The following is a 121,692-nucleotide window of genomic DNA, read 5'->3' as shown; positions in this document are numbered from 1 at the left end:
CACAAACAATATCAACCTTTTAATAATGATCTACATATAACACCTTAACTTGCAAGTATATTCATAAAATATGTCAAAATTATGTAATAAATCTCCGTTTATAACTAAGGGTTTCATGAATAAAAAGTCTTAATTATTATTAAAATTATTGAATTCTAAAACTCGTAACTATAACGTGGTTCCACCGCTGCATAACCAATTCGAATGTCTTTCTATTTATCCAAAGAACGGGAACAACTTGTTCTAACAGGCTAAGACCACATGACACATATTGCAAATATTCTAACCTACAAATTAAGGACTTATTCAGAAGGATTAAGTTATTTCGGGATTAATTATTTCAAAATTGTTATTTCATCTTCAATATGGAATAAAATAACATTATAATTCTGAAATAAGTTATCTTGTAATTTTATCTCTATCAAATATTAAATAAACTCATTTTAAAATTAATTATCTCTTATCACTAGTATCAAATGAATTCGGAAAGTTTTGACTTTTGAGGTGACATGAATGAAATCTTCTATACATTAATAGGACAATTTGTCATTTTCCCTTTTGCATGAAAGCGGAAAATAGGCTGCACAAAAAATCATCCCATGGGCACATCTTGACTATGAAAAGCAAAGAGATAGATCACGCCTAAAAATGTGGAATTGAGTTTCTTGTCTGGTGGATCTGATCTATAGTTAGGGGGCAATACATACCAAAAGGCCAATAGTTTCTATTGAAAGACAGGCTGGCTCTTTAAAAAGGGCGCCTGTTTTGCTTAGGAAGCAAAAATAGATAACCAAGGAACCGCTATTTTTCAGAGAGAAGAATGACCAAAAGTAGACCTGACCTGAACAAGTACATCCGACCTATCATCCCGTGTCTCAACCAACTTTTTTCTTGTCTCCAAATCTCTCTTTTGGCACTTCCCTCTTCTTATTACTTCAGACAATGCTTCCGGAGCTAGACGGAAACAGCCTTCCTTTCGGAATTTTACCAAGAGGGACTATGTGCTCAGATGTACCTAAATTCTGGAAACCTCACTTCGTCACTCAATAGTGAGTAGCTTCATGGGGGCGAGACAGGACAGGGGAATGTGTCCTTTTCTTTTCTTTTTATTTAGTTCTTAATTCTATTCATTTTGGGCCGATTAATTTAAATTTGTATCAGAAAATTTTAATAACTGTCATAGAAGCATAGATAGAATATTGGCATTATCCAACATCTTTTTACAACCCCGAGAGGGTTATTGTCTTATTGAGTTGGTGTACTAGGGTATCTCATAAGGGAAACCGAGATCAAATTCCACCCAGTTCTTTTTCAATGGGCTAAGTTTGGTGTAGCGGCTGTGGAATCCAGTGCTTCCCCACTTGGTCCCTTTTTTCAGTTGAATTCATCGTATTGGATTTGTCTAGTACGATTTATATTTTTTTATATGATTTACAAGCTATTGTACATGAGTAGATTTATCCAAATGTACACACGAAGAATAGCGAATACAGATTTTTCGAGAATTCTCAAATAAAAAAAGTCCACTTGTTATTCTTTGTACGGAAAAAAATAATATGCCAACATCTTTTAGAAACTAAAGAAAATCACTCCAGCTAGAATAGATTCCTCTTCCTTGAGAAAATATACTAAAAAAATATATTATTTGTAAGGGCCGGAAAAATCAGTTATAACACTTGATGTCAGTCCTTTTTCTTCCTTTTCTTTACATAAACTAAGTTAACCATCAAGGCAACATAACAAACTAATATATATATCAAAGCTTGGTTCAATCTCAAAATGTATAAATGATAAAAAATACTAATATTATTGATACTTTAGATTAAATCATGCCTTACATAATAAAGATGCTCATTTGTTGTATTTTTTTTTTATAAAAGTAAATTACTGTCAACAATACTCCTAGACTTGCTACCAAGTCATTATTAACTAATTTCTATACCCAAATGGCATTAGCCCTAATGAGCAGTTGTTTAAGCTTACCCCTCACATTAAGGCTCATTATCTCATTTGAACCACCAACTAACTCTTTCCCTATAAATATTGTTGGCACACTTGGTTGACACCCTAGCTCCATCAATGCCTTCTCCATTTGCATTCCATTTGGATGTGTATCGAGCTCGTAAACTGTAGGGTTTGCACCAAAACTACGGATTAGGATTTCAATACTGTGAGAAATGCAACAACTACTCTTGGTAAATATCACCACCGAGCTTGTTGTTCCCAACTTCATCACCATATCCATGTTTAAATAACTTCAAGAATTAATGAGTATAGTTTGGCCAAATGCCAAGATATGTATATTGCTTTAAGTGAAGAGGAAAGAAGTTATAAAGTGATTTTAAGGCTTGATTTGTTGTTGAGAAAATTGAACCTAACATGAAGCTATATATAGAGGCATTAAGTTAGCTAAAAGGTGAAAAATTTCTAATTAGAACAAGTTGGATATATCTAGATTTTTCATGATCACTAGTATGATAAGGGCATGCATGCTTTATCTACCTTTAAAATGTTCTCAGAATATTAATGTTATGCATTTCCAGTGTACATAGTAATAATAGTATGCCCTCTTGAAAATAATGTATCTTTCTAAAGGAAAAAAGAAATCTACATATATCCACTTGGAGTGGTCTTTTTTAATAGAATCTTACTTTTAATTTGAGAAAAGAAATTGAAATCTTTAAAGAATATATCCTCATTGAATGTTTAAATCATGTCCGCATTTATACGATCCGTACCACAGAGAGAATGTAGTACATGAATTGTTGTTTCTATCAAAATTTCTCCTTTACTAACTCCAAAGATCATTAGTGTAGAATTTTCAATAAAAGAATGAGAGAAATCAAGGATTGTATTGTCACGATCCGAATTCGGATGTGATGGCACTCATCTCAATCCACCGAGATAAGGCAGCCTAATACCCAACGAAAAATAGATGCGGAAGAAAAGAAAAGAATCAAAATTTAACTTAAACGAAAACACGTAAAAGAAACTCAACATCCCCCAAGATTGGTTGTCACGTGTACAAGCCACTAATTTATTATCGAAGTACGAAAAGAAATACAGTCACAATGTCTTTGTCTCTAGAATAGGACTAAAACATAAGAAAAGAGCAAAAGGTGTCCGCTAGATAGATGTAACAGCTACCTCGACACTCGGAATGATAGCCTCGGATGTAGTAGAAAATGCTAGAAGATCAAGCAGGTCTGGGCTCACAACCTACACAAGTGTGGAAGCAAAGGGTGAGTACCAAACAACACGGTACTCAGCAAGTGGATAACTAAAACTAAGCAAAACTTAATAGATGCAAGTACTCCTGTCCTCCCAACCGAACCTCCTTAACTACAGCCTGCATAAAATCAGCCCAACTCTACACTTGTACAATAACAACAATAATACAGTCCACAAATACTCATCAATAGTCTCGTCAATGAATCATACCAAGTCAAGTTCAGCACACACAGAGCAATATGAGGGTAAACAAAAATTCACAAATATCAGAAGTGCAATGCAGTGCAATGAAATGATGCATGCCTGTCCTATCGGTACACATCCGCTGAATCACAGTCCGGAACTCATGGGGGACATTTCTGTCCATGTAACCTGCCACGAAACGTGTGGCCCGTCCCCTCAATATATATATCTTGCCACGGAGCGTGTGGCCCGACCCCTTTATTTCATATCATTTCCAGTTTCAACACAATATATCAGAACCAATGCAATCAATTCATGTTCATATAATTCACGATAATAAAATGACAACAACAATAATTCTTCTTGTCTCACACCAACATAATCATTTCATATGTCCAAAATAAACTCATAATCACAACATATCAATTCCACCAATACATGTCATTAGATCATCATTTTATACCCCTCATCTCCATTTTTAAGGCTAATCATACAGTCAATAACCCAGTCCAATTCTCATTACTCCCTAGAATACATGACACGGAAATACAAGCATCTATAAGCTTAAACTGAGGCTTAGAAATTCACTTGCCTTAATTAATCAAGAAATCACTCCGAGACTTGGGCCTTCCCTTTTCGTTGAGCCTCCAAATCAATGTAATCTAGTCAAATAAATAATCACAATAAGATTTTGGAACTAAAAACACCTATATTACCATATATCTAGCCTAGACTCAAATCTGTAATCAAGTTCCTAATGTTGAAGTCAAATAACATCTCACTCTCATATTTTTTCCAATTTCAAGTCTAGGGTTATATCTTAATCCCTCCAAATAGAATAAATCTAATGATATTCATATAATATAATACACCTAATATTCAATAGCTGCAAAAATCTTGACAGAAGCCAAAGGAAAATTTAAACCAAATAGTAAATCTTTCACAATTTTCGGTTTCTTTCCATATTGCATCATAATTTATAATGATCTGCCATTGGTTCTCCTAACCAATCACTAACATATAATGCCCTCAAAAGTGCATGTTGCAGCAATCAAGAATTTCTAATAAATAATTTGATTTCTTTATTCTTTTCTAATCCAAAACCTACCCTACAAATCATTACCATTAATGGAATTTTTTTTTTCTTTTACCCGTGGTTTGGAAAACTTTGGTATTCACTGTGAATAATAAACTATTGTTAACTAATGCTTTCAACATCATGAAATAATAATTAAACTACACCCACTCAACAATCAATATGAAAGGAAATAAGATAATCTTGAAGCCATTACCTGAAGGTGTTGCCGCTTCGACGTGCAGGTAGGTTTTTTTTTTTTCTTCTTCTTTTTTCCGCTGTGTTCCTTTTCTCTTTTTCTTCTCTTTTCTAATTAATTAATTACTAAAAGTGATATAAACCTACTAACTCTAATTTAATAAATATGGGATAAGTGGTACAGGATGTTAAATATATCATCACTTCAGTCCATTAATTACATGAGTTATCTGATTTCACCCCTCCATTAAATAACCATGGTTATCGAATAGTCCAAATTTCTAATTTAAATTTTTGCGGAGAGAGTATTTTGTGGAAGAGAGATGACTCATTCTTAAAATGACCAAATGGGTCATTACATGTATTGATGATAATAAATGAGTACAAGTTTCTTTTATATAGGAGTGAGTTGTATAGTAATAGGCTAACTAAACCTAGAGTTATATTACAACACAAATACAATGAAATTAATTATAAATTAACTACTACACGTTCATAGCAGTAGCTTAGTCATAATCTGACTCTAACTTATCCAACAATGAGTCCTACTATAACTTAACTCTTTTAGTAGGTCTTTGACAGTCGTCAGGACTCCTATCAGTTGGACCATGTCGTTCAACTTGTTCCTTAGATGTATCTTCAACAATTAGTGTACTCTCTCTGTTTCAATTTATTTGTTTGATTTTGATTTGACACGAAGAGAAATTAAAATTTTTTGAATCTTGTGGTCTTAAGCTAAAGATATGTAGAATGTACCAAATATGTCATGTGAAAGCTGAATTTAAAGAGTTGTCGAAACTAAAAAGAAAGGGACATTTTTTTAAACGGACTAAAAATGAAAGTTATAACACAAATAAATTGAAACGGAAGGGGTATCTTTTTATTTTTTTAGTTTCTAGAAGATATATATGGCACATTTCTGGATCTGAGGATGAAATAAAATCTTCAAAAGATGTGTTGTACATGAACAAGAAAAAAGAAAAGAATTTTGAAATACAATATTCTTTTATACTTTGATGATCATGACTAACTTAGGTGAAAATTTGTTCAGAAATATTCCAAAACAGTACATAGATCACATGATCAATTGTACACTTATCATCTATTGATTCTTTCTGAGAAAAAAAAAAGTGCTAAGAAGAAGAAATAGTCCTTTACTACCTTTGAAAGGCTAATATAAGAGCTTGTTTGGCCTGCCAAATATTTTGATATTTCTCTGTCTCAACTTGTGTAGCATTTTTTAATTAAGCACAAAGTTTTTAAGCAGAAAAAGAAATTACTTTAAACTAGATTATGTTTTTAATTTAGGAAAAGGGATAAAAAAATATCCCTCTATTTTCGCCTATTAACTAAATTTGTCTATAATTAGGGACAAACTAATAAAATCAATGCATAGCAAAATATTAGTTGTGGTACTACTATCAACAATAATATTAGTTGTGGTACTACTATCAACAATATACTTAATCAATAATTACATAACTAGACCAAAATAAAAAAAAGGGAAAAAAATTCAAAATCTATTTCAATATTATGTCAACGAGATGATTTTTAGAATTTGCAAAGCTAGTATATCAAATCCTTTTATAATGACATCATTTATTTAGATAATTTTTTAATTGTTATAGCAAAATGTTATAGAAAAATCTGACTGTATTATAAGTTTAACCAGTTTTAGGACGAGGTGGCGCACGTTTGTCTGGAGCTGTTGAAGTTTTGCTATTGTATCATGGATCCCTCCTTCTTGTGCATTATCTTGTTCATCTTCAAGTACAAATAAACCTTGTCCTTGTAAATCTCCTGGTGGTGGCACATCAAGAACCACCACCCTTCCTGGTACATTTGTAATTTCTATTGGTCCTTGAGGATCTGACAAAATGAAAAAATTAACAATGATAAAGTCTTAGTACCAAACTAGTTGAGGTCATTTATTTGAATTTTTACTGACAAAATTGAAGATATCTAGTTAGAGGTGTCAAATATACATGTTGAGTTAAATTTGCACAAATCAAATTAAACCAGCTGACATTGAAGTGTCAAATTAAACCTTTCCATTGATGTGAGTTCTTAAGAAATATCTATTTGTTATTTTTAATGTAGCTTTTATTTATTGAGCGGCGGCCCTTTCACTTTATCACTAAAATCGACGTATGAGTCTTGCAGTCAAGCTACTCGAGGGCCAATCTTTGCCTAGCTCGAGGAAATCTTTGCCGCTTCCATTACTTTTGGGAGACCTATATATGTAGAAAGAGTTTATTTGTGATTATCCTTTAATCCTTATACACAATCAAAAATATCAAAGAACGAACTACCAAAGTACCAAATCAAAATTTTTGAAAAAGGACCCAAAGTTTAATTCCTCTCATGAATTCTTACATATTGTTTATTGTTCCTTGTATTTATTTGGTTTATTTCAACAACAAAAAAATGTCTAACGGCACAACAGAAATGCATCGTATAATCATTTGATTATTGTCATCCATATGTGATTTGTCAGAAAGAAATACAACAGACAAATGAATCATTGGTAGATAGAGGTGTCAAAATGAGTTGGTGTAGTAATGGACTACAGAGCTAAATGGACTAAAACAGACTGACCTTTTTGGATCGAAGACCTTTTTGCAATGAAGCAAATACAAAAGTAAACATAACAAAAGGACAAAAATTAAATAACTAACACAACCCCACATGCTAGATATTATACATTCTTCAAATTAAATCAGTAACTTTGGGATTTCTACATTTTTTGTATTACAAATATTATTTTTGCTTGGTCCTGGAAGTTTTGAAAATTTTGCTTTTAGTCTCAATTTTGTACATATATTAAATTGTTCCTTTCATCTCCTGGTGGAAAAATTGCAAAGTCTTGCTGGTCCTCATGATGTGCTTGTCCTTGTTCATCACTTATTGGTAGTATTGGTCCATTATTGTCTTGTGTATTTCCTGGTTCATCAACTGCTAAAAGAAAATAGGAATTAGCGACGGATTAGTGATGTATTATAAGAAATTTATGTTAGCTATGAGCAGTTTAATAACAAAATTCATAGTTAATTTCAATTTTTTGTTGATGTGATCACCTGTTATTGGTACTATTGGTGCATACTCTTGCTGATCATTTCCTGGTTCTGACAAAAAATTAAACATGAGTTTAAGTTTTATGCATTGACAAGTAAAAATATGATTTATCAATCATTTCGTATTAGTGGGTTCAGATAAAGAGAGTATTATCATCTACAAGTTCATGCGAACTCAGTAGCTTTTATCTAAAATATGTATGTTTATTAAATATCTATAAATATTTGATTGAGACTCAATTATTATTATATATCAATGTAAGATTGTTATAAAAACTCATAAACTTTAAATCCTGGATTCACTCTTCTACCATGATAATTTGAATTACTGGTTCAAAATTTAATACTTGTAAATATATACTTAAAGGATAAATTTCTTAAAAGGTCACTTAACTTGCTAATATTTAGTAGAAATGTACATAAACCCGTAGACCTTATTCCAAAGTTGCGTACGATGGAGAGATGATTTTCGAAATACAGTACAAAATGATGTTTTTAAAAACAGATTTGATAAATACAAAAGTAAAAGTTATGATTAAATTACGACTTACCAAGGACATGACCCTAGATAGGAGGGTGTGAAGACCCTAGATAGGAGGGTGTGAAGGACACACATTAGGGTAGAAGGCTAGTACATAGTGGTTTTATTCTCCCTTATTCGTAGGCGTATTAACGCACTATGATTTCTTGTACTCTGATGTATGTTATTTATGGTATTTATGTTATTATCCAATAATAATATCTACTATTTTTTTTGTGCTTTGATTATACTATTGTTTGGACCGTTTTCGTCATCTACTTATTTACTCTAATATTCTTGTCTGACATTTTTCTATGCTTTTATTGAGCCGAGGGTCTTTCGGAAACAGCCGTCCTACATTGATAGGAGTCAGGTCTGCGTACACTCTACCCTCCCCAGACCCCACGATGTGGGATTTCACTGGGTTGTTGTTTTTGTTGTATAGTTTTCAAGTCTTGCCTTTAGAAGATTTTCCACACGAAACAATATATACAAACAGATCTTGAATCTTGTTCTTTTTATCTGTGAAGAAATTAGCCATTTTTTTCCTTTTTTTAATTTCTAGTTATTGTTTCTAAGTTCCATCAGATTTAAATGAGCTTTATAGGAGATTAAATGTTGAAATGTACATGATTAATTAATTTTTATATTAAAATAGAGCTTCAGAACCATGTGAGCAATTATTAATTTTGAGACGTGGCAGCTATTGTTACTATTCACGTACTAATTACGTTTCTCTCTCTCCAATAAGAGAGTAGTTCACTATTATTACTCCATCCATTTTATTTTTATTTGTTTATATTTAATTTAATATTTTTTAAATAAATTTATTATATTACGTTTAAATATAAAGTAATAAATTCAATATTTTGGATAATGTATTGAAAATGATTATAATTAAGAATAAGAGTAAATTATAAAAACTAACAAATTATTTTTTAATTTTTTAAATGTGAACATTCATTTTGAATAGAATGGACGAATAAAAATAGACCATCAGAGTATTATTTTTCTTAAGATTGGACTGTTGATGGGAAGTGGAGTCTCACACCTAATTAATATTCTTTTAAATTCAATTGCAAATTATCCATGTGAACTTAATTAATTATTATCTAAAAAAATTGGATAGAATATATTCTCTCCCAAATATGAACCCTTCATGTTTTCAAGAACTTGAAGACATATATATCTATATTATTATTTCCTAATATATTTGATAGAATACATTAGAAAAAATAATGTATGTATTAATTTTATATATTATTGATATTTTGTTTGGTATGTTGTGATATTAAGCAAGCATATTTTATTTAGGACTCTTGTATGTAGCCTTTGATTAAATTATTTGTCATGTTTGTGGCTATAAAGACAAGATAGTGGTTATAATTTCTTTCAAACAACTAATCACATGTTCTTTACATTTTTAATTCTTTTATATATCCATTCACCTATTATCTACCTCACTATGATAAAAGAATGACCAGACAGATACTTTTTACCAAGCAAATAGGAGATAAGAAAAAATAATTACATCTTGTTCGGATGGTTATTACCTAATTATATTATTTTGTAACTGTAGTTTAAATATTATATTTATTTTGATTGTTAAATGAATTTTATTATCTTATATTGTTAAATTTATCATTATATAACAATGAAAAAAATCGCATTTTACATAACAATAAATTTGGTGATCGCATTGTTACCTTATTTTTTTTATTACCGTACTTTTTTATGATAGTTCTACATCGTACCCAACTTTCCTCGCATATATATTTATCCTTTAAAATTGATTATGTCTAAAATTATATAACAACGGCATCTTGAAACGATACAATATATCTCCAAATGTAGTATTCTTCACAATGATATGTATAGTACAACAAAAATATAATATAATACGATATATTATGGAATAATATGTAACATCACATAATATCCATGCTACCGGTCTTAAATTTAGGAGGTGATCGTTGGCGTGAACGTTTTGCTTGTCGTGAAGTTGTTCCTATTTTTCTGTATGTGGTTATATGTACTCTAGATTTCATTACAAACACCCTTTCCACTTGTTCTATTTTTGGATTTTCCACTTCATTTTTCACCATTTTCCCTAATTGTGCATTGTTTGGTTCATCTTTCACTAGTAGTCCTTGGCTTTGTGCATAATATTTTGGTTCATCTTGATGTCCTTTTCCTTGTCCTTGTGCATTTCTTGTAGATTCATCTAGAGAAACTGGTTTTTCGTCTTTGTCATTTCCTGGTTCAGACAAATTTGAAGAAAGTATATATCAAAATGAGTCTCACAATAGTACTAGTGTCTCCGACGGAGTCAGAAATTTAACGAATAATGTACAAACTTTTTTCTTTGTTGTGTTAAGAATATGCAAAATCAAATTTACACACTTAATAACTAATATTAATCTCTATATACTACCTAATTTTCCAGCAAAGGATATATGCACCGACCATTCTTCCCCATGACTATCGTTGCTTCTCAACTTCAAACAAGTTATTAGGAATAGCTACATGAATCACTACTAACAAGTCAATTCATAATAATTTTCTAGAGAAAAAAAAAGGTTAAAATATACCCCCACCAAACATTTAAGACAAATTAATTCATAATAAATATACCCCACCTAACATTTAAGCAAAATCAATGCATAATAATTGACCAGGATCATGTTCTTCAAATATAGTCCCTCCTCCGTCCAACAATATTTGTTTACTATTGACTTTGCACAATTCTTAAAAAAGTATAAATTAAAAGATAGATTTACCATATCACTCTTTGAATATAATAAATACAATATCTTGAAAAATGTAGTTGAAAAATGACTATTAATTAATGACAAAGTTAATTTAAAACTAAGTGTAAATTATCTCTTGATTTTATAAATTAGACAAATATTGTTAAACATCCCAAAATAATATAGTAAATAAGTAAAAGTGAATAGAGGGAGTATTATAGTAAATAAGGGTAAATTTGGAGCTTTCATTTGTCTACGGGGCTCCAACCGTGGCAGAGTCATCTTATACAAAGGAATGTCATTTGATATTGGTTTGTCGAAAAATTATACTGTTCAACAAAGTTAAAGTTAAAGTTTAATTATATATATATATATATATATATATATATATATATATATATATATATATATATATTCACTCACCTTATTTTTTATATATTTTTATTTTATATATATTGATGCTCGAGCCGAGTGTCTTTCGGAAATAGTCGTCCTATCTTGATAGGAGTCTGTGTACATTTACCCTCCTCAGACTCCATGTTGTGGAATCAAACAGGGTTATTGTTGCTGTATATATATATTGATGCTCTTTAATAAAATTTCTGAATCCACCAATATGTTTCACTATAAAATTGTCAGAGCTAAGCTGGATAACCATTAAAAGGAGGGAAAATAAAGAGTGGAAATTAACTGTGTCAAGCATTCATGGACTAAATGGTAAATTACATGACAAATCGAATGCTTCAAAGTTAAATTTAAACGAATTTGGCTCCCCTTCAATACACGATTTCTCTATTTTCATGAATTTATCCTCCCTATTTTCACTAATTTATCCTTATAATTTTTACATGTGATGATCCAATCGATCAAAACTAATCCATTTAATCGATAAGAGGACACATATAAAAATTATAAGAGTACACTCGAAGAAATGAAGAGATCTTACACCAAATTCGATTTGGTTAAACCTTTTCCCTCTTCAATATAAATAATATAAATGTTTCTATAAGTAAAAAAAGATTGAAATTAAAAGATTATAATCTTAACATACCTTTAGAAGGTTTTCCACATGATATGAAGGATTCAAACATAATTCTAATCTTGTTCTTCATTTCTTTGCACTCAACTTAGCTTAATTAGTTCACTTTTTTTTTCTGTGTTGTGAATTTTCCCAACGGACAATGAGCTTTATATATATAGGAGAGTAATTATCCGCAATTATTAGTAGTACATGTTGGTACCACTCCCTCCGTCTCAAATTATCTATCTGATTTTATAATTTTAGAAATTCAAGAGCACAAATATTATAATTATAGAGTGATAATAAATAAATAGAATAATAACAACAACATATCCAGTGAAGTGAGGTTTGAGGAGAGTAAAATATAATAGATCTTACCACTACCTCACGAAAATAGAAAGACTGTTTCGAAAGATTCTCGACTCAAATATATCAGCTCCAAGTAAGAAAATATAAAAATATATATATTTTAAAACACAAATAAAATAAAATAATTTTAAAAAATTAAAAAGTATATGATAAAATATTCAAACACGACAAGATCGAGGAAACGTGACAGCGTGTTGGTACTAAAATATTCAAATAAGTAAATTTCTTCTGACTTGACTTACTTTGACCGGAAAAGAAGTTCCGTAATCCAATTTTCTTTTATTTATTCCTTAATTTAATCAAATCTTTTTTTTTCTAAAAGTGTAATATTTTTAAATTTAAATACTTAGATTAAAAACTTTTACTACAATATTTATTAATTTTATCTTAAAATTGTCAAGTAGCTTTTTCATAGCTTGTCATTTGGCTTAGCCTCATGACAAACTACTCTCCTTTATAATATATATAGATATGGATATTTTAAGCCGAGAGTTTATCAAAAGATAATTTAAATATGTATATATGCTATTCTTTTTCAGATCGTACTTTGTGAGATTAAATTGAATATGTTAAATGTGGATATTGTTGTCTACCAATTATTCTTACTTACTACCCTCTCCTTCACATAATTGTCATTTTATTTTTTTTGCTTTTCAAGAGTAAAATTGGTCAATTTTTAGAGTTAAATTGAATTTAGTTACTATAATAATTGTTTTTAAATTAAAATTTTTATATTCAAAAATGAGCAAGGAGTATTATATATTGTAATTCTTCTTATATTAATATAATAGTAAGAAAAGCAATTTAAAATATTAATTAAAGTTCAAATAGTTTGACTCTTAAAATTTGAAATGTGAAATAAATTATGGACTCTGTCGATTAATTAAATCAAATATTTCTTTTATATTTAATAAAATTGAGAGACTCTGTCGGTTTATTAATTTTCCTAGGGGTTATCAAAAGAGTAGTTGGATCTTTGACTAACTAATCGCTAAAGTAATATCTTCAAGAAATCTAAAAAAATTGAAAACAATGTCAACAAAGTTGAAAAAGCATAAATTCTCTCTAATAATAGATTAATAGGGCCATTCTCACACAACTAAAACATGGGTCAAAAATTGACGAATATGATCAATTTTTAACGAAAATTTGATGAACGTTACATTGTCGATTTTGTCTTTATTGGTTTCACTAAATTGACGGACAGAGTTAGTTAAAATTGAGGGACAAACGACCTTGAAAATTGCCGAATAAGATCGATTTTCTAAAGAAAATTGATGTATATACTGTACATTGTTGATTTTGTCTTTGTTGGTTGCACGAAATCGATGGACAAATCAAGAAACAGTCGACCTTGAAAATTGCCTAACAAGGTCAGTTTTCTAAAAAAATTGATATAAAATTAATGAACTGTACATAGACAATCTTCGTTGATTTCATGAAACTGACGGATAGAGTTGGTTAAAATTTAGAGACAACTGACCTTAAGAATCGACGGACATGATCGATTTTTCAAAAATATACATAAAAAAATGTAGCTATTTGAAATCTACCCCCAAATATTTTCTCTGACTTTGAATAATAATTCTACCATTCAACCTCTATTTAAAAAAAAACGATCAACTAAATTAATTTTCCCTCAATTTTTTGGATCAACTCTGTCCGTGGATTTTCTGTCCCTCAAGTTTTATAATGTTTTTAGTGGTATCCATGATCTTTCTGATCAGCCCATCTGAAGCTTCAAAAAGGCATCCTTAAACAATAAACAAACTCACTTGGTTTAAAAAGGGTGATGCTATCACTAGATGCTTCAATGATTTCAGACCAATAAGTTGTCTACTATTTATTTTTATTATTTTCTTAAAACGAAAAGATTTTATTTATATATTAAGGTTCGTCCGATCCCCAAAGTGATATCTCCTAATCAAACATGCTTTATTGGACGCATAATTTTAAAAAATAAAATACACTTTTAAGTTTAATTATCTTAAACTAAAATAAATAAATTATTTCGTTTTACATTCTTTTTACGACAGAACAAAACAATTGGATTTCTTGAAATAATATGTAGTCACAAAATTAATTAGTCTTGGGAGATGGAGCTGGTCTTTTGCTTGGACGTGTTGAAACTCTTGCTCTTGCTCCATTTGGAAGAGGTTCAAAATCATCATCATTCTCCTCTTCTTCTTCTTGTACATCACTTTTTGGCTCAGGCTCAGATTGGTCTTCTTTTGGCACATGTATTATTGTTAGTCCCAAGTCATCATCTCCTAGTGGTACATTTGTTGCTGGCCCTTGGTCATTTTCTGACAAAATTGAACATATATATATATAAATGTGTTAGTCTCTAATAGTTTAAGTTTTTAATTAATGTTACGGAAGATTTTGTGAGTTAACTTGAACACATACATATATATCAATTATTATTGATCCCGTCGAAATTATAATAGAGCTTGATTAGAACCATGTGAGAACTCATTAATTTCTAGACGTGGTAGCTATAACTCGTTAATATAACTTGATAGAATTAACTTATCTAGATCTTTCATACAACAAGCTATATGGAACCATCCCTGTCGATATATCAAAACAATCACATGATAATATCACACCATATAAAAAAAATATTTAGGCTATTTTTATCCAACATTAATTACTATTAACGATAATGATTTAGCTAGACAAGTAGTGGTATCAAAAAAATATGAAAAATCAATTGAACTGGCCGTATCTAACGAATTGATTTATCTCATTTTTTTCAATAAAATTATGAACTTTTATTTAAATGTATAGTCGTCCCGAATAAATGGGATGGTCTTATTAATTTATAAAAAAAACAAAAAAAAATCGAACTGGCTCCAAATAACCTTACATGTATGTAAATGTATTTATATATTAAATTTAACATACTGTTAATATATAAATATATTTTATAATATTTTTCAAATATAAATATAATCTAGCTCCTATGTCTCTGATGACTGGACGACTTTGGGACTTTACTCTTTAATTATCCTTTAATTTATTAAATTTAAAATTAAAAGATACTACAATAGATACTCCATCAAACAATACGAAAAAATCTATGCAAACACTCCTATTAAATGTTTAAGATCAAATCAAACACTACGGCAATAATGTTTTACATTCTTGACTTCTTTTGTGAAGAATTGGAGAACTTTGAATATACTTGTGAAAAAAATATTTTAATAGTAGTATAATTTGAAATGATACTTTAAAAGTAAAAAAAAATTAATTAACCGAACTGTACCAATATCGAAGAGAAACCGAAATCTAATTTTGATTATATATTATAAAATATCCAAAAAATGAAACGATATAATTTTTTAAAAATAACCGACTGAATCGTCCAATTGACACTTTATAGACAAGTATATGGAAATGAGCCAGAATATCATCTTTATCTATAACTTGAACACACACACATAAGATAGTTTTAAAAAGGGGGTGTTTCTAACATGATAATTAATTACATATTATAAGATAGTATTTACTCTTACCATTAGAAATTTTTTCATTAGAAACAAGGTTTATGAATAATAGATCATCTTCATTCTTGTTCTTCGTATCTTCAATGAACATGGCCATCTTCTTTTTTTTCTCTTTTCCTTTAGCTATTATTATCTCCCTTAGATCAAATGAGCTTTATAAGAGATTAAATGTTGAAAATTTCAATACATACTTTTTATTTAAAATATAATATATAGATGGAGAATGATATAATTGTGTTAGGGCGTAAATCATTAATTTATACAAGTGGACCTATTGTATAATTAGCGTTCACATGAGGCCTTCTATCTTTCCTATATGCAAGTTGGACATTGGGGGTAATGTTTTAACTTTTAATTGTAGTGTTCATGTGTGAACGTAGATGTTCTTGACTACTAATTTGATACTATTTGACTAATTTATGTTAGTCTATTCAACTACTCTTATAAGAAGTCAACATGCATGCTTGACGTTTAAGAGGGTAGTATTATAGGGCAAGTTCGATACGAAGGAAAATGTTTTTTTTAGAAATAAGTTGGTTATTTATTTATTTATTTGTGTTACGTATAAATATTACTTTATTTATTTTAAAAAAAATCTATTTTTTTTAGTTTGTTTAAAAGATATTGTCTCTTTTATTGTTTGATATTTTTTTAAAATTTAACTTTCCAAATGACATGTTTAAAGCCACTAGATCGATCTGCATATCATTAAGTTAAGAAGACAAGATTCAAAAAATTTCATTCTTAAATTTCGTGCCAAGTCTAATCAGAACAAATAAAATGAAACAGGGGAGTATCCTAAAAGCATTTCGAATGTGCTCTCTCATCTTAATTAATCACTAACTACAAATTATTAACAAGATTCTAACATCAAATCTCCTCCTATCTCTAGTGAAATTAGAACTCACTTCTGGGTTCAAAACTTAATTTTTCAGCAAGACCCACTATCTATCAAGAAGATTAATGTAATCATACTATCACGATTTCTTAGTGATTCAGCTTGTAGCACCTAGAATATTCTATCTTAGATCAATCCTGAAGAACCTAGAGGAAAACTGAGTTTCTGCATCAGAAGAATTCCACGGGTGCAACCTACAGCTCGAGATCCATCTACGGACCGTAGAAGGGACTCGTAGAGCCCTCTCATACTTAGTGAAAGTTTGAGATTTTAGGGACTTCTTTACAAGTGGCTTCTACGGTCCATAGAGGTTTCTATAATTAGAAAATGACCATGAGGTCCAGTCTAAGACCCATTTCAGAAGCCACATCTTACGAACTATAGGAAGGTCTCGTAAATCCAACCTTGTAAATCGAGTAGCTGCTAAAAATTGCGCCATATTTCTACGATCAGGATCTACGACCCATATAAGGGTCCGTACACCCCCAACCCTCAGAAGACTCAGTACTTTCCACGAGCATCTTTCACGACTCATCAAAGGGTCTAAGACCTGTAGAAAGGACTCGTAGACCCAACATAGCAGTTTCTAATAAGTCCAAATTTGGACATCCAACTTCGAGGAGGGGTCCTCTACTGCTCATAAGACGATCCGTAGATGGCCTAGAGCAGTTTTAATGAAGGGTAGTTTGGTTTTTCTCGCCCTTTTCAAATCAAAATCCTAACATTTTTGGGACTAAATTAGACCCCTTATTAGTACCCTACGTGTTTTTTTCCTTCATAAAACACTTAGTAGATTTAGAACAAGGACTGAAGAGGAGAAAAAGCTAGGGTTCAAGCATATTAATTAAGTCCTTCAATTTTCACCAAGAACATCATTCTTTCAGGTATGTAAGGCTAATCTGAATATTGTACTAAGTTTTTCCTCACGGCCTACAACTATATTTAGTCAGTAAAAGTTAAAGTTAGGGCTTCAACCCAATTCACATTGAGTTTTAGAATGAGTTTTGATTCTTTTCATTGAGTTGTGGGTACGTTTATTGGAATGTGCTTAATTTCATAATTCTGATCATTGATTTGGAGGTCATGATTATTTCCGCATGAACCCAAATTGAGTTGTTTCATGGATTGTTATTCTGCATTGATTTTCAGATTCAAAAGAAAGGGTATTTCAAAACTAAGAATAAAATAAGAGCTTTTGAGGGAACACGAATATTCCAAGTGCATTGGTTAAATCGTGAAGTTTGCATTACTGATTTTGTACATGATTTTCAAAGTTGGTTAAGTTACATTATTAAGTATTTCTTTTATTTTGAGAATGAGTTTGAGAAAGAAGTTTGATCCAGTTAGAGTAAAGTTTAAAAAAAAGTTACGAGGAAACATTTTGAGTGTTTTACTCACAGTTATAGGATGAGCACTTATTGCATGTTTTGGGACTAGTAATTGAGCATCGATTTAGGCAAGAGTTCAGTTAACTCAAGTCCCATAAACTGCGTAGCCAGCGTAGGATAGGATCGTACCGCAATTCAGACAAATCCTCACTTGCTTCTGAGAAGACCTATTAGATGGATCCAAAAGTTAAAGTATTGTCCTATATCCCGACAAGGTATAGAATGGCTCTGGCAACGTACGCAAGACGGTGTATCATCACGAGGCTCATAGTAATGGTTGTCGGTTAGAGAAACTCTCCAAGAAAGTAAAGTTATATTATTTTAAGTTGCTTTTATTGCATATTTTACTTGTGTAAGCTAAACTGATTTTCGCTACATGATCATAATTTTTCACAATTGAGTTATATTTAGTCTTTAGTTCAGCTATATTGTTTCATTCTGCCATATTACATACCGTACATTTCATGTACTGACTTCATTCGATGCTACATCTTTTTATGATGCAGACACAGGTGTCAGAGATCAGCAATAGGTATATCGTTGAATATCACTTTCCATCCAGCTTGTTGGTGAGATTTTCTTGCCTTCGGAGGAACTCTTTTTAGTTCAGCCATTCTTTCTTTTAGTAGTCCTTTTGAGGTAGCCGTGGATCTATCCCGGTACCTATCTTATGAATATTAGAGGCTTCATAAACAGTGATAGAGTGGAGTTTGTTAAACCTTTCAAAGCTATTTTTAAACAATATTTCATTATATATTCAGAGACTTATTTTAGAAATGTGTGAGTTTACTTTTAATATATTTTAAATGTTTACACCTGTGATTTTATTTCTATTGAGTTGAGTCTTCCGCTGAATTGTTAATCAGGATATTAATTCGCTTGAAAACCAGTAATAATTTTCGAGTATCTGTCACGCGTAAAATATAGAATCAGGGTGTCGCACGTGAAGGAGCATATTCAAACACAACGAGAGATAGAAAACGTGACAGCGTGTTGGTACTAAAATATTCTTAATATGACAGTTGACGTACTTTGACTGGAAAAGAAATTCCGCAATCCAACTTTTTTTTAATTATTCCTCAATTTAATTCACGTGGCCATATATATGTGGATATTGTTGTCTACCAACTATTCTTACTACCCTCTCCTTCACATAATTGTCCTTTATTCTTTTTATATTGACATAGCAAGAAAAACAAATTAAAATATTGCAGTTCAAGTATTTGACTCTCGATATTTGAAATGTGAAATATATAATCGATGGACTCTTTCGATTAATTAACTCAAATATTTCTTTTATTTAATAAAATTGACGAACTCTGTCGGTTAACTAATTTTTCCCCCGCATTATAAAAAGAGTAGTTGGATCTTCATTAACTAATCGCTAAAGTAATAAAATCTAAAGAATTTGAAGACAAAGTCAAGAATGTTTAACTATCCAAAACTTAAATAAATAGATACACTCGTCCTACATGGTGTCCTACATGGCAATTTTGTGTCTTACATGGCATCCTACGTGTATTTTGCCACGTAGGGCACGAGTGTCAATTTGTTCAATTTTAAACAAGTTTAAGTGTCTAATTGTGCACATCCAAAGTTGGAGGACATATATGCCAGTTAAAGCCAAGTTAAAGGACATATTTATGTATTATGCCTATTAAAAAGGGGTGTTTCTAACATGATAAATAATTACATATTACAAGATAGTATTTACTCTTACCATTAGAAGATTTTTCATAAGAAACAAGGTTTATGAATAGATCATATTCATTCTTGTTCTTTGTATCTTCAATGAACTTGGCCATCTTTTTTTCTTTTTTTCCTTTAGCTATTATATATTATCTCCCTTAGATCAAATGAGCTTTACAAGAGATTAAATGTTGAAAATTTCAATACATACTTTTTTATTTAAAATATATATAATATATAGTTGGAGAATGATTCAAGTGTGTTGGGTCGTAAATCATTATTCTATACAAGTGGACCTATTGTATAATTAGCGTTCACATGAGTCCTTCTATCTTTCCTATGTGCAAGTTGGATATAGGGGTTAATGTTTTAACTTTTAATAGTAGTGTTCATGTGTGGACGTCTTGACTACCAAGTTGATACAATTTTGACTAATTTATGTTAGTCTATTCAACCACTCTTATAAGAAGTCAACATGTCTACTTGACGTTTAAGAGGGTAGTATTACAGGGTGAGTTCGATACGATGGAAAATGTTTTTCTTAGAAATAAGTTGGTTATTTATTTATCTTTTTGTGTTTGGTGCGTATAAAAGTTACTTTGCTTTATTTTAATTTTTTTAAGTCTGTTTTCAAAAGAATTTCTCTTTTCTTTAACAATTTTTTAAATTTAACTTTCCACATAACATGTTTAAAGCCACAAGATCGATCTGCATAACATTAATTTAAGACCACAAGATTCAAAAAATTTCATTACTTAAATTTCGTATCAAGTCAAATCAGAACAAACAGAGAGAGTATCCTAAAAGCATTTCAATTGTGCTCTCTCATCTTAATTAATCACTAACTACAAATTATTAACAAGATTCTAACATCAAATCCTCCTCCTATCTCTAGTGAAATTAGAACTCACTTCTAGGTTCAAAACTTGATTTTTGAGCAAGACCCACTGTCTATCAAGAAGATCAATGTAATCATTCTATCATGATTTCTTAGTGATTCTTGTAACACTTGGAATATTCTAGCTTAGATCAATCTCGAAGAACCCAGAGGAAAATTGAGTTTCTCAATCAAAAGAGTTCCACGGGTGCCAACTACAGCTTGAGATCCTTCTACAAACCATAGGAGAGACTCGTAGAACTCCACCATACTTAGTGAAAATTTGAGATTAATTTCTGAGACTCCTTTACAAGTGGCTTATACGACCCGTAGAGGTTTCTACGGTTAGGAGGTGCCCGCAGAAATGACTGTGAGGCCCAGTCTAAGACCCATTCCATGAGCCACATCTTACAAATTGTAGGAGGGTCTCGTAGACCCAATCTTGCAATTTCAGTAGCTACTGAAAATTGTACCACATTTCTGCGATCAGGATCTACGACCCATAACAAGGTCTACGATCTGTAGAAGTATCTGTGATCCCCCAACCCTTAGAAGACTCAGTACTTTTGATGAGCATCTTTCATAACTCGTCAAAGGTTCTACGACACATAGAAAGGGCTTGTACACCCAACATGGCAGTTTCTAGTAAGTTTAAATTTGGACACCCAACTTTCACGAGGGGTCTTCTATGGCCCGTAGGAGTTCTTACGGCCCGTAGGACGATCCGTAGACAACCAGAGCAATTTTAATGAAGGGTAGTTTGGTTTTTGTCCATCCTTTACAAATCAAAATTCTGACATTTGGGGACCAAATTAGACCTCTTATCAGTAACCTACATGTTTTTTTCTTCATAAGACACTTACTAGATTTAGAACAAGGATTGAAGAGGAGAAAAAGCTAGGGTTTAAGCATATTAATCAAGTCCTTCGATCATCTTTCTTTCAGGTATGTAAGGCTAATCAAAGTATTGTACTAAGTTCGTCCTCATGACCTACAACTATATTTAGTCAGTAAAAGTCTAAGTTAGGGCTTCAACCCAATTCACATTGAGTTTTCGAATGAGTTTTGATTCTTTTTATTGAGTTTTAGGTACGTTTATTGGGAATGTGCTTAATTTCATAATTCTGATCATTGAATTGTAGTTCTTGATTATTTCCGCATGAACCCAAATTCAGTTATTTCATGGCTTGTTATTCTACATTGATTTTCAGATTCAAAGGAAAGAGTATTTCAAAACTAAGAGTAAAATAAGAGTTTTTAAGGGAACACGGGTATTCCAAGTGCATTGCTTAAATAGTGAAGATTCCATTATTGATTTTGTACATGATTTTTAGAGTTGGTTAAGTTACAGTAGTAAGTATTTCTTTTATTTTGAGAATAAGTTTGAGAAAGATGTTTGAGCCGGTCGGAGTAAAGTTTTAAAGAAATTTAATAGAAATATTTTAAGTGTTTTACTCACAGTTATAGTAAAAGCATTTATTGCATGATTTGGGAGTAGTATTGAGCATCGATTTGGATAAATATTAAGATAAATCAAGTCCCATAAACTACGTATCCAGAATAGGATATGATCGTCCCGCAATTCGGGAGACTCTTCACTTGCCTCTGAGAAGGCCTATGTAACACCCCTCAAAATTTTTCCAAAGATTCGGACTCTTCTTGTGTTCGGAAGGGGTCGAACCCGAGTATCTTGAAGTATATTCGTGAGTCAAAATGAGTCTCTGAGGGACTGAGCAGTGTTAGAGGTGATGTGGGGTCACCAAGGACCCCTAGGACCGAGCTAAGTCCAAAAGATCCGCCGTGGCTAAGTTTAGGATGAGTTCATATAAGGGTCGACTTTTAACGACCCTATCTTTTAATAGATGATGATCTAGGTGGCCCAAAATCTATTAAATCAAAGATCGTCGAGTCTTCTTTCCAACGCCACCAAAAATGCGAATTTTGGAGTTCGGAGTCAGAAGATACGACGATCCTAAGATGAACTAGCACGGCAGGAATTTCATGTTGGCCTGGGTTGCAACTGCTGGGGAAATGGCCTTGGCGCTGTAAGGGCGCGATGCGCCACTATCGCGCCAGAAACATGCCTCAGTAGTTTGGTCCTTGGTGCGATGCGCCACTAAAAGTTGTGCAGGGTTTTTCAGGCCAAATTCCCAGAACTCAGAATAATGGCCTTGGCGTTGTAAGGGCGCAACGCGCCACTATCATGCCAGAAACATGCCTCAGTAGTTTGGTCTCTGGCATGGCGCGCCACTACAGGGTGTGCGGGTTTTAGGCGTATTCAGCCTGGCGCTGCAATGGCGCGACGCGCCACTATCGCGCCAGGTGCAATTTTGCCTATTTTTCAGAACTTTTGAGAAGGGGCAATTTGGGAATTGCCCCAAATTATATATGTATCACCCTAGATTATTTTGGGATCATTTCTTCAGCCCCCACTCTCTCTCTAAAAGCCCTAGAAACCTCTTCTCTCTCTCTCTCTCTCTCTCTCTCTCTTCTTCTTCTTCCTCTCCAAATCTTTCTCCAACAAGAAGAGTTCCAAGAGCTTCAAGGTTTGAGTTTTCCATTGAAGACCCAACCACAAGGTTTTCTTCAAGTCTTCACTAAGGTATGTAAAGCTATCTAAAACATGGACTAAGTCCACCCATGTGTCCTACTCTTGCTTTGAGGTTAGATATCTATGAAAAATGTATTTTCTTGGTATGATTCATGTTTGAATGAGTTTTGTCCCTTATTTATTTAATGCCATATGTATTGATGTTGTTGAGCTAAGAAACTCCTAAAACCTTCATGTTAGTATGAGTTGATGGAGATGACTTGTTATTATGTTTTGTTGATCTCTTTAGCCAAGTGATTATGTTGCTTGAGTCATTTTCCTTAAATGTGTTATTCTACTTGAATTGTTGAGCTAAAGTCATAGAGTTGTGATGAGTCTTGAGGAGATGTCATAAATGCTTACCTAAATGAGGCTTGATTGAGTTAATTGGAGGATAGAATTGACGAGGGGACAAGATCCTAAATGAGACTTGCCATCATGACTTAAATTGAGTTAAGAATGAGGATAGAGTTGATGAGTGGATGTTCCACATGAAACTAGCCGTGAGGGCTTGTTTGAGATGATTGGAGGGAGTCTTATGAGCATAGAGTCATGGGAGGAGTATCGAGCACCGAAGCGGGTAAGAGTATAGTCCATACTCGAACCCCAGAAACTACGCCGCCAACGTAGGTAGGGATGGAACCGTTAAAGTCGGATGCTTCTCATGGGATCGAATCATTAAAGTCGGATGTTTCCCATTTTTACTGTACTGAAATGATAGGACTTGAATAATCGATGGTATCCATGATTAGGGAGGCGTTCATGCCCTGGCAAGGTATGGACGGACGTGGCAACAACGTCTGATTGTTGTACTATCACCGGCTCATAGGTGATGGTTGTCGGTTAAGAGAAACTCCCATTTAGGCCTTGATAGTGCTCCAAGTCAGTTGAGTTAAGTGGCTTATGAGTTAGTCCTGTCTAAACTATTCTTGTTGGACTTAGGACATTTGAGTGAGTTGTCATGTATACATGTATGAGTTGAGATCCTGAGTTGATATTGATGTTTTCTTAATGTGGTTTCATCCGGCCATTTTACATACTCGTACATTTCATGTACTGACGTTATTTGGCCTGCATCGTTTCATGATGCAGAGACAGGTACTAGATATCATCAACCGGCGCTCCGTTGAAGATCCACATACACTTCCAGCTAGTTGGTGAGTCCTTCTAGTTCCCGGAGGATCTTGAGCCTTCTTGTACAGTTTTGTTGTCATTTCTTTTATTTTGATTGTTGGTAGCCATGGACTTGTCATTGGCACCTTTTAGACTTGGATAGAGGCTTCATAGACTGGAGCGTGGGGAGGTTGAACGGTTAATTCGAGGAGTCTTATTATATTTGTTGTTGAGTTGGTGAATGCTTGGCCTTCGGCCCTCATATTGCGAATAGTATTTCATTAATTGAGTTTCCGCTAAGAGAATGTGATTGAATGAATGTGTGACTGGACCAGGTGGTTCGCTCGGAGGTCAGAAATGGCATTCGGGTGCCGGTTACGTCTAGGGTACCCTCCCGAAAAGGTATTTATAGGATGACCCTGGCAACGTGGGCAGACGTTGTATCATCACGAGGCTCATAGTGATGATTTTCGGTTAGAGAAACTCCCAAAGAAAGTAAAGATATATTATTTTAAGTTGATTTTATTGCATATTTTACTTGTGTAAGCTAAACTGATTTTCGCTACATGATCATAGTCTTTCACAGTTGAGTTATATTTAATCTTTTGTTCAGCTATATTGTTTCATTCTACCATATTACATACCGTGTATTTCATGTATTGATGTCATTCAATGCTGCATCTTTTTATGATGTAGACACTGGTGTCAGAGATCATTAACAGGCGTATCGTTGAAGATCATTTTTCATCCAGCTTGTTGGTGAGACTTCCTTGCCTTCGGAGGAACTCTTTTTAGTTCAGTCATTCTTTCTTTTAGAAGTCCTTTTGAGGTAATTGTGGATCTGTCCCGGTACCTATCTTATGAATTTTAGAGGCTTCATAAACAGAGATAGAGTGGAGTTTGTTAAACCTTTCAGAGTTTGTTTTTAAACAGTATTTCATTATATATTCAGAGACTTATTTTAGAAATGTGTGAGTTTACTTTTAATGTATTTTAAATGTTCACACTTATGATTTTGTTTCTATTGAGTTGAGTCTTCCACTGAGCAGTTAGTCGGGACAAGAATTCGCTTGAAAATCAATAATGATTTTTGAGTGCCGGTCATGTCTAGAATATAGGCTCGGAGCATGACAAGACAAATTCCCTAATTAAGTTTGAGTTCACCACCAATTGTCTCTCAAAAAAGAATCAGGGTGTCGCACGTGAAGGAGCATATTAGACTAGACATTTTAGTCATAAAAGTGTGCTCATTCTAGCTGCTTAATCTTTTAGAATTTAGTTAAGATGAAAAACCTCAAGGGAATAGTGTTTCTATAATGAAAATTAAGGCGAAGAAGAAATAGAATTTTTTAGACATACAAGATAATCTTCAACTCTTACTAACTTTTGAAAATTCTCCGAAACAATGTATACAAACAGATCTTGACTCTTGTTCTTTGTATCTGTGAAGAAATTAACCATCTTTCTTTCTTTAATTTCTTGGTATTTTTTCCAAGTTCCAAAGGATCAAAATGAGCTTTATAGGGAGATTAAGAATTGAAAGGTTCAATAACAACCTTTTATTAAAACAAATCTTGACAACCTTGTGAGAAATTATTAATTTCGAGACATGGTACATCATAGTTGAATGTATAATAAGTTACCTATAAGGTGTAATTGTACAATTAAATTATTTTCTATTACATTTTTTTTTTGAAGCAGATTAAAAATCACAATCGCATAGCATTAATTATTTTTCGACCAAAAAAGAACTGACTTCTTTATAAAATAATAATGACAACATTAATCAATTTATTATCGACCAGTCTGGGGCTTAGGAGCTGGTCTTTGGCCTGGAGGTTTTGAAACATTTGCCCTTGCTCCATTATCATCATTCTCTTCTCCTTGTGCATTTTCGTCTGGTACATCACAATCATATTATTTTTTAAAAATGCCAGAAACGCAATAATCAAATAAATAAAAATGTGTCAATAATATAGTTCAACGGTTATACTATATCCATTTTTTCGTATATTTTGTTTTATGAACGAAACTAGACTTTTCAACACGGTCCCTATTATCTCTGTTTCTCTTCTGTATGATTGGTTAAATTTTTTATTATTTTTAAAAAAATAAATATAAAAATTCAAACACACTATCTAGATAATTAAAGTTCCTATTTTGAACCCCCCCCCCCCCGACTCCCCACTCTATCTTCACCCCACCTCCCCAAAAAATAACATAATAATATAATGAGGTTCGACCTAATCTACATTCGAAGGGTAAAAACATGAGAAAGAGTTTCACTATATATAAATAAAGATCCTTAGTTACACCTTCCTCTGAGTGGATATGTGGAAGTATTCTATGATGATGCAGAGAAAAGTGTTGTTTCTGAACTCATTGAGATGGGAAACAACATAGCGACGGATTTATAAAAAAAGTTAGGGTCAATTTTCAAACCTACTCCTATAAAATTTCAATGTATACAATTAGGATTCAGAAAATTCAAGATACAAATAACAAATAAAATGAACACGAACTTTTGCATGATATCATAGTTAATAGGGGTGTACATGGACCGGATGAGTTCGAATTTTTTACAAACCAAACCAAATCAAACCATTTGTGCCGGGTTATTAAATTTATAAACCAAACCAAACCAATAAAAGTCGGGTTTTTCAATATCAATTTTTCTCAAATTTTTTAGGTTTTTTCGGGTTTTTTCGAGTTTCTCAGATTTTTCATAGTATCTAATAAAAAGCACAGGGCAGTGCTTCTTAAAAAGAGTTCTACTACAAAATATCAACATATAAGATAGAGGCAGAATATTGTTTGAAGTTTTAACTTTATAATATAACTTTATAAGATGGGCTTTTTTTTGTATATTATTTAGATGGGCTTCTCAAGTCCAAATCTAAATGTAAGAAAGAAAACAAAAATTATGAAAAAAATTTTAAAAATATTTATAGATTACATTTTAATAAATATTTTTATGTATAACATAATTTAAAAGTAGTATATCTATAATCGGGTCGGTTTGGGTTCGATTTGACTTTTTTTAGTTAAAACCAAATCAACCCTATAATGGTCGGGTTTTTTTTCCAAACACCAAATCAAGTCAAACCAAACTACTAGTCGAGTTTTTTCTCTGATTTGATTCGATTTGTTGATTTGGTGCGATTTATCAATTTACCCTGTACAACCCTAATAGTTAATATATATCCTGAGTTTCGCTCTCGAAAGAGAATAGGATGTCGTACGTGAAGGACGTATTGGAGTCATACTACTTGATGTTATAATATTCACATAATAATATATCTCTTTCCAATAAGATTTATAGTTAGACAATTGATTTTCTTAAAATTGGAAATGGAGTTGCCTACCTAATTAATTCTTTTCACTTCTTTCAAATTCAACTAGGAGTTATTCATATGATATTAGATATTGTTAGGTGTATATGAACAAAGTCTCATCACATCGATGATTAAAAAAACAAAATTACATCTAAGTTGTAGTGATCCTTTTAATAGATGTGAGATCTTTTGGGGAAAATCATATAAATTTGATTTAAAACAGATAATATTAAAAAAAGAAAAGAAAAATTACACTCAATGATCTCAGAATTGCATTGTCTTAAATTTTTGACCCGCTTTTTGCCTCATGGCCAAACTTTAATTCATTAAGTTTCAATTGCCAAAACTTGATGTATTGTCCATGAGGCAAACAAGATCAAAAGTTCAAGGCCTCACCCATCTCTAAGATCATTATTGTAAATATATCGCCTGATAATATCACATGAGATATAAAAAAATACTTTTAGATTATTTTAGTCCAACAAATATAGAGATGATAAGACCTGAGTTATTGCCTTTGTCTTTAATGACCCAATTATCATTTTTATCTGTATCTCAAAAAGGTACACATACAAGATAGTTTTTACTCTTACCTTTAGAAGATTTTCCACAAGAAACAATGTATACAAACAAATCTTGAATATTCTTCTTCATATCTGTGATGAAATTAGCCATCTTTTCCTTTTTCCTTAGCTATTGTCTCCCGTGAATCAAATGAGATTTATAAGAGAATAAATGTTGAAAGATTCAATATTACGTACTAGTTTTTGTTTAAAATATAATCTAGTTGAGAACGTTACAAGTTGTTAGTTAGTCAATCATTATTTTATACACGGAACTTATTTGATTCCTTCTATCAAGTTGGAAATGAGGATAATTTTTATATTTTTAATTGTATAATATTCATATGTAAACGTAGACATATTCTTGAGTACTATCAATTTGAAACAATCTGACTAATTAATTATTTTATTCTATATTCAACTATATTTCAAGAGGGAATAAATATACGTTGGGTCAATATACCTGTTTGAAGTATAAGAAGGTATATAGGGTGTGTTAGGTACGCTAAAAAATATTTTTTTTATTAAAAATATGTCACGATTCTGATTAGTTGTGAGTGAGAACCAATTACTAACCCTGTCACGATCCAAACTAGATCCTAGACGCGACACGGCAAATAGGATCTCGAGAGATCCTAAACAAGCCGCTTAGCATAATATTAGCATGACTTAGAATAACATAAAAATCAACATAAGAGAAATGCGGAAGATAAGTCTTGAAACAATCTTATCATACCAACTAAAGACGAGGAATCTGACGATAACACTTGAAAAGAGGAAATAACCCTACTAGTTTGACATAGCCTCTAACTACTCAAAAAGTTTTCTGACACAATTTTTTTACTATTGGTCTACCTATAATGATCGAAAGGACGTTACAAAATGTTTCTTACTATCTTTTATTCGATATATAAGCAAAAAATATTATCTTATAGTATTTATATATAATAAAGCCAAATACTATAAGAGGTTGACATGGAGTAGGGGTTTGGGGTGGAGGTAATGGAGACTACTGAGATCGAGAGGAAGCTGAGGTATGTTAGAGGGTAAAGAAGACATAATCAACATAGAATATCACTTATGAAATTTGTTTTCTTTACTCTTTTTAGAAAAAATATTTTCCTCATATTTAAGGAACTTGTGATTCCTAAAAAAAATATATTTTTTAAAATTTTGTCAACCGAGAGAACTTGTCCATAGAACACACCCTAAGTAGGTGTTTGGCTATATGAATTGAGATCCAAATTTCAGGTTTTGATTTAAAATAAGCATTTATTTATGAAAGATGCACAAAATTTCTAACTTCAATTTCAGATTTCAAATTGTAATTCCAACTTCTTTTTAAAAATGTAAAACTTGACCTAAGTTTATATAAAAACTCGATCTTTTAAATTTTAATTAAACACCTTTTAATAAAAATTGAGCAAACTGAATTTAAGTGAATTGACGGACGTCCCTTGATTAGAACTTATGAAGTTTGTTGGTTGACTGAATACGATCCACATTAAACAACATTGATAAGTCCATCGATTCTAATAAAAGAAATTGAGGTCGTCTATGAGTTTTTTACCCTCAATTTTCGACTTGTTTTTAGTAGTGGAAGGCGAACTAACAAAGAAGAGGTGTGACTAACCAAGATTAAAAATTTAAGAAAATAATAGAAATTTTTAAACCTTCTGATGTTGAAGGAAAGAATTTTAAAATTAAATTATTTTTTATGACATTCTTGTTAAAACGAACTAACCATTACAATATTAAAAATGAGCAGAACAAACAAAAAAACCAAGAAAACAGCTTGGTTTCTTGAAATATTTATCACAATGTTGGAATTCTCAAAGGCTTGTACAATTAATTAATTAATTAATTTCAACCAGTCTTAGGTTTAGGAGCTGATCTTTTACCTGGAGGTGTTGAAAAATTTGCTCTTTCCTCATCATTATCATTCTCCTCCTCTTCTTCTTGTTCTTGTGAATTTTCTTCAGATTCATCAACTTTTTGGCCTTGTTGAGCAATAATATTTTCTTCTTCTTGATTTTGTCTATTATTTCCTGGTTGTTCTAGTACATCTCTTGCTGCCTCTTGGTCATTACTTGATGGTTCTGGAAAAATATGACATAATTAGAAATCAAGACAAAAATAACATATTTTAATATAATTTCAAAGCAAATATGAGAAGAGCTTGTTGAAAACATATTTAAGTAAATACATTATGTATAAGATTTTTTCAAAAAAGTGTGTGCATAATCTCTATCTCCTTAAATTTTTTGATGAGATTGATCATTTCATGACACAAAACAACACAATAGTTTCTCTATAATGAAAATTGAAATAAGAAAAAAGAGTGAATTTTTTTCTAGACATGATAATCTCTCCGTTTCAATTTAGTTGTGTTATTTTTAGTTATAATCCGTTTTGAAAAAGAATATTTTGTTATTTCTTCGATAACTCTTTAATTTAGCTTTCTTATTATAAAAAAATATATTTAGATATATTCCACATATTTAACTCTTACCATTAGAAACAAGGTTTATGAATAGATCTCCATTCTTGTTCTTCTTATCTTCAATGAACTTAGCCATCTTTTGTTTTTCCCCTTAGTTATATATTATCTCCCTTAGATCAAATAAGCTTTATATAAGAGATTAAATGTTGAAAGGTTCAATGCATACTTTCTATTTGAAATATAATATAGTTGGAGAATGATACAAGTGCATTAATTCATAAATCATTATTTTATATAAGGGGCCCTAGTATATAATTAGTGTTCACATGATTCCTATCTTTCCTATGTGTAAGTTGTGAAATGAGGGTAATTTTTTGTCAGTGGACGTTCTTGACTATCAATTTGATACAATTATGACTATTCAATTTATATTATTCTATTCAATTACTCCCTTTCATCCTTTTTTAGTTGTCATGATAAAATTTGACAGAATAAATTAATATATTATTTGATTAATATATTTTTTATTAATTATTTAATTTATATTTATATTTATGCCTCTTAATTCTAGAATAATTATTTATAAGAGCAAAATTTTAAAAAAAAACAATTAATTTTTTCTTAATTATTTAAATTGACAATTACTTTAAAATAAATATTTTTAATATATATGATCATGACAACCGGAAAAAAACAAGAGAGTAACCATTATCTTACAAGATGTCAACATGATTGCCTGGCGTCTAAGAGGGTATTATTGGGTAGGTTTGATATGAAATAAAATGTTTTTTTTTCCTTAGCTATTATCTCCCATGGATTAAATGGGATTTATAAGAGAATAAATGTTGGAGGATTCAATATTATACATACTACTTTTTATTTTATTTAAAATATAATTTAGTTGAGAACGTTACAAGTTGTTAGTAAATCATTTTTTTATACAAGGTGCCTATTTGGTTCCTTCTATCTTTCCTATGTGCAAGTTGCAAATGAAGATAATTTCTATATTTTTAATTGTATAATATTTATGTGTGAACGCAGATATATTCTTGAGTATTTCCAGTTGATACAATTTGACTAATCTAACCATCTTACAAGAGGGAACAAACACACGCCAAGAAGGTATTATAAGATGTGTTTGATATGAAGAAAAATATTTTTAAGAAATAAGTTGATTTTTACTTCTTCTTTTATGCGTGATTTATAATTAAGTAAATTTAAAAATATTTATATATAATCGTGATACATATTATAGAAGGTTGATGTAGGTCGGCATAGGGGTTTGGGGTGGAGGGGATGGAGGCTATTGGGACAGAAGTGAATATGAGGTGTGTTGGAGGGTGGAGAGGACATGATCAATGCAAAAATCACTTATGAAAATAGTTTTCTCTACTTCTTCTAGGAAAACTATTTTCCTCATATTTAAGGAACTTGTGATTTCTAGAAAAAATATTTTTTCAAAATTTTGATCAACCGAACATTAGGAATGTAGGAAATTTTTTTATGGAAAATGTTTTCCTCCATAAAACACACACTAAGTGTTTGGCTATTGGTTTGAGACCCCAGTTTCAAGTTTTGATTCGAAATAAGTGTTTGTTTATGAAATCTGCACAAAATTTCAACTTCAATTTCAAATTTCAAATTGTAGTTTCGATCATTTTTAAAATGTAAAACTTGACTCATAAATTTATATAAAAACTCAATTTTTTTTATTTTCATTTAAGTCAACGTCTTTTAAATAAAAATTGGGCAAACTGAATTTAATTAAACCATCGAATGTCCCTCGATTAGAACTAACAAAGTCTATCGGTTGATCACCAAATTCGATCCACATTAATCCGACACTGTTAAGTCCGTTCTGGGTCGATTCTAATTAAAAAATATCGAAGTTATCTGTAAGGTTTTGACCATTGATTTTCAACCTGTTTTTAGTAGTGAAAGGCGAAATAACGAACTTTTAAGAAGGTATGACCGATCAAGATTAAAATGACATTCTTTTAAAAATAAATTAGCCAGTACAATATTAAAGATGAGCAATACAAACGAAAGAACAAAGAAATTAAAATAGCTAGGTTTCTTGAAATAATATCACAACATTGGAATTTCCCAAGCTTTGTATTAATTAATTAATTTCAACCAGTCTTAGGTTTAGGAGCTGGTCTTTGGCCTGGAGGTCTTGAATTTTTTGATCTTTGTTCAGGTACAAACCCCTTTGGTAGAGGTTGAAAATAATCATCATCGTTATTTTCTTCTTGTTGTTTTTGTTTTTGTTCTTGTGAATTTCCAATAGATTCATTAAGTCCTTGGCCTTGTTGTTGAGCAATAGTATTCTCTTCTTCTTGATTTTGTGTATTATTTCCTATTATTACTACAAGTCCTTGCCCTTGTGCATCATTTCTTGGTGGTTCTGACAAAATTGAACACATATATATTATATTAAAAGTATTTCAAGAAAATGTTATGTTGAAGACGCAATTAAATAAATAAAAACGAGTTATCTTTAACAATTCAAAATTTTAGATGATAGTTCAAAAGATCGTGGGCTAACTAGGAACAAGAGAAATAATATATTTTCGATGAGATCGATCATTTCAACACAAAACAACACAATAGTGTCTCTATACTAATAATGAGATAAGAAAAAAAGCGTGAATTTTTTTTATAGACACACACTATAACAAAAGAGACATTTAGTGATAATATATTTTCCTTTTAGCTGTAATTGAATTAATTTTATTGCATTCAGAGTCGCTAAAATTTTTATATTTATATAGAGTATTGATTATAAATACTCATATTTATTATTACTGCTAAATATAATATAACAACAATATTATATTATTATTGTATTGACATATAAGAAATTCTTCAACTCTTACCTTTAGAAGATTTTCCTTGTGGTATATTTGTTGCTGCACCAGCTTGGTCTTCCTCTGGTATATATGTGTGTAGCCCCAAGTCATCTCCTAGTGGTACATCTCTTGCTGGTCCTTGGTCATTTCTTGATGGTTCTGACAAAATTGAACACACATCCAAATTTTATCAAGAAAATATTTAGTTGATGACGTAATTAAGTAAATTAAAAAGCGTAAAGTTTAATAATTTGAACTTTTAGATGATGTTGTGAAAAATTTTGTGAGTTAACTAGCTAACACACAATTATACTAGAAAATATTACAGAAAAAAATAACATAAGAATTTAACGAGGTTTCACTAAGCCTACAATCGTAGGGTGAAAGCAGAGAGAGTACTTCTCCACTATGAATTAGATAATTATACAAAAATCCTCAATTACAACCCCTTTATATAGATCTCATGTAATTCCTACTTACAAGCACAAGGATTCCCAAACCTATTAAGAAATTTCTTGTATTAGAATTCAAAGACTAAAGACATATGTGAAAAGAACTATACAATCTTGACTTGCCTTCATTCATTCCTCCAAGGAAAAATATATATGTGATACAATATTGAAATAAGGAAACTAATTATTTCCTACCAAATATACTATCAAATATTAAGGAAAACTAATTATTTTTTAAAAAATATGCTACCAAATATTAGTTTCCTTACAAATATGCTACCAAATATAATCAAATAACTACCAAATATATTATACTGCAATACCCCCCTCAAGTTGGAGCATGGGAATCAAAAATGCCCAACTTGAAAAGCAAGAAGTCAAACTGAATTTTGTCGAGACCTTTGGTTGTATGTCAGCTGTCCATTCTTCGAAATTGTCGCCCTTGAAACGAGTAGGCGTGATATAGTCCCCGGATCGATCTTGAGGGCCGAGAAAATAGGGAGAATTAGACTCAATTTTGGGTGGTGATGGAGGAGGTACGTTCTCACCAACCATGAAAATTTACGATGATTTTTTTTTTTTTTTGATAGGATGACCTTACTAGAAAATAGAAATTATATGGATAGGGTCAGCTTGATGGCACGACCCTACTGAAACAAGAAAATAGTCACTGAAAAGATGGCACGGTGCTACGCAAATTGGATATGAGAAAGTAGTCACCGGAAAGATAACACGGTGCTACACAAACACTGAAGGATATAGGGTTGACACAAAACAACCCTAGAAATTATATGGATAGGGTCGGCTTGATGGCACGCCCCTACTGACTGAATTTTCTTCCCTTGCATATGAGATTCATAAATATAACATTGATCCTACTTTTGTTAACATAACCATGGGCCAGACGGGAGGCATATATGGGTAATAGTCGCCCGCCGATAGCGGAAGCTCTTTGATTCACTACCAAGATCGTAGAGGCTCTGATACCATGAAAAGAACTATACAATCTTGACTTGCCTTCATTCCTTCCTCCAAGGGAAAATATATATGTGATACAATATTGAAATAAGGAAACTAATTATTTCCTACCGAATATACTATCAAATATTAAGGAAAACTAATTATTTCCTTAAAAATATGCTACCAAATATGCAACCAAATATTAGTTTCCTTACAAATATGCAACCAAATATTATCAAATAACTACCAAATATATTATACTGCAATAAGATGAAATGGTCACACATTTTAATATGATATCAGAATACATATTTATTTATTTATTTGATTAAACTATATGTTAATAGTGCACATTGTATTCCAGTAAAAACTTACATAGGGGGAGGGGGCTAGGCCTTACCTCCAAAAAATACAACTCTTGACTGATCAACCAGATCAGTCAATATACAAAAAAAGACAGTGATGACATATTTAAGTTATAAAAACTAATGGGCTTTTTCTACCTGCTTAAACTTTTAGAAATTCGATGAGATGGATAATTTCAAGAGAATAGTGTTTCTATAATGAAAATTAAGAGATACAAAAAAGAGTGAAAATTTTCTAGACATGTACAAGATAGTCTTCAACTCTTACCATTAGAAGATTTTCCACAAGAAACAATGGATAAAATAGCTAGTTATGTTATGTTTAGCTATAGTCCGTTTTGAAAAAGAATATTTCATTATTTCTTCGATAACTCTCATATTTAAAATTATAAAAAATAATATTTAGATATATTCTGCATATTTAACTCTTACCATTAGAAACAAGGTTTATGAATAGATCTCCATTCTTGTTCTTCTTATCTTCAATGAACTTAGCCATCTTTTGTTTTTCCCCTTAGTTATATATTATCTCCCTTAGATCAAATGAGCTTTATATAAGAGATTAAATGTTGAAAGTTCAATGCATACTTTCTAGTTGAAATATAATATAGTTGGAGAATGATACAAGTGCATTAGTTCATTTTGACTCCTTCTATCTTTCCTATGTGCAAGTTGGAAATGAAGATAATTTCTATATTTTTAATTGTATAATATTTATGTGTGAACGTAGATATATTCTTGAGTATTTCCAATTGATACAATTTGACTAATCTAACTATCTTACAAGAGGGAACAAACACACGCCAAGAAGGTATTATAGGATGCGTTTGATACGAAAGGAAAATATTTTTAAGAAATAAGTTGATTTTTACTTATTCTTTTGTGTGTGATTTATAATTAAACAAATTTAAAAATATTTATATATAATCTCGACACATATTATAGAAAATTGATGTCCATCGGGATAAGGGTTTGGGGTGGAGGAAATGGGGGCTATTGAGACAGAAGTGAATACTAATCAGACCCCAATATCTCAAGTGGGAAAGTGGAAACCAACGACAAAAAACATCAAATTAATGGACAAAAAATATGACCATAGTGTGGTAGTTAGAAAAGTTATCATCCCCTTTCTTATGCCATTTTCTAATATGAATTTGTTATAATTAATTATTATAAGTACTTCTCAATCTTATTTAAGATTCTCCCAGAATTATAAAAAGATGATGTCAAAATCATTTGCCAAATAAGTGTTAGGCAAAAATAAGAGGAAATAAGCTGTCATTTGATGTCTTTATTGTAGTGGTGCATGCATGTGACTTCTAGTGTCTTCTTCTTAAAAAACCTTCTCATCCACTCAAATAATACTAGTCACTACCTAACAGCTCTATATTTTGTTTTTGCCTTTTACTAGTTTCATTTTTCCTTTTTGATCAAATTGAATGTTTATTTTTTGTTGTCTTTATAACAGTCCCAATTCATATTTGCTTCTTTTGGAGAAAGAAGAAATATTTCCCACATATTTTGAGTGAATCAATGAGAAAGGAAAAAAGTGTTTTCACATGAAAAAAATTAAAAAGTTTCTCAGTATTTCAAGGAGAATATGTTTTCTATCACACGTTTTTTCAGTGAGTTGATTCTATGATAATGGGATAGCAAAATCACGTTTATTATAACACAAAATTCTCATTGATTCGTAAGGAGAAAAACTTTTGTTTTTAATAGTGTAGTGCTCCTAATTTATCTTTAAATGTTTGAGATAGACTCAAATATTCTTTTTTATTTTTTATTATATGACCTTTATCACATGAGATCGATAATTAAATAAAATACATGAGATTTTTGTACGTAAGATCATTTCCTAATTTCTTTTATATAGTAACTGGTCATGGAAAATTATTTTCTATGATAGATGTATGTTGGAGGGTGGAGAGTAAATGATCAATGCAAAAATCACTTATAAAACTTGTTTTCCCTACTTCTTCTAGGAAAATCATTTTTCTCATATTTAAGGAACTTGTGATTCCTAAAAAAAAAAAATCAAAATTTTGATCAACCAAACATTAGGAACTTAGGAAATTTTTTATGGAAAATGTTTTCCTCCATAAAACACACTAAGTGTTTGGCTATTGGTTTGAGACCCCAGTTTCAAGTTTTGATTCGAAATAAGTGTGTTTATGAAATTTGCACAAAATTTCAACTTCAATTTCAATTATCAAATTGTAGTTTCGATTATTTTTAAAATGTAAAACTAAACTCATAAATTTATATAAAAACTCAATTTTTTAAAATTTTAATGTAAGTCAACGTCTTTTAAATAAAAGTTGGGCAAACTGAATTTAATTAGACCATCGAATATCCCTTGATTAGAACTAACAAAGTCTATCGGTTGATCACTAAATTCAATCCACATTAATCCGACACTGTTAAGTCCGTTCTGGGTCGATTCTAATTTTAAAAAATCGAGGTCATCTATCAGGTTTGATCATTGATTTTCGATCTGTTTTTAGTAGTGAAAGGCGAAATAACGAACTTCTAAGAAGGTATGACCGACCAAGATTAAAATGACATTTTTTTAAAAATAAATTAGCCAGTACAATATTAAAGATGAGCAATACAAACAAAAGAACAAAGAAATTAAAATAGCTAGGTTTCTTGAAATAATATCACAACATTGGAATTTCCCAAGCCTTGTATTAATTAATTAATTTCAACCAGTCTTAGGTTTAGGAGCTGATCTTTGGCCTGGAGGTCTTGAAATTTTTGCTCTTTCTTCAGGTACAAACCCCTTTGGTAGAGGTTGAAAATAATCATCATCATTATTTTCTTCTTCTTGTTTTTGTTTTTGTTCTTGTGAATTTCCAATAGATTCATTAAGTCCTTGGCCTTGTTGTTGAGCAATAGTATTCTCTTCTTCTTGATTTTGTGTATTATTTCCTATTATTACTATAAGTCCTTGCCCTAGTGCATCATTTCTTGGTGGTTCTGACAAAATTGAACACACATATATATTATATTAAAAGTATTTCAAGAAAATGTTATGTTGAAGACGCAATTAAATAAATAAAAACGAGTTATCTTTAACAATTCAAAATTTTAGATGATAGTTCAAAAGATCGTGGGCTAACTAGGAACAAGAGAAATAATATATTTTCGATGAGATCGATCATTTCAACACAAAACAACACAATAGTGTCTCTATACTAATAATGAGATAAGAAAAAAAGCGTGAATTTTTTTTATAGACACACACTATAACAAAAGAGACATTTAGTGATAATATATTTTCCTTTTAGCTGTAATTGAATTAATTTTATTGCATTCAGAGTCGCTAAAATCTTTATATTTATATAGAGTATTGGTTATAAATACTCATATTTGTTATTACTGCTAAATATAATATAATAGCAATATTATATTATTATTGTATTGACATATAAGAAATTCTTCAACTCTTTACCTTTAGAAGATTTTCCTTGTGGTATATTTGTTGCTGCACCAGCTTGGTCTTCCTCTGGTATATATATGTGTAGCCCCAAGTCATCTCTTACTGGTACATCTCTTGCTGGTCCTTGGTCATTTCTTGATGGTTCTGACAAAATTGAACACACATCCAAATTTTATCAAGAAAATATTCAGTAGATGACGTAATTAAGTAAATTAAAAAGCGTAAAATTTAATAATTTAAACTTTTAGATGATGTTGTGAAAAAAATTGCAAGTTAACTAGCTAACACACAATCATACTAGAAAACATTACAGAAAAAAATAACATAAAAATTTAACGAGGTTTCACTAAGCTTACATTCCTAGGGTGAAAGCAGAGAGAGTACTTCTCCAATATGAATTAGATAATTATACAAAAATCCTCAATTACAATCCCTTTATATAGATCTCATGTAATTCCTACTTACAAGCACAAGTATTCCCAAACCTATTAAGAAATTTCTTGTATTAGAATTCAAAGACTAAAGACATAAATAACAGATGAAATAGTCACACATTTTAATATGATATTAGAATACATATTTATTTATTTATTTGATTAAACTATCTGTTAGTAGTGCACATTGTATTTCAGTAAAAACTTACATAGGGGGAGGGGGCTAGGCTTTACCTCCAAAAAATACAACTCTTGACTGATCAACCAGATCAGTCAATATACAAAAAAGAGAAGGTGATGACATATTTAAGTTATAAAAATTAGTGGGCTTTTTCTACCTGCTTAAACTTTTAGAAATTCGATGAAATGGATAATTTCAAGAGAATAGTGTTTCTAAAATGAAAATTAAGAGATACAAAAAAGAGTGAAAATTTTCTAGACATGTACAAGATAGTCTTCAACTCTTACCATTAGAAGATTTTCCCCAAGAAACAATGTATATGAAGAGATCTTGAATTTTGTTCTTTGTTTCTTGGAAGAAATTAGACATCTTGCTTTCTTTAATTTCCAGGTATTTTTTTCCAAGTTGCAATGGACGGAAATGAGCTTTAATTTATTGGGAGATTAAATATTGAAAGGTTCAATAATTAGCTTTTATTAAAATAGACCTTGAGATCCATGTGAGAAATTAAATTATTGATTTTGAAACGTGGTGGTTACTACATGTTGCTATAATATTGGCATAATAATTAATGTATTTCTTTCCAATAATATTGATTTTCTTAAAATTGAAAATGGAGTTGCCTACCTAATCAATTATTTTAACTTCTTGAAAATTCAATTGAAAATTATTCATGTGATATTTGATGTTGCAGGATGAGTAAAATCTTAATAGTGTGAGTTTTTTGCGGGGAAATTATGTGGGTGTGATCTAAAGTAGATCTAGAAAATTACTCCTAGTGATTTTGGAAAAAAAAAAAAAATATATATATATATATATATATATATATATATATTAAATTATTGACCTCGGTTGCCCATGAGCAAATCTTTAAGGTTAAAAATCACAATTGTTAAGCTTAATATTTTGTCCAACTGACAAACAAAATCAAAAGTTCAAGATCGTCTACCTGTAAAAGTATTCTTATAAATCACTTGATAAAATCTCACTATATAAAAAATATTTTAAATTATTTTATCCCAACAATTATTATATATATAGTTGATAATGATTTTTGCAAGACGAGTATTATATATGAAGATGATGTGTGGTTCGACCTATTGTTTTTATCTGTTTATGTACCAGTTTACTACCTTTACCTATAATTCATGGATACACAAAAGATAGATTTCAAACAAAAAAAAAGAAAAAAAAGAGTTTCTAATTAACATGAAAATTAAGAAAGAGAGTCAAAGTTTTCTAGAAAGGTTCAATGCTTACATTTTGTTTAAATAAATTAGAGATAACACATAATTATCCCCACAACTATAACCGAAATCGTTAGAACACATCTTAACTATATATGGATCCTATTACCCCCTAAATTATTTTAAAGTGTAATAAACATATCCGTAGGTGGCATATAAAGTGTGTTCGCTCTCTTTGAGGCAAGGGAGAGACGAAAAAAAAGTATAAATCCGACTAATTTGGACACATGTCCATTTTCAATTGGACATTTTCATTATTAATTAATACACATAAGTAGTTAACAATAAAACTTAAGTTGATATTTTTTTAATTAAAATTTCTTTTTTTCATTATGAAATAGAGCTCAATTTTGTCATTTTTAAAAATATAAATATTTTTTTCACAACATACTTAAATTGCCGGTGATCTTTTTCCAGATATTTCATCAATTTGTATAATATCGAAAGAATTTTTCTTTTTCTTTTTCTTTTTTACTCAAACATTTAACACGAAATTCGAAAAAAAATTACATATTAGAGATTTAGTTTAGGCAACAAATGGTGAGCACAATTTAAATTAAATTTCTTTTTTAAAAAAAAACCTAAAAATTTTTTTAATTTTTTTTTTAGATTTGATGATTTTTTTTAGATCTGAAGATTATTTTTTTTAGATGCGATGAGGTGGCACTGACGTGACGCTGTCGTGGAGGCGAGTGTAAAGCACCTCCCTTCATGTGTGCGATTATATAGATTTTAGGGTGTGTTTATTACACTTTAAAATAATTTTAAAAGGTAATATGACCCATATATAATTAAGATGTATTCTAACAATTTCAATTATAGTTGAGAGAGTACTTGCATATTATCTCAATAAATTACAATAAAGTTCAGAATGTGCATTTGCGTTCGTTCATAAATCATTATTTTATAACGTTCACATGATTCATTTCTATCTTCCAATGTGCAAGTTGGAAAATGAAGACAACTTTTTATATTTTTAATTGTATTTTATTCATGTGAACGTATGTATTTTTGTGTACCAATTGACACAATTTTGACTAATTTATGATATATATATATATATCGTTAGAAGAACCTATTAGATTACAAAAAGGAGGAAATAAAAGAAAAATATTAAATATAGTTGTATACCCGTGTGTGTATATATATATATATATATATATATATATATGATATAGGATAGAAACAATTATATTTTAATTTTATTCTTCCCATACGGTTTTTGCAGATTCTCCTAGGAAAGTTTTTAAGTATTTATACATTATATCAATATCTGTTGCAGTATAGGTTTTTATGTAATCTACAATTACTATTTCTTTCCACAATTTTATAACTGTATTTCATATTTGTGGATCATATACAACTATTTCTGTCTCATCACAGTGTTCAAGAACAAAATGCAGACTGTTTGACTTATGACTTCATCGATTTGCTTTTAATTAATATATTTATTTCATTTCATTTTACTTGTTTCAGGTTGGCTTGACACTTTCATCAATAAAGTATTAATTATGGATTTATTTTTAAAAATTAACCTTATTAATTATACTTGCAAATTCAAATTTGACTATTTATACTTTATATAGATGTTAAATTGTCACGATCCAAAATAGAGTGTGATGGCATTTGTCCTATCCCATCAGGACAAGTCAGCCTAAACCCAACATATGCGGAAAATAATGCGAAAGAAATCAATAGATTATATAAGCAAAAGCGGAATTCTTTAGTAACTTCAAATAAACGCTAAAATCTGGTTGTCACGTGCACAAGTCACTAATAAATACAAAATGAAAGATAAGTACAAGTCTCAAATGTCTTTGTATCTCAAATAGAACAAAGCATAAATGAAAAGGGACAAGAGAGATCGTCCGGAGTCAATCAACTACCTCTCAAAGTTGCCTCGAAACCTCGGAGGATAAGGGATAACTCAAACTCACTATCCGAGCTCAGAACCTACACAAGTGTAGAAGTAAGGAATGGATATCAAACAATACAGTACCCAGCAAGCCAACTAATAAAACTAGGCAAATCTCATAAAATTCGAGAACTCTTTTCATCCCAACCAAACCTCCATAACTACAACCTGCATAAAAAATCAGTCTAACCTAGAGTTCACAGTACACGGTTCATACAAATTTCACAATCACAGTTAAGTTATCACAAGACAGAATCACAAGTATCACACGGATCATACATAAAAGTCAATACATCACACACATAAATATGGAAAGAAGCTCATACACAAACAATAATTGAATATCAGTCACATTCCCCAACAATGACCTCGGCATCACACACTCACAAAAAATGACCTCGACAACACACTCTCTCCAAAAATGACCTCGGCAACACACTCTCACCGGAAATGACCTCGGCAACACACTCTCACCGGAAATGACCTCGGCAAAACACTCTCGCCGGCAAGACCTCGGTATCACACTCTTGCCGAAAAATGACCTCGACATCACACTGGCCTCGGCATCACACTTTCGTCGGTAATGACCTCGACATCATACTCTCGCTAGCAATGACCTCGTCATCACACTCTCATTGGCAATGACCTTGGCATCACACTCTCGCCGGAAATGACATCGGCATCACACTCTTGCCGGAAATGACCTCAGCATCACAATCTCGCCGAAAAAGACCTCGGCATCACAACCTCATCGGAAAAGACCTCGACATCACAACATGTCTGTCTCATCACAGTGTTCAAGAACAAAATGCAATCAGCATGTTCACACAATAATGAAGAATGACAAATTCAAGAAGTTCACAATCACAATGAAACTATCAAAGCATTTCATCAAATACACATTCATATCGAAATCAAGGCATTTCACACTTTCACATCACAAGATTAACACATATTGCCTTTTTGTTAACCCCGTCTTTTAACTTAGATTAATTCATATATGAAAATAGTCCACAACCTCTTTTCCATTACTCCCCAACACACACAAGAAAGAAAATTCGAAAATTCTACAAGATTTAACAGAGTTTTAAAAGTTCACTTGCCTCAATTTAATTGAATAATCACTTTAAAATTTGAGCCTTTCGTAACGCTTCAAACGATCAAAATCTGTTCAAATACATAATCTTCATAATAATACAAATCCAATGACACCCATATTGCTATATTTATTTTCAGATCAAAAATCGGATCAAAAAGTCATCCAAGTCATTGAAGTCAAATCTGAAATTTTCTTTCAGATTATGTTTACTCATAATAAAATAAACTCACATGTCAAATTTCAGCTAAAAAGAATCATTATTCGACCTCCAAATCACGATTTTATGCGAAAAACCCTAGGGCCATATTTTCTTATTTCGGCATTATTTCTCCACCAATATATCCAAAAAATATGTTCATAATCACATAAAAATTTAATGAAAAGGATGAGAATAATTACTTTGACGTTTTAGAATGAAAACCCCTATTTTTCTCTTCTCCTTTATTTTTCTTTTCCCCTTTCTTTTCTTTCTTCCTTCGTATTTCTTTTTCGAATTTCTGCGTTTTCTTTCTCGTTTACGCTGCCGCCGCTTTGAACTCACATCTGACGGCTTAATGCCATCAGATTTTATATTTTTTTTCTTTTCTTTTATTATTATTTATTTCATTCTTTTTCTTTTTTAAAAAAAAAATATTTTTAACAATAAAATAATTCTTTTATTAATATGAAAATCATGCCACTCATTTTCACAAGTCATAAATTATTTATAAAAATTAAAGGTTAAATAAAAAAATTAATAAAAGTCACAAAATAAGAATCGTTACATTAATAATAAGATAGTATTAAATGAAAATAATAAATTTCTCTTGATGATTTGCTAAAATTGATAAATAAGAAAAATTAATGGTCAATTAAAATATGGAACAGAAAGTATATATATGTAATAAATATTAAATTTAAAATTCATAAACTTCAAATTCTGGATCCAGACTAATCACACCATCCTTTACACACAAGGTTTATTATCACATATTATCCCCCCCCCCCCCGCACCACACACACACCCCATCATATTAATAAATTCAACTCAAAATAAAAACAAGAACAACAAACACACACAAAGAAATTAAAAAGTAACCAAGACAATAACAATAATATTGTAATTTTTTTCAAAGGTTATATTAAAATTATTTAATATTAAATTTCAACCAGTGGTGGGACCAGGTCGTTTGCCAGGAGGTGTTGGCAATTTTGCCCTTCCAACTACATGCACCAACTTCTTCTCATCTTCTGCCTCTTCTGCTTCATCTTTCTCTACTATTCCTTGGTCTTTTACATCACCACATCCATCTGCATTTTCTAATTTTAGAAAGAAGACAAAAAATGAGAACATATATAAAAATTATTTTATGAAAAATAATTTATTTTAATTATTTGATATCTGACAATCATTGGCCTGATTATAGTTCAAAATTAGTACACTAGAAGGCATATTTTGTTCTATGACTAAAAATTGTATGCTTAGTTCAAATTTGTTCCTTAGAGGATCCATTTAAGGGAGAAGGTCTGTCTACCACAATTTTTTGGCTAAAAGTCACGTAATCAATTTTCAGCTGCTGTAATTTGAAAATTAGCCACAATTCTGGAGTTTCAACTTCTACAAGTAAAACTCCAGATTGAAATTTCAGGATAATGTTATGAAATTTTACATGTGGAAGTTGAAACGCTAAAATAATGGCTATTTTTCAAAAATAAGGTAAAAAGTAACCATTTGATGTTTTTTGTGCAATTTTTTGGGGCTCAAAATTGTATGATTTGTTCAAGTTTTTTTCTTAGAGTACCTACAATTTTTTTTTGGCTAAAAGTCATAAATAACCACTTTTCAAACTCTTGTAATTTAAGAAATAGCCAAAATAAAGTTTTGGAATTTCAACTTCTATGGGGGAAAACTTCAGTTGTCATCAAGATTGAAAAGTGGTTATCTAATGCTACTTCGCAAAATTATTCAATTCTGATGTTCAAACACATTGAGACTTCTGATATATTATAATAGAGAAATATCATTCATTTGACCAGATCCATCGATTAGCAGTAATATGAATCAAGAAACATCAAAGTGTTTTACATTTATAGACACAAGATATATAGTTTTCAATTGTTACCTTTAGCAGGTTCTTCACTTGGAGTAATAGGTTTAGTTGACAGATCTTGAATCTCATTCTTCATATTTTCAGCCATTTTTTTCTTCTGAATATTTTTCCACAAAGGCTCAATTCAGATTTATATTTGATGTTTTTTTCTAATATATAATTTAGCTAGTTCTTCTTTTTTTTAAAAAAAACAAAATACAGTTGAGGACCATGTGGTTAGCACATGATTACATATTCCGATGGGCGGTTTGATCAATAGAGAAATAAAGATGTCTTGTTTTTTTTTTGATTGTATTTTTTTGGTAAAATAAAATAAATTTAAAATCTCCTATTTTTCCTGGAGGAAAAAATAATCTTTGATTGGCTACACTATTTTTCCATTGAAATATTTCATGGAGAAATGTGTTGTATTTATTCACACAAATATTTTGGTTGAATAAGTAAGAAAAGAAAAAAATGTTATGTGGCTATTCGCAATAATTTAATAAAAATCTATTTTTTATTATGCATTTTTTTCAGTGAATTAATTCGATGAAAAATTATATTTCATAACACAAAATTCTCATTAAATCGCGGTGAAACAACCCTCTATTTCTAATGGTGGAATAACTTTTTTTAGATTCTTATTAGAAACAAACAAATTCATATATGCCCAATTTAAATTAAATTCATATACTCTATCCGTTTTAATTTGTTTGTGTTAGTTACTATTTGTATAATTAAAAATTTAACTGCCAAGCATCTAATTTGGAATCGACATTGTAAGTGTGTTTCACATTAATTGATTCTGGCATGAAGAAAAAGAGGAATTGATTAAGATGCGACAATTAGAAAATAATAATGAATTTTTTTTAAATTTGATCATATCTGTAAAATTACACTAAACATACTATTGTAGGGATAAAGTCTGTAGCAGAAAGGGGTATAACAAAACTTGCAGCGAAAAATATTGAAACAAACTCCAATTCAAAGATCAGATTCTTTCGTTCCTTGCTGGTGGAGCGGCATATCCGAATGACGTAAGAATCTGCTTACCTTAAGACTTCAACTCCATCTTACATCGATAGGTTAGCGAAGCCTGAGCGGGCGCAAAGAAGGAAAAGCCAAACAATTCGGCCATATTGTTTTTTCTCATATTTATTTTATTCATAGATTCTCAAAATTCATAAAGAAAGACAGAATCTTCTTTTTTTGGGCTATAACTTCGCCGAGCTGACTAGAATCTCTTTGCACTGTGCATTTTTTGAATAAAGAAGACGACTGGAGTGAAGTCGTAACAAGTAACCGTGCTGGAAGGTATGATTGGATCTTATATATCAGAAACAATTTCTTTATCTTATAGAAATAAAATCTGTATATACATTATTTTCTTTAGATCCAATTTATAAAATTGAATTAAATATATTATTATTATTATTAAAATTGGCTAAGAGTAATCAAAGTACTAAATGTTGTGATAGTGATGTGAGAATAAGGAATAGGAAAATGGAAGTAGGATTTAATGGTTGGTGAAAAATCACTATTAAGTGACAACAAATAAAGTAAATAATCATTTCACATGGGCAGTGCATTAATTAAAGTGAAAACAAATAAAATAAAGTAAAATAACGTGGGAGCAATTCAATTATTGAAGCAAAGTTACAAATATCAAAAGTGATCTAAGTAGTTTGAAAGTAGGTTACAACTTGCAAGGTTTTTTTTTTTTTCATTCCAGATCTTTTCGACTAAATTCGAATCGCGCACTGCAGAATACATTTGATGGTGGCGTTTCCAACATAATTTTTGTCATACCCAAGACTCAAACATGAAACTTCGTGTTTCAGGGTGAACCAGTTCCACCATTACACCACAATTCATGTTGGTTACAACTTGCAAGTTGTTTCATAAAAGTCTTACAACAATGTTGCAATATCTGTAATTATTATTTATTCCAGAATAATTAGTTATTTAGTTATAAGAAGAAGTTAACATTTATTAGAATTACTTTTTTTTAAAAAAAATATAATAAGAGTTTAATACTTTAGTTGTAAGAGGAGTGTAGTGTATTCATATTGTTATTGTAGTTTCTGTTCCTCTGGCCAAATTGTAATCGAATATAGGAAAACAAAGTATTAAAAATAATCATGCTTTTTATTATTTTAATTTATTTGATATAATTTATCTAGATAGGAAGCTTCGAAAAGAAATTTGAACTTTTAAATTTATGATTTTGAATATATCACAAATATTATGTGAGTTGAAGATTTTTAAAAATTATGCCTTATGATTTTAAATGTGACATATATTATTACGGATAAAATAAAAAAGTTTAAGTAAAATTATTTCTAAAATCATTCCCTTTTCTTTTTTTAATAAACTAATACAAAAAAATAAAGATACTTTTTTAATAACCATTAAAAAAGAGATATTAAAATATTTTGTAAGTTGTTATCACCAATCGGATCCGTGGCGCAATGGTAGCGCGTCTGACTCCAGATCAGAAGGTTGCGTGTTCGATTCACGTCGGGTTCAAATCCCCCGATTTAGATATGGTTCCAACTTTTTTCTCTTTTCATTCTTCTCTTTATTTTATTTCAATTTTTTTTTAATATTAGTTCGTCATCTTGAATTAATAACATTTTCCACAATTAATGTAAGCAACGATCTCATGACATTAAAATGGGTGAAAAAGATTAGCGAATCGCTTTATAAGGCATAACACAATCAGGAGCGGAGATGATCAGGGTCGAGAGAGTTCATCCAAATTTCCTTTAACAAAAAATTATATTATTTATATTCAGTTAAAATTATTATATTTATATATATATTGTATATGTTGAACATCCTTTGACTTTTTATTTTTTCATATTTGACCTTCCTTAGTGAAAATTCTTGTTTTACTACTAAATACATGTATGATGTACACATGCTTTTACGAACAATGATGACATAACCAAAATGACACAGTTGGGTTAAGACGGACAATACGTACTTTGAGGCTATGGTGGTGGAGCAAACCCTAGGGAAGACGATGAGTTCCTAGGGAGTATAGAGGCATATCTTATGCTCACAACGAAGAGTTGTCCAATGAGTAGGGCTGTACAGGGCAAATCGATAAACCGCACCAAACCGACAAACAGAATCAAACCGGAAAAAAAACCCGACTAGTGGTTTGGTTTGACTTGATTTGGTGTTTGGAAAAAAAATTCGACCATTATAGGGTTGGTTTAGTTTTAACTAAAAAAAGTCAAACCGAACCCAAACCGACCCGATTATAGATATACTACTTTTAAATTATGTTATACATAAAAATATTTATTAAAATGTAATTTATAAATATTTTTTAAAAAATTTTCATAATTTTTGTTTTCTTTCTTACATTTAGATTTGGATTTGAGAAGCCCATCTAAATAATATACAAAAAAGCCCATCTTATAAAGTTATATTATAAAGTTAAAACTTCAAACAGTGTTCTGTCTCCATCTTATATGTTGATATTTTGTACTAGAACTATTTTTAAGAAGCACTGCTCTGTGTTTTTTATTAGATACTATGAAAAATCGTAGAAACCCGAAAAAATTCGAAAAAACCGAGAAAAATTGATATCGAAAAACCCGACTTTTATTAGTTTGGTTTGGTTTATAGATTTAATAACCCGACACAAATAATTTGGTTTGGTTTGTAAAAAATTCTAACCAACCCGGTCTATGTACACCCCTACCAATGAGGATGTGTCACATGAATTACTGACAGACTTCTAAGTTTGCAAATTTTAAAAAAAGGGTGTACTTGATATTTTACATGAATCTCACATCGAAATCAAGGGCAGTTCAATGCCTTTAAATATGAGACATTCGCCTTAGGCCCCCAAATTTTAGGGACTCCATTTTTCAGTAATAATAAAACTATTATAAGTTTATTTTAAAGAACAAATTATTCTATGTGTTTTAATTTATTTGTCATATTTTTTTTGGTATGATGTACACAAATATTCTCGTAATGTTAAGTATTAATTACATCTTATCCCTATTTTTTTCTAAATAACAAAAATTTCTTAAATTTGATGAAATCCAAATACATCCTAAAATATCCCAATTAGTAGCGGAGGCAGGAATTTTATCATATTGAACCCCTTTACCATTGAGTTAAATCCTTTGGCTTATGCTCAGTAGGTTCAATGTTGAATATATGCACGCAAATCAAAAAAAAAAATCTTATATATATAGTGTAATTTTTTAACGAAAGGGGTTCTGATGAACCCCCTGGACCCAACATAGATCCGTCCCTGGTCCCGATACATCGCGTTTCAGTTTCAGATACATCCCAAAATGTCATAATACATCGCGTCTTGATTTTGGATACATCACTCAATGTCCCGATACATCACATACGTCGTCTTGATTCATCGCGTAAAGTGATGTATCCGACCGATACATTGCGTAAAGTGATGTACTCGAGAATAGAAGAAAGTAGATTTTTTTGTAATTTTTTCAAATGATAGAAAATGTTAGAAAATATGGTAAAATAAATTGTGTATTTAGGTTATTTTCCCTTTCTTTAGTTCGCTTCGAATCATTAAAGAATGTTTTTTTCTTTTTTTTTCAATTTTTAAATTTACTTTCCACACCACAAATTAAAAGACATCTTAGTATATATATATCTTTAGTTTAACACCATAAGATTCGAAATTCTTCTTTACTTTTTTTAAATTTTGTTTCAATTCAAAATCGACAAAATATTTAAACAAATGAAGTACTATTTAGAAAAGTAAACTTTTTCATTAAAAACTTCCGATTTATTTTTGACTTTAGGCTACTGATTATCTTGAGCCGCCTCCGATTGAAATATAAGTGGACATTAATGAAGAGTTTTATAATATATAGCAATTAATTAAGAAGTTGCGTAATGATTCAAACTCTAAATTAAAACCTGAAATAAATTGTGATTGGTAGGTAACTCATCAACGTATAAATTTAATTTATTATAACCTTAGATGCATAACCGTAATAAGCGGACATAGGGACGTTAGAGTTTTTTTCTTTTTACTTTTTATATGAAAAACTAAACCTTTAAATTATGAGAGAAACAACTTTCTTTTTCTTGAGATTTTACAAATTTCTAACCATATATGATCCTTGTATTAAAAAGAATTTGGGATCTTCAAATATAATTTGGAAGATCCCATGTATAAAAATGATTAGAACTGCGAATAAGGTAAAAGTTATTCTTTTCCTTTATAGTTGCTAAATCATCGTGAAAGAAAGAAGAAGATTCTTGAGCAACGGTAGAGGTGACTCAAAAAATTTCCGTGAAGAGAAATTTGTAGAGAAAAAAAAAGGTCAATATGAGGCTTAAAATGGGCATAATGTGTTTCATGGTTTTGATCATGACAACACAAGTTAATAGCTTTGTAGGCATTACATGGGGCAGACAACAAACACAACAATTGGTTCCATCAATGGTTGTTGATATGCTTTTACAAAATAAAATTCCACAATTGAGATTAATGACTTCAGGATATGATATCATTGAAATATTTTCAGCAACTAATATTAGCGTAAGTGTTACTATGGGAAATCAATTCGTGTGGCAAGCAAATAGGAATGATCTTGCATATGTATGGGTAAATGATCGAATCAAGGATCCAATCAACAAAGGTGTAAATATAGTGTAAGTAACCATCTTCTTTTTCTTTCTTTTTTTTAAACCTAAATTGTTGAAAATAACTGTCCCATATCGAACCGGGAAAAGATCCCGGGACTCCTTATGTGGACTTTGACAATTCTTCCATCATTAGTTAATTTTTGAGATTGAGTTAGTTCCTTGTGAGTTAGACTCAAAGCTGAATTTGACATGATGTTAGAGTCATATACTCCTGGTCCATGATTGTGCAACAATCCTCCCCTTACTTTTTTTTAGTAGTATTGAAGTCTCTTTACTTATTATATACTTTGTGATTTTATTTCCTCAATATGTGTTCCCCTTTCATTTCTTCAGAGAAGTAACCATTGGGTCAGAACCATTTTCGAATTCATTCTTGAAAGAGGCAAATAACAATCAAGTGGTACCCGTGTTAAAACTTATACGAGAAGCCCTTGACGATATGAATTTAGGTTATATCAGAACGACGACCGCCCATAGCATGGACGTGTTAAAGGTCACGAAATATCCATCGGAGGCAGACTTTCGTGATGACATAAAAAAACCCATGCTCGAATCTCTACAAGAGTTCAATCGGACCGGAGCCCCCTTTGTACTCTACATGTTCCCCATCCATTTCGTTAAGGAAGTAATGAATTATACCATGGAATTCGCATTCATGGATAATAAGAGCGGGTTTAAAATTAAAGATGGTAATGTTACGTACACGAATGCAGTGGAGTTAATGATCGACTCTGTTGCTTGGGCAATAAAAAAAGCGGGATATCCCAATATGAAAATTATGATTGGTCAAATTGGATGGCCTACGGATGGATATCTACATGCAAATGTTAAAAATGCAGAGAGATTTTACAAGGGGTTATTGAAATTTGTAGCATCAAAAAAAGGGACACCACTTAGGCCAGGGCCTCTGGACATATATCTTCATAGCTTGTCAGATGAGAATGAGTTCCGTACAGTATTTGGTGCATTTCAAAGGCATTGGGGCATTTACGAGGCAGATGGGAATCCAAAGTACAAGATTGATTTCTCATTACAGGTAAGGATGTTAAATGGTCGGTTTGAACTGAATTAGGGTAGGAATGACGCATTGAAAAATAGTGTATTATGGAGTTTCAAATTTTATGGATGAAACTTCATGATAGTGATTATTTTTCAATTGCATGTGCTGAAAAATGATTATTTGTGAATTTTAGTCGAATTTGAGAAATTTAAGATGACGTAAATCAATGAATGAGTCATTGTTCAATTCTTTACAAGAGTTTGAAGGCTTGAGATGAGCTGGATCAAGATGAACACAATAACGGACATAACCCAACCTGTACAATTCTTACAAAAAAATTATTTTTTATTTTTTTTCCTTATAATATGTTTAACTACTAAACAAAAACTAATTAAACTTTCTCTACTAAAAATAGCCAGAATTTCGACGGTACGTTCTGATGGAATCTATTGGAAACAATTCAAACGACTTTTTGTCGAAAATCCCTTAATGAGCCAATTTCTAAAGGAACATTCATTAGAAATTCACGTTTTTAGTAATGTTTCTCTCTCTCTTTATTATAGATATATAAATGTTACTAACATAGACAATTATGAATGATATTTATTAGCACAAGTGACCTATTTCTAGTCGTAGTTGGTAGTTGGTACCATCCTTGTTCACTAATGTGAGTGTGTGTGTATATATATATGGACGGACCAAAATATTCTAAATCAATAACTAGACATATTTTCATAAGCTAATTTTATCACTTCTAATTACAGGATCGCGACGAGTATCCTACACAGGCTAAGGGCATTGTGAAAATGCCAAATCGATGGTGCAAGTTCAATGGGGACACATCAAACATGAATTTGGTGAATAAGAATTATGATTTAGCATGCAACACTGCAGATTGTACTCGACTGGAAAAAGGAGCTTCATGTGATGGACTCAACTTTGAATCAAGAATTTCTTATGCTTTTAATGCATTTTTCCAAAAATTCAAACAATCCTTGGAAAAATGTGATTTTGATGGTTTAGGTAAAATTGTAGCAACAAATCCCTCTGTGGAAAATTGTGAGTTTCCCATTGAGATATTGGCATTCCAAGATCAAATTGTTCAAAATGGTATGGTTTTAAGAATTTGAAGAACAAAAATAGAAATAGAATTGTATTTCAATTGAGTTCAAGTAATATATTGATACTATTAGTGTAAATAATGTTTACTCTGTCAGGTTATCTTTACCTGTTATAGCAGATAACATATCTTATTTTTGAGATTTTAACTCTCATATTTTAAAGAGATTTACTTATAGATATCTTTTGAATGACTGATGACGTAAAAGTTATTTATACCAATAATGTATAGAACTTAAACTCCATTTGAGTTTTAGGTCAAAATTTTCCTCTACCACAAAACAAAGACATTGCATTTCATTTAATGTGTGTGAAGAACATGTTGTTACTGATCAAAGTATAATTTTTCTCATTATTTAAAGGTTGTTGCTCTTTTGGTTTCACAATTGTGCCTTTTTCTTCTAAGTCCATTAAATGACATTGCAATTTGAAGCCAAACTTCTTGATGGAAGTGTGTGCTTAATCTTGAGTTAATTACTTGATGGTTGTCTAAATTATAAAAAAAAATTATTCAGTAAAAGCCATATTTTATTCTTTTTTGGCAAAATACATAAGTTCTCCCTAAATTATTCCGAAAAACTCGATTGCACACTAGTTTCTCTGTTCCAAAATATTTGTCACAAGTCAAATAATATAAACTTTGATTTACATTTTCAAATGCATTTTTTTTATTATATTGATATGAGAAATTTTTTAACGTATAGTACTTTCCGTATAGCTTTTGAATATCCAAATTTTAATTTAAAAATATTGAATTAATCTAATTTTGTTTAGCTTTAAAAATTAATCAAATTTGACTCTCACGAAGGAAAACATGACAAGTATTTTGAAATTAAGATAGTACAATTTTAGGGGAGTCTAATTACCTCCCTCACCCCACCCCACCCCACCCCACCCCATCCCAATTTTTGTTTGAAGTGGAATGAATACCACACCACGAGATTATACTCCTGTCTGTCCTTTGTGTTTTGTTCTTTTTTGATCTTTTTGTGTAGCCTATTTTTCGCTTTTGAGCATCGGATTCACTGCTCACTGTTTCAAGTGTTTTAGATGGGATGGACAGAAGAGTTTGAACGGGCGAGTGACTTTAGGGTTCCACAGGTAATATAGTCTCACAATGCGAAAATGTATTCATTATACATGTACCATGTCATTGTCATATCGGCATCACGTAAGAGCAAAATTTTTAAAGGACATATATTATGAGATCGTTTTTTTGTTTGAAGGCAATTCCAGTTCTATTTGGGATGAACTTTGATGATTTTGCCCAACTACCCGTTGGTAATTTTAGAAATATATATTTATATATATATATTTACGCGCCTTCATCTCTTGTTTTATCATATCAACATTTGGATGGTATTTATTTCATTTCAAATAAAAATATGAAATAAATAAACATCCGTAAAATTACAATATGCAACCGGGTTTTTTGGACATTTAACTAAGGGTGTCAACTGGGCCGAGTGGCCCGGTTTTCGGCTAACTAAGATCGGCCCATTAAGGGCCCGACACGGTAGGGATCAGACTGAGTACTAGCCCAACCCAAAAATTTTGGCCTGGACCGGTAAGATCGGCTCGGGGATCGGTAGCCGGTCCATCGGTCCACCAGCCTGTTTTTTTTTTTTTAATTTCCAGATTTGGCCGTTGGGCCCAATGGCCATTTCTGAAAATTGGCAAAAAATGGCTTTTTTTTTTTAAAAAAAAATAATTAGTAATCAATTTATTTTCTATAAATACGTACAACATTTAATCATTTTTTTCACCAACAATCATCTAATTCTCTCAATTCTCTCTCAATTTCTAAATTCTCTTTTAAAGTGATATCAATCTTTTATTATTTTTTGCAATTAACAACATCAAGTGAAAGTTTTCAACTTTCAAGTGTTCAACATACAATCATTCCTTCTCTTGCTTTTATTTAGTAAATTAATTCTAGTATATTTAAATATTTAATTTTTATGTTTATAATATTTTATTAGTTTAATTTGCATAATGGATAGATTAAAAAATACAAGTAAAAGTGTTAAAATTTTGTGTTCCGGCGGAGGTAGTGGTATTAAAAAAAAAGTGTTTCCGGTAGAGGTAGTACAAGTAGAAATTATTCTCGTATGCCTGAAGCACCGCCTAGTGAATTTGGAGAAATAGGTGTATGTGCACATCATATGAATGAAAATGAACATCAAGAAACTTACGGTATAGAAGAACCAAATGAATTTGAAGTAGAAATAGAACAAGATAATAAATGATGATGTGGATGTTACACCAACTAGTCCTGATGTAGATATAGGTAATGTTCAATCTAGAACTGTTAATCTTCCTCCACAACCTATAAAAGAAATAAAAAAAACTAGTTTAGTATGACATTATTTTGAATGCATAGCCAGAACAACTAAAGTTCAATGTAAAGAATATCAAAAAAAATTCAAGCATAAGACCAGATGTAATAGAAGTGGAATGGGTCAATTGACTAGACATCTAGACAATGAGTATCTTGGTTGTAAAGAACGAATAGGGGGTGCTAATGGGCCAATTCAAGGTAGAATAAATCCACAGACCGAAAAATTAACGGGGACGTATAATAAAATGATGGACCGTGAAGAGATAGCGAAAATGATAATTGTGGGTTGTCTAACTTTTTCATTTGCTTCTTCTGATACTTTTATTCATTATATACAATTAATTTATAATCTCATGTTTAACGGTATTCCTAGAAGTACTTGTTGATCAGATATTTTTAAACTTCATGGACAATATGCATATTATTTACGTTGGTTATTAACAAATTTTTCATGTAGAGTTTCACTTACTTCTGATCTTGGTCGTGTTATAAATAAAAATGATTATTTAACTGTTACTTGTCATTGGATAGATAGTGATTTTTATTATGCAAAATCATATTTTAGCATTTCAATATGATGAAGATCGAAAACATAATGCATAATTTATTTCTGATTCTATATCAATGATCACAAAATATTATGGTCTTAAACACAAAGTTTTATGTATTTTTTTTTATAATCCATCTAACAACACCGCCATTATTAATTCTTTGAAAACTGTGTCCCCCCCCCCCTTTAGAAGATATTTTGCATATTAGATGTGTTTGTCATATATATAATTTAATTGTAAAAGATGGACTTTATTTTTTTGAGCCAATAATTGAAAAAATTAGGCATGCAGTCGATTTTATTCAAGGAAATAATAAAAAAGCTAGACTTAAAGAATTTAAAAGAAAATGCGAGGAAAATAATCTTAGACCTAGATTAATACCCGAAGAAATTGAGACTAGGTGAAATTCGACTTATGATTTTTTAAAGACTTGTAATATTTATAAAGCCCCTATAACTACAACTTTTAATCAATACGCATATAAATTTCCCAAAGTCATGTTGGAAGAATCTAATGGGACTAAAATTAATGATGTTGTTATATTTTTAGAAAAAATTTGTATGGCTACTCTTAAATTTTTCGGTGCTTATTATTCTACTGTTTCTAATATTTTAGTTTATTTAGCCGAAATTTCTGTATTGCTTATGAAATATAAAAAGAAAGATGATTACAAAAAAGTTATTACCGAAATGATGGATAAATTTAAAAAATATTTTTTTCTATTCCTCCTAGTCATTTAATTGGTGTTATGTTAAATTCGTATATGAAATTTAATACTATGTCTGAATGCGTTCGCTTTATATATACTTCTATAGAAATTGAAAAAGATGAAGATCATAGTATGTTTAAGGCGATGAATGATACAAATGATTATATTCAAATATTATATAATTATTATATCGATTTACTTGATAATACTACCTCTAAATATATTGTTCCTCTATCTCGTCCTTCTAACGAGTCAACATCTTCTAAAAAATAGGCACGTGTTATGCTTGCCCATAATTTTTTTAATTTATCTATTTGGAATAGAATACAGTCTATATCACAGCAAAACATGAATTGAGATGAGCTTAATTATTATTTGAGATAGACTCCAGAAACCTATGGTGAAAATAGTGTCACTACACTGGATTGGTGGAAGAACAATAAAAAATAATATCCAGTATTATCAACCATGGCTAGGGATGTGCTAAATGTTCCAATGTCAACTGTTACATCGGAGAGCGCATTTCGTCAAGGAAAACAGCAGATCAGAGACAATCGACACTCTTTGGGGAGCAATGCTATGAATGTTTTAGTTTGCCTCAGAGATTGATTAGATCAGTAGGAATCAAAAAAGAGCAAAAGATACGGAAGAAGACGAAGAACTTGAAAAAATAATGTGTTATATCCCGCAGTTTTGAACATTCGGAAAGAAAGAAAAATTTTGATTTGCAAGGAATGACGTTGTGATTTATTTTGTTTATTCTATTTTGTACCGGTGTGATGTTCATGGAAAAATTAATGTGAAAATACGAAGAAAGGCCGAGGGTAAAATTGAGAATTTTAGAAATTAGTTTGTGAATTACAAAAATAAGACTTATGGTTTTGTTGGGCTCAAATGATAATAATAATAATGATAAGAGAAGTTGAGGCCCAAAACAAGAAGTGGCCCAAGTCTATGGAAAAACTAATCTTATATAGCAATTAATCAAGAAGACCCATTACTTATGTATTATCTATATAAAGATATCATCTACTTACTAGAAACTTCAAGAAAAAAAAATCAAAGTCATCAACTAGAGAGAGAGAGTGAGACTAAGGCCGAAAGTAGGGGGAAAAAAGAGAAAAAAAATTCCAAGTTCTTCAACTTTGATCCAAAAATCTCGTCCTTCGCAAATTTTTGCTAAGTTCAAGGTCCTCTTCAACGTAGTATAATTGGTTAAGAGAGAAAACTACGTTGGTGGCAAGTGAAAATTTGAAGAAAAAGGTAAGAATTCCATCTTTCTATGTTATGGAAGAAGTGTGTGTGTGTTGTACGTGTTAGAATTAAGTGAAAAACATAAATTTGTGATGTATGTGTGTATGTGGCCGTGTGGGGTGATGGTAAGGGGAAGAGGAATTAAATTTTATTTAGCTTGTTAGTTGCATCGTTATGGCAGTTATGGTGTAATTAATAGTTTAATGATTCGAGACGATCTTGAAATTGGTTATAAGTTGTTATAGAGGATTATGTGATTTTAGTATAGTTCTTGTGTAATTATGGAAATAGAATTCTAGTATGTGAATTATTGTTATTCTTAATGAATTTGGAAGAAGACAATGCGAATTGGTAGTTTCGTTACGTTCGTAGAAGTTTTGGATGGATTATGGTTTTGCTGGAATTCTTGTATATTGTATAGAATAATGTTAATTTCTTTCGAATTATGGTTAAGTGGTCTTGAGCTAGTAAATGAATATGAAATGTTGATATTAGTTTGAAGGTGTGAAGTTGGAATAGAAATTGTGGCCTTATATAACAAAAGATAGAAGAGAAAGGAGAAAGAAAAAAGAAGAAAGACTATTAGTGTAAATTGTGCTTTGTAGTAATTATTGATGTTGTTGGTATGCTTGTGGGTGTTGTTGTTGATATTTTAGCCAAGTTAAATTCTCGGAGATGTTGAATTTATAGGAGAGGTGCTGCCCAAATTTCTGTAGACAAGTGAGGATTAAAAATTGAACTCTTAAAGGCGTATAATTTACATTTAGTAATTGTGACCATTTGTAGATTTTGGAGAAAACGAGATTTGAGTTGGAGTGAGCGTAAGAAGCGGATAAGGTATGTAAGGCTCTTCCTTTTCTTCTTTTGGCATATCCTAAGTATAGTGGGGTGTAATTTGAGCCTCGGGGAAAATTCTACTCATAGAAAACCAAATTTGAATTTCCTACAAATCCATTCAATGAAATTGAATTCAAAAACTCTTATATGTTGAAAACAAAAGTGCAAACATTCATAACTTCTACTTATAAGATCGGATCATCCTACAACCTTTGATAGATGATCCCGTAGAACCAAATGTTTGAAATATATGTACTTCGCCTTGGCTTGGTCGGGGGGGGCCCACAAATTTCGAAATTCACCTAGTTTGGCCTATCTAGTTTATTCTTGTACGACATAAAGGAATAACTCTTGCCTATGATTTTTCCTACTAAAGAATAATATCCTAATCGTTCCCTTATGTTCTAATACCCATTTTGGGGCCACCAATATGATTTTAGAAATGCTTTATATCTATATGTGCTGCATTTATCTCTCACCTCTCCGCTCGTGCATACTACTATGATATCGTTTGCCAGAATTTGGATCGGCTTTGTGATCGTGCGCTCTATAATGTATTTGGCAGTATGATGTGTTACAGGTCCCGAGACCTCGCCATAGGGCCGGGTACCATTTACGGTGTTATGATGTGATATGACATATGATATACTCTGACGATATGGTATATTGTGATGATATGATATGTTCGGGGTTTGTACGGAGACTTGTAACCTTCCGGAGTATGATGTGTTGTGGTACCAGCGTCGGGGTGATGACCACATTCCTGAGCCTTATGCATTCTTTTTTAATTACATTTTGTTTATACGTTTCAGTACAGATTTTGATATCCTAATTTGGCAAGTGCTCCTTGTACCTTCTTTTTTGTTATGAGTTGGATTCTATAACTTCATGCTTTACATACTCGGTACACATTTCGTACTGACCCCCTTTCTTCGGGGATGCATTTTATGCCTGCAGGTACAGATGTTCAGGATCCGTCAGCGTAGGGTACATACCTTCTACTACTACAGAGTGCTCCTTTGACTCGAATCCCGCATTTTGGTATATGTCTTTTCAACGTACACACACTTGTATATTTGACCATTTGGGTACGGAGGGGCCCTTTTCTCGTCATATGTTTTTATTACATTTTGGTAGAGGCTTGTAGACATCAGTGTGGGTCATGGGTCGTGTATGTTCATTTATTTATGACTTCTATTTTAATATGGTCCCTTCCGTTATAATGGCCAAAACAACCCATATGTTTCTATATATGTCCATATTTGGCGATGCGCGTTCCGTCGCCCCTTTTGACTTGATATGTTATTTTCTGCACGGGCGGCTACTGAAATTAAGGATTGCCTATTATTTTGATTGAAACAAATATTAAATTTGAATTATTCTATAATATGACGATTTGGTGTGTAAGTTCGTTTGGGTGTCCAAATAGGGCACCAGTCGCGGCCCACGGGGTTGGATCGTGAAATAATGTCAATTGGAGATCATTCGGCACAAGCTAGTCTAAATTACAGATTAATTGATTTTGAAAATTATGAGTCAATTCCTGTTAATACAAATGAATTGGAGAAAATGATTCAAAATATGTAGAAGTTACAATTTATTATATACAACTAATTGTAAGTTTGTAACTTGTATGTTTTGAATTTTATCAATATATTAATAAAGTCAAAGACTCATTGAATCTTTGCATTTCTTATTTTTTCCCCTATAAATTTGTATGATTCAATTAAATAATTATTTTTACTTTACATAATCATTTAAGAAAAATTAAATTTGTAGTCACTATAAGGTTTCAATACTTGAAAAAATATTATTATAATAGATAGTATATTTGTTATACATTGTAAGTATATATAATATATAATGTAAGTAATAGATAGTATATTGTGAGTATATTAAATATACATTGTAAGTATATATAATATAATATAAGTATATTATTATAATAGATAGTATATTGTGAGTATAGTAGATATACATTGTAAGTATGTATAATATAAAATGTAAGTAATAGATAGTATATTGTGAGTATATTAGATATACATACATACATACATATATATATATATATATATATAATAGATAGTATATTGTGAGTATATTTGGTATACTTTGTAAGTATATATATAATATATAATTAATTATATCACTATAATATATAGTATAATGTTAGTATACTTGATATACATAGTACGTATATATAGTATAATGTAAGTATATAATTATAATAGATAGTAGATTGTGAGTATATAGTGAGTATATTATTATAATAGATATTATATTGTGAGTATATTAGATATACATTGTAAGTATATATATATTATAATATAAGTATATACATACTAATAGATAGTCTGTTGTAAGTATATTAGATATAGATTGTAAGTATATATATAATATATAATTAAGTATATCACTATAATAGATAGTATATTGTGAGTATATTAGATATACATTGTGAGTATATATAATATATAACTTAAGTATATTATTATAATAGATAGTATATTGTGAGTATATTAGATATACATTGTAAGTATATATGATGAAAGTATATTACTATAATAGATAGTATATTGTGAGTATATTAGATATACATTGTAAACATATATATTATAATATAAGCATATATATACTAATAGATAATATATTGTGAGTATATTTGGTATACTTTGTAAGTATATATATAATATATAATTAATCATATCACTATAATATATAGTATAATGTTAGTATATTTGATATACACAGTATGTATATATAGTATAATATAAGTATATAATTATAATAGATAGTAGATTGTGAGTATCTAGTGAGTATATCACTATAATAGATAGCATATTGTGAGTATATTTGGTATACATTGTAAGTATATATAATATATAATATAAGTATATTATTATAATAGATAGCATATTGTGAGTATATTAGATTTACATTGTAAGTATATATAATATATCACTATAATAGATATTATATTGTGAGTATATTAGATATACATTGTAAGTTTATAAATTATAATATAAGTATATACATACTAATAGATAGTCTGTTGTGAGTATATTAGATAAGTATATATATAATATATAATTAAGTATATCACTATAATAGATAGTATATTGTATGTATATAAATTGTTATAATTACTTCTAAATTAAATAAATAGCGATACACTATATAGATGATTGACTCAAATTTTTGAATACATAAACGCCGCAAAAAAAATAATTAAGCCCAACCAGCCCAACCCATTAAGCCCGGACACTATACCCTTAATGGGTCATGGGTTGGAATGTTTACGATTTTTCACTGTTGGGCCTGGACTGGCCCGACCCAGTAAGAATGTAGTTTGGCCCGATCCAGCCCAATATTTGGTAGGCCAAAAAATTAGTGGGTCGGTCTGACCCGATCCGGCCTACTTAACAAGGTTATGTTTAACAAGACAACAAATCACCTCTAATTAACCTAACATTTACAATTAAAATTATAGAGATTAAAGAGGAAGCAAGGAGTTCACCTTAATAATTACTAGGGTCCTCTTCTTCAATGGTGGATTCCAACTTCCAAGTAGTTATATAAGTTCAATTAACCCATAGATTTCCATGTATAAGTACGGCATAAAAAGAGTTTTCGTTTTGTTTGCTTTCAGCTTCCCAACCGCAAACAATGGAGAAAGTACCCATAACAAAAAGGAATTTGCCAAATCTAACTTCGTCGCTTCTTTAGCTAAAACATCTGCCACTTGGTTCCCTTTCTATAGCTATGCTGCACCAGAGGATTCCCCAGCCGATGGATTAGATTCCTAATAAGATAACATATTAATGTAAGACGAGCGATTATTTTTAATCAGTATGAATCACGACGATTGATGATGAATGTTATTATATATATATACACTTATATCATGACGACTCATGATATAAAACAAGTAGTGAAGTCGAATAATAATTCCAACTCTAAATTATTAAACTAAAACAACTGTGTGATGGTACATATTTATTTGTATAAGATATTTACACTAAATTAATAAGGTACTTTTTTATACATATATTTAGATGCATGCCCATAGTAAGCGGGCTACCCCATATTTGATGTTATTTCTTCTTTTTTTTTACCTTTTTCTATGACACCTTTTTTTAATTTTATAAAAAATAAAATGACTACACATTTTTCTATCTTTTAATTTGGTAACCCATACTTAAACCTTTTCCATCCATATAAAAGCAACTTCCTTTAGGGATCTTCAAATATAATTTGGAGAACCTATAGAGATTCATTTCTTTAGGGGCCTTCAAATATAATTTGGAGAACCTATAGAGATTCATTTCTTTAGGGATCTTCAAATATAATTTGGAGAACCTATAGAGATTCATTTCTTTAGGGGCCTTCAAATATAATTTGGAGAACCTATAGAGATTCATTTCTTTAGGGATCTTCAAATATAATTTGGAGAACCTATAGAGATTCATTTCTTTAGGGATCTTCAAATATAATTTGGAGAACCTATAGAGATTCATTTTGTGTTACTAATGGCAGAGTTGCATGATCCAAAGGGATTCAATTGAATTTTGGTGGTAAATTATACCGCAGAATTAAGGTAAAAAATAAAATTACGTACAAATATCCAAATTGTTAAATTTCTAGTGCAACGACAAATTTGACTCAAAAATTGCTTTGTTATCATTAATGGCTGAGTTACATGATCGTAAGGGGACTAATTCAATCTTTTATCGGAAAATCATATCGTATTCCACAAATAAGGTAAATATAGGATTTTTTTCGCCTTATTATATCTTTAAATTATTGCTTCTAAAAAAAAGATAACTTTTAGCCGATGGTATAGGTGACTCAAGAATTGCTTTATATTACAGGTCTGAATTCCAACAGTAACATTCTAGGTTTTTCTATCGAAATCCTCTTGTTAAAATTTCTGACGCCACGCAAGATGAGGCCCATATGCATATGTTTCATGGTTTTGGTCATGGCAACAACACAAGTGAATAGCTTTGTGGGCATCACATGGGGCAGGCAACAAACACAACAATTGGTTCCATCAATGGTTGTTGACTTGCTTTTACAAAATAAGATTTCACAATTGAGATTAATGACTTCAGGATATGATATTATTGAAATATTTTCAGGCACTAATATTAGTGTTAGTGTTACTATGGGAAATTCATTTATGTATCAAGCAAATAGGAAAGACCTTGCATATAATTGGGTAAATGATCGAATCAAGGATCCAATCAACAAAGGTGCAAATATAGTGTAAGTAATTAATCATCTTTTTGTTATTATTTGAATTATATAATTCTATCAAAAAAAAAAAGGAATTTCCGATAGACATTCGGTTGAAAATTCATATGGATTTCTGACTGAATCCATCGAAAATTCTCTTTTTTGTAGTGTAAAAATACAATTTTCCAAAGGAATCCATCAAAAATTGACTTGTCAAAAATATTTTTGATACGTGTCTTCAGGGAACTAACCGTTGGGTCGGAACCATTTTCAAATACATTTCTTAGAAAAGCGTCGAACTATGACGTGGTGTCCGTGTTAAAGCTCATGCGAGAAAGTCTCGATGAGATGGGTTTAGGGTACGTTAGAACGACGACCGCGCATGGCATGGACGTCTTAAATCTCACAAAATTTCCATCGGAGACTGATTTTCGCGATGACATAAAAGTACAGATGATCGAATCACTAGCGGAGTTCAATCGAACAGGAGCTCCCTATCTTCTCATCTTGTTCCCAATCCATTTCGTTAAAGAAATAATGAATTACACCATAGAGTTTGCGTTCTTTGATAACAATAGCGGGTTCAAAATAGAAGATGGTAACATTACATACACGAATGCAGTGGAGTTAATGATCGATTCCGTTGCGTGGGCATTAAAGAAAGCGGGATATCCCAATATGAAAATTATGATTGCTCAAATTGGATGGCCTACCGATGGATATCCACATGCAAATATTAAAAATGCAGAGAGATTTCACAGGGGGTTATTGAAATTTATAGCATCAAAAAAAGGGACATCAATTAAGCCAGGGCCAATGGACATATATCTTCACAGCTTGTGTGATGAGAATGAGTTTCACAAGTTATTTGGTATATTTCAAAGACATTGGGGTATTTACAAGGCAGATGGCAATCCAAAGTACAAGATTGATTTCTCATTACAGGTAAGGATGTCAACTGATCAGTTTGAACTGAATTGCAATAACAATAATAATGTATTTGAGACAAAATTTCATCAAATTCCACTAGTTAAACAACATGACTTCAATTATATGGGCCAAAAAGTGTCTATTTATGACTGTTACCCGAATTAGGAAAATTACACTCAATAACATTGGAGATGAGTGGTTTTAAATTTTTAATCCTAGTTTGACGTATGGACAAATCTTCAAGATCAAAAGTGAAAAGTTTGTCATGTTTGAAGTTTTGCCCATGGATCAAATGAGATCAAAAGTCCAAAACCACCTACATCCAAGGTCATTTTAGTAAATCAATTGTCAAAATGGATTGTATCAATGAATAAATTATTTTCCAACCCTATCCAAAAGTTAGTTGGTTGAAATAGGTTGGACAATCGGTCATAATCCAATCCTCAACTCTTACCCAAAAAAAAAATCTTATAATTTTTCTAACTATCTAAACAAAACTAATTCTTCTTTGTTATAGCTATATATAACATATCGAACATAAATTAGTTTTTATTGAAAGATTTTAACAAGGTCTCATTAGTCAATTTGGTTTGCATATTTAGCCCAAATCAATCCAACTTTTTTCGATGGACTGTATTTGGACGGGTCATGTTTATCTATACAAGTTATATTTTCATGAATTAATTTTATCATCTCTAATTACAGGGTCGGGATGAGTTACCTACACAGGCTAAGGGTATTGTGAAAATGCCAAATCGATGGTGCAAGTTCAATGGGGACACATCAAACATGGATTTGGTGAATAAGAATTATGAGTTAGCATGCAACACTGCAGATTGTTCACGTTTGGAAAAAGGAGCTTCATGTGATGGACTAAGTTTTGCTTCCAAAGTTTCATATGCTATGAATGCATTTTTCCAAAAGAACAAACAAGAAGTAAAAGCTTGTGATTTTGATGGTTTAGGTCAAATTATAGCAACAAATCCCTCTGAGAAAAATTGTGAATTTCCCATTGAGATATTATCATTCCAAGATCAGCGGGTTCAAAATGGTATGGTTTTAAGAATTTGAAGAACAAATTGAAAAAAGAAATGAAATATAATTTCATTTGTAATATATATTGTTATATTTTTATCTGCTATAACATGTAACATATCTTCATTTCAAGATTTCAAATATCACATGAGTTTATAGAAGATTACATTTAACTATTATTTGAATAATCTGATAGTGTAGAAAGAAATTGTTTATACCAATAATGTTCGAAAGTTAAACTCCATATGTCATGACATTTAAAATACCTAATTGGACAACAAGATCCCTAAAAAGGTCATATATGACGGATGAAAATTATCGTCAAACGCTTAATATTAATGATATGTCATATTGATAATGTCTTTCCCATCTTCCAATAAAATGAATAACGATCACTATATATTGAAATGTTGGTTAATTTCTTTTTATTAATAATGTTAGTTTAGTAAAGTGTAAATATCTCCAAGTAAAACAAAAAGCAAAAGAATCAGGCAGATGAAAAGAGATTATGGCTTGTGCCCACTAACCAATTAAAATTCTTTTATTCCTGAAAACTTGAAAAAAAAATCCATCTAAAGGAATACTCTCTCAATTTCACATTATTTGGTCCATATCAACCTAAAATGCTAAAAAAAAATTATAAAATTAGCTACGGAATTTATCACATTCTCTAATTAGTCTGTCGCCAAATAGCTCCTAGCTAACTAGATTTTCATATAATCTGTAGCTAAATGATTTTAGCATGAAATTTTTATTCTTTAACTATGAAATTAATTTTATCCGTCGCTAATTTCTTATTTTCTTGTAGTGAGCATACATCTTAAGAAAGCTTAATTTAGTTATACTTATAGGTGTATTTTACTGAGCTAATCTTATTAATGATGTTTTGAAACTCTAAATTTTACTACTACTACTACTACTATTTTATATAGTTATTTAATACTAAGGATAGTATGAGAAAAAAACTCTCTTGATTTGCTAAAATGGACAAGTACCTTTTCCATCCATCTTTACTTGTCCAAGTTTGATTTGACAAGCCCCTTAAGAAGCATTAAATAAAATAATAATTTTAATGTATCAATCCTATTTAGTATAAGTCATCTATTATTGAAAATTGAATAGTATATAATAATAAGGATATAAAAGGTAAAATTAAAAGTGGTAAATTCTCTTCCTGAAAATGTTTCACCATAATGGATCTCTCCTATCACTACCTACTAGTAGATCGATTTAGAAAAGTAATAGAGAAGTCAAGCAAAATAAAATCGAGGAAATATTTAAGAGAAGCTTCTAGCTAGGCTCTGTACACCCCAAAAGAAAGTTGTGGATGCCTTATAAATATAAGATATATCTTTTATATCTTTATTACTTAATTATAATTAAGTAATATATAATTTTATTTAGATAAAGATTAATATTTATTTCAGCTTAATTTTCTTGATGTTAGTCCATCAACTTATAACCTTAGATGCAAGCCCACAATAAAAGGACATAAGTATATCCATTCTTTTCTTACTTTTTCTATGACAAACTTCATCCATTAAAAAACTTTATAATGTCTACCTTTTAACTCCCCCCCCCCCCCCACATACTTCACCTCTTTTATCCATGGAGAATCAAACTTCTTTTGGGGATTTTCAAATTTGATTTGAAGAGCCCATAGAACATAATATCATTTTTATATGATGATTCAAAGGGATTCAATTTAATCTTTCTATCTGTAAGTTATATTGCGCAAATATGGTAAAAATAAAACTATAACATATATATAAATTGTTGAATTTTCTTGAAAAACAAACACTAGGTGACTCAAATTTGTTTAGGTATCTTCAATGGCAATGTTATATGATCCAAAGGGGTTCAATGGAATCTTCCACCAGAAAATTATGTTGCGCAAATAAGGTAAAAATAAGATGGAATCTTATTTTTTTAAAAAAAACCTTCAAGTGTGATGATGAAGGTGATTCAAGAATTGCTTTATGTGACAGGTATCAATAATATTTTCAGATTTTTTTCCAAATCTCTTTGAAAAATTTCTGGCACCCGCTACTATAGGGTACTATTGCTGTGAAGTTTAATTCTTCAAGGGGGAAAAAGAAAGTAGAGGACGAGTTACATTACCCGAAGGGATTTAATTGAATCTTTTGCCAAAAAATTAATCGCGCAAACAAGGTAAATATAATTTTTTATATATATATACAAATTGTTAATTCTTTTGGAAAAGGAAAACTTTTAGCCGATGACAAAAATGACTCATGTATTGCTATATATTGCAGGTTTGAATTCTAATATTATTTTTTTTATCGAATCTCCTTATTAGAATTCCTAACAACGCACAAGATGAGGCAAACCATGGGCATAATTTTCATGGTTTTGGTCATGACAACTCGTGTAAATAGCTTTGTGGGCATCACATGGGGCAGACAACAATCACAACAATTGGTTCCATCAATGGTTGTTGATTTGCTTTTACAAAACAAGATTCCATCATTGAGATTAATGACTTCAGCCTCTGATATCATTCAAATTTTTTCTGCTACTAACATTAGCATTGTTATTTCCCTTACAAATAGAAATGTAAATCTTATAAATAGGAAAGACCTTGCCTATGCATGGATAAATGATAAAGTCAAGGTACCTATCAACAAAGGTGTCAACATAGTGTATGTAATCCATTACTTCCCTTTCTCTTTTTACCTTAATCTTATTTTATAGCCTGTTTGATCAAGATTTTAAGGGGAACAAAGTGTTGAATAGTAAGTGGAAGCTAAAAAAAGTAGTTTTTTTCCAAAAAAAAAAAACATTTTCGAAACAATGACCAAATACAAATTGTTGTTCTCGTGTTGACAAAAGTGTCTTTTTCAAATTGATGAGTCAAACATATATACTAGTCTGTTTGATCAAGTTTTTGGAAGTCAGAAGTGTTTATTTTTTCTGTTAAAGTGTCTGTTTTAGAGAGCTAAGGTGTTTGATCAAGCTTCATGGAACGTAATAAGTGTTTTTGGGTAACAACATAAGCTGTTTTTCAGAAGGTATGCAAAAGATGTAGTTTTTTCCATAATAAACACTTTTGAAACCTTAATCAGGCAGGCACAAATTACTGCTCTAATATTGACAAAAATGCTTTTGAAATTGATTAGTTATATACAAACAACTACATACCCTCCAAAAGTACTTTTTGGAAACTTTGCTAACCAGGCTAGTAAACGGCTAAAAATCAGATTAGTGATGAATTTATTATTTAATTCCATGTATGTCCCTAATGTTGATTAATTTCTTCAGGGAACTGTGTGTTGGGGCTGAGCCATTTTCGAATACCTATTTGAAAGAAGCAGCGAACTATCAAGTGGTGAACGTGTTAGGAATCATTCGAGAAGCTCTGGACGAGATGCACCTAGGGCATGTCTCAACAACGACTGCCCATGGCATGGACGTTATAACTGTCGCGAAAGTCCCATCAGAAACAGACTTTCGCGATGACATAAAAGGATTAATGCTTGAATCGCTAAAGTTCTTCAACCGAACGGGTGCACCTTTTCTATTGAACATGTTCCCCATCCAAATGGTTAAGGGTGTATTTAATTACCCCATAGAATTCACATTTTTCGATAACATGAGTAATTTCAAGATTCAAGATGGTAACGTTACATACACGAACGTAGTGGAGTTAATGATCGATTCTATTGCATGGGCAATAACGAAAGCAGGATATCCTAATATGAAAATTATGATTGGTCAAATTGGATGGCCTACGGATGGATATCTACATGCAAATGTTAAAAATGCAGAGAGATTTTACAAGGGGTTATTGAAATTTGTAGCATCAAAAAAAGGGACACCACTTAGGCCAGGGCCTCTGGACATATATCTTCATAGCTTGTCAGATGAGAATGAGTTCCGTACAGTATTTGGTGCATTTCAAAGGCATTGGGGCATTTATGAGGCAGATGGGAATCCAAAGTACAAGATTGATTTTTCATTACAGGTATGAAGGTCAAATGAACGGTTTGAACTAAAATTTGAGTGACTTAAAATAAATTGAATTAAAATATGAGTCGTCACTCTACTCTTCAAAATAGTTTAAATTCACATATGCATGCTTTTCAGGCTCTGTAATTAAAAAGTGGTAACACTCTAGAATGTTGTCGCAGAATTTCATCTGTGAAATTTAAAAATCAAGTACGACATTGGCTATTTTTCCCAATTACAACATTGAAAAGTGGTTGATGGGTGTTATATCTACAGCCAAAAGTTAGTTGGGCTGCGATGAATGGGTCTAGATGGACTAAACATTAACTCATAACTTAACCTGCCCAACTTTTGCCAAATTTTTTTCTGATAATTTAGTTGATTAACAAATACAACTATCAAAATAATTTCTTCTACTTTACTTTATTGTTATATATACCATATCTAACAAAAAAAAATTCTTATGGGTTAATTTGTGCTATACATCAGACTGTTCCAACTTTTAGGTGTATTGAATTTGAACAAGTCAAGACAAACTGAGTTAATAAATGAGCTAATTATAATATGTCCAAACTTGAAAAATTGAACGACTACATCATATTGTTATGAACTAATTTTGTCACCTCTAATTATAGGACCGCGACGAATATCCCACTCAAGCTAAGGGCATTGTGACAATGCCAAATCGATGGTGCATGTTCGATGGGAACAAAAGTAACATGGATTTGGTGAAGAAGAATTATAATATTGCATGTGAAGAAGCAGATTGTACAAGATTAGAAGAAGGAGCTTCATGTGGTGAACTAAGTGATGAATCTAAAATTTCTTATGCTTTTAATGCATATTTTCAAAAGAAGAAGCAAAATGAAGAATATTGTGATTTTGATGGTTTAGGTAAACTTACAACAATAAATCCTTCTGTAGAAAAGTGTGAGTTTCCCATTGAGATATTATCATTCCAAGATCAAGTAGCTGCTAATGCTATGGTATCATTAAAAATTTGACTTTGGTGGCATCTTGTGGAACATTCTAGAAAAAAAATGGTATCGATTCGAATTATTAATTTTTTGGTATAAAAAATATGTTTCTAAATAGTTTTGATTCTTTAAATTTGTCAGAAAAGAACATTTTTGATTTTTTTTCTCGATCAAATATCGTAACACTTTCTGTCGGTTAGCTTTGAATGAAACTATATGGGAAAAAAAATTAACTAAAAATACCAAGAACATAAAAGTGAAGGAATGAACTAATTGAGACAAATATTTTATTAGAACAGAAAATTAATTATTGTAATACTAACAAGTTTTACTATATATAAAGTATTCACAATAAAACTTAAGATTAGCAATTGGCCTCTCATCTTAGATTTTTTGGATTCTCACTATGGAAATTTGTTACGTGAACTATGCAAATCTATTGTGTACATTTTTTTCTCAAATAATTATCGTTTATTTCTTTCTTCCATTTCATGCTTTAATTGATTTGATGTAAAAGAAATTGTATGTGTTACGGGAAATCTTACTACCAAGTGCTCAATTTTGTATTTATATAATTTTTAATAATTTCATTCTTTTTATATTGTTAACTAGTTTATCTAAAGAGATTACATTCTTTTTGTATATTCATCACTCTACTTTCTACTGATTTTTTTTTTTTGAGATAAAACTGGTAATCCATGCAATTTGACGGTAATGTAACTTATTACCTTTCTTTTCTTAGGAAAACAAACTTACTTTTAAGTTAGCTAGGGCACGAGTAATTATGTCTATTCAATATTATCCTTTACAATACATTGATGGAGAACAAGTAAGTTATACTGGTATAGTAATTGCTTGATGTTTGGGTTCTAATAAGTTACGTATTTTTGCATTAATAAATAAACGTCATTTTCTTAGTAAATTCTTGAATAGGGTTTATCAATAACTATGTTGTTCGAAACCTTCAAAAATGTCGTTGTGGTTGTTTTGAATTCTCAAATAATTTATATTTGGTGGATCCAACACACACCCGTTCTACTGTTTCTTTCAATATCTTATACTCAACTTTTAGTATTTTTGATGTAGCAGCCCCAGCAAACGCTCATGCAGTTCCATGTCCTCCTGTGTAAAGATTTTCAATAAGTGGTTCAAAATACGAAAAAGTTAACACACGAAAATCGAAAGAGATCCGACATCTATTATATACACATAAAATAATTTTAATCATATATAAATAATATAATCAGATGAACCCCACATCATGATGGCTCTGCCCCTGACTCCATCTACTGGTATATGTTTTTTTCTAGTGCCTCCAGTCTTAATAAATGATTTGACTTAAACTTTGTGTATTTTGTTGTTCCGTGTCAGGATTCGACATGACTATCACGACATTTTTGTAGAATTAATAGACCCTATTCAAGAATGGTTTATTTTTAATGCAAAAATGCATAATAGTTGTTACGATCCAATTTCAAAAATCAAGTTTCAAAATAGTTTTCATAACTTGGCAATTATTTTTTAAAAAATTATTTTTTTTAGAAAAAATAGGAATTAGAGTCGTCACTTAATTTTAGGAAAATTAAGAAACCATTTAAAAAAGAATTTTGAAAAGAAACTTTTAAATAAATCAAAGTCGGGTAAGGATTCAAGCAGTCCTCTAAAGAGGGTTTTACACACCTTATTTCGTAAAGGACGTATAAGATCCAAAATGGACAAGTGAAAGTAAGCAGGGGGATTATAATGGAAAACTTACATAGATATGTTATATTAAAAAAATATTTATTATCTATATCAATAACATTTTTTTAACTGACACTTACAATACATTTATAATACAATTTTAATATATAAGACAGAGAACAATTTATAAAACACATATAATACAAGTTTTATTTATGGATAATACATTTATTACACATTATACGCTTATAATATATTGTGTTAATTTCTTATCAAATAAGCATAATTCATTTATATTGCATGCATAATTCACTTTTAATACATAAAAAAATTATAATAGTATTGTCATAGATGATAATAAATAAAAGTATCGCTAAAATCAGTAATTATTTATTAAAAAATACCTACTAAAACAATGTTTTCGAGTATAATTTTAAATAAAAAGATACATTTGGGCCAGAAGTAAATATATTTGGCCCAATAGATTTCGAACCGATAAGCCCAAATGTTATCTAGCGGGTTTGATAAAAGACCATACCAATTGCTAACTTTCCGTCAATATATTTCTCCGGCGAACTTCTCGGCAATTTCTATCTCCGGCGATCTATTCGGCAATATCATCTCCGGCCAAATTGAGTTGTAAGTCCTTCATCCTCTCTTTTGCGTTCTCCTCTGTAATTCCTATCCTCTGTACTTAGAGACAAAAACCCTAAACCCCCTTTCAATTTCATTGTATGCTTTTCTGAGTTTTCTTAGCTTTACCATTTATTTGTGTTCTAGAGTGATATTATTGTGAAGTTTCTGTAAAAATTTAGCGGAATGAGGAAAAAGATATCAATGTGTCAACGTCTCAAAGACGAAATATTTAGGCATAATATAAACAAGCACTCAAACTGGACCTCAACCGACAAGTAAATAATCTAACTTAGACACGTCAACTCGTCTTTCACTGTGTTAGTTGAACACTTAACCTTATAAAATGATCATCTAAACACCTCAACTCGTCTTTTACATGTTAGTTGAACACTCCAACTTACAAAATAATCATCTAAACGCCTCCAAAATTTTTATGCCATGTCAGTATTGGGTGTCCATGAGACAGTTGGGACGGAGGGTTTAGTTGCCAGTTGAGAGTAAGTTGAGGTGTCTGTGCACTCTTAAAGTTTGAATTTTTCAGCTTTTCTAAAAAACACTTTAGAGGTGGTTAAAATTTCATTAATTTGTCATCAATTTTATCCATGCGGACAATTGCGTTTGGAGTTAGTACATTAGAGGCTGCAATAATTATCTTTTTTTATTAAATAATACTCCCTCTGTCATATAAACTTCTGATGGAAAAAGATATTAAAGTTATGCTTAAAGAGTTAGTTTACTAGAGAAAGCATCACGTCAAATCCATAATTTGAGTAGTTTTAATGTATAAAATGAGATGATGTTGAACATTTTTGGATGGAGATTGAAAAGAACCTGACAGAAATTAGAACGGAAGGACTAACGTTTTATATTATTTTTGAACTATAAGGGCAAAACATTTGAGCTAATTAACAGATAGGTTTTCCCAACTGTTTATATCCTGTCAAATTTGTATGTCAGAAACATTGACACTTGTAGAAACTAGCTGACTTCACATAAAGAAGTAAACAAACAAACAAAAGCTCTCTTCGTAAATGAATTGAGGGCTTAATATTCATTTTTCTTTTCCAGGGAAATGAAGATGGAAAAAAGCACGTGTAGCTTCTTGTGTTCACCTCCACCTTTGTTTGACTTTGGCATAGCATCGTTCAAAGTTCTTCTCTTAAATTTTATAAAACCCATATCCTCTTCTATCTCATTATATCTTTCTGGCCATTGTCTGTGAACCGATTGAGTAGGACCCATGTTTGTCATCCAACTACGCTCCCGTTGTTTATCTACTCGCTTACATTATCTTCATTTCCTACCTTCTGGTCCTTTTTCTTCTTTCAGATCTTCTTTTTCATCTCTATCTAAGGCCATGACCAAAAACTCTGTTCAAAATGGATACAAGGAAAATCCTGTTCTCTTTAACTACCTAATAAACACCTTGGACTTTCAAAAATCTAAAGCCCTGTCAGTATCCAATTGTCTTCATTGGATCAGAAGTGTTGAAAAACCTGAATAGTTGTCCATTTTTTCTAGTCCGTTGGATTCACAGATGTACAAATCCAATCCACTGTTCATTTTATCCCACAAATCCTCATTTCCCAATGTCGAAAAGATAATCAAGCCAAAGATTCAGCTATTGAAGAATTGGGTATCACTGGTTCTGATCTGTGTAAGCTTATTTCCTCACATTCGAACTTGTTAACACGTAGTCTGGAGAAAGCTATAAATCCTTCCATTGAACTCCCTTTGAAATATTTTTTTAGTGATGTATTACGGATTATGAAGTGCAATGTATTCTTGCTTTTCTCAGGGTTTTTTCCAATAATTTATTTGCATTTTCATGTGTATTCTATGTGATATTGGCTAGGGCTGGGCGTTCGGTATTCGGTTCGGTATTTTCAAAATTCGGATTCGGTAATTCGGTAATCGGTAATCGGTAATTCAAAGTATATACCAAATACCGAACTTTTAAACTTCGGTTCGCTAATTCGGTAATCGGTAAATCAAACTTCAGTTCGGTACGGTATTCGGTAATACCATATTTTTTTAATAGTTAATGTACAATAAAAAATTATCCGCATTTAATATTTACATTAACCTAAAGAATACATATTTTAACTTACATTTTGATTACTACACCATAATTAAGTAATATATGCATTTTAACTTACCGAATACTGAAATCGAAATTGCTCTGAAGCAACATTCTACGGAGGAGAAATGATACATCGTAAACAAAGAGAAAATAATTTATGAATAGATACAGAATAAAAAAAATATTATCATGTAATAAAAATGATGAAAAAGAGTGAAAACAAAAATCTTTAATATATCACACATAATTTTTATACATATGTTTTTCTTTGAATTATCCAAAAACTCTACTTCACTGCACTAATTAGTGATTAGTTCCTGCAAAGATATGAAAGAGTTGGAATCTTTCGTTTTCAATGTAACTATCAAACAGTTTATGTAGATAACTAAGAAAGTTGACTTTGAGAAAGAAAAGGGGTGCCCAACATGGTGAATCATGCAAAGTGAAATTAGAATTCTTAACCAATTGCATAAATTTGAAATTAGAATTTATAATTTTTACATGTACATGAATTTAAATTTTAGCAGTTATCCATAATGTACGTGTTTGAATGTATGCATATAGTATGTTGTAAACGTGGGAAAGTTGAAATGGAAACGGTAAGGGAAATGAAAAAAAATGATAGTTTCCTCTTACTAAACTCTTTTCTTTTTGGTAATTTTTCTTCTTTCTTTCCAGTTTTTTTGTATTACTAAAAATAAAATAAAAAAAAATCGGTATTCAGTATTTCCCGAATATCGAAACCGAAATACCGAATTTTATATTTCAGTACCGAATACCGAACCGAATTACCAAATACCGAAATAGCCGGTTCAGTTCGGTAATTTGGTTTTCGGTATTTTATGCCCAACCCTAATATTGGCTCATAAATTATGATATTATATTTAACTGCTTTTGATTATTGCAAAGTTTCTGTAAACTTATATGGGAATGAGAAAAAAAAATAGGAATGCCTTCCCTTAAAAAAAAGATATGAATGTCGTCAAAGATGATATTTTTATCATTGCTTGTGATTTTTCAGCCTTGTTCAATTTGGACGTGCTTACAGTTTCATGCTTTTGTCATCAACTCTATCCACACTGGCACTTGAGTTTGAAATTAGTATGTTAGCTGATGTGATGATTGTTATCTTATAATAATAAAATACTCCCTCCATCATATAAAATTTTGATGAAAGAAGATTTAAATTCATGGATAAAAAGTTTGTTTAATAGGGAAAACATATTATCAAACTTAAAATTTTAGTAGTTTGATTATGAATTCTTGAAAGTGTGAATATTATATTACAATGATATGATGTTGAACATTTTGGAACATTCCAAAATGAAAAGAGTGATAGAGGGAGTAACTTTTTGTATTATCTGTAACTTCAAAGGCAATATATTACTCCATTTGAATTAATTTACAAATGAGTTTCCATTTCTGTTTTATGTCTATTCAAATTTATAGGTCTCAAACATTTCAACTCGTCGAGATAGGCTGGCTTCCATAACACAGTAGGTTACTCCTTTCTATACATTAATTGAAGGGTTGATATATTTTTCACCTTTTCTTTTCAGGACACTGATGTTTAAAGAAAAGCATGGGTAGCTTCTGTTCTACCTCTGCGTATCTTCGACTTTGAATAGCTTTGTTCAAAGTTTTCTCTTAAATCCCTAAAAGTTATATTTTCTTGTCTCTTTAAGTCTTTCTTGTTGTTTCCCGTGAACAGATTGAGAAGGACTCATGATCTCCATCCAACTATGTTGCCGTTCTTTATCTACTCACTTACATCATCTTTATTCCCTACCTACTGGTCCTTTTTCTTCTTTCCGCATCTCTCTCTCCTCTCTATCTCAGGTGATAACCAAAAGGTCTGCTCAAAATGCACACCAAGAAAATCCTGTTCTCCTTAACTACCTAATAAACAAGTTGGACTTTCCAAAACCCAAAGCCCTGGCCATATCCAATCGTTTACATTGGGTCAGAAGTGTTGAAAAACCTGAATTGACTGTAAACTTCTTCAAGTCCATTGGATTCACAGATCCACAAATCCAATCTGCTGTTTATAATGCCCCCCAAATCCTTGCTGCTGATATTGAAAAAATACTCAAGCCAAAGATCCAGCTATTACAAGAATTGGGTATCACTAGTTCTGATCTGGGTAGGCTTGTGTCCACAAAGGCGGTGATACTATTAACACGTAGCCTGGACAGAATACTAAAGCCTTCCATTGAAGTTCTCAATAAAGTCCTTATAAAGGGTCCTGATAATGGTGATTGGTTCCGGGTTCTGCGAAGGTGTGATTGGGTTATTTATGGACCTCCTCACTTGAGACTTGTTCCTAATATTTCATATCTTCAGAGCGTTGGAATTGTTGGGTCTCAACTATCATCACTCTTGAAGAGGCAACCTCATCTTTTTGCTATGCCTGAATCTAGGCTTAAACAACTTGTCTCTGAACTTATGGATATCGGGTTCTCCACTGATTCAAGAATGTTGGTGCATGGCCTTCATACTCTAAGTTCTATGAGTCAAGAATCTATGTCGAGGAAATTGTTATTGCTTCAGAGTTCTGGCCTCTCCAAAAGTGAGTGCATGGTAATGTTTAGGAGGGCACCAGCCTTGTTCCGAGTTTCAGAGAAGAAAATAAGACTCGGACTAGAGTTCTTCTTGGAAAAAGTGAAGTTAAAGAATTCAACTTTAGTACAGTATCCTACTCTTTTGATGTTTAGTATGGAGGAAAGAGTGATTCCGAGATATCAAGTTTTCCAGCTGATAAAGTCGAAAAAGCTTATGAAGAAAGACCCACATTTTTATGATGTGATGCGTGTGACAGAGCAAGTCTTCTTGGAGAAGTATGTATCAAGGTTTACAGAAAATGCAGAGGAATTGTTGAAGGCTTACAAGGGCCATCGTCTAGATTTAGGAGAAGAGTAAGAGCGTTTACTGGAAAATTTCCTTGCAATTTTAGAGTAAGACTTTACTGGAAAATTTGATGCGTTTGACAGAGCAAGTCTTCTTGGAGAAGTATGTATCGAGGTTTACAGGAATTGTTGAAGGCTTACAAGGGCCATTGTCTAGATTTAGGAGAAAGAGTAAAGAGTGTTTACTGTAAAAGGCGTTCTTATTTCTATTTGTGTTGTTGCTTTGATGAAAATGATGCCTGTGTCCTGATAGAAAAGACCAGGAACCAGAAAATAAAGCCATAGTTTTAGCACATTGATCTGAATTTTGCGTTTTCAATATGATTCTTTTCATGTATTTGTTCGATGAGAAATGCGAGTCTGTTTGAGTCTGTTTTGTTTCTTCCTTCTGACTAGTTTTATTTCCTTTTGAATATGTGATAACTTTTTAAGTCCTCATATGGTGGAGTTATTTGGTTGTTGGTTAGAATTATACACAAAGAATGGTTATTAGTTACGTCGGGTTATGTCGGGTTTAGTTATTGTCCCATAACTTATACATATGTTAGTTATGTTGGATTGTAAACTGGCCACTTGAGATCAAGATTTCTTACAACTTACACCAATAGCGGAAGTATGTGGAAGACTCCATTTGTAGAGCAATCAACAAGATTTATAGGGAAATTGTCTCCAACAAGAAGTTAACAAAATAATTGTAAACTGGAAGACTCCATTTGTAGAGCAATCAACAAGATTTATAGGGAAATTGTCTCCAACAAGAAGTTAACAAAATAATTGTAAACTGGCCACTCGAGATCAAGATTCCTTACAATTTATACCAATAGTGAAAGTATGTGGAAGACTCCATTTATAGAGCAATCAACAAGACTTATAGGGAAATTGTCTCTAACAATAAGAAGTTATAAGTAGAGAGGCTGTTTCGAATGACCCTGGTTTTAGTATGACAAATTCAAATAGTTATGAAAATAAAAGAAAATACGGTGGTGAAGAAACATGTCAATTAATAAGGAAAGCAATATAAAAAAAAGGGCAGTCCGGTGCACTTAAGCTCCCGCTATGCGCAGGGTCCGAGGAAGGGCCCGACCACAAGGGTCTATTGTACGCAGCCTTACCTTGCATTTCTGCCAGAGGCTGTTTCCAAGGCTTGAACCCGTGACCTCCTGGTCACATGGCAGCAACTTTACCAGTTACTCCAAGGCTCCTCTTCGAAAGCAATATAAAACATTACAAAAAAAAAGAACAATAACAATAGTGAAATAATGTGATAATTGTAATATAATAGACAACAGACGATAATAAATATCAAAAATAAGAAACTACGAGAGGTGAAAATCACACTATTAGAAGCCCCTTTTCCAATATGTTACTTCAGCAAAATTTCAATAACAATGCAATATATCTATGTTTTTCACATCTTTCATGTATTATTTACCCATAACTTTAACATCGTCAAACATAATAGTTCATAAAAAATTTCGGGTTAATGTTCATGAAAGTAAATCTAATGAAATTATCCAATTTTTAAACGAAATTGTTTCTTTTTGTGTTGCTCACAAAATCTTTGTAAACCACGATTAAGTATTATTGAGAGTCTATGTAAAAACACATCTCGTACATTTATTAGCTTGATGTAAATATCGAATGCGGATAGATTCTTTTTTTAATCTTCTATGAGCAACTTTGTATCAGAACTATAATGTTATACAGATATCAACAATCACACGGTCCCGTAGCTCAGTTGGTTATAGCCATAGCCTTAACTCAGAAGTATTTAGTATATTCGAGCTTCATCTTTATCCAAATCAGTAAGACATATCAACAAGCAGTGGCGAAGCAATATACACTTGAGGGGTGTTCATCGACATTCCTTCATTGATAAATTACACTGTATCGCTAGGTAAATAGATATTTTTATGTGTATATATTGCATATTAACACTCTTTGGCTTCTACGCGATTTTACTTATTTTTTTTATATTTTAACACTTCTTAATCAAAATTCTGGCTCCTCTATTGTCGACAAAACTAAATTGATTTTCTACGTATTTTCATGCTTAAAGTAAGATTTTTACTCCCTAGATTCATACTTTGATTCTTAGAAACTAGAAGTATGGGTGATAATCATTGAGGGGGGGTTGAACTGAAAATCTATGGTGGAAAATAGCCCTAGGATAAGGTTAGGATCATGGGTTTGGCCTAGGGAATGAAATTGTGTTATATTTCTTGATAGTTAGGCCATTATATTGATCCTCGATATGTATTTAATGTTTAAAGACCAAGAACGAGAAGAACGAACCTAGAAAGAGAAGGCTATTATGTTGTAAGGTTCTGAAAGCTTGAATTTGAGGTAGGTGATGGTCTAGTTTTCTGTATGTGTTTCATATACTTGTTAAATTGCTTCATAATATGCATGTGTGCATATGAATAGGGAAACATGCTAAATTATGTGTGAAATGATCATTTGCTGGCCTGTTATTGTGATGAACCTGTTCTTGGAGATATAAATATTGTAAACATTGAATGTTCTTATGATTGTGATATCTTGGGATCTGGTGTCAAATTCCGATACATAATTGGATCGGGTGTCACGTTCCGACACATACTTGGATCAGGTGTCACGTTTTGACACAAAGTTGATTGTTTATAAGTTCCTTGAGAGGACCTTTGTATGAAATTATAGCATGTGAAAGACATTGACCTGTGATATTGAAATGCGGTTGACTTATTCTGTATATGTATATGCCTATTGTGTTTGAAATTTACTTGTCTATGATCCGCTTACTGGCTAACTGCGTGATCCTATCAGTACACCATTGTTTTTGTGTACTGATACTACTTTTGCTCTGCCTTTTGTTGAGTACATGGCATATTCAGTCAGTAGCAGAGATACATCGGTTGGAAAATTAGCAGGTAGTTCAAAGTCCAAGGATGAGCTCTTCATTCATACTGTCGTGGACTTTTCTATCTATCTTAGTCCTTCTTTCAGGACTCATATGTTTAGACAATGTTCCTGTTTATGTATTTGTTTCTATTTGGAGTTGTATTCCTGTTCTAGACTTGTTAGTTAGACTTTTGATACGATGACTTTCAGTTTCTAGGATGTGTTTACTTTCGCACTTCATTGTTATTAACCTGGTTGGCTGAATTTATCGGAACTCAGCATTATTTCTGGCTGTAGAAATGGCTTTTCCACTGGAATAAGTATTGTGGGTGTCAGTAACGGCGGTTGGGGTTGTGACAATAGCTCCTTTCAATACAAAAAAAATAAAATAATATAATTCGAGCAAAAACTATTTAGCTATATTCATAAAGAAAAGAGTGAAGAACACCTTGTAAAAAAGTGGATATTTTTTAACAATTTTAATTTTGTTGCGAATGTATTCATAGGCAATTTTTGTTGCCTCCTACTCAACTTTTTTTTTCTACCAAAGAAAAATTTGGTAGTATATTAAATAGAAATATATCAGTACATAAGGTATAAGAAAAAGAAAGTTCAAAATAACTATCCTAATATAAAATTACAGAAGGTGATGAAGGTATTACATCCAATGTAGTAGTATGGAGAGTATTCTGCTGCAGATCTTCTGGCCTTGACTTTTTACCATTTTCGACACCTATAAACTCTCACCAGGTGCTATGATTCAAAGTCAAAAGAATATTTATTCAGGCTTCCAGGATAGAGTAGAAATCCTCCATATTCCTTGTGATGTAATTGCAAACGTCTTGGAAAGAATTGAAATATTATCCATTGTCGCAACTCCGTAGCTTATCTGCTATTATGCAGATGTTTTGTGTTGTTGTTGGTCTTCACATTTGCTAATAAGCATATATGTGATGATCTTTGGCTGGTCTAATCCTCATGTATGGTATGTGTAGTTTCTCTGTGTTTAAAATTCTCTTTGCTTTCACAGGGAGTGAAGTAAAGTTGTCAAAGTGATGATCTCCTGCAAAATCAAAAGCATAGTTAGTTAAAAAATCAGCCAGTCCATTTCCTTCTCTCAAAACATGCTCCACCCTCACTTCCTTATTCCTCCTCTGCTTTGAGATGTCATTTATAATCATTGATATACTCCATGGAGCTTCCCACTGTTCTGTTAATATCATTTTCATAGTCAAAGAGTCAGTTTCCAACACTACTGGCAACAATGTGTGTGTAAGACAGTATTGGAGCCCTTCAAGTATTGCTCTTGCTTCTGCAACCAAGCTTGAACCATCTGGTATTCTTTTTGCTGTTGCATACTGGAGGTCACCTGTAGCATTCCTAATGCAAAATGCTAGAGAACTTGGTCCTGGATTTCCTTTGGATGCTCTATCAGTGTTACATTTATACCATCCTTGTTTAGGAAAGTCCCATTTCACTATTTTGCTTATAATTCTAGGCCTGTATTCTTCAAAAGATTGAAGAATTTGAGGTATGCATCTTGGTAAATTTTGTTGCCCTAGGAAACTCATTCTGCACAAATTATAGATGATCATGTTTATCTCATATAGCACCTTATTGATGGACATCTTCCCTCCATGTATAACTGTGTTCCTCCACTTCCATATCTGCCATAATGTAACCAAAGGAATAGCTTTAAAAATGTTACTGAACTTTGAGGGATACTGTGTGTTCCACCAGATTTGTAGTAGTTGCTTGAGTTGTTGGAACTGTGTTGTGATGCCTGCAACATTTTTAACATAGTTCCAAACTTTTTTTGCAAAATTTCCTGTAACAAAAAGATGATCCACAGTTTCATATTGTCTTTGATCACAGCAAAAGCATGATGCCTCTGTAGTGATCCCTATCCTTCTTACAACTTCTCCAACTGGTATTTTATATTTCCACAACCTCCATACAAAGAAAGATATCTTAAAAGGTACCCCTGTTATCTATATATTTTTATAATCATTTGATTTGGTTGCTTTGCTCCTCAGTAACTCCCATGCAGTACCTAAACTGAATTTACCTGATGCTGTCATCATCCATCTTGGTTTATCCCAATCTTCATTTAGTTCATGAAATTGCAAGTCTTCTAGTATATGATCCACAATATCTGTAGGAAACAATTGATGCATTTTTTGTATATTCCAACCACCCTGCAACATAATTTGGTTTACATCTTGAACACTCTCATCTATTACAAAATCTTGTGGGATGATGTAGTAAAGAGCCCCTAATTTTGTTCAGTTGTCAAACCATATATTTGCAGTTCCACTCCTTGGTTCCCACCATATTTCATGCTCTATGTTGTCTCTAGCCTCTATCATAGCCTTCCATACTTGAGAACCCCCCTTCCACTGCACAGTTTGAGGGTTGTCTCTTTTGCAATATTTGATCCACAAGTAATTTGCCCATAGTGTATTTGTTGTTCTGAATTTCCACCACAATTTTGCACATAATGCTTTTGATACATCAAATAAAGACCTAAATCCTATTCCTCCTTCTTCTTTTGGCTTACACAGATGTATCCAAGATGCCCAGTGTCTTCTTCTGCCTTCCTCACTATTGTTCCATAAGAATTTTGCAAAGATTTTGTGCATGTCAGTGATAACACACTTTGGAGGTTTGATGGCTGATAACAGATGTATTGGTATACTCATTAATACATTGTTGATCAGGACAGCCTTTCCTCCAAATGATAGTAATCTTCCTTTCCAGTTCTGCAGCTTCGTTTTGATTTTCTTGATCAGATTATTGTAGTCAGCCTTCCGTTTTCTTGAGTGAGTGATAGGGCAACCCAAGTATATGAAAGGAAAAGTACCTTTTTTGAAGTCAGTAATATTCTCCATTTGTTGTATCAGATCATTAGAGACTTTACTGTGCACATAAAAGGAGTTCTTGTTTTTATTTATGAGCTGACCTGACAATTGCTCATATGCTTGTAGCACCTGCATAATTAATTTTAAAGAAGTAGCATTAGCAGAAGAAAAAATTATTGTATCATCTGCATAAGCTAGATGATTCAGATTTTCCCTCCATTTGGGCATTCCATAGCTTCTAAATTCATTATGCTCAAATAAAGAGTTTAATGATCTTGATAGAACTTTATTAGATAAGATGAATAGAGCAGGAGAGAGAGGGTCTCCTTGTTTCAACCCCCTAATGGAGTGGAAGAACCCATGTGTTTGATCATTAACTAGTACAGAGTACCAGTTGTTTGCTATCAACCTCCAAATCATGTCTATGAAGATTTCTGCAAATCCCATCTTCCATAAAACTCTGATTAAGTAACTCCATGACACTCTGTCATATGCTTTGGCCATATCAAGCTTGAGTACCACATTGGCTGGTTTTCCTCTTAGTCTAATGTCCGTCACTACTTCTTGAGTTAGGAGGACATTTTCAATGATACTTCTGCCTTTGACAAATCCAGACTGGTTAAGAGATATTATAGAAGGTAAGATGCCTTCCAGTTTATCCTGAACCACTCTAGAAATGACCTTATTGATAAAATTGCTGAGACTAATTGGTCTCATATCAGCAAAAGTTTTAATGTTGTTCTTCTTTGGTATCAAAACCAGGTTGGTATGTGTTACTGATTTAGGAAGAGTTTGGCCATCACAAAAGGCTTTTACCATTCTGTGCACATCAATACCTACTATGTCCCAACACACCTGATAAAAGGTACCAGTCATCCCATCTGGACCAGCAGTACTATCTGGAGATAATGCAAAAACAGCCTTCCTCACCTCCTCTAAAGTTGGTATGCTTACCAGTTGATCATTAGTTCCCTGATCCACCATATTGGGAACATGTTTTAGCAGATTGAAATCAAGAATGGTAGCTTCTTGTGAGAACTGTTGTTGGTAGAAAATGCAAGCTTCTTCTGCTATTAGTGAATCCCCTTCTACCCAAGCACCCTGTTGATTTTTAATCCCTCTGATTTGTAATCTCTTCCTCCTACCTTTCACAATATTATGAAGATATCTTGTGTTCCTGTCACCCTCTGCAAAACTAGTCATATGTGACTTTTGCCTCTAGAATTCTTCCTCATAATGCAGGTATTTTTTTAAAGCCGTTTGTGCTTGTTGCAGTACCATTCTATTCTCAAGAGTGGGATCATCTTCAAAACATTGCTCTTTAATTCTAACCACATCTTCTCTTACTGTTATTTGTATGAAGATATCACCAAAAGTTGCCCTACTCCAATGAGTTAAAGCAGATTTCACATTTCTCAATTTCAGTTTGAAACTAACAAAATCATTTCCTTCAAAATCTGTCATCCATGCTTGTTTAACAGCTTCCAAGAATGTGTCATGTTCTGTCCAGAATTTTAAAAATCTGAAAGGCTTCCTTACGTGTTGTGCAAATTCACCATAAGTAAGTAGTAAAGGAGCATGGTCTAAGCCAGTTCTGGATAGATGTTGCACTTCCAGGTGTGCAAACCAATCTTGTAATTTTGAGTTTGCAATCATCCTATCCAGCCTTTTGAATATACAGTCACTACCTGTCCTCCCATTCCACCAAGTGAATATGCTGCCCTTATAATTTATTTCAAGAAGTTCACATGAGTTGATACAAAATGCAAAATCCTCGTATTCATGTGGGAAAACAGGCAATCCACCAATCTTCTCATCTTCATTCATAATGACATTAAAATCTCCACATACCAATCAGGGTAGTTCCATTTGATCAGCCAGACTGTATAGACTATCCCATAAACTGATTCTATCAAGATGATCACACTTTGCATAGATCATTGTTACCATAAGTGATTTTTCCAATTCCTGGAAAAAAAGCTTTACAGTAATCTGTTGTTCATGATCCTGTATAATTTCCACATTTATATTTTCATTTACAAAGAATCATATTTTACCATTGCAGTTGTAGTGGGCATGTGTCATGCCTAATCTTCTTCTGAATGCCTGAATATGCCTATAGTGTTGAAAAGGTTCCATTAAAGCTATAATGGAAAATTTGTGATGTCTGTGCAATATTTGAACTCTGTGAAAAGCTTTTTGTGTTTTCACAGATCTGATATTCCAAAATAGTGTCTTTATCATCATTTAAAAATTGGCTTACAACCTCTCCTTGGCACCACTCTCATGGGAATAGTATCTATGTTTACTTGTTTCTTTCTTTTGTTGAGACTTTGTTGCTTAGACCTTGGTGAAAGATCTACTTCTTTGATCACAGTGCTTAAAACCTGCTCCACTGAATCCTCTTCTTCACTCTTAGAGAAAATGTCCTCTACATTTTGCAACTCAGTGACCTCGTGTATATGATGAGAGATCACATCATGCAGTTCCTTCAAAGGAGAAGATTTTCTTTGGTGGATTGATGACTGAGAGCTGTTCATTTTCACTTGTGCCACTGCTAAATCCATACTCACTTCCCTTTGAGGAGGAAATGAGCCTATTCCATTGTCAATTGAGATGCTCAGTTCTCCATCTTTCATTGTATCATTATGATAGAATTCGTGGCTGGGATCCAAATGTGCAAGCTTTGAAGTCTGATTTTCCTCCAACTCTTTCTTGCCTGTTGTTGAAATCTGCATATCATTCCCACTTGTTTCTATCCCCTGTATTTCATTGACTGGGATCATTTCTGTCTGCTCCAAATTAAATCCTGAGTCGTGTCCATTTTCAGAAAGTATGTCCTTTTCATTAGTACTGATACCATCTTTATTTACTTGTTGTAAATCTGCTCTTGTTTCTTCAAAATTCTTAGAAAGATCAGTCGATTCAATTTCCTTCTTGTTAGGATCTATTTCATTAATAACACAGAGACCTTCATCAGTCACCTCACTCTCACTTTCGTGCTCATTTTTTAGTATCTGCCTTGTTTCCTCCTTGATCTTATCATCTGCTCTCTTGACTTCTACATTATCAGCTTCTTCTTCCAAGATTGTTCCTAACTCAGCAAAATTATTATGGGTCGAAACCACACTCCCCAACTTACCATGTTTGTAATTGTTGTTTATTCCTTTTTCCTTTTTTCCTGGATAAGTAACAACTTTCCCACTTGATAGAACTTTAGGAACATATATTTGGTAGGGGCGTGTCCATCCCTGTTGTCTTCTGCTTTTTGAATCATATCCCTTCTCCTGTTCCTTCCCCTTCTTCTTTGCAGCTTCCTTGATGTTTGCCACGTTTGCCACCTGGTCTGGATGCAGGACTCGACAGTCATCTATTGAATGTCCTTGTAACATGCATTGTGTGCAATATTTTGGCAAATGATCATATTGTATTCTCACCTTTTCAACTCTGATGTCCTTAGTCTTCTCATCTTCAATTTCCATCAGCACACACTTAGGTAGATCAGATAGCAAATCTACCTAGACCTTTACCCTGGCGCAATTGGGTCTAGTTTTATTTATGGTAGCCATATCCAAAATTAGAGGTTTCCCAACTGCAGATGCCAAAGTAAATAGCGATTCTTTCACAAAATATGTTGGGAGTAAATTCGGGAAAGAGATTCAGGCCATGGCTATTGATGTTTCTTCCTCAACCTTAAAGGTAGAAGTATAAATTAATGGCCTCATTTGATATGTAAAACCATCCTTAGATTTCAACCAGTAGGCACCCTTCGAGGAAATATTGATGAAGTCCTCCATTAAAGAAAATCTTATCAGTAAGTGTCTGTCTCTCAAGAGACCGATATCACACTTTCCCTTCACTCCACACTGTTGAGGGATGATTGTTCTCAACTCTTGCAACTCCGTCCATCCATAAGGAAACTTACCCACTATAGCATTTTGTAGATTTTCCATCTGCTCCATTCTTAACACTTCTGTGGTTGTCCAGCGCACCACCGGGGTACCCTCAAGGTACGATAACTCTTTCATTGGTATGGGAGGACCTTTGGCTTTAGGAGTGATTCCATGCATAAGGATCTGGGCGAAGTTTGGTGAGAAAGAAGTGGATGATAGAGATGGTTGGGTATCACGCTGAGTTTGAGTGAGGATGGGGAAGTTCATATGGTTCGTAGTTAGCGGTGTAGCCGCCGGAGATGGTTGGCCGGCGGCCAAAGCGGCCATATTTTGCTAGGGTTCAGAAAAGGGGCATTTTTTTTGGTTTTCTGGAGAGAGAAAGAAGATAGAAGCAACTTTAACTAGAGAAAGTTGGGTTTGCACGCCTCCTACTCAACTTGTTTCTTAGTAGAATGAGTTAATTTGAATTCATAATTGGATTCAAATATGAATTCAAGTCGATTCATCCCATTAAGAAACAAACGCTTGAGTGGGCAGTATCAAAAAAAAATCTGTGAATGTATTTTACAACAAAACTGATTGTTGACAAAATTTCACTTCTTTATCAAGTGTTCTTCACTCTTTCTTTTAGGAATAACTAAATATCCTTTTGCTCAAAATACATTATTTTAATTATTTTTTTTTGTATTGAATAAATCCATGTTATGCAAATTTATTATGTATGAATTTGTTGTCAAGAACAGCCTGAAAATAGATATGCAAAAGAATTTGATTTATGTATGCCACATAATTTTGGTAGGCATAACTTGCGAAGATAATGTAGCTGGAAGCGAAAAATGGCACAGTAATTAGTTGCTTACACCGCGATTGATTTACTTTTATGTACGTTGATTTCTATTTTTTCTATCTCAATCTTTAAAAGCGTATTCTATTATTTAATACAAATATCTTTGTTTAACTCCTTAAAAATCTTGAAAAAAACTAATGAAGAAACTTTTTTCAAGTTCTGATGTTGAAAAATAAATGTCATCCTAGTATCCAAGCTACAAAGGATACTGGCTTTGTAGAGAAAATGTTGTCTAAATGCTCACGTGAGAAAATGAAATTAATGTAATCTAATTTAGCTTTGAAAGTTAGTCAAATTGACTATTGTAAAACGCAACATGACAACTGTAGACACGTAATTTTTTATCGAATTTGAGATTTTACACAATTTTTAGTTTTTAAATATTTTTTTATATCAAAATTAAATATTTTGGTTTTTATTCTAAAAAAGGGGGTATGTAAAAACTACAAAAATAGAGTCACATTTTAGTGTAAGTTTTATTCTATTTTATTTTATTCTTTCAAAAGAAAAGAAAGTTTTAAAAATATATATGTTTTATTTAAATTTAGGTTTGATAAATAAACTAGTTATTTTAATATTAGGATCCATTAATTGTTACACAAGTTTTTTTAAAAAAAAATTTAAAAAATATATTTTAATTAAGAATGTGGTTATACATATTTTTGAAACACTTGAAATAATTCCAGGATGCGGTGATGCACCTTAACTAAATTGTTTCAATAATTAACTTTTTTTAATTAAAATTAAAATTTGTAGACATAAAGTATAAGATGTGATGTAATAGAGAGAAGAAAGCAGTAGATGCTTCTAAACCATTGTGTGTCAAAACCAAGAATGCAGTTATGCATTTGGGTTGAGACCAATAAATTTAAACAAAAAAATGCGAGCAAATCATGGTTTGTAACCATATATCCAAACAATAATTTAAGTTGAGTGCAAGTCGATAAAAGCGACCATGCTAGAACCACGGGACTCGAGAGATGTCTCATACCTTCCCCTAGATCTACATAATTCTTTACCCGGTCTTTTGTTTTCACAGACCAAAATAAAGAATCATTTTCTTTTAATTAGGAATTCAAATAAGGTGACTTGGAACACCGAAACTCAATTTCAAGTGGCGACTCTGAAAAAATAAAATTATCCCTAATCAATACTGTCACTTTAATTGGAAAAACTCAAGCGAAAAAAGAAGTGTGACAATAACTAAAAAGGAACGGAGAGAGTAATAATCATAAGGCATGTGGAATGAATGCAGCACAAAGAATGAACAAAACTTAGCCAACTTTTATGTAGTATACGGGACTGGTCCGTTTCTTAGCTAAGGCAAACTTCTGCAGAAGAAATGCATATAACATACACGAATTTCACATTAAAATGGAGAGAAAAACAAAAAATCTATATGACATAAGTTCACACGATATATACGCTAAATTTTGGATTCAAAGATGATGTACGCTTAAGAGCAAAACTAAGGTATGTTGGGTCAAAGAGAACAATACTTATGATGTGCTTAGGCTATATATGACAATAAGCTTTTATATATTATTTCATAAATAATTTAACAGTATATTATAGGCTATCTGCTTTTGATTCGTGCAGCAAAATGGTTGGACCACACTACAATGTAAAGAAATTTGATTAAAATTAGCCAAAAATTCCGCTAATAAACTCCCAAGCTGGAAAGTTTAATGTATATTTTATAATAATTGACGTAAGATATGCGTGTATAAAGCATATACATAAAAATAGAATATAAAAAGCATGAAGAGACTCTTGTACTTAATACTTTATGAAAAATATATAATATAATATAAATACAATCAGGGTATAGTCGATTTAACCAAGCTTCTAAGTTTGAAAAATATAAAATAATTTTGATGAGAAACAATTTATATTTGACCAATTAGTTTTAAAATCCCTTTATGAGCAACAATTAGTTTGATCAAACATGATGATAATTGAGCAACTTTACAATTACTTTAAAATTTTTAGACTAATTTATAAAAAAACATTCTTAAAATGATATTCACGTGATAAAATGCTTTTATAAAACATAGATTTCAAAGTATGAAATGAAAAATTTAAAGTTAAACAATCGTTAAATATTAAAAAAGAAATTTTAGTATATTAAAAAAGACAAAGAAAAGGAAAATGTGACATACATAGAATATTTTTTTCAATTTATATCCGTACTATCTATTTTTGAACCAGTAACAAATATTTCCTCCAATCACTTTTATTTGTTAGTATTTTAAAAATAAATTTTCATTTTTAATATATCAAGAAAAGAAAATTATTGTTTGCATGTTCTACCCACAACATTAGTTACTTATTTCCCAAATTATTTTTTAAGATCTAAGACTGTACATCAATTAATTAAATTAATCATTATTTTGTAAAGGACGTATAAGGTCCAAAATGGACAAGTGAAAGTAAGCAGGGGGGTTATAATGGAAAACTTACATAGATATGTTATATTAAGAAAATATTTATTATCTATATCAATAACATTTTTTTAACTGACACTTACAATACATTTATAATATAATTTTAATATATAAGACAAAGAACAATTTATAAAACACATATAATACAAGTTTTATTTATGGATAATACATTTATTACACATTATACGCTTATAATATATTGTGTGAATTTCTTACCAAATAAGCATAATTCATTTATATTGCATGCATAATTTACTTTTAATACATAAAAAATTTATAATAGTATTGTCATAGATGATAATAAATAAAAGTATCGCTAAAATCAATTAAAAAGTACCTACTAAAACAATGTTTTTCGAGTATACTTTTAAGGAAAAATTATCCTTTTACACATATTAAGATGATATATTTACTTTTATTCCCTACTACATTAAACAATTTCCAAAATCCCTCTTTTTCCTTTTTCTCTCTCTCCCTCACTGATACATCCGCCTCCTCCTTCATCCTCGCCCTAATTTGCTCTAGTTAATTTGATCATCTTCAACCGTTAATCAATTTCAAGGTTTCAACTAAGGTATATTTTAATCTTTCCTTATATGGAATTTCACTTCATCCTCATTCAATCCGATTTCTCCTAAAATTTGTATATTTTGATTTCTTCTATAAATCTTTGAAAAATCTTCTAAAATTTTTATCATTTGCTTTCTTCTATAAATCTTTCTATTTTTGTTTCTCATACCTTCAATGATACATATGGAATCCGTTCATGGTCTCAAACAGTCCAATAAAAATCAAGGAATTCTTGTTTCACCTGGTTCTGATTCGTCTTGGGAAGGTTACGACGAGGTTAGATCCAAACATCGTAACGATCCCGCAGTGATGAATAAGCTACGTGAGAAATTGAAGTCGAAAGCTACAGTTAAACATGCATCCAAAGAAATAGACAACAAGATTGAAGGGGTTACAACACACCCTAATCTCTCAAAGGTATGGGTTCAATTAAGTTTTTTTTTAGAATGAAAATTTTGTGAAGGTTTTAATGATTCTGATACATATCATTTATGTATCAGATACATAATGTCTTTTTCAAATGCAATTTTTTGGAGATTTACTATTTCTGATATATCATGTTTAAGTGTCAGATTCTGTTGTTTCAAGTTTTAATGATCCTGATACATATCATTTATGTATCAGCTACATAATGTCTTTTTCAAATGCAATTTTTTGGAGATTTACTATTTCTGATATATCATGTTTAAGTGTCAGATTTTGTTGTTTCAAGTTTTAATGATCCTGATACATATCATTTATGTATCAGATACATAATGTCTTTTTCAAATGCAATTTTTTGGAGATTTACTATTTCTGATACATCATGTTTAAGTGTCAGTTTCTGTTGTTTCAAATTTTAATGATTCTGATATATATCATTTATGTATCAGATACATAATGTCTTTTTCAAATGCATTTTTTTGGAGATTTACTATTTTTGATACATCATGTTTAAGTGTCAGTTTCTGTTATTTCAAGTTTTAATGATTCGGATACATCTACATTTATGTATCAGAATATAATATATAACTGCTTCTGATACATCTTCTGTATGTATCAAAATCTCATCTCATGCATCAGATATTTTAATGCATATGATACATCGTATTTATGTATAAAGTTCAAGTTGTATTTAACCATTTTCATGTCAATGCAGAGAATGAAATACGTCATCAAGAAGATCCCGTCCCACCCATTGAGATTCGGAACTATAAAGTCAATCATACCTTATCTCAATCTTCTATCCATAAATAGATGATGTGCATTAACTATTCTATAGCTAAAGTTATGTATCAGATACATAACTTATGTATCAGCAAAAGTGAAAAAATAATTGAAATCAACTTCGGTTTGAATTGATGCTCTGTTTTTTCCATTCGAGACGATGCTCTGTTTTTTGGCTTGAATCTTCATGAACATCACAATTGCTTTTTAAACAAATTAATCTCATTAATTAGATCAGTGATTCAATTAAATAACCAATCAAAACTTACATTAAAATACTAACCATAAATAGCTGATATGCATTAAGTATTCTACATCTAAAGTTGATGTAAACGATACATAACTTATGTATCACCAAAACTGAAGAAAAAAATGAAATCGAATTTGATTTGAATTTATGCTCTATTTTTTGGCTTGAATCTTCACGTACACAACCGTTATTTTTTTAACCAAATTAATTCCATTAATTAGATCAGTAATTGATTTAAAGAACCAATCATACCTTATATTAAGATACTATCCATAAATAGATGATCTTCATTAATTATTCTATAGATAATTGATGTATCAGATACATCACTAATGTATCAGAAAAGTTGAAAAAAGGGGATATCGGGTAATTTTGGTACAATGAGGGATGTATAGTAATTAGACTTTTCCATTATGGGATTTAGGTAAAGTTTACTAATTTTAAATAAAAAGATACATTTGGGCCAGAAGTAAATATATTTGGCCCAATAGATTTCGAACCGATAAGCCCAAATGTTATCTAGCGGGTTTGATAAAAGACCATACCAATTGCTAACTTTCCGTCCATATATTTCTCCGGCGAACTTCTCGGCGATTTCTATCTCCGGCAAACTATTCGGCGATATCATCTCCGGCCAAATTGAGTTGTAAGTCCTTCATCCTCTCTTTTGCTTTCTCCTCTGTAATTCCTATCCTCTGTACTTAGAGACAAAAACCCTAAACCCCCTTTCAATTTCATTGTATGCTTTTCTGAGTTTTCTTAGCTTTACCATTTATTTGTGTTCTAGAGTGATATTATTGTGAATTTTCTGTAAAAATTTAGCGGAATGAGGAAAAAGATATCAATGTGTCAACGTCTCAAAGACGAAATATTTAGGCATAATATAAACAAGCACTCAAACTGGACCTCAACCGACAAGTAAATAATCCAACTTAGACACGTCAACTCGTCTTTCACTGAACACTTCAAATTATAAAATGATCATCTAAATACCTCAACTCGTGTTTTACATGTTAGTTGAACACTCCAACTTACAAAATAATCATCTAAACGCCTCCAAAATTTTTATGCCATGTCAGTATTGGGTGTCCATGAGACAGTTTGGACGGAGGGTTTAGTTGCCAGTTGAGAGTAAGTTGAGGTGTCTATATGTGCACTCTTAAAGTTTGAGTTTTTCAGCTTTTCTAAAAAACCTTTAGAGGTGGTTAAAATTTCATTAATTTGTCATCAATTTTATCCATGCGGACACTTGCGTTTGGAGTTAGTACATTAGAGGCTGCAATAATTATCTTTTTTTATTAAATAATACTCCCTCTGTCATATAAACTTCTGATGGAAAAAGATATTAAAGTTATGCTTAAAGAGTTAGTTTACTAGAGAAAGCATCACGTCAAATCCATAATTTGAGTAGTTTTAATGTATAAAATGAGATGATGTTGAACATTTTTGGATGGAGATTGAAAAGAACCTGACAGAAATTAGAACGGAAGGACTAACGTTTTATATTATTTTTGAACTATAAGGGCAAAACATTTGAGCTAATTAACAGATAGATTTTCCCTACTGTTTATATCCTGTCAAATTTGTATGTCACAAACATTGACACTTGTAGAAACTAGCTGACTTCACATAAAGAAGTAAACAAACAAACAAAAGCTCTCTTCGTAAATGAATTGAGCGCTTAATATTCATTTTTCTTTTCCAGGGAAATGAAGTTGGAAAAAAGCACGTGTAGCTTCTTGTGTTCACCTCCACCTTTGTTTGACTTTGGCATAGCATTGTTCAAAGTTCTTCTCTTAAATATTATAAAATCCATAGCCTCTTCTATCTCATTATATCTTTCTGGCCATTGTCTGTGAACCGATTGAGTAGGACCCATGTTTGTCATCCAACTACGCTCCTGTTGTTTATCTACTCGCTTACATTATCTTCATTTCCTACCTGCTGGTCCTTTTTCTTCCTTCAGATTTTCTTTTTCATCTCTATCTAAGGCCATGACCAAAAACTCTGTTCAAAATGGATACAAGGAAAATCCTGTTCTCTTTAACTACCTAATAAACACCTTGGACTTTCAAAATTCTAAAGCCCTGGCAGTATCCAATTGTCTTCATTGGGTCAGAAGTGTTGAAAAACCTGAATTAGTTGTCCATTTTTTCAAGTCCATTGGATTCACAGATGTACAAATCCAATCCACCGTTCATTTTATCCCAGAAATCCTCATTGCCCAATGTCGAAAAGACAATCAAGCCAAAGATTCAGCTATTAGAAGAATTGGGTATCACTGGTTCTGATCTATGTAAGCTTATTTCCTCACATTCGAACTTGTTAACACGTAGTCTGGAGAAAGCTATAAAGCCTTCCATTGAAGTTCTCAATAAAGTCCTTGTAAATGGTACTAAAAATGGTGATTTTTTCCGGGTTCTGCATAGGTCTGATTGGGTTATTCAGAGATCACCTCACTTGAGACTGGTTCCTAATATTTCTTATCAAGAATGTTTCTACATGGCCTTTATGCTCTAGGTAGTATGACCCATGAGACTTTTTTGATAAAATTGCAATTGTTTCAAAGTTTTGGTGCGCGCAATGGCTGATGAAAAGCCAACAACTTCTTTGGAGTCAGATAGGTTTGGAACCTTCTACAAGGGGCTGCTTGCTTTTCTCCATGAATAAGTGCATGGAAATGTTTAGGATGGCACCAAGTTTATTCCGAACTTCAGAGAAGAAAATAGGACTTGGACTAGAGTTCTTCTTGGAAACAGTGAAGTTAGAGAAGTCAACTTTAGTACAGTATCCTACTCTTTTGATGTTTAGTATGAAAAAGAGAGTGATTCCAAGATATCAAGTTTTTCAGCTGATAAAGTCGAAAAGGCTTATGAAGAAAGACCCAATTTTTTGTGATATGATGCGTTTGACAGAGCATCTCTTCTTGGAGAAGTACGTATCGAGGTTTACAGAAAATGCAGAGGAATTATTGATGGCTTACAAGGGCCATTGTCTAGATTTAGGAGAAGAGTATGACTGTAAGAGTGTTTTCTGGAAAATTTGCATGCAATTTTTTTTCTTTCAGTTTTGATCTTATAGTCTTCGAAAATGTGTGGTGAAAAGAGGGGTATTCATACTTCTATTTGTATTGTTGCCTTGATGAAAATGATGCTTGTATTATGTCAGACGAGACCTGGAACCAAAAAATAAAGCTATAGTTTTAGCACATTGATTTGAATTTCTCCTCCTGAGTAGTTCCATGCTAAGTTGCACATACTCTTCACTTTTGATGCCTCACCCGTGTTGGATTCTCCAAACATACACTATTTTTGGAGAATTCGACACACAACTGTTGACATTTTTGAAGAGTCGGAGCAACATAGATTTCATGTCCTTTTACATATGTGATAACTTTCAAGTCCTCATACAGTGGATTCGTTTGGTTGTTATTAGAATTACACAGGTATTAGTAATATAAAAAATAGTTAGGTAGCTTTTAGTTATACTGGATTGTAACTGGTAACCGAACATTGGTGTTGAATTTTATACTACATATCGACTAAAATGTCACTATACATGTTATTAATACATAATAATTCACTTCCTGACCAATGATATGATGTTGAACATTTTGGAACATTCCAAAATGAAAAGAGTGATAGAGGGAGTAGCTTTTTGTATTATCTGTGAACTTCAAAAGCAATATATTACTCCATTTGAATTAATTTACAAATGAGTTTCCATTACTGTTTTATGTCTATTCAAATTTATAGGTCTCAAACATTTCAACTCGTCGAGATAGGCTGGCTTCCATAACACAGGAGGTTACTCCTTTCTATACATTAATTGAAGGGTTGATATTTTTTTCACCTTTTCTTTTCAGGACACTGATGTTTAAAGAAAAGCATGGGTAGCTTCTGTGTTCTACCTCTGCGTATCTCCGACTTTGAATAGCTTTGTTCAAAGTTTTCTCTTAAATCCCTAAAAGTCATATTTTCTTGTCTCTTTAAGTCTTTCTTCATTGTTTCCCGTGAACAGATTGAGAAGGACTCATGATCTCCATCCAACTATGTTGCCGTTCTTTATCTACTCACTTACATCATCTTTGTTCCCTACCTACTGGTCCTTTTTCTTCTTTCCGCATCTCTCTCTCCTCTCTATCTCAGGTGATAACCAAAAGGTCTGCTCAAAATGCACACCAAGAAAATCCTGTTCTCCTTAACTACCTAATAAACAAGTTGGACTTTCCAAAACCCAAAGCCCTGGCCATATCCAATCGTTTACATTGGGTCAGAAGTGTTGAAAAACCTGAATTGACTGTAAACTTCTTCAAGTCCATTGGATTCACAGATCCACAAATCCAATCTGCTGTTTATAATGCCCCCCAAATCCTTCTTGCTAATGTTGAAAAAATACTCAAGCCAAAGATCCAGGTATTACAAGAATTGGGTATCACTAGTTCTGATCTGGGTAGGCTTGTGTCCACAAAGGCGGTGATACTATTAACACGTAGCCTGGACAGAATACTAAAGCCTTCCATTGAAGTTCTCAATAAAGTCCTTATAAAGGGTCCTGATAATGGTGATTGGTTCCGGGTTCTGCGAAGGTGTGATTGGGTTTTTTATGGACCTCCTCACTTGAGACTTGTTCCTAATATTTCATATCTGCAGAGTGTTGGAATTGTTGGGTCTCAACTATCATCACTCTTGAAGAGGCAACCTCATCTTTTTGCTACGCCTGAATCTAGGCTTAAAAAACTTGTCTCTGAACTTATTGATATGGGGTTTTCCACTGATTCAAGAATGTTGGTGCATGGCCTTCATACTCTAAGTTCTATGAGTCAAGAATCTATTTCGAGGAAATTGCTATTACTTCAGAGTTCTGGCCTCTCCAAAAGTGAGTGCATGGTAATGTTTAGGAGGGCACCACCCTTGTTCCGAGTTTCAGAGAAGAAAATAAGACTCGGACTAGAGTTCTTCTTGGAAAAAGTGAAGTTAAAGAATTCAACTTTAGTACAGTATCCTACTCTTTTGATGTTTAGTATGGAGGAGAGAGTGATTCCGAGATATCAAGTTTTCCAGCTGATAAAGTCGAAAAAGCTTATGAAGAAAGACCCACATTTTTATGATGTGATGCGTTTGACAGAGCAAGTCTTCTTGGAGAAGTATGTATCGAGGTTTACAGAAAATGCAGAGGAATTGTTGAAGGCTTACAAGGGCCATCGTCTAGATTTAGGAGAAGAGTAAGAGTGTTTACTGGAAAATTACAAGGGCCATCGTCTAGATTTAGGAGAAAGTAAGAGTGTACTGGAAAATTTGCCTGCAATTTTAGAGTAAGACTTTACTGGAAAATTTGCTTGCAATTTTTTTATTCAGTTTTGATCTTATAAACTCGAAAATGCATGGTGAAATAGGGGCGTTCTTATTTCTTTTTGTGGTGTTGGTTTGATGAAAATGATGCTTGTGTTGTGATAGAAAAGACCAGGAACCAGAAAATAAAGATTTAGTTTTAGCACATTGATATGAAAAATGCGAGTCTGTTTTGTTTCTCCCTTCTGACTAGGTTCATTTCCTTTTGCATATGTGATAACTTTTTAAGTCCTCATATGGTGGAGTTATTTGGTTGTTGGTTAGAATTATACACAAGGAATGGTTATTAGTTACGTCGGGTTTAGTTATTGTTTCATAACTTATACATATGTTAGTTATGTGACCAAGAGGTCACGAGTTCAAGTCTTGAAAACAGTCTTTGGCAGAAATGTAAGGTAAGACTGCGTACAATAGACCCTTGTGGTCAGGTCTTTTCCCGGATTCCTCGCATAGCGGGAGGTTTAGTGCACCGAGCTGCCTTTTTAGTTATGTTGGATTGTAAATTGGCCACTTGAGACCAAGATTCCTTACAATTTACACCAATAGCGGAAGTATGTGAATGACTCCATTTATAGAGCAATCAACAAGATTTATAGGGAAATTGTCTCCAACAAGAAGTTAACAGTAAACTGGCCAATAGTGAAAGTATGTGGAAGACTCCATGTATAGAGCAATCAACAAGATTTATAAGCAAGTAGAGAGGCTGTTTCGAATGACCATGGTTTAAATATGACAAATTCAAATAGTTATGAAAATAAAAGACAATACGGTGGTGAAGAAAACATGTCAATTAATAAGGAAAGCAATATAAAACATTTCAAAAGAAAAAGAACAATAACAATAGTGAAATAGTGTGACAATTGTAACATAATAGACAATAGACGATAATAAATATCAAAAACAAGAAATTACGAGAAGTGAAAATCATACTGTTAGGAGCCCCTTTTCCAATATGTTAGTTCAGCAAAATTTCAATAACAGTGCAATATACCTATGTTTTTCACATCTTTCATGTATTATTTACCCATAATTTTAACATCATCAAACATAATCGTTCATAAATTTTTTCGGGTGAATGTTCATGAAAGTAAATCTAAAGAAATTACCCAATTTTTAAACGAAGTTGTTTCTTTTTGTGCCGCTCACAAAATTGTCTGGTAAACCACAATTAAGTATTATTGAAAGTCTATGTAAAAACACATCTAGTACATTTATTGACTTGATGTAAATACCGAGTGCGGGTAAGATTCTTTTTTGAATCTTCTCTGAGTAACTTTCTGTCAGAAGTATAAGATTATATGAATGAATATCAACAATCACACGGTCCCGTAGCTCAGTTGGTTAGAGCGTTGGTCTTATGAGCCGAAGGTCGCGGGTTCGAGCCCCGCCGGGACCATGAGTAGTTGTGTTATTATTTTGGTTCCTATTTAACGATAAAAAGGAGTTGTTTGATGCATAAAATACTTCACTTTATACTGATCAAAAATACTTTTTTCTTAAAAAAAACAATCTAGTATACCAGCATTTTCCCCACCCCATCCATTAATAGTTCAAATCAAGTAAAATTACTACAAGTATAGTTGTAAATGCAAATTATTAGGTAATAATAAAAAGAAAGTTGTCTCTCCTTATTCGTGTCTTAAAATGAGACATTTCAGTTTGATAATCGAGTATTCAATTACATGACAATCTATAAGTAGGAATAGCCATTAGATGTTTGGCTCTAGTAGTAACAAGACCAAATTCCTCACTCATGTCCAAATCCTTTGGTAACATACCATTTGGAAGTTCCCAATCAAAGCAATGAACCAATTGTGCCACAACTAAACGTACCATGATGAGTCCTAATTGTAAACCAGGGCAACTTCTTCTTCCAGACCCAAATGGGAGAAGCTCAAAATCACGTCCACGAAGATCTATACTACTCCCCACAAATCTTTCTGGAACAAACTCTTGTGGATTATTAGGCCATACTTTTGGATCGCGCCCTATAGCATATGTGTTCACGATTATTCTTGAATTTTTTGGAATAAAGTATCCATCAATAGTGCAATCTTCAATAGATTGATGAGGTAATAGAAATGGTGCCACAGGATGAAGCCTTAATGATTCTTTTATAACCATATCTAAGTATTCCAAATTGTCTACATCAGACTCATCCACCATTCTTTTCGTCCCAATTTTTTCTTCCAATTCTTTTTGAAGTTTTTTCATTATGTTTGGTTGCCTTAAGAGTTCTGAGAGTGTCCAATCAATTGCTGTTGCTGAAGTATCCATTGAAGCTATTAGAATATCCTGTTAACATATTACAAAGTGTTTAAAAGATACATGTCATAACAAATGAAGATGACTTGATGCATAACATAAAAGTTCCTCAGAGTGACAATGTATATAACTTAAACCCAGATAATGATAGATAAAAACTTACCAACAAAATAGCTTTAACATGGGCACGATCAAACTGAAACTCAGTTTCTCCAGATTTCATGATGTTCAACATAGTATCCACAAAATCCTTGTTGTTTTGATGTTGTCCTTTTTTTTCAGTGTCTTCATGTTCATCAATAATTTTCTCTAAAAAATCATCAAACACCTTGCTAACATCCTTCATTCTTCTTGTTAATCCTTGAAGATGCAATTTAGCAAGAAAGGGGAAATAATCTCCAAGATTAGGTGCTGCTCCTAATTTTAGCCCTTCATTAACAACATACTTAAATCCCTTCCCATCAAATTCCTCATCTTTATATTTTTTCCCAAAAAGCATCCTACAAGTTGTATCGACCGATAAACGTGTTACAATCTCACTCAAATCAACCACAATTTTTTCATAAGATTTTTTCTTGAGAGTTTCAATGAAAAGATTCAACTCTTCCCTTCTCATGGATTGAAATGAATTGATTTTTAGAGTGCTAAGTAGCTCCAATGTGCATAATTTTCGCATATTTCGCCAATAAGGACCATATGTACCAAAAGTCAAGTTCTTTTGGCCATATAAAATGTATTTTGCAGCTTCATGAGGTGGTCTACTTGCAAAATTTTGATCATATGTCTTGAGAAATTGCTCAGCTGCATGAGGGGAAGAAGCAATAATATTGTCAACAAAACCTAATTTTAAGTACATGATTGGACCATATTTTTTGGCTAATTTGTTCAAATCGTGATGAGGGTTTTTGCCCAACATGTGATGAAGATGTCCCAAAATTGGGATCTCTTTGGGACTTGGTGGAAGTTTTTTTCTTTTGTTGTTCCTCCATAGCTCATGAAGGAGATAGAGAATAGCTACAAGAACTATTGATAAAGTGGTCCAAAATAAAGCCATGGGTAAGACTTTGGCTCCTCCTCAAGAGCTTAATTAGGAAATTAGATTTATATAATGTGTTGAAAGGTCATAAGCGCTTAAGGGTTGTTTGGTTGAGGGACGAGTAATTAGACAGGGAATTAGTAATACATAAATTATAAAGCATGGCTAGGAGTCATATCAGGGCCGGACCTAAAGTTCTAGCTATTAATTTGACAAAAACTTAGTAATTTTGATTTTAAAAAATCTTATATTAATTGTGTTATAAATCTACTTGCTAACAACCTTCATTGCTAATGTTTTCCCAAATAAAGCATGGCTGCTAGGAGTTATATTAGGGGCGGACCTAAAGTTTTAACTATGAATTTAGTAAAATTTAATAGCTTTGACAAAAATTTTGTATAAAATGTGTTAAAAATCTACCTAATATGTGTGTGTATATAACTTAAATTTTTTTGTTGTCTTACACAAGATATGAACTTATGAAGTATGAAACCAAAGCATTAAAAATAAGATAAGTGTCAAAAATAAATCTAAATTATTTCACTTTTTTAAGTTTCATACCTAAAACCTTGTCACATGAAACTCACACTTTCAATAGTTTAGGTATGAAATTTAAAAGAATGGATAGTTTAAATGTGTTTTTGACACTTATCTCTTAAAATATCCTTAGTCTTTTCACGTCTTATCTTTCTTTTTTATGACAACGACTTGCCAATAATGATAACACGGAATTATAAAATTTTGTTTTATATTTGGTCACAAGATTTAAATTTTTATTTTATATTTTAAATTTTGTATTAAATTAAAACAGAACAAACAAATTGTAATAGCAGGAGTATTTACAAATGTTAATGGCCTTATTGATATTTGTTAAATAATTTTTTTACTATTTTCAAATTTTAAAATATTATTTAAACCTATTTAACATGCAAATTTTTATGCACACATAATATCGTTTCTTGAAACAATTTTCATCCATTTATTTTGACAAATTAATAATGTTAATCACACATATACCAACTCGTGTTTCATGAACTTATCAAATTTATATTTTAAATAAAATAAAGATGGTAAAAACGTTTTTTTTTGTTTGTTTAAAGACAAAAGAATCACGCCACCCAAAAAAGTAAAGAACAATAATATAATTAACATTTTTATTAATTTATATTATTTATTAATTTAATATAAATACTAAGTACGAGCAGGAGCGGAGCCACATGATGGCTAGGGGGTTCAAACCCCCTTGACAAAAAATAATATTATTTATATATAGTTAAAATAATTTTTTATGTATAAATAGTAGATGTTGAATCTCCTTCGGCTAGTTTGTGTGTCTACTTCTTCAAATTTTAAATCCCCTTATTGAAAATTCTGGCTCCGTCACTGAGTAGGAGTTATAACTTTTATATATAGCTTGACCAGAGATGCCCCCTAGCTAGTAGGTTTTTAAAAAAATAAAAATCAGGAACCGTGTATATGAAGAGAAAATAGAGGAGATAATTATAAGGTGAGAAATCGAACTTTTATTAATAATATGAAAATTTAAATAGACAATCAACTGAATCATTAATATTCTCTATCTTGGTAGGTCAAAAATGTTTTAAATGCCATACTTTTTTTGTATTTGTATATATGTTATATAATTGTATATGTATATGTATAATTTCTGACTGGTATATATATGCATTCATATAATTGTATGTGTATATTATATATATATATATATATATATGTATTATAAAATAAACTAACTTAGTAATAAGAATAAGGAAGAAATAAATAGTAAGAGAAAGAGAGAGAATTATTTTTATCTGTGCTTCTCTATTTGCATCGGATGTTGGCACGCCAAATTTGACAAAAGGATTAAGAGAAAAGAGGGAGCAGGGGAAAAGGGATGAAAGGGACGTCCATCCTTTTATTATTTTACAACACTCTATTTTGGACGTTCATGTAAAAGAAAAGTAAATTTTAGTGAAAGAATAATATATATATATATATATATATATATATATATATATAGTTATTTTCAATACGCATTAATTGTTGCCTCATTAAAAACCTTGTTAGAAAAATCAGTGGGACAAAACCTAGATTAAGAAAAAAAGAGTGCAGTGTGTATTATGCTCCCCTAATGAAAACATCATTTAATATCTCGAAGATGACATATTCCAATTTTGTATTTCAATTTCTCAAAGGTTGAAGTTGACAATGTCTTAGTGAACATATCTGCTAAATTATCACTTGAACGAACTTGTTGAATATCTATTTCACCTTTCTTTTGAAGATCATGGCTAAAGAAGAATTTTGGTGAAATATATTTTATTCTGTCTCCTTTGATGTATCCTCCCGTTAATTGAGTTATACATGCAATATTGTCTTCATACAATATTGTTGGAGCGTCTCTTGTCAAAGAAAAACCACATGTTTCTTTAATGTGTTGAGTTACTGATCTTAATCAAACGCATTCTCAACTTGCTTCATGAATAGCTATTATCTCTGCATGATTTGAAGAAGTGGCAACCATAGTTTGCTTTGTTGAACGCCATGATATAGTTGTACCACCACATATAAATAAGTAGCATGTATGCGATCAACCTTTATGGGGATCAGACAAATATCATGCATCTGCATAACCAATCAATTCTGATGTGGATTCATTTGAGTAAAACAATCTCATATCTGTGGTCCCTCAGAGGTATCTAAATATATGCTTAATTCCATTCTAGTGTCTTCGCGTTGGGGAAGAACTAAATATTACTAACAAGTTTACTAAGAAAGCTGTATCTGGTCTAGATTGTTGGCAAGATACTTTATTGCACCAATTGCACTAAGGTAGGTATTTCAGCACAAACAAGCTCTTCATCATTTTCATGAGGTCGAAATGGATCGTTATTAATATAAAGAGATCTCACAACTATTGGAATACTCAGTGGGTGTGCTTTATCCATGTAAAATCTCCTTAAAATATTTTCTATATATGTTGATTGATGGACAAATATTCTATTTGCAAAATGTTCAATTTGTAGACCAAGATAAATTTTTGTCTTTTCGAGGTCTTTCATTTCAAATTTCCTTTTCAGACATTTTACTGTCTTTGAATGTTTTTTAGGAGTTTCGATAATATTCAAATCATCAATATATGCAGCTATTATGATAAATTCAGATCCAGACCTTTCCATAAAGACACAAGGACAAATTGGATCATTTTTATATCATTCTTTTAGCAAATATTCGCTAAGACGATTGTATCAAATTCGCCCTTATTATTTCAGTCCATATAAAGATTTTTGAAGTTTTTATTAAATAAGTTTTTCGGAAATCTTTATATATTTCAGGCATTTTAAATGCTTTAGAAATTTTCATAAAAATATCATTATCCAGATAACCATATAAATAGGCTGTAACGACATCTATCAGATGAATGACAAGTTTTTCATGAACGATCAGATTTATAAGATAGCTGAAAGTGACTGCATCCACCACAGGAGAATATATTTTCATATAATCAATGTCATGTCTTTGTAAAAATTCTTGTTCCACAAATCGTGTTTTATATCTTACGACTTTATTTTTCTCATTTCGTTGTCGCACAAAGACCAATTTTTACCCCACTAATTTTATACATTCAGGTGTTCGGACTATCAGTCCGAAAACTTTACGTTTTTTCAAGCGAAGCTAATTCAACTTGAATTACATCTTTTCATTTTGGCCAATCATTTCTCTGTCTATATTCATCGACAGATTTTGGTTCAAGATCCCCATTTTGTTGCATTATTTCAATAGCAACATTATAAGCAAAATTATTGTCGACAATTACATTATTTTGGTTCCATATTTTCCTGATGAGACATAATTTATTGAAATTTCTTCATCATTTTCGGGTGCCTTAACCTCTTCCAAGGTTTTATCAATTGTTATGTCTCCTTGCTCTTCTTGAGCATGTTCTTTCATATCATGACCATCTTGATTGTTTGTTCCTTTTCTTTTTCGAAGATTTTTATCTTTAGAATCGATCGATCTATCACATTTTAAATGTGTTTTAGACTCATTTCCATTCATTAATTGTCTTACTGGGACATCAACTCGAATTGGAGCATTAGCACCTGGAATATGAGATTTAGTAATTCTTAATAGGTCAATGAATGCATCTGACAGTTGATTTGCAATATTTTGCAAATGAATTATCTTTTGAACTTTCAATTCACGTGTATTTGTACGAGAATCTAAATGAGATAGTGATAATGCATTCCAATCTAATTTTTTTTCAATTGCTTATTTTCTCCCCCTAATGCTGGGTATACTGATTCATCAAAATAACAATCAACAAATCTTGTAGTAAATAAATCTCCAGTCACAAGTTCCAAATATTTTATGATAGAAAGATTCATGCCCAACATATATCACCAATCTTCTCTGAGGTCCCATCTTTGTGTGTTGTGGTGGAGCAATTGAAACATATACTGCACATCCAAATATTGAGAAAATAGCCAAATGTCCCTCCAATTTATTATTAAATTCTCAACTACACACTTATACTTTTCGGGGGTCCTATTACCCTCTTGATTTTTTTAAATTCAGAATATATACCACATGTAATGATATACACTCGCTGTTAGCTGTCATTTTAATTTTTTTATATTTATTTTTCTCTCTTTATCCAATTTTTCATCTTTATTTTTACTTTATTTCTTTTTTCTCTCTCTTTTGTTTTTCATTCCCTACTTCATTTTTATTTTTTTCATCACTTTATATCATCCTTCAAGCACCTTAACGAGTTTAATTACCCATCTTTTTTCCTCTTAATTTTTTTTATTGTGTTCCTTATTTGTCTTCATCACACCAAATTTACAATACTTTATTTACGAGTTGTTGATAGTTAAATTCTTGGGTCTTCGTCAAACAATAATATAAATTGAAGATAAGATCTGAAGTTGATGAATGTTACTGATTCAAAATTTATATAGAATAACTAAAAGAAAAGAGAGAGAAAAATTGCGTTGAAATTTCTTTTCCAGTAAGGAGGTAGATTAATGGTGTTGATTTTGATCTAATATGAGATTGATAAAATAAAAAAAAATGGATGAAGACCCATATCATATACCCCATAACTCATTTTTAGCTTACTTTATGAAATTCTTGATCAAAAAAATTGATTTACGGTCATAGTGATTTTAATTGACTGAATTTCTTTGATAATTTTTTTTTAAAAAAAAAGACTTTAGTAATTAAATGAATTTTATGATGGAAGGTGTCCAATAAATTTATTCTTTTTTATTTGTTTTTCATTCTTTCTTCTTTTGGTTTTTGTCTCTTTTCTGTGCAATTCTTTTTGGAGAAATGAAACTAATGACGATTTGATTTTTTGGATAACATGAATAATTATTTGATGCTTTTAATAGTGATTTGTAGTGTTAGTTGTAGATAATGGTAAGACAAATCATGAAAAAATTATTACAAGATGATGAGTTGATGGGGCTGTTGTTGTGGTGGTGTTTCAAGGTGGAGGAGATGGTAGTGGGTGAGTGTTTAGTTGAGGAGAAAGAGAGGACAAAAAAACGTAAGGAGAAGAAAATGAGAGAGAAAAGTAAAAAAATTATGTTTAACAAAAAGTCAAATGTATTATAAAAATATTTTACAAGAAATTAATAGTAAGATGAAAAATAAGGATAAAAGGAAAAAATAAAGTTTTAAGATTTGTTTTTGGTCTTCACTCTCTCAAAGAGAGTGAAATACACTCACCTTGCCACATAAGCATTTAGGGAGGTGATAATTTCAATTTTAAACAGTTCAGGGAGGTGATAGGACCTCCGTGAAGATTGAGTGAGTAGTTGAAAATCCGGTTATAGCTTGGGGGGCTTTTGACTATTTTCTCTTCAAATATTCTAAGATGGGAAATGTTCGGCTCCTGCCAAAAAATCAATTGTAATGGGGAGACTTTATGATAACTTGTGGGTCTGATTCGCGCAAGACTTATTGCATGCAAAATAGCATGACCCCATAATGAAATGGAAAGTTTTGTTTTCGTAAGCATTGATCTAGCAATTAATTAGAGACGTTTAATCAATGATTTCGCTACATCATTTTGAATATGAACATGAGTAACCGGATGCTCCACTGTTATCCTAGTGGATAAACAATAATCATTAAATGCCTGAGATCTAAACTCACCAGTATTATCAAAATGAATTGTCTTTATTGCATAATCTGGAAATTGTGCTCTTAACTTAATTATTTGAGCAAGTAATCTCGCAAATGTCATATTATGCGTTAGATAATAAGCATACATGTGACCATCTTATAGATGCATCTATTAAAATCATATAATATTTAAATGGTCCACATGATGAGTGAATGAGCCCACATATATCACCCTGTATACGTTCTAGAAATGATGGGGATTCAATTCTCACTTTGATTACTGATGGTCTAGTAATCAATTGTCTTTAGAACATGCAGTACAAGAAAATTCTTTAAATTGAAGAATCTTTTGGTTCTTCAAAGAGTGTCCATGTGAACTCTCAATTATTTTGCACATCATATTAGAATCGGGATGGCTCAATCGGTCATGCCAAATAATAAAATCATTTGAGTTAGTAAACCAAAAGTTTACTATGGCATGTGTTTCAACCATGCTAATACTTATAAAGTATAAGTCGGATGAAAGAGCGGGTAATTTTTCAAGTATAAATTTCTTGCCTGACATTATTGTAGTAATGTAAAGTATAAATTTCTTGCCTGACATTATTGTAGTAATGTAAAGATATTCATTCTTTTCATCATTTGTAGTCTCAATATGATAACCATTTTGACGAATGTCTTTAAAACTTAATAAGTTTCTTTGAGACTTATTACAATATAATGTTTTATTAATTGTTAAATGTGTTCCTCCAACAAGTATAACTTTAGCTTTTTCGGATCCTTCAATTAATATTGTGCTACCAGATATTGTATTAACATTAGCTTTTTTCATAATCCAACAACAGAAATATGTCTTATCTCTTAAAACAGTGCGTGTTGTGGCACTATCAATAAGACACATATCATCATAATTGATTTTGGATCCAACTGATGACTGAAATTTTTTTATATTCTTCATAAACAAAAAGATACATTATAAGAACGTGAAAAACTAACAACATAAGAAACTTTAAGAAATTGCACTTTCTTAAGAATTTCTTTTTTACGAAGGTCAACATAATAGGAAAATAATAACTATTTTTATAATATTTATTCTCAGTTAGATGAACAATTCTTCAGTCAATATTCATAAAGTCTTCAGTTTTCAAATGATTAATATTTGGTTGATCTTCAAAATCATCATCTTTATAAGCAAGATTTGCTCAATATCTTTATATTTATTTGAGGGGGTTGCTTCATTATCATCATTCCGAAAATTCAAGTGCCCCTCTACATTATTATCTCTTCTTTTGAGAGAGCCTTGATAAAGTTTCACAAAATGATCGGGCGTACGATATTCACGTGCCTAATAACCCTTTATACCACACTGATGGCAAATATTGAATTTACCTCTAGAAGGATTATTTTGAGGAACTTTATTGTTCTCATGTTTATTTTCATCATGACGACGATAATTATTTCGTCCTCTACCACGTCTTCGCCCACTTTCGCGACCGCGACCGCGATAATAATTTTGTCTTGATTCAGACTGATTATGTGTTGCTACAATATTCGCTTCAGGGAATGGAGCAGATCAAGTGGGACGAGCTTCATGATTTTTCATAGCAAAGTATTATTTTGCCCAGTCACGGGTAGGCATATAATTAATTCAGAGTATTTCTTAAATTCTTTTTCACGATATTGTCTTTGTAGCAACACAATTGAAGCATGAAAAATGGAAAAAGTTTTCTCAAGTAAGTCATCATCAGTGATAATATCTCCACATAATTTTAACATGGAACTTACCTTGTGAAAAACAGAATTATACTCTGTCACAATTTTAAAATCTTGAAATCAAAGGTGTATCTAGTCATATTGAACTTTTGGTAACACCATAAATTTTAGGTGGTGATATCGATCCTTCAAATTAGTCTATAATTCAAAAGAGTCTTTCACAGTTAAATATTCAGTTTTTAATCATTCATAAATATGATGACGGAGAAAAATCATGGTTTTTGCTTTATCTTGGCCTGATGCTTTATTTTATTGTTTAATTGTATCACCAAGACCTTTAGCGTCAAGGTGAATTTCAGCATCAAGGATTGATGACAAATAATTTTTTTCGATAATGTCAAGTGCCACAAACTCAAGTTTTGATAAATTTGACATGATAAAGACTGAGATAGAAATTAATTTAGAAATAACAAAGACAACTAAAATTAAATTTCTTTAATAGATATACCTGATATAGAAGTTAATTTGTCTGAAGAATATTAGAGTTTCATACTGATAACGTATTATAAAACAAACTAACTTATTAATAAGAATAAGGAAGAAAGAAATAGTAAGAAAAAAAGAAAGTTGAAGAGAATTATTTTTATTTTTCTCTATTTGCATCGGATGTTGGCACGTCAAATTTGACAAAAGAAACGCCAAATTTGACAAAAGAATTAGGAGAAAAGAGGGGTAGGGAAAAAGGAAAGAAAGGACATCCATCTTTTTATTATTTTACAACAATATATATATATATGAACGTATCAAGAAAGAGTTAGGTAGGCCAGCCATGTTTTGTTACTTATGCATTTTTGTCACATAGTACTTTATCTTTCACAAGTGGAAGAAAAATGAAAATGTAACGAAATAAACATTGTTAAGATGCAATTCAAATCAAATACTTCCTTCGTTCTAAAATACTAGTCATAATTTTCCTTTTTTAAAAAATAATATAAATTTTGATCAATATTTTAAAATGTATTTTTTTATTATATTGATATGAGAAAAATTTAAAATATAGTACTTTATGTGTAGTTCTTTGAATATTTAAATTTAAATTTTAAAATATTGAATTAATTTAATCTAATTTAACTTTAAAAATTGGTCAAAAATGACTCTCGAAAACCAAATATGATAATTATTTTAGAATGGAGAGGATATCATCATCCTAGAATAGATCAATTTCAAATGTGTTTTGTATGTGACTAAACATTACTTAATCGATAATAATCCTAGGAATATAGGAGCGGCTACATGTTAGGATTTTGTGTTAACATATAGGCTACTTAGAAATTTCACTAATTTAGGAGCTTATTACTTAGATATAAGCTAGTTTACAATATTTAGAATTTTATTAGATTTCGATGCAGACGTTCACATACGTCCAGAGCTAAATTATAAAAGTTGAAAATCACGTCCACAAAAATCAATGATGCTATCAATAAACCTTTCTGGTAAAAGTAAATAGGAAAACTTACATAAATATATAATATTAAAAAAATATTTACCATCTATAACAATTAAAAAAGAATTCACAGAACACTTATAATACAGTTTTTATACATATTGCAGAGAACTATTTATAAAAAATTTCACAGAACACTTATAATACAGTTTAAATACATATTGCAGAGAACTATTTATAAAACTTATAATACATTATGTTAGTTTCTTACTACACAAACATAATATATATTTTAAAACACTTTTAATACAAGTGTAGATTTATCATAGTATTGCTATGTATTGCTATAAATGGTAATAAATAAAAAATATCGCTAAAATCAGTAATTAATTTTTAAAAAGCACTCAATAAGTAAATATTTAGATGCAAATTAGCAATAGTCTACCGGACCAAAACCTGTAAAAGTAAATATTTAGATGCAAATCTTCGAAAAATAATTCTCACGAGAAATCATAACATGATATTGGCCATGCCATTACTCAGATGCATGTTATTTACATATAAATTTCTCATCTCCAAAGCGTTCAAAAGTTGCTCGGTAACATAATACCACAATAGACTCTTGAATACAGAGGCAAAAATCACAAAACTTTATGTGAGATTTTGGATAGACACTTTGTACAACTCATGTAATGTCCTATATTCATATTGAAAGCTTTATTGACATAAACAAGTGCTAGATTTTAGCTTACATAGTATAGGCAAAACTCGTCAAATGGTGTATAAACTATAAAGGGATCTTCTATTGCTTCATTAGGAAGGCTCATGAAGACGAGTAGCCCAGTGTGAGCTTAAAACACGAAGCCTTTCAAAGTACTCCCCCAAGGCAAGTAAGCCCTGAGCTGCTTGGTGTGTATTCAGGATGCGAGACATCTGTTGGAGTGTTTCTTGGCGAAGATGATCTGCCTGTTTCCAGAAAGGGAACAGAGACAAGTCAGGACAATGACTCGAATATCCACATCACAGACGTTCACAGAATAAAATCATGAATATACCCAGACATAAACGAGTTGACTAATTCCCCTCTCCGCCCTAGCCACAATTCTCCACTCGTAAAAACTTACTTGCACCCCATGCTTACACCAAACCAGTGAGCTTAATCTTAGCAGTTACAAATTAAAGTGAGAACGTACATCATTTATCCATGTTTAAGTTGGTAAATGTGTGTGTGCAAGACAAATATCTTGAAGTCATTGATTTGGTGTTAACACTGGGCGTGGTATAGTTTTACCATTCTTGACTTCTAATTTTCAAACTAAGACGCTAATACAAATTTATATCGTTTTTCCATAGAAACTAAGTTATCTTTTACAGGTGCATACAACATGAAGTTTATAAAATTCACTTTGAAAGCTAGAACTTATATTGAAAGGAAAGAAAATCCAATATGCGATACTACCTGATTTACGAACCTAACAAGAGCTTCCAACTTATCGATTGCAGGTCCCATCTGCGGAAGAGAGTAATTTCCTTCACCTAGTCGGCCAGCCGCAACAGCCTCAGCAAGAATCTGATGGAGTTTTACCATTCCTTGTGACAAGGCATCTTCTGCTTGTTGACACGATTGCGTGAGATTACAAACCTCCCGGAGTTGTTGTTCTGTCAAGAGCTCAAGATGTGGTGTGAGAACCTGTAAAAAAAATCTTGTATAAGCACCTTTCTTAATTTAAGACGATTAAATATTCACGAGTTCAAGGAAAGAAAGATCATATATATGCTTGGCGTCATTTATGAATTCAACAGAACTCAATGTCAAGCTTCATTACCTTTAGAAGCTCGGATGGCCGAAACCCCCCAATCCACATAAAAAAGCGTTCTGCTGATGTCTTCCACATGCCAGACATGATATATAGGACATCAGCTTTAGCAGCCGTAGCCTTAACTCGGAAGAGATCAAAATAGTGGTTCAGGCAACCATCAACGATAATGCGCAGTTCCGCTTCACCAATTTGCGAATGATGCAGAGCATTCCTTAAATCATTAGTTTGTCTATTTTGCTCTTCCACCCACTGACCATACTCCGTATCAAATGCAGCAGTTCCTGTGAACTCAAGAAGTCAGGGAAAGTTCAAAGAGAGCAAACAAACAACACAAGAAAAGAAAAGGAACTTTGTTGAATATTTTACAAAAAGTTGTTTTAACAGACAATGGAGATGAATTATAGAAAATCGATTAATCCAAACAATTAGGCGCCACAGCATTAATAAGTTTTGCCAGAAATGATTTCATCATAGGAAGCACCTCCGAAATGTGTATTCATTGTGTCATAGACTAATAGTTGTTTCTAACGGCGATTCTTATTTAAGTTTTCCTAGTTTGCTAGAAGAACTTTCAAACAATTTAAGTTAATTAAACTAAGAATATGAATAAGTAGAACAAATATGATGAATTGGAAGGTAATGAAGAAGGATAACAACGACTCCGTTAATGTTATAACTAACAAGATGCTTCAAGTAAAAGCCAAAGAACTAAAGATCCACAATATCTTACTGAAAATAATGTAAAATATTCTGGAATGGAAAACCAAACTCATCCTATATTTCTTAAGTCCGCAAGTCTTATTCACAGATCAACCGTACTACAACAACAACATACCCAGTGTAATCCCGCAAGTGGGGTATGGGGAGGATGGTGTGTAGCCAGCCCTACCCGGTTACCCCTATCTTGTGAAGGTAGAAAGGTTGTTTCCAATAGACCCTCGACTCAAGTAAAGCATATCAGAAAAACAAGGGTGTAAAGCAAATACAGTAGCGACTAATGTTTCCATTATATGTTTAATCCAACTAAAATTCATCTTCTATTAACTAGATCAAATGATTTGCATTTGAGGGTGATATAATGATCAGAATACTAGAGGATAAGTAAGCAGCAAACAAAAATATGCAGAAGCTCGTTTCGCTATGTACTGAATTATGGAACTACGATAAAGCTCTCATCTGAATTCTTTCCAAATCCAAGCATAATTTAATTGCTCCGACAGATTCGAGCATGAAATTTGATGAAGTACATGACAAGACGGTGTGAACCAACAAACCTGAGCAAGCAGTTCCAGAGTAACTTAGCTGGCTAGCATCTAAACCACCACCTACATACAGACCCTGTTGCAAAATGTTTGTTAATTTGTTAGATTTCTTTCATCCTAAAATTTAAAATGTTCGTTGCATTAATCAACGAAAAAAGGATCAAATCTCAGCTTCACAAATAAAACATAAACTGTCCATTTACCTGTTTTCTGGCCCGTTCTAGTTCTTGTTCCAATTGAATCAGCTTCAATTTACTATTTTCTAACTGCTGAACATAGGCCTAAGTAACAGAATGTAAACTCGGAAAATTAGTAACTTGATCAGAACACCAAATCGTCTGATCGTTCGATAAGGAAAAGTAAGTTCGGTTAGGAATGTTGCATAATAAAATTAGAAAAACTCAAGGAATACCTTCTTCCGCAAACGGCTTTTACGAGCAGCCTCACGGTTTTGAGCAAGACGTCTAAGTACCTGCATATCAGGCTTGGACATAAATTTTATTGCAACAGAAATTTTATACTTTTGATGTCTCATTTCCGACAAAAGAATAATAAAAAAGGGAACAAGAACCTTAAGAAAAAAGGCAGAAGATATAACTTGGCACGTAGAGATAAGCAAGAAGCCGAAAAACGTACACTAGAAATATTTTTCAACATGTCATTGAAAATAAGGAACCTCCGAAACAAAAGTTGTGCAATTGCATCTAATCTGTCTCCTCTACCTCTCCTGTATATTTGTTCTACAATTATTTTACGTGTTTTGTCTTTCGTAAAACTGAGACCTTTTACAACAGCTAGGATTAACTAATTGGTCTAGTCTAACCGTCACCCAAGAATTTGCAGTCCTATACATTTCCATTACGTTACCCTCAATGCACACTTTCTATATATCTGTGTCCATCCAATCAAAGATATCCATGCCATAGAGAATCAGGCTCGGGAAAACAAGACTAGGGACCACACTCCCTGCTTGCTTCCTGCCTCATTGCTCAATTTTCTCCACTAAAAATTCACATAGGAAGTACTCCATAAATGTGGGCATCTAAACCCTGAATATCAAAACCTCAAAGATCACAGCTTAAAACCTATTAACCATTCGAGGAACCGTTAACCAGAGACTACGGCTCCTAGAAGGGAACTCAACAAACGAAACTACGAATCAATCAACTCTACAAACCTCATGCCAAAAGACTTTTAGATTCATGAGAACAGCCTAACAAACAACACTCTCATTTAATATCACTATTCTAGATACAAGATTATAAGAACAAGAACATATCTTTACCTTCTCGATCGGTTTACTTGTTTCCGCTTCATATCTATTAGAAGTCCCTACTGTTCCATGCGAAGTATCTTCTGTCTAGACACGTTAACTATATTGATCAGTACAATCTGCTGCATAACTAAAACAGAGAAAGATCTTTTTTTCCTTTATTGATAAAGCTAAAACACGGGTAAAAGATATTGAGAAGAGAAAAGGCAAAAAAGAAACATACCTCATTGTCTAATCTTTTGTCCATAATCGGTATCTGGTCCTCTAAGCATTTCTCAACTTCTAGAATCATGGTTGCCGATGTACTCGGGCAACTAGCATTGAAATCATCCCACATGCCAATTTGATGGATCGGCTCGCATATACCCATCCTTCTTGAGGCAACAAACTGAGTGTATGTTGAAGAATTCATTTGTATGGACTGACGTTTAAAAGACACAAGTCAGCTATCATTGACATGAAAATCAACAAGCAGCAAAGCCTAATCGCATTGAGAAACAAAACACTACATATAGTCAGATCTATGTATCTCATTCAACTCATGCGATTATCAAAATCCATGTTATTTCATTCCCAACTATAGTGAATGTGAAGAATGGGCCTTACAATCTATCACACGCCACTTCTTAACCATCAACACATATCCACACGAAAAATGGATTGTCCACAAGACCAAGAAATTTGACTGATCCTTAACGAAAGCCGTCCTAATAATCGTATTCTACGATACTTTGCTGCAACAGGACTACAAATAAGCAAGTTCTTATACAAGTAAGAAGTGTAAGCATCAAATTCAAGAAGCTTTTCAATATCTAATTCAAGATTTCAAGGCATTTCATACAACTTTTATAGTCTTTTTCACCTCTCTGTATTATTAGCATATACCAACAGTCTAAAACTACATACCGAGAAATGGGGCAAAGGTAAATGTAGAAAACAAGGTTTGAAAACACCAATAAGTAAATCAAGAAGCTAAAAACTATTAAAAAGATTTAATCTTTTTCATCTGAAAGGCTCAAAACATCATATATAAGAATCAAAACTCTTAAACATTATATACACCAATCATCAATTTTACTACAACAACATACCCAATGTAATCCTACTTAGTTGTGAGGTGTAGAGAAGGTAGAGTGTACACAGACTTTACTTCTACCTCGTAGAAGGTAGAGCTTGTGGAGGTAGTGAGATTGTTTCTCAAAGAGGATATGCTCAAGTCAATCATCAATTTACTAATTTCTTAAATTTCTTGCTCAAAACTCTTGCAATTAGCACATGAATTAAATCAATAACATCAAAAAAGATTCCAACTTTTTTCAAAGAAAAGGGTAAAACTTCAAGAAATAATCAAATTAACTTCACTTTAAGCCCTTTTGACTTTAATTAAATGCTAAATAAGCTTCTTCATTTTTATTTTTTTTCCAAAAATAAACCAAACAAAACAGTAAAAAGAGAGAAAGATGAAACCTTTAAAGCCAACAGCAAAATCTCAGCTCTACTGAAAAACCCAAAAATGGATTTTATGAGAAGAAGATAAAGAAAATCTTATCAAAATTCAATTTTGAATCATATTAATGAAAAAAAAAATCCTACTATTTACACTTGTTGATATACTCAAACAAAAAAAGAAATCATGGGTGTGCACCATCACAACTTATTATAATTTTGCACATATACATACATTATATATACATTATATATCTATATAATTCTCTGTGGGGATAGGAGGTTAATGGGTATTGGGTATCCATAGATAAAGATATATATAATATAGAAATATGTTAGTGGTATTAACTTATGTATTATTGGTTGCCTACAGTCTATCAAGATTAGAATTTTAGGATGATAACTTGTCATATTCCCACTACTATAAATTATAATTTATAAGAGTAATTAAAACAGACTCACTATCACAATTCATAATCAAATATCTCGTATTTGAGCTTTAGGAATAAATATATATTTCTCACTTTAATAAGTTTTATGTTATCTAAATCTAAATTAGTTAGGAGACTTTCGAATCGAATTGAATATGAAATGAAAAAAAATTAAATGTATCTATGAAATATTAGAAATAGAATAATTATGTCTTCATTTGCTTTTTGATAAATGGGCTTATCACTAGCCAGCTAGGTGGAATAGATGTCTCTAAACATTAAAAATAGAAAATTATCTCATTTGTTTTTTTTGCAAAAAAATATAATTATCATTAACTCTTATTTTCATTATGCTTGTTAATTCGTAGAAATCTAGTATTTCATTAAAATTAGTAAAATATAACGTCTAGTCCGCATTAAGAATTTTTAATTTTTAATAAAAAAAATTTAGACACTTTATCTAGGTGTATAAATTGGCTAAAAAATAAAGCATTTATCAAATAAAAATTCCCATTATCCTTATTTGTTATTATGTTTTAAATAATTTAATTATGTAAATATTTTTATATCGAGCCTGATTTATTTATAATTTTTTTGTTTTCCACCACTCCCACCCCACCCCACCCCCTCCCCCTGGGTGGTTGAAATATGCTCTCCAGGTCACTCTCACTCAACTTAGTCATTGCTCATTGGGTCCTTAATATGGGAACACAAATAGCCACATACTCTTAGATTTAGTTTGCCTTTTGGTGTTTGGACAATTATTTGAGAACAATGTTCAAAAAAATAAAAAAAATAAAAACTTTAAAATATATATATATATTACTCCACTACTTAATTATATTTATGTAATATACATATATATTCTTAATAAGATTTTCATATATCTAACTAGTCACATTTAATTTTCAAGTTTCAATCAATTTAAATGTTTGTGTTACGTTTTTATCCCATTATGTAAAAAATTTATTGTGTTTGAATTGCTTTTAAAATTATATTATTGTCAAAACATGGAGTAAAGATACAAGTTTAATATACAAATGTTAATTAAATAGTGGAAAGATTATAATTATGATAAACTTTTAAATATTTACAAGTAAAGGGATAAAAAGTGCACATTCAAAGTTAAATATGTTTAGTCAGGACTAAAATCAGAACTAATCACGAAGGGACCAAATATATTAATTAATTATGATAAATTATTATGATTTGAGAGCGTGGATAGCACGAGGAACATGGGCGCGTGTAACTGGGAGCAAATATTTAAATGGTAGTTGTCACTTCGCGGGAAGATAAGTGACGCAAGCAAACTCATGCGTGGAAAAGGTTTTTTTTTAAAAAGGGCAAAAGCCTGATTTATCTCTAAAGTTTATGATTAAAAATTGACTTATATATATTCTTATCATTATTGAAATGATATATATATATATATATATATATATATATATATCTTTACAAATTATTTTTTATTAAATTAAAAATATATTTGTTTTACTAACTTATATATAATTTTTTTCACAAATGAATTATTTATGAAAAAATATATATACCCATACATATACCCTTTTCTTCTAAAAAAGTAAAAAAAATATTTTTAAAATTATTTTTAAAAGATTTTTATTAAAAATAATAATAATATATATAGGGGTATATTTGATCTTTCTCACACATAATTTATTTTTTTGATTCAACGGCTAATTTGAATTTATATTTAGATGGTCAAATTTATTTTTCTCACTACTTTTATTGTAAAATTTATTATACATGCCCCAATTGTTTTTATAGATATAAAAACTAAATTACAATATAGCATCAAAAAAATTAGTTTTAAATTATAATATACCTACAAAATAGTTTTTATTTTTTTTCTTTTTTTTTCTCTTTTTTCCATTCACACTTTTTTTTCTCTTATATTTACACCCAAAAATGAAAAAATAAAAATAAAATAAGAATTAGAAACTCAAATAATAATAATTAAAGAAGTCAAAAAAAAATTGTGTGTGAAAAAGATTATATATACCCCTAAACTTTGCAAAAAAAAATAATTTTTACATGTATTGGTATATAAATTTTTATTTTTTATTTTTATTTTCTCAAAAATGATGTATACCCATACATAAATTTTTTTAAAATTAAAAATCAAAAAATTAAGTTTTTCACTTCCTTGAGATAAAAGGGGAATATATGAGTTATTTTTAATTTATAATGGTGGGGCTATAGGTATTTATGAGCTAATTTTTAAACGAAGAGTATATTAGCTACTGATCTTTTCTAGATACAGAGAGTAAAGCAAGAGTGAGTGATGAACATGATGAAGAAGATGTAGAAGAAGAAGAGAGATTGAGAGAATTTTCTGCAGAAAGTTTTTACAATTTAGGGCTCAAATGCCCTAATCCTTCTCTGCACAACTATAGCTACATATATATAGCTAGTTACTTAGGCTAACTAACCAACTAATTAGTAGTTAGTTAGTTTAACTAGGAGGACTGAAAATGACCATAATACCCCTGCTTCTAACTGATTCCTAACTAATTCTGTTACATCTCAACACTCCCCTTCAAGTTAGGAGGTGCAAAAATGTTCAAAACTCCTAGCTTGGACAAAAGATGCTCATGTTGACCTCTTGAAAGCCCTTTGGTTAACAAGCCTGCAGGCTGTTCTTGAGATGATAAGTAGCATACTTTGATCAAGACTTGTTTCCACTTTTCTCTAATGAAATGACAATCTATTTCTATATGTTTTGTTCTTTCGTGATATACTGGATTTGCTGCAATCTGAATTGCAGCTTTGCTATCACTATACATTTGAACATGCAGCTCAACATCTGCATCCACTTCTTTCAACATGCCCAGCAGCCATACAAGTTCTGATACAGTAGAGGCCATACTTTTATATTCAGCTTCAGCTAAACTCCTTGATACTGTGGTTTGTTTCTTGGCCTTCCATGAGACTAGGGACTCTGGTATATGTAACACATTAGTTATCACACTCTTAGATGGTAGACTGCAAAACCCAAGGTGAGTTACTTTAGTAATACCATCATTTGGTAGACACACATCCTTAGAAGTGTCAACTTTTATCACAGATTCCTTTAGCAGCATTTCCAACTTGGATACCATATGGTTTGTTGCACCTGTATCTACCATCCACACATCACTGTTTTCAGTTGCAAATAATGCTTTACCTGCATTGTTTGCCTTATTGCAGTCAGGAGTAGTGGCTCTGGAACCTAACTATTGACTCATCATTTTGAAAATTTGTTCATACTGATCTTTTGTGAATGTGCAGCCTTAAAGTAGTTGCTTGACATCTTTCTCTACTTGGCTCACAGTATTGTTAGAATTTGACCCTTTAGCTGGTGTTTTGGCTGCATTATGCTGTGTTGTGATATTTCTGCCCTACATTGATTCATCAGTCACATTTGTATTCAATCCATAAGAGAAATTAGCCTGCCCAGTAGTGTCAGCATATGTAATGTTTGCATTTTGTATCTTTCTTTTGGACTTGAAATCTGGTGGATATCCAACTACCTTGTAGCAGGACTCTTTGTTATGATCTCTGCACTTGCAAAACTCACAGATTAGGAATGTATTTTTTTTGAATCTATTATTGCTGCCTGAATTGCTTCTAACTCTAGAGTACATAAAAACTGAATCTGGAATGGATAAGGGTAGTCCTAAGTTGTTGATGCCTGTAACAATAGTCTTTTGACTCTCATCTCCTACTATCATAGCATATGCTTGGTTGATGGTTGGTAGAGAATCTATCATTAGAATCTG

The 121,692-nt window shown here is 31.5% G+C and overlaps 11 protein-coding genes and 2 non-coding genes across 22 annotated transcripts; 7 read left to right on the top strand and 6 right to left on the bottom strand.

The window, feature by feature from the left end:
* Window positions 1-10,172: 10,172 nt before the first annotated feature.
* Window positions 10,173-12,210, bottom strand: LOC129870712 (uncharacterized). Its single transcript, XM_055945558.1, has 2 exons — window positions 12,083-12,210; window positions 10,173-10,538 (listed from the first exon to the last, which is right to left on the bottom strand). Exons 1-2 carry the CDS (start codon window positions 12,141-12,143, stop codon window positions 10,210-10,212), a joined length of 390 nt encoding a protein of 129 aa, XP_055801533.1. The 5' UTR covers window positions 12,144-12,210; the 3' UTR covers window positions 10,173-10,209.
* Window positions 12,211-14,337: 2,127 nt separating this feature from the next.
* On the bottom strand, window positions 14,338-16,103 carry LOC129871143 (uncharacterized). Its single transcript, XM_055946028.1, has 2 exons — window positions 15,943-16,103; window positions 14,338-14,727 (listed from the first exon to the last, which is right to left on the bottom strand). Exons 1-2 carry the CDS (start codon window positions 16,028-16,030, stop codon window positions 14,501-14,503), a joined length of 315 nt encoding a protein of 104 aa, XP_055802003.1. The 5' UTR covers window positions 16,031-16,103; the 3' UTR covers window positions 14,338-14,500.
* Window positions 16,104-26,189: 10,086 nt separating this feature from the next.
* On the bottom strand, window positions 26,190-36,045 carry LOC129871038 (uncharacterized). Of its 2 annotated transcripts, XM_055945902.1 has the most exons (4): window positions 35,891-36,045; window positions 33,709-33,840; window positions 30,288-30,485; window positions 26,190-26,386 (listed from the first exon to the last, which is right to left on the bottom strand). In XM_055945902.1, the coding sequence occupies exons 1-4, from the start codon at window positions 35,955-35,957 to the stop codon at window positions 26,283-26,285; spliced, it is 501 nt and encodes a 166-aa protein (XP_055801877.1). In that variant the 5' UTR covers window positions 35,958-36,045; the 3' UTR covers window positions 26,190-26,282. The 2 variants fall into 2 exon arrangements, with proteins under 2 accessions (XP_055801877.1, XP_055801878.1); XM_055945903.1 differs by lacking the exons at window positions 26,190-26,386; window positions 30,288-30,485 and adding an exon at window positions 32,798-33,236.
* A 1,963-nt stretch (window positions 36,046-38,008) lies between these two features.
* On the bottom strand, window positions 38,009-39,964 carry LOC129870813 (uncharacterized). Its single transcript, XM_055945678.1, has 3 exons — window positions 39,806-39,964; window positions 38,916-39,047; window positions 38,009-38,440 (listed from the first exon to the last, which is right to left on the bottom strand). Exons 1-3 carry the CDS (start codon window positions 39,885-39,887, stop codon window positions 38,166-38,168), a joined length of 489 nt encoding a protein of 162 aa, XP_055801653.1. The 5' UTR covers window positions 39,888-39,964; the 3' UTR covers window positions 38,009-38,165.
* An 8,344-nt stretch (window positions 39,965-48,308) lies between these two features.
* Window positions 48,309-48,380, top strand: TRNAW-CCA (transfer RNA tryptophan (anticodon CCA)). The gene has a single exon. It is a non-coding gene; the product is annotated as a tRNA-Trp (tRNA).
* Window positions 48,381-51,041: 2,661 nt separating this feature from the next.
* LOC129869939 (glucan endo-1,3-beta-glucosidase 8-like) lies at window positions 51,042-53,642 on the top strand. Its single transcript, XM_055944501.1, has 4 exons — window positions 51,042-51,062; window positions 51,175-51,518; window positions 51,846-52,548; window positions 53,277-53,642. Exons 1-4 carry the CDS (start codon window positions 51,042-51,044, stop codon window positions 53,640-53,642), a joined length of 1,434 nt encoding a protein of 477 aa, XP_055800476.1.
* Window positions 53,643-64,268: 10,626 nt separating this feature from the next.
* Window positions 64,269-66,562, top strand: LOC129870075 (glucan endo-1,3-beta-glucosidase 8-like). The gene is made up of 3 exons (XM_055944658.1): window positions 64,269-64,591; window positions 64,804-65,506; window positions 66,197-66,562. Exons 1-3 carry the CDS (start codon window positions 64,269-64,271, stop codon window positions 66,560-66,562), a joined length of 1,392 nt encoding a protein of 463 aa, XP_055800633.1.
* Window positions 66,563-68,878: 2,316 nt separating this feature from the next.
* On the top strand, window positions 68,879-71,499 carry LOC129869938 (glucan endo-1,3-beta-glucosidase 8-like). Its single transcript, XM_055944500.1, has 3 exons — window positions 68,879-69,189; window positions 69,809-70,511; window positions 71,131-71,499. Exons 1-3 carry the CDS (start codon window positions 68,879-68,881, stop codon window positions 71,497-71,499), a joined length of 1,383 nt encoding a protein of 460 aa, XP_055800475.1.
* Window positions 71,500-73,717: 2,218 nt separating this feature from the next.
* Window positions 73,718-79,073, top strand: LOC129870799 (transcription termination factor MTERF5, chloroplastic-like). Of its 5 annotated transcripts, none has more exons than XM_055945662.1 (3): window positions 73,718-73,794; window positions 77,324-77,370; window positions 77,586-79,073. In XM_055945662.1, the coding sequence occupies exon 3, from the start codon at window positions 77,600-77,602 to the stop codon at window positions 78,791-78,793; it is 1,194 nt and encodes a 397-aa protein (XP_055801637.1). In that variant the 5' UTR covers window positions 73,718-73,794; window positions 77,324-77,370; window positions 77,586-77,599; the 3' UTR covers window positions 78,794-79,073. The 5 variants fall into 5 exon arrangements, with proteins under 5 accessions (XP_055801637.1, XP_055801636.1, XP_055801639.1 ...); XM_055945661.1 differs by lacking the exon at window positions 77,324-77,370 and adding an exon at window positions 74,860-75,448 and having other exon boundaries at window positions 73,725-73,794; window positions 77,434-79,073; XM_055945664.1 differs by lacking the exon at window positions 77,324-77,370 and adding an exon at window positions 77,434-77,460 and having other exon boundaries at window positions 73,728-73,794.
* Window positions 79,074-94,258: 15,185 nt separating this feature from the next.
* On the top strand, window positions 94,259-99,078 carry LOC129870891 (transcription termination factor MTERF5, chloroplastic-like). 3 transcript variants are annotated; one of them, XM_055945771.1, is made up of 3 exons: window positions 94,259-94,380; window positions 97,600-97,626; window positions 97,755-99,078. In XM_055945771.1, the coding sequence occupies exon 3, from the start codon at window positions 97,769-97,771 to the stop codon at window positions 98,960-98,962; it is 1,194 nt and encodes a 397-aa protein (XP_055801746.1). In that variant the 5' UTR covers window positions 94,259-94,380; window positions 97,600-97,626; window positions 97,755-97,768; the 3' UTR covers window positions 98,963-99,078. The 3 variants fall into 3 exon arrangements, with proteins under 3 accessions (XP_055801746.1, XP_055801745.1, XP_055801747.1); XM_055945770.1 differs by lacking the exon at window positions 97,600-97,626 and adding an exon at window positions 97,490-97,536; XM_055945772.1 differs by lacking the exon at window positions 97,600-97,626.
* A 1,329-nt stretch (window positions 99,079-100,407) lies between these two features.
* Window positions 100,408-100,481, top strand: TRNAI-UAU (transfer RNA isoleucine (anticodon UAU)). Its single transcript has one exon. It is a non-coding gene; the product is annotated as a tRNA-Ile (tRNA).
* Window positions 100,482-100,686: 205 nt separating this feature from the next.
* On the bottom strand, window positions 100,687-102,482 carry LOC129871365 (cytochrome P450 71AU50-like). Its single transcript, XM_055946267.1, has 2 exons — window positions 101,514-102,482; window positions 100,687-101,380 (listed from the first exon to the last, which is right to left on the bottom strand). Exons 1-2 carry the CDS (start codon window positions 102,402-102,404, stop codon window positions 100,760-100,762), a joined length of 1,512 nt encoding a protein of 503 aa, XP_055802242.1. The 5' UTR covers window positions 102,405-102,482; the 3' UTR covers window positions 100,687-100,759.
* Window positions 102,483-112,178: 9,696 nt separating this feature from the next.
* Window positions 112,179-117,656, bottom strand: LOC129870826 (TGACG-sequence-specific DNA-binding protein TGA-1A). Of its 3 annotated transcripts, XM_055945700.1 has the most exons (10): window positions 117,630-117,647; window positions 117,504-117,534; window positions 116,260-116,457; window positions 116,049-116,123; window positions 115,176-115,235; window positions 114,967-115,044; window positions 114,776-114,839; window positions 113,508-113,782; window positions 113,141-113,371; window positions 112,179-112,647 (listed from the first exon to the last, which is right to left on the bottom strand). In XM_055945700.1, exons 3-10 carry the CDS (start codon window positions 116,446-116,448, stop codon window positions 112,495-112,497), a joined length of 1,125 nt encoding a protein of 374 aa, XP_055801675.1. In that variant the 5' UTR covers window positions 116,449-116,457; window positions 117,504-117,534; window positions 117,630-117,647; the 3' UTR covers window positions 112,179-112,494. The 3 variants fall into 3 exon arrangements, with proteins under 3 accessions (XP_055801675.1, XP_055801677.1, XP_055801676.1); XM_055945702.1 differs by having other exon boundaries at window positions 113,154-113,371; window positions 117,504-117,656; XM_055945701.1 differs by lacking the exons at window positions 117,504-117,534; window positions 117,630-117,647 and adding an exon at window positions 116,643-117,002.
* Between the last annotated feature and the right edge of the window lie 4,036 nt (window positions 117,657-121,692).

This window comes from Solanum dulcamara, chromosome 10 (genome assembly GCF_947179165.1).
Source record: "Solanum dulcamara chromosome 10, daSolDulc1.2, whole genome shotgun sequence".
In the NCBI taxonomy this organism is placed as follows: Eukaryota; Viridiplantae; Streptophyta; class Magnoliopsida; order Solanales; family Solanaceae; genus Solanum; species Solanum dulcamara.
The sequence above is the reverse complement of the archived record's forward strand: the minus strand, read 5'-3'. Positions and strand labels throughout refer to the sequence as shown.

Excerpts from the sequence above, each read along its gene's own strand:
- LOC129870813 (XM_055945678.1), bottom strand. The coding sequence starts at position 39,887 with ATGTCTAATTTCTTCCAAGAAACAAAGAACAAAATTCAAGATCTCTTC. Across the intron at positions 39,048-39,805 it reads TTGGGGAAAATCTTCTAATG|AACCATCAAGAAATGACCAA; the intron begins GTAAGAGTTGAA and ends CAATTTTGTCAG. Across the intron at positions 38,441-38,915 it reads ACAAGGAAAATCTTCTAAAG|AACCACCAAGAAATGATGCA; the intron begins GTAAAGAGTTGA and ends CAATTTTGTCAG.
- LOC129870712 (XM_055945558.1), bottom strand. The coding sequence starts at position 12,143 with ATGAAGAACAAGATTAGAATTATGTTTGAATCCTTCATATCATGTGGA. Across the intron at positions 10,539-12,082 it reads ATGTGGAAAACCTTCTAAAG|GAAATGACAAAGACGAAAAA; the intron begins GTATGTTAAGAT and ends TGTCTGAACCAG.
- LOC129869939 (XM_055944501.1), top strand. The coding sequence starts at position 51,042 with ATGATTAGAACTGCGAATAAG. Across the intron at positions 51,519-51,845 it reads AACAAAGGTGTAAATATAGT|AGAAGTAACCATTGGGTCAG; the intron begins GTAAGTAACCAT and ends TCATTTCTTCAG. Across the intron at positions 52,549-53,276 it reads AGATTGATTTCTCATTACAG|GATCGCGACGAGTATCCTAC; the intron begins GTAAGGATGTTA and ends TTCTAATTACAG.
- LOC129870075 (XM_055944658.1), top strand. The coding sequence starts at position 64,269 with ATGAGGCCCATATGCATATGTTTCATGGTTTTGGTCATGGCAACAACA. Across the intron at positions 64,592-64,803 it reads AACAAAGGTGCAAATATAGT|GGAACTAACCGTTGGGTCGG; the intron begins GTAAGTAATTAA and ends ACGTGTCTTCAG. Across the intron at positions 65,507-66,196 it reads AGATTGATTTCTCATTACAG|GGTCGGGATGAGTTACCTAC; the intron begins GTAAGGATGTCA and ends CTCTAATTACAG.
- LOC129870891 (XM_055945772.1), top strand. The coding sequence starts at position 97,769 with ATGATCTCCATCCAACTATGTTGCCGTTCTTTATCTACTCACTTACAT.
- LOC129871143 (XM_055946028.1), bottom strand. The coding sequence starts at position 16,030 with ATGGCCATGTTCATTGAAGATACGAAGAACAAGAATGAAGATGATCTA. Across the intron at positions 14,728-15,942 it reads TAATGAAAAAATTTCTAATG|AAAATGACCAAGGGCCAGCA; the intron begins GTAAGAGTAAAT and ends CAATTTTGTCAG.
- LOC129870799 (XM_055945662.1), top strand. The coding sequence starts at position 77,600 with ATGATCTCCATCCAACTATGTTGCCGTTCTTTATCTACTCACTTACAT.
- LOC129870826 (XM_055945700.1), bottom strand. The coding sequence starts at position 116,448 with ATGAATTCTTCAACATACACTCAGTTTGTTGCCTCAAGAAGGATGGGT. Across the intron at positions 115,045-115,175 it reads AAAGCCGTTTGCGGAAGAAG|GCCTATGTTCAGCAGTTAGA; the intron begins GTATTCCTTGAG and ends TCTGTTACTTAG. Across the intron at positions 112,648-113,140 it reads TTGTTAGGTTCGTAAATCAG|GCAGATCATCTTCGCCAAGA; the intron begins GTAGTATCGCAT and ends TTCTGGAAACAG.
- LOC129871365 (XM_055946267.1), bottom strand. The coding sequence starts at position 102,404 with ATGGCTTTATTTTGGACCACTTTATCAATAGTTCTTGTAGCTATTCTC. Across the intron at positions 101,381-101,513 it reads ATGTTAAAGCTATTTTGTTG|GATATTCTAATAGCTTCAAT; the intron begins GTAAGTTTTTAT and ends ATATGTTAACAG.
- LOC129869938 (XM_055944500.1), top strand. The coding sequence starts at position 68,879 with ATGGGCATAATTTTCATGGTTTTGGTCATGACAACTCGTGTAAATAGC. Across the intron at positions 69,190-69,808 it reads AACAAAGGTGTCAACATAGT|GGAACTGTGTGTTGGGGCTG; the intron begins GTATGTAATCCA and ends TAATTTCTTCAG. Across the intron at positions 70,512-71,130 it reads AGATTGATTTTTCATTACAG|GACCGCGACGAATATCCCAC; the intron begins GTATGAAGGTCA and ends CTCTAATTATAG.
- LOC129871038 (XM_055945902.1), bottom strand. The coding sequence starts at position 35,957 with ATGGCTAAGTTCATTGAAGATAAGAAGAACAAGAATGGAGATCTATTC. Across the intron at positions 33,841-35,890 it reads CATAAACCTTGTTTCTAATG|AACCATCAAGAAATGACCAA; the intron begins GTAAGAGTTAAA and ends CAATTTTGTCAG. Across the intron at positions 26,387-30,287 it reads AAATTTTTCAACACCTCCAG|ACGAAAATGCACAAGGAGAA; the intron begins GTAAAAGATCAG and ends GTGATGTACCAG.